The sequence below is a fragment of the Meleagris gallopavo genome, chromosome 5 (genome assembly GCF_905368555.1).
Source record: "Meleagris gallopavo chromosome 5, MGAL_WU_HG_1.1, whole genome shotgun sequence".
NCBI classification, from domain to species: Eukaryota; Metazoa; Chordata; class Aves; order Galliformes; family Phasianidae; genus Meleagris; species Meleagris gallopavo.
Window position 1 is genome coordinate 10,495,107 of NC_139408.1, and position 144,179 is coordinate 10,639,285.

Genomic DNA, 144,179 nt, shown 5'->3' on the forward strand with positions numbered 1-144,179 from the left:
CTGAAAGGTTTTTAGAAAGAGCAGGAGATATTCACCAGGACCCCAAAATCGCTGCCTGGGAGGGGGGACAAAGCCTATGGCAGAACTCTTCCTGAGGCTTGGCAGTAATCACTGGTTTGGGGATGTCCGAAGATTATTTCTGTATCTCCAGAGCACCATCTTTCCAAAGACAACTCTGGCCTCCCTTCAGTTTCAGCAGGGCATTGGCTTGCTATCACAGCTGCTTCCACAAGGGTGTGCCAATCAAACAGACTGCATTCTAGTGCATGAGGATACGAAACAGTGCCAGAGTGTATAAAACGTGCAGTTAATCCTGAGTGCTTCTTTGCTCAATCCATTTATGAAAGCGTATTTGAAAGCAGGTAAAGTCATACTGAACGTACACACAACAGAAAAAAAAAATAATAATATATATGTATCCAGAGAATTTTTTAGTAAAGTATTTTTAAAAAATCAGTACAGGCATGCTGGCTTTTTACCTTCTCTTGTTTTAACCTAGGACTGATTCATTGGTTGAAGTGTAAAGGAACAGATCTTCTTATGGTAATTGATTCTCAGGGGCTATTAGTGTAAATGTAAATGCTCAACATAGATGTTACATAGGTGGGTGCTAGAGGGAAAACATAAATTGTCAGTAATATAAAGCAGTCTGTTCATACCATGGGGTGAAGAAGTGAAGAATGTTAGAAATCAGAGACTCAGAAATGCCTCCCAGAGTTGGTTGTGAGTGGAGTCTCCCATTGTGAGTAATTATAAGAAACCTACTGTGCAAGAGTCAATTCTGGTCCTTTAGTTCAACAGACAAGACACTTACCTGAAAATAACAGAGATTTCAGGTGAGATTTGTGAAAAAGCTTATATGAGTTAAACATCTGACTGCCATGGGAGGTGGGCACCTCAATTTGTTGAGTTAACTGAAAATTCTTGGGACTGCTTATTTTTCTATAGCCCTTGACTAGAATTCTTTCTATTTTTCATAAAAATTTACAAGATTAACTCCAAAATATTGGGTGAAAATAATTTTTGAAAAGCCTGTTGGTTCTTATCGTATGTTTTTCACTCTTGCAAGTTTACAATTTCCTGGTTCTCTTTGGAACTCAATGAGTTTAAAACATACTTTATTTAAAAATATATGTCTATATATCACATCACATGACTCTATAAATCAGATCTTCCGGGGAAGAAACAAATACATTCTGAGATAAAATTAGGATACTCAATCATGCTGTATTGATTATTCTTCTTAAGATTCTGGAGCATTTAGTCTGCTTTACGAAAAATATGCCGTTTGATCTTCTCTCTATTGCTGCATCTGTCTTAATGGTGATTGCAGGAAGCAGTGGAAAGGTAGCTCTGACACCTGCCTGTCACATTGCCCAGTGTGAATGTACAGCCTGACACAGGCCAAACTTGAATGGATGTGATCAATCCCTATACTGGGGAATTAGAGGAGGAAACAAGCCCTAAAAGCACCTCTTCACCTTGCATAAAATTCACATTCACAGGACCGTAGGCAAAAATCCTAGGCACTACAGAATCAAACCTAGTAGGAGAAGTTTTACTTCCTTAATAATTGTGAAGTGTCAGTTCCCAGCAGCAAACACATTCTAATATGCTGCCTTTTTATGATGATGTGAGAACCACAAGAAGTCTGGGATTCTAAATTCCCTTCAGATCCTTTTTATAAAAAAAAGTCCAGATGTCTCACAAAACATTTAAAGAACTTTATTTGAAAAACATTTTCTTTCTAAATGAGAATTTATGCAAAGTACAATTAAACATGTTTTTCTAACTAAATATACTCATCTGTATCTTGTGGCAGGGAAAAATAAATATGGAAAAATAAAAACAATCTGAGGCATAAAGTTAATTATGTTGTGCCAGTTTGACTCAGATTTCCTGATAGAGGGACATGCATTCTCCCTTCTTGTAATCCCAGACTCCTAGAACTGCTCATCAAGCTGAGTTCTTAGTCGTGTCTTCAACAGGAAATACTTCTCAAGTTTCTTATATTCTCCTGGTCACAATTCTTGTAATTAGTAATGCACCAATCCAGGCAATTACATCTGTGAACGTGCTGAGAGAAAACTGCCATGTGTCCAGCAATTTTAAGACACAAATGAATAATGATTTCTGTGTAGTTTGGGACATATTCTGCTTTCCTGAAATTTTGAGTAAGGTGCCCTTCTAAAACTCAGTCTACTTGAAGACCCTTTTCGTCCTCTTTTAAGGACAGTTATTGTGCTTTCTTTCTCCAGTCCTGTGGGACTTCCCCGGGCCTTCACATATTGAAAATGACCACTTCTAGTTCAGAGATCACCTTAACTTGCTCTAAAAGTACATTAAGGTGAATTTTCTAGCAAACCTTGCAGTCTGAAGTGCACCCAATTCATCTAAATACCTCAACTTATACTTTTCCTATTACAGACACTACATATTTGCCTTTACTAAAATGAAAAGTCTTAGTTTTGCAACTAATCTGTATGTCACAGATTGAATCATAATAGGCAGAAAATTGTCTTGTTTTGATACCAATAATTCATTTTGCAGCTTTTATCTGAAATTACGCTAAAGAGTTCTTTTGTCTTCCACATTGCTTCGTTACATTTCTTTTTCTTCTCCACTGAGCCAGGTAACTACTCGGTCTTTAATATTTAATGTCACAAGTGCTACTTTCTCTAAAATATTTCCATAAAATTTCTTCACAAGAGTCTATTAGCAGATTCCTGAACTGTCTACTTTTTTTGTTTTTGTTGTTTCTGTTTGTTTTCATAAACCAGATCTTTTATTCTCATCATCTTTTTTCTTGAACTCTTTAGGTTTACCATCACATCCACTTTAAGATTTTTTACCTCAGTGGTTAGATTCTAGTATAAATTGTTGTTTCTCTGGAACCTTTCTACATCTTCTGAAACTTGTATATAGCATATATCAAAATGACTTGCTTGTGCCCTCCTATTTTGCCACAGATATTTGGACAATTAAAGCAGATCTCAGTTCCTTCTTGTCATTTCTTTTATCATGGCTATCTCTGTTCAAATAAGTGGTATTAATCATCTTCTTCAGAGTAGATAGTCCAAGCTCATCATGAAATTTTGCCTGCTCTTATCCTGTTTTATCTTTATATGGAGATATATATATTTGTTCCTTTTTAACTCCAGAACTAAAGGAAAAATGTAATTTTTGCCATAAATTGAAATGCCTTCTTTTTTCCTTGCTTCTCCTGTCTGTAACTGTACTATTCTAGATCAGTATTGTCACCCTTTTTTTGTATTCACCAAAGTCTCTGACTCACCTGTTAAGCGTCAACTTCATTATACTGTAAGACTTTGGTTTATTCCATATTACTTGGCTTTTGTGTATAAGCGTATTCATTACTCCTTTTTGTCTCTTCTTGACTCACATTTCACTCCAGATGTCACCGTTCTTTTAGTGATAAATGGGCTTTCACCATCATTTTATTCCAGGACTTACTGAAAAATTCTTAACCGGACTGTCAGTGCTGTTGGAGGAACTGCCTGGATTTTCAGAGCAAACAGCTTGCAGAGCACTTGGCTGTTGTTGATAGTAAAGTCTTGGCATCATTATCTGTGCCTCAAGGCATGCATCTCTTTCCCTATTTATTCTGATATTTAATCACTGAATGAAGAAAAAAATTTATAAACGTAGGTAAGTTTAATCTGTCCATGCTGAACGGTAGCTCAAATAATAATGTGACAAAGAAGCATGAAGTGGAGAGGGGAATAACTTCTTAAGCAAGCACAGTTAGAAAAGATTTGTAAATCAGCCTTCAAGACTGCTTCAGGAAGTACAAATTGCCATTCTTAAGTTCTTCCTGTGATGATAGCTGAAGATTATTAAAAGATTATTTACTGTAGCATTCTGATGAAAAGCTGCTTTAACTCTTAAAAGTTTCCATTTTTATTAGAGCCACTCTTATTGTAACTCTTATTGTAGCATTTTTATGTTTGATTCCTGAGACAGTGATATGGAGAGGATGTAGTATAGAAACAAACATGCAGTTTTTACATTTCAGTTTCTTTGTCAATTCTTTCATATTATTGGCATTCACATCTTGGTGTATGAGCAGACCTTGTACAACTGATGCTTTCTTTTATTGGGTTCTATTGTGCTGTCAACTTTGATTTAAAACACAATCTCATAAAGACTTACAATTACAAAATTCTTATGGATTCACAAACATGCAAAAGAAGCACAGATAACAAATTAGCTGAGAATCTCATCAATCTGCACTTACGATAAATATCCTACTTTCAGGGAAGTTGGATTCCTTTAAAAGTCAACAGTTGTTTTGGAAGTACTTTATCAAATTTATGAAATGCTGCATCACATTTATGGCACATAGTGTTGTGATAAGTTGTCCAAAGTGCCTGTCAGCTTCCCTTACAAAAAGAAAAAAAGATAATTAAACATTACCTTACAAAATAACAAGAGCCCTCAGAGGTTAGCATCTTTATTTTTTTTCCTTGATTTTCTCCATAAGATTCAAACTATCTTTAAACTTTCTGCTTCTTCAGTTTAATTCTTTTTTTTCTTTGCAGTCTAATTTAATAGCAATTGCTTTAATTTTCTACCATGAAAAGTTATAAATAATGACATTTTTTAAAGTAAATAACTTTTAGGAGTCTTTTAAAAAGCATGCAGCTGTTCTAACATAAGAGATCCTAGTTTGCTCATTTTTAACACAAACCACAAAGAGGTCAAAGAATTCAGGTACATATATATTATTTTTTACTACCCATTAATGCAAATTCCACCAGTGTATTCATGTTATTTCTTTAGGCACCTTCAGAATGCCAGCAGGTAATTGAGTAATCTGAGCTAATAGTGCTCATGTCAGGTGCCTAAAGAAATACCCTGAGGATGACATTTGGAGCCAACTTAAAGTATAGTCCTGGTTTCACAACTAAGAAGATGAATCTGACAGAAATATAAACGGTAATAAGAGAGAAGTGCTAATAAAAGCATTTTTTTTCACTAAGGATTTTGTTCACCATGCATCATCTTCCAAAATAATATTCTCTGGTTTGACCAAAAGATTGTTAATATGTACCACAGAATAGAATAGACAACAGGATGTCATTTCACAACATCTTGGAAAAATACATATTGGGACCGTTATTTTCCAGAATCAGAGCTAACTCCAGAGTAAAAAATAAAATAAAAATTAAAAAAAGGGGGGTGAAGAAAAGGGGGGAGAGAGAGAGAGAAGGGTTTTATTGGAGGTTCCACCATAAAATGTTAGCCAGGAGAAAAATAAAAGTGATATTTGTGGCAGTGCTGGCCAGGGAAATTTTTGATGTGTGAATTATTCTTCTTACAGCTATAGTTGCTAATGCGTGTGGGCGATGATACTCTCAACAATAACACTTTTTTTTATTATATTTTGCAAAACCAAATAAAAAATACAGTAAAAATAAAACTATGAGAGATTTGTGCTCCAGGGTTGGAATGAAAGAGTTCACAGACAGTTTTAGCATAAAATACTAACAATCTGATTTTCCAGAGGAGAGAATTGTAGAAAAGTGCTTTTCTAGAGCTTGTCCTGCACAGTCACCAGTTCTGGAACTGTGGTGGTACAGCCACTCCTAACAATTGCTTTCTACGTGGTCTGCTGCTATATAACCCAAAATGTGCTGTTTCTTATCATCTGAGAACAAATGAATCACTTTCTTCTTTAAGACATTGATTTGTCTGAGAGGGACTGCATCTCTCTGGCACTGGTAGTTGAGGCAGACCAATTTTAGTCTTTCATATTGCTTGTTCACGCAAGAGTTTCAGGCACTTGGCTGTCAATATTTGCGTGGTTTTTTTCTCTATTTTGTTTTCTGCATGAAATTTCATAGAAATGTTTTATATGCTACACAACTAGAGCTGTGACCTTCTCATGCATCCCTGTGTGTTCAACCCATGTGAACTGACTTAGAAATCGTTATCTGGGGAAAGCTCTGCACTGTTTTTTTAGGAAAACTCCCTTACTTCAATACATCATGAAACAAGAGCTATCTCTTGGAGTTTGCCTAGTACCAGCCTCCTCTGCTGAACAAGAAACAGCACAGAATGTTTTATAATAGATGAAGTCTTTCAGATATAACTTGTCAGTAACAAAGACCGCAGCACATTCAGCTCTTAAGTGACTCTGTGACTGCTGTTGGAGTACTTTGTGATGGTACTCCTTTGCCCTCTCTCCTGACCATTCCTATACCCTTCTATTCCATATTTACATGCACCTGCCTCCGTATTAACACCTCGTTAAGGCACACACCTGCTGTGGTTTTACTTAAGCCCATTGCACTGCAGCTATTAACCCTGTATATTTCATTATGAGGCACTCAGCACAATAGCAGCACTGAGTAAGGTTCATTAATGAGTCATGCAGCCAAGAAAAATTGGTTTTGTATGGATGTCTCCTTTTCGTTCAATTTCTTCACATGCGCATACAACCCCCTTTTTAATAATTGATTATGTATTAAATATGTTCCCCAGAAAAAAATACATGAACATACATGCATTAAATCCAGCTGAAATAGCACAGTTTTGAGACATAACATTAATGGACAGAAATGCAATACATATTTATAAATGTTAAGAAGGCAACAATGAAACCACAGCTCTAGGGCTTAGGAGATCTTAGTTTTATTCCAAGGTTTGTCAAACGTCTGCGATTTAATCAGCAAGCTGTAAACTCTGCCTCTGCTGCTTCTGGAAAGTAAGTGTATCTGTGTATGCGCTTATCCTAGGACACGTACATACCTCACAAAATATATATATATAAATATAATTGTGCAAGGCAAAGTATAAGACTCTACAGCATCAACTGTATTGGAAAAAAAAAAAAAAAAAAGAAACAGCTCATTAATACCTGTAGTACAAGAAAACTGATGGGCATGCAGCCAGTATAATTCAGATGAAGTTCCAAATTTTGATGGCACTTTCTCCACTAGTTTCACTGAATTTATTTCAAAATCCTCAATCACAGTGTGGCTGTATTAGAAAGAGAAACTGGTCAGACAAAGATGGCAAATCATTGCTCCATAACTACTGAATCATGAAATACCACGGTTCTTTATTTGATCATGATTCCATGAATCTACCCCAAGGATAATCTAAGATATGGAATTTTTTTGGGGTCAAAACATTGTTTCCCTGTAGGACAGCTACAAACAACTATTGAATATGGTGTTTCAGTAAGACAGTAAGAGGTACTCTATGATTTATCCACACATGCGATCCATGATTTGCTGCAAATTGTATTGAGTGGCCACAGATAAGTATTTCTTACCAAAGAGATTTATGGAAGAGTAGTTTGCTGTGGAATTTATTTTTATCATTCTTTATCACAGGCTGTGGTTTTGCTTGGTCAAATTTCTCATAGTTATGACCAAAAGAAGCAAGAGATGTTCTTTCATATTTTGTAGTGCTTATGTTGCTTAGTAATACGGTGCTGTTCATACGCATGTATGAAACTTCTGCTTCTATGTTATTGCAATTAGAATTGCAAAGCTTTTCTTGTTTTAGCAAGTTCAGATGAACCTTAGTAAGATGCCTGGATTTAAAATGTGTCAGTTCAAGGAGTTTAAAATTCCTGCAACTATAATAAATTTAACATTTTCTGTTTAATGCATGTAATGCACATTTGTTCCACTATTTCTTGATAACTGGTTTCCCCTTGGTATCTTATTCTCTCATGGAAGTCTCTTTTATTCCCGTTATTCACTTGATGAATGCCAATTGTGCTAGTGATCTGGATGTTTCTGAAGAATGAAAAAAGCCCCCTTTCTGTATAGAAAAAGTTACTGTATCACTCCTCCCAGATGCTTACTTTGAGTGGAGATGATAATCCTTGCAAATATTAGAAGTACTCACTTTAAGGTGATCCATGTGTAAAGCAGCCCATTAAATCTGGCTGTAGTTTACACATTTCTTCAGCAGGGAAGCCCACCAATGTGGTGTTTTTAATAGGCATTGAAAGCTATACTTTATTATTCACTGAGTAGAACTGACATTGGATTTGATTCAGTAAAGAACACTAACTGCATAAGCAGATGTCAACTGCTATTTGGTCTGGTGACCATGGACTAGATAAATATATGGAAAAATCTCACAAGGAGCACAGAACTAAGGATAGGAATCATTTTTAAACGGCAGAACGATGAGCTTACTAGCAAAGTTTTCAGTATACTGGATCAGTACTTTTTGATGTTCATCCAGAAGGAAAAATAGTAGAGGGTAGTATTCATCCCACAAAGAAGAAATAAAACAGTAATACAGCACTCACGATTTATTGATCTCATGATCTCTTTTTCATATATCATAGTCATTGCTTACTGAGAGTCATCAAAGAATATTATCTAGGATACCACCAGCAACCTAGACAGAACCTGCTGAATCAATAGGAAGAGTCCTGTCAGGTACTGTGGTCTAAAGAACCAGGCCCTTAGAAAGGCCAACAGGGGCAGACTCTTCTTTCGGTGGTAAATCTTCAATCCATTAACTTCTAGTGGCAACAATGTCTACACATGTTTTCTCCATTATGATTCTATATTCATATTAGTATGTAAACATCTGGCTCTCTACAGCCCCAAAGGCTGTGCCCCATTCTGCTAAGGCCATTATAAATATATACAGAATGACAAACTCTTCCCCAGAGAACTCCGTCTCTAGGGCTTGTCTCTAAATGCTGATCCTCTCTCTTGCTAGCCTGATTGCAGAGGGAGAGAAATCATACACTGGACAGAATTATCCCCTATGGAACATTTTGTTCTGTATGGTGGAAATTTCACTGTAACATGGGACCAACAAAATGCCTGAACATCAATTCCTTTTCTCTCCTCTGAGTATCAGAAATAGGGAAGGGAAGCTGCATGTCATAGGCTAGCTGCTTCTTATTTGTCTTAGCTGCTGGAGGAGGCAGGCAATTAGAATGGAATTTCGGGTATAATTTCATGTTAGACCTAATCCAGTGTAGCTGCAGGCTCTTGCTGAGAATGACATCCCAGCTCTCCCCTCTCTCTCCATCTGCTCCAGCTATAGAGTGCCTTTTCTCTTGCACTGGACTGAGTTGCACTATCTCCTGACTGTAGACCAAATAAATCCAAACCATCAATCTTATGTAAAATTGGTGTGGACTGATGAAAAAGGGCGGGGGTGAGGGGAGGAGATGCAGTTGTAATGAGAAAAAAAGTCACCGGAATGCTGCTTGTGTGTACTCACCTGGCAGTCTCATTGTCTCACTCCCATTCAATTGGTGCAACAGAAATGGAAGGCTATTGGCTGGAAGCAAGCAGAACTGCAGGATGGTTTAGATGGAGTCCTCTCAGGAGCCACTTACAGCAACAGCAGAGAAAGGAGGAAGTATATCATCAGCCTTTAATTTATGCTATTTGGAGGGCAGAGCAAGGTACGGCCTTTGCTGCCCTGACACTTCATTGACTAGACAGCAGGTAGTTTTAAGGGAGCATTAAAACACTCGTGGCCCCAACCCTCATACAACAAGGAGAGAATGCAGTTGTTGAAAGTTGTAGTCTCTTATTTCACTCTTGCTCACTCTCAGTCTGCAAGATCACGAGTCCCTTCAGCTTCCATTGAATTCAGCAGAAGGTAATGACATTCATAGAACCGGGAATTTAAAGCTTTAAATCTTGCTCATACTATAAAATACTCTACTTGTAACTAAATATACTTGACATTATTGGGAATTATGTAAATAAAACCAAAACCACCTGCCAGACAGTTTTTATACTGGGGAAACAGAGTTTCAATTTCCAATGGCATTTTAAAATTTATGTCATTTAATAAAACAATAAATGTATATTTTCCAGTTTTGTCATTATGAGGCTTAAAGGCAGTTTCATGTGTGGCACCTACTTGCATTTAACTCCTGGATTTATTACAACGAACATCACTTTAAAACTACACATTCATATTTTCAAAGGAAAATGAATAGTTAATGGTTTCAGAATTATTATTCTTTTCCACACAATCTCATAAAAATTTCCCAATGAAAAAGCTAATAGACCAATGGCGAGACACTTACATATGCAAATATGTTTCAGTGAAAGAGTTAAAGTGCTTTATAATATAAATTTGCTTTCAGTGCCAATATAATTAGGTTGTAACAAGCAAACCCCTGCAACATAACACAGTGAAAATTTGAAAATTTGATTCTGCCTGGCAAACAACCAAGTCCCTGCGTGTGCACAAACCTGACATTAATAAGCTACAAGAGATTACATGATTTAGAAAAGAAGCACTTGGTGTTACAAAATCAAATAATAGATCTCTAGGCTATAATTAGGAGAATTGGGATTCAACAATGAAGTCATAATAATGTAATTTAGCTGTAAGTAACAGAGCCATGGAGTCACATTAGGAGGTGTGATCACATCTTTCAGCAAAGCTCGGCTGTGTAGACTTATTGCTGTTCAGTTTAGTCTAGTACACAGCAACCTGTTGGCACGGAGCTCAGGCTGACAGCCTCTTGTTCTCTAGGGGCAGTATGGCAAAGTGCCACCCGTGCATTTTTATTTCAGTCTTGTGACTTTTAAGTCAAAACAATAAAATTATATATACTGAGCGCAGAGTTGCCTGTGAATATTTGGATAAATTACTGCACAGCGTGGGTTTAGAGGCCGTTTAACAACAAATATATGTATAAAAGGAGGAAAAAAAAAAGAAAAACAGCTGAAGCAGGGTTTTAGGTTTCTAGTAGGCTTCGCGAACACGTTGTGTTCAGCTACATGTAGTATTCCATTTCTGTTGTAAAGGTAAAGGAGAAAATATCTCCAGATCTGCACTACATGATAACTGTAGGTGTAAGCCTGCTTTCAACGAGTCTTTCATACTAATTTGATATGGTTGTATTGAGCTCAGAATGCAGGTGCTGTGCAGGCACTTCATGCTGTTAGCAAATGCCTGGTGCAGGATGCAGTTCAGCAGCACTGCAGCATGGCAGTGCCCTGCAGCCCCATGCACAGCAGCAAGGAGCCCCAGGCAGGCAGCACGCTGGTGCTCACGTGGCTGCTGAAAGCACTTCAAACTCAACACTGCAATTTTTGTGAAAGTTGCCATTTGATTCAAGCCGTTGTAGAGTGATACATCATACTAACAGGCCTTCTGCTCTGCCTGTGTATCACCCAGCCACAGCTCTGTCTTTGGGCTGTTATTAATTTAAGCTTTTTTTGGCAAATTTTGGCCACAATTGTTTCTTCATCGTTCACTTGTCATAACTAATAAAACAGATATACCACATTCATTTGGTGAGTACCTCCTTCGGGAGCAGGTGGCTTAGTTACAAGTGAAATGCTACCTATTCCATTGTTCATTAGCTGATTCTTTTCTTGCATCCCTGCACTCTTCATAGCTATCTAACAGTCCTGGGGGCTGACCCACAGAACCCTGTGTCCCTCCTTTTCCCTGCAGGCTTCCTGGAGGCCGTTGAGCTAAGCCCAGCTTCCTGAGCCCTCAGCAGCCCTAAGCTGTCTTTTGTGTCCAGACTCAAGATCTGATTTCCCCTTACAAAGCACACACGCAAAGACTTAGCTGGTCACCAGGTTCTCAAGTGCGAAAAATACTTTGGAACTTGTGGGAAAGGATGAGGGGAATTGCTGTGTTTCTTTTTCATTTTGCAGCCTACTAGACAAATGGAAGAGATAGGCATCAACTCTGCATCTGGACTGCCTGAAAATTCAAATGAGTTTGGATAAAACTTTGAAATAGGTTGTTCCATTCTTGTTACAGCTTCACTAGGTGAGTCTGGTGGTTCAACAGCGTTCCCATCTTTGGGGGAAATATGAAATCTTCTGCTTTCATTTACTCTTTAGTGCAAAATTAAATAAACTTAATGCATTCTTTAAGGCAAACAAAAAAGGTTTCTTCCACCTGTTGCATTTGTTAGGTCCATTTTGTTTTTATTTGCAGTTTCTCCCAATTACTGTTCATTTTATTAGTTCTTTATGGTTTTGCCTTTTTTTTTTTTTTCTATTTTGATGACATTTTGATTTGTTTCAAACTGCCCTTTATTTTCATTTTCTTTCCAAGCATAGTGATTTATGGTTGTTTCTTCTATTTCTTTTATGCTTTAAATGATCTGTTTGTTTTATTTTCTTTATTTGCATAGTACTTATTTTTCATGACCTTTTTGTTGCTGCAGCTGCTGCTGCTTCTGGACTGCTGGTGTTTTCTCCTTCTTTGTAAGTGGGAAACGGAGAGAAAGCAAACAAAATCCCTATGAAGGCCAGCATCCAAACACAAAATCTTTTCTGATATTTATTTATTTATATTAATCTGCAGTGTGACTGAGAGGTATTGGGATTTCTCAAAGTACAAACCAGAATATTTTATTTCTTTTTACAGAGATGTGTTATAGCAACGATTTGTACTCCTATCTAAAGATCATATCTGAGTAGCCCTTTTTAAGGTGGTTTAATACTTCAGTAGCTCTTCTACAGGCAAAGACATTTATAATGGAGGTAAACATGAGGGTGGAGGTGTTTCTTGAGGCTCTCAGTCACTGATGGTGCTGACAACTTTGATTTTTTGCCGCTAGTGTGAAATTCTGAATGGATGTATAAAAATTAATATTCTTAAACAAAGTAAAATTTCCTGTAGCAAAGGTTACAGAATATTTATACTTAATTATTGCTGTAAGAGTGTGTTCCCCAGCAGGAATCTGTGAGTGTGCCAACAGGCATATAGATATATGTATATTTATACACATGCCCACATATGTATTTAGATAAAAATTACAGTATTTTTCATTTGCTATATCATTATCGTATCTGCATTGTTACATTTATCTAATGTGAGGGTATATACATTTAGTGTCCATGTCTATTACACATCGTTAGCTTAATGAAGAATGATGATACTAACACAAGATTAACTGGACATAATCTAGAGTTTCTCTCTTTTTTTGGATTCAGTTTAAATTTATTCTACAAAAGCTGATGTTCATTCACAGTATTATTACTTCTAAACTTGATTCTGTGGTTCACAGTAGAAAAAATAACTTACCTTTAGATCTGTTGTTATTTAAAAAAAAAAAAAAAAAAAAAAAGCTCAATGATATATTTAAATTGGTTCCTCATTTTCTGGTGCTCTGTCACAAATTGGTGGTTTGCCAGAAAAACAGGGTATATATCCAATCACCATCTTTTATTTTCATGCTTGGTGGTTTGCAGTGATTTGTGGACTGAAGTCTGCATTAAGGCATGGTTTTGGGATACTTTCCCTTCTTAGAAAGTTCCTTATTGCTCCTTCCATCATTGATGTTTGCACCATTTTATATGTGTATCTGTACTAGATAAATGTATATATTTACATATACACACACGTGTGCACATCTATAATGAGCTGAAGCCAGAACAGCTTCTGTCTCAACTTGTCTGCAAGTTATGCACATTCTAGGGAATGAAACTTGAATAACGTTCAAAGAGAAAGCGTGTGAGTTAGCCCAAGGGCAGAAGGCAGTCATGTGCAACAGGTTACATGATTTTACATAATTTTAGTGGAGGGGGTGAAAAAAAAAGAACCCCGTGTCAATATTACAGGAAATATTTTAGAATACATTTAGAGTACAAACAGAATGTTTGTCCTCACTGATTTGTGCACATACTTCAGTACAGTGCTTTGTTTTCACTATGCCAGGATCTTTTTCCCACCTTCCCTTAAAATAATTCATCACAAAAGGAAAATAAAATGAGAACAGTTTTTGTAGCCATTGCTAGCTTTTCTGCTTACTTCATTTTCAGGGTTGGCATAGGTAGGCTTGAGAAAGTGGCTTGGAGACAGGTTGCTGGAACAGCCTTGCTTTTTCTCATGTGTCCATATGGCAACCTAGAGTGCTGCTGCATCTTCAATCCCAGTCCCAGTTCAGAGCTAGATATTTCCTTCAGATTCTGCGATGATTTTCTGAACCCTGAGAACTCACCAGTATGGTCCAAGCTCAGGAAGATGTTCAACGCTTTGTTCCACAGCTACTGCTGCTCAGGAATAAGTCTACAGGATCAAAAAATAGACTACAAATTGGAACTGGGAAACACAATTTGAGTTGGACACTCAGAAGCTCTTAATAAGACGTGATTCCTGCATTCTTTTCTCTGTAGAATTTCTGTTAAGTTAAAAAAAAAATCAAGCTTGAAGGAAACAGGTAACTCAGTCCCATGCTGTCATATTTACAATTTACAGCATCACTGAAGAGTGAATAGATGATCTCTGCCTTCAGAATCCTCCATGGCTCTCCAAAGACCATGCTCCATTCTTACGTTGTTTTTGTTTTTGTTTTACACTGTTTTGTTTTCCTGATTCATTGTCTTAAAGGCAACACTGTTATTGAACTTGCTTCTGGATACCATTGTTTGTATTTGCTTGTTCTTCTTTATCAGTATATTCATAGCAGAAAAGCTGTGTTCCTTTTGGCTAAGATCACTATTTTCTCTTATTGTCCACTTTCAATTTGTCATCTAATTATATCTATCTGGGTTGCTGATGTCTCCTTATCTTTCAAGAGTCAAAGTGATGATATACAGTTAGTTCATGCTCATGAAATGATAGAAATATGAGTAAATACCACGTGGGTCATTTCCTTCATTCATTTTGGCTGGGATATACATGTGTTGATGGGACTGTCTGATGTGTTATTCAGACTGTATCAGTTCCTGGTTTTGCAGCAATCCAAGAAGAGCAAGATGTCTTTTAAGAGTGTTAGTGTAATATGAAAGGGACATCTCTGATAGTGGAATTGTTACTCCCTGGGCATCTTCCATTTTTGTCCTTTTCATAGAGATACATCATTTCTCAGCAAGTCAACAGCCTATAGATGTACAGGTTTTATATTTGCAGGGAAAAAAAAAAAAGTGTCTTAGGTAAACTGAACTAAGGAAAACAAAACAAAATAACTGAGTTAGGGAGCTTCTCCTATCCTGTCCCAGCATTATGATACAAGGGTGGAAAACTTCTTTTTAACAAAGACCAGAGCAATTTCATTAATCTCTTTAGAAAGTTACTTTGAGTAGCACTGGGGTATCAGTGTTTTTTACAATAGTATTTTATTAATTACCCACCATAGAATGGTCTCTCTTTCTCTCTAACAATTACTGTTTTTAAATGTCCAGAAGTATACTTAGGCCTTTCACTAAACATACAACATGGAGGTACGGTTTAGACACAGTTCAGACAGTGATCCTCAGTTTCTTATCAAAGTCTGCCTAAAACGAGCTGAAAGGTACTTTGACAGCACCAACATGGATCAGGCATAGTGATCTAATTGCTTACCTAAAGTTCTTTTCTGTCTCAGTCAGTCTGTGTACTTAACAAAAGATAAACACACCTACTGATGTACAGTGATGCATTCCAAACTGAAGCTCCTGAATTGAGGGTTTCTATCTCCTGCAAAGCTCAGAATGCAATCACTGCTCTACTTCATTCTTCTCCATAATAATTTCTTCAGTTTTCAGAATAGTAGTAAAGCTGCCTTATATTTAACTGAACTACTATATTATTAGACAAAAGTAATTTTACATATAACTTATTTAAATTTCATCTATGGTTAGCTCTAATATGAGCAATGTTTTCACAGTATTTTCTTTTTCAGAGAGCCACATGCACTAAATAAATGAATAAAGACATGGCTGTATATTTCACCACTTATACTGGGAAGCATTCCTATCAGAAAACTTGGAAATCAAAACATTCCCCGTAGTCCCTTAGTATGCATTAAAAATAAAGACTGTAGTCATAACTTTTTTTTCAAATATGAAATGCATTTTATGCAACAATGCCTCAGATGAGACACAAACTCAACAGAGCTTACAAATATTCGACATTAGCTCTTTTCAGAGCATTGCTACAGAGCCTTATTGGTGATTGCAGATGCACTGGTATTTTGTAAACCCAGTCTTTAGATTAAAATTCATGAAAGATATCTCACTTGCATAAATAAATCAGGGATGCAAAAATAAAGTTTAAACATCCATACACTACTACTATCATTTTACCAAAATGACACACAGCATGACTACAGAATTTGCTGTAATACAGTAATTGAGAAGAAAATTTGCCTTGCTGTATTGCTGAGAAAGGTAAAGTATGTATCCATGGATTTAATAGCATATTAACTATTCATTGATGTCACTTTTTAGCATTACTTCTGCACTCACAAATCCTATTAGAGACTTAGGCAATGTATCTCTCATTGTTAAAAAAGGGCTCTTGTCTCACAGCTAGCCAACAAAGATATTAAAGCCTAATCCCAGTGTAAGAGAAGCCAGGCTAGGCTGTATGGGAGATATGGCAAGTCGCTTGCTCTGATTTAAGCTTATATATGAAATTAATGACTGAACTCATCATACCAAACATGGCGATCCTTCAATGTACATGTGAATTTAAGAATTGACATGCGCCCTACCAGGCTGTATATATTCAATCAATATTGAATTTTGTTGGAGGCAGGTAGAACTTACCGATTGCATCATTTTCAGTGAAAAACTGTCCAACATCTGTATTTGACTTTCTATTTGGAGGAGAATGGAGTGGGCAAGAGAGACAGGAGAAAAGAAAAAATATGGTAACTGTAGTACTGCTACATTTCCTTTAGAATGGCAGAATACTTTGTGCTAATCTGCAATCAGTTATACTGCACTCAATAGCCCCACCTTAGGTCTTCATTACTGTAAACACCTCACACAGATAAAAGTGAGATAATATTTATGAGTTATCATCTCTTAACGTGAACGCTTCTTTTTGGCCAACATGATCTCATACTCACCCTCATTTGCCAAGGTTTATATGTTCAAAGAGGATTAGGACTCAGCTATCTATATACAGGCAGTGGAGCACCATGTACAGCTGTATGAAGAGTTCACAACCAGTAGCTTCTGATTATTGATGCCTTTTTTATGCATTCATGAATTATCTACAGACGGATTCAAATCTATTATTAGGCTGCAGATCTTTAAGACATACGGAACAGCAGTCAATAGAAATAGTAGCTAATGTACAGCAGACTGACCAATCTAATTTATGAACAATCAGGAATAATTCACCTTAAGGCCTAGCTGTGCTCCTTTCATTCTTGGTTACAAATTCACTTTGCAGCTTATCTTCATTAGTATCAAGACAGTAAGTATTGATAGTAAATAGTCACACCAGAAATAAGTAAAATTTAAAAACAAAATCTCTGGGTTTATTAGTATTTTCATCATTAGCTTCAGAAGAGCGCTCAAATATTTCAGTATCTGCAAGCAATAACAAACTAGAAAAAGTGTTTTTTGCCTTTTCACATGAATAAATATTTATAAGCATATTCTTCTTTATGATTCATGCAGGATATGATTGCACTAACTTGTTTTGTTGATAACCTCATAGGATTCAACAGGTCACCATCTCCTGGAGTTAAATTTTAATTCCTTCTATATGATGGCTCTTTTCTGATTCCTTCTCCAGGAAAAAGAAGGAATTCCTCTGCTATGTTCAGCAAACCAGATGTGTGAGCTGTAAGACTAATCCTTGCAAATCTGCTTAGAACAACATTGAAAGTGGGTTGTTTTATTCTAGCGTTTCAGGGTGGGGATGAGGTACTGGGGATTTTTTGTTCAGTGTTTTTTGCTTCTGCTTTTTCATTAATGACTTACCTGCAGTAATTAAAAAAAGAAATAAACACAAAAACAAAACAAAACAAAACAGAAACAAAACAAACAAAAAAGCTTGCTGAAACTCCAGAGTTAAAAATAGAGCATAGTGGAGAAGAATAGAAGCCTGTGCCATTCAAAACCAAGCTGCTAGGACTGCTCACTGTAGACAAGCACCTGTTCATATACTTCTCTATCTGCAGACCATTTCATGATGGAAGTATTTGGTCTCTAGATCTGTGATATAACTAAGTTTTTGAGAATTTTCTTCTAACTAAATGTGCTGCACTGTTTCTGTAAACTTGCTGACTGGCATTCAAGTCACTTTTATTTTCTGAAATAAATAAGAAAGAATTGAAAATTAACATGTGAAAAGGGTGACGTTCTCACCTTTAGGTAGATTGAAATTTGACAGAGAATAGTAGAGTTACAATACAATGAAAACCCAGGTAAAATGCACTTTTAGTAGTTGTCATATGCTGACAGATTTGTCTGACTCCTGAAGCCTAAGCTCCTTGTTCTGACCATAGGCCTGCTACTGCACAGGAAAGTGCACACACAGGAAAGGTGTGACCTTTTCCAGCTAATCACTCTAATCACTCTCAGTGTGTTTCAAATACAAAACCAAACTAGATGAGCTCTAGGAATTACATAGTGTATCAATTGAGCAGAAAGAAGGACTTCCAGCAAGAGACCAAAAGGATCCATTCAGTGCTTCTAAATGTGTTTGTGTCTTTTAATTGAGCAAGAGATTATATACACAGATGCAGAACATAACAGTGGCATAATTAAATACATGTACTAAATTAATAATTAGTCAAAATATAATAATACAGTTCCTGCCCCATAATAAGTCTTCTCCAAGCACCATCTCCAGAGGCCATCTTACAATTTTTTTTATATAGAAAGACTGCAATGATGATGGATTTCTATGCATAGTCCCATGAGCTGTCTGCCTATGAACTATATCACGGAAAGATGATGAGTATATTCAAAGCACTGAGAATAAAACGTTGCCCTCTTTTACAGCTAAGATATCCTAGAATCTGATTTTCTTTTAAAATGTGTTTCTCAAAAGAGGACTCCATAGGAGGAGGAAATAAAAAAAATCAAACAAGACATCATCATTCTCCAAACTAAAATTCCTAAGTCTGAGAAGTGAACGAGTGAACAGATGTGATACGTGCAAAGAAAGCAGGGCATTTGTCTGGTATTAATGAACAGCATTCCCAATAACACTGATTTCTTCTGCAGAATACAGACACTGAGGCTTATACAGTAATGGAGGACTACTAAAATAATTGAAAACTAAAGACATACACCCTTCAGTCTGCCTTTCCTTCTGCCACTTATTTTATATTGCACGAATGAGCTATTACTTTCATGTTTCCCTGGGATGTTGGTTCACTAGGGTAAAGTGAGCAGACTCAATTTCACTGAAAGTAATGTAGTGAGATTATCCAGAATTATTTCCAGTGGGCTGCATTTGTTGCATTCCTTCTGTTGTGAGAATATAAGTAAACAACTAAACACCTTTACTGAAAACTGAGAATCTTCATAGTCATCACCTCTTCATATTTCCTTGATTAGGCCAGCATTTTAGGTTTAGCCATGCTCAATTAACTCGTCCAAGAATTGGTCCAGTCAGAAACAGTTGATTTAAAGAGAGATAAACTGGGCATCTGTTTGGAAAAAAATGATTATCCAAAGTATGCCTTTCATCATGAGAAAATGAACTGTGCTATCTCCATATTTAAAAACATATGCTTCTAAATAGATTAACTTAATTTGAAAGTCTAAGAAATCACAACACTGAAACTGAAACAAGGAGATACTAAGTCGAAATTAAGTAACCAATGCGTTAACATTTTAATGTACTGGAACTTAAACTTGATACTGGCACCTTCATCAAACTGCTTGAATTAAAGCGATTAAAACTAGCAATAAAATCAACCACTGCAGCAGTGACTGGAATGTGTGGGGTGTCAATGCATGTTTGCACTGGTGCTAACAAAAATACTGCTGTATTTAGTCTCTGATTTGCTTTAAAGGTCTAATCAGAGCAGACAATATTCTCAAGCTTATTTCTATTACTGAAGATTGTTCTTTTCTGAGAAAATAGAGATAGCATTAGAGACACAGATACTATTTAAGAGGTTGTGTTTATGGTATTGGAGAATGCATGGCAATAGATATCTTTTGCAGGTGATTAAACTGAACTTGAGGCACTGGAAAACCTCAGAAGCTGTTTTATTGAAAGACAACACCAGTGCTACAGATATTATTCCTATGATACTAGAGTATGAATCAAGAAGATAACACTGAAAAAGTAATCATTTATTTTGGATTCTTTTTAATCTCCGTATTTGAAAATGTTTTAGTTGCTCCAAAAGTAACACTTTCTATTTATTTCCTTGAAAGCTACTACAGATACAATGAGCACAATGTCATTATCTTATAGAGCAAATTCTCAGCTACAAAACATTTTTCAACATAGTCAGCAGCAATAACTACAGATTTTCACCAATGCCTGCCATGTTGTGCTTGTAAAAATCTCCACCAGTGGAGGTAACTGTCAGTTACTATTGTGACTGCTAGGACACACCACCCACCGCCTCACTGTGCTCCAGTATTTGGTCTCCACAAACATAAAGCAAGCATCAATGAACGTCAATGGGAGTGATTTTTTTCCTAACAAAGGAATTCACCTTTGCTTCATCAGCACTTCTATGTTAGACGCCATTTTGCCAGACTGTCCCTCTCCTCTGATGTCATCTGTCACACAGCAACAACATGTAAGGGAAAATAGGTTTGACCTCTACGGCCAACACCCACATCTGACATTGTGGGTCAACATAATAAAGTAGGAGGCATTGCTTTTAGAGCAGCCCTCCTTCTTTGTAGGTTGATGTGATATTAGCTAAATAATCTGCAGCTAGCAGCACAATTAAAATCTGCATTCTTAAATGAGCCTCAGTCCAGCCTCAACTATATACACATACTTTAAAAGCATAGACATATATGGGTGCAGACTGTAAGTACATTTCTACATGTAGAACCTTAGTTATTGGTTTTCCTGAAGTTCAGCTTTGAACATAAAGGAAGTTAAGGACTGACTACATAGTCCAAATGAGAACAATAATGGACTATTGTACGTTTAATTATTTATAGCACTTAAAAATACCTGTTGTCAGATGTAAAAGGGCATTTTATATATTTTCTCAAGATGGTCAAATCACTATTTATATCATAAAATATCTCATCGTATCATCATGTTTTAATATACCTATTAAAAATGGATAGGAGTTGACTGACTCACAGACTATTCAGAATACCCATTTGCAAATAATAAAGGAAAATTTGCCAGTAATCTGCAGTAAAATACGAACAGTTCTGTTAATTCAAGTAGCACAGATGCAGCATGTGCCAATTTTGCAAATACATAAAGCCAAAAAGCTTCTAGAATCAATCCAATTTGTTCTGAAGTCACAGAAATGTTGGCGTTAGATGTAGTATAGTAATAACGTACAGCTCAGAAAAGAAAATGAGAACTAACCAATCTATCTGGAAAGCAGACGTGCAGAATGGTCCTTTATGCTCCTCATGCAATCCAGATTCAGAAGAGCTACGAGAAAAAAAATTAAAAAGAAAGAATGTAATAATAGACTTACAGTAAACCAAATAAAGTCATTTTAAAATGACTAAAGAGCAATAGCAAACGAAAAATGCCTTTGGGTACACCATCTGTTTATCCATTCCATATTATACCTTTTCATCACAATTACCTAAAGTAGTATATTTGTATTTCTGTAATGTATGGAATTCATTACATAGTTTTGCAATGAAATTATCACACTGTGGCTGGGACATCTGCACCCTGTCATATATCATTCTATTCATTTCTAGTTAATTTAATCCTAATATCTGCCTACATGACAAGACAGATGTTCAGCTATGCTGTATCTTCCATAGTTTTCTGCCTTGAAGAAACTTTAAGTCACTGAAAGAAATGTCATCTTTCAAACAGACATCTTACGGTTTGGGAAGTATGCATGTGCAGATGTGTTTGTATGTATGTGTTTGTGTTTATAAGCCATATTCCTTTTATAAGAAGAGTGTTTTACAAAACAAAAGTCTTTTACAGCATTTCATTTCAGACATATGTCTTTTTTTTGAAAGTATGCTTTATTAGTATTTTGCCATACTTAGTTATTTAATAGCATTTGGAAACATAATTTATTTCTGTTGAATTAACTTCTGAATCTCTTGATTTGAACAGGACAGAACTTCACCATTGTTAATTAGAAGTCATGGGCCAGTCTTCCTCTTTGCCTTCTCAGTCTCAACTCTCAAAAATCAAATGATAGTCAATCTTTATGGCTAAAAGTACTGTCAGACAGTGCTAACCAGAAGCATCTTACATTCTACATGTTTTGCAGTTGTTTGATTTGAATTTGCATGAACTTCTGCCATTGGTCACTTAGTTATAGATGTAAAATAAATTTGTAGCACATCTATGTGGGAAAAGTATTGACCACATTGTGAAGTTCTTGCTTCTAACCACTTTTGCCACAGTGCTCTTCAAGTAAAGCTTTCAAGGCTGTCGAAGAGCTTTATTCTGCTTTCCCTGTACAGCACAGATTGCAGACAGAAGGACTTCAGACTTCGATACCTATTTGCCAGCCAGCTCCCCATTCACCATTCCAGTCTTAACATGGACACAGTAAATTCCTTCAGGCACCACAGCAGCTAACAGTAGAGCATTACTTAGAATTGTACTTAGTTTTCCTCATTTTGATGTAACTGAAGTCATGTTTGTAACTTTACGGTTTAAGGATTTACAACTGTCAGGCAAATCCTTTTTCCAGCTACACTTCCATAAAGAATACCGGCATAGAACACCTTCATTTTCAAGCATGCATTGCTTCTGTGATAAAATGTATTTTACTTGTCTGCCCTGCAAAACATAAATATCTCTTCAATCACTATCACAGTAAAATAGTGCTTTCAGCATGAAAGCACAAGTGACAATTTTAGCATTTAACAGAAGACGCAGTAGAACTCAAAGCCATTACAGTGCTCAGTGCAATTCAACACACTATTCTCCTCCATGAGTAAGACTAGAACACCAGGTTTTTGACCAGTCAATACTACATTCTGGCTGCTTAGAGACTGTTCCCTCAAATCTCTGTGTTCTTCCATTAAGCTGTTAACTGGGTAAGTATTTGTAGTGGAAATGCTAAGTCATGGCCTGAATCAGTGATGGAGAACCTGGTAGGAAGGCAGGACCAACCCAGGGGAGCTCAGGTGTATGCAGTGCACCTGAGTGACTGGAAGGGGTGGAGCCAGGATCCATCCCTTTCCAAACCTCATTTAAGTGTTGGCAGTGAAGGTGAAGAGTGTCTCTCTGGAGACTTTTTGAAGGTAAGCAGTTTTTCTTCATTTGTTTCTGAGTCTATGGTTGTTGTATTTGGGCTTGTTCTCGTTTGTTGTCGCCTAGGATTGTGCTCCTCTTCTACTATCACTGTACTTTTCCTTACGTTATAGCATTACAGTATTGCAGCTATTATTTGATGGTATTTCACTACCCAACAAGCTAAAAGTAGTGGTTGTGATTACAATCCCACACATTGGATGGAATAGGTGTAAATGAACTTCACAGCTTAGACAAAACAGTATTTGTTGTGTACTTACGGGGTTACTTCTGTATTAACTATTTTCCAACACCACTGAAGAATATGTAAGTTTAAATTCTATGCCTGTAAGCTGCCAGATAAGCCCCAAGCAAATTATGTGCGGCTGTTGGATTGGATAACAGTAACAGATAACGCAATGGACCTCCAGATAAAAATGAATATGAACTGACTTAAGTGTATTAAATGTCCAAAAATGACAAAAGACTTTCAAATTGTTTCTCTGATGTAGAGAGTAAAATAGTTGTTAGTTTATAAGCAGCTTGAGCAATAAAGGGATTCTGTGAAAAAGTTCTGAAATTGCTTCCAGCCCTTTATATTTTTTTTAATAATTTTTATTTACTCGTGCTTTTGCGTTCTTGGGTTATGAAATTCCTATTTTAAAAAATTCCTTTTGAGTTTTAGCCAATTTAAACCAGTTTGAACAGAGATATTAGGCCAGGGATCATCTAACGTTTGTTGCCATCTCTTTGTATTTTCTATTGAAATGTTAACATCCCATGTGCTCTATAAATCAGTAGAAACTATTTCTGATTTTGAATCTCCCAGCTTCAAAATCAAAATTTATTGCTTGCTATGTGTTTTGGTGCTGCTTCATATAAAGCTTCATATAAAAAAAAAAAACACAATCTTATGTACATTTACAGGTGTGTGTGTGTATATATATATATGTATAGTTATATATAGTTATATATGCATAAGCTGACAATGTGTTTCATACCTGTAACAATGCAAAGGACCAACACCTCTGCTGGACTAGTCATTAATTATCATTAGCAAGTAATACAGCATGTGACATTTGCCAACAATAACTGTGGTGTATTCCGGGAAATACATGAAGATCTGATTCTGTGGCAATAGACCTTCAGCTTTTCAGTAGTAACCACAACCAGTCAGGTGGCTTTAGTGAAATGTTGCTGTCACCGAAAATCTCAGCAGCCAATGATGAGTATAGACAGCAGCCTTTTTCACACTAAAAAATAAAGTGTAGTAGAATGACTATCAGGAATTAAGCCAAATTTAGCACAGGATTCTTAATACATCTGAGAGGTTTTAGATTTCTAATACGAACTTAAGGTTGGCAGGCCTAGCTCCCTTGTGATATGAAACAGTAGCACAAGCCCTAGGACATTTTTGGTCTGTAGGATTATTTGTCTAGCTAAATATGTTTAGATAGGGTGTTTGGGTGTTTTTTGTTGTTTTTTTTTTTCTCCATAAGAAATAAAATATAAAATTAATCTAAAACTAGTAAAGGAATGAGAACTCCTATTTAAGGTTGGTTCTCAAGATTCCCAGAATGGATCCTTGGGGATAGTTGGTCTGTTTCCTGACAACACGTAACAAGGTTGTTCAATTAGAAACATATGTACTTGAATGAAAAGTGAGATATAACTGGAGTGAACAAAGAGATGGTCAAATCAAGACATCAAGTGGGATATTAAATTACTGAGACAGTGAATTTACACAAAGGTTAGACAAAATAGGTAACATTGAAACGCCTGCAGAAAGACCTCAGAAAAATAAGCATTCAAGTTTCTTAGACTGGATGGCTTATTTTATAGGTATGATCATAAAAACTGAATAGAATCAATGATTTTTTTTCTTCCACTATTTTAAGAATCTCCAAGTATTATATAAAGTATAGGTCATTTATATTTATCTTGCTGTACTCTTTGAGGTCTGGTTATTGAGCAGCTGCCTCCTGAACCAGAGCCTCCATAAGGTATGTTATAGAACTGTGCATTCAGTAATATTTGTCAGTTGTCTTTATTCAAACTACTTTTTGGCAGTGGTGCAGGCTTTGGACTTCAGTGACTGTCAAAATACTGTTACCACAGACAGCAATGTTTTTAATAGTTAATCAAATCTTCCAAGTTACAGTGAGACACAAAGACCCTTTATGCTCCAATAGAAAGAACTCAGAGTTGAACGATCACATATTATCTACCTTTTTCTTTGTTCTGGTGTTAGAAAGGGTATGAATAATACTTGCAATTGCAACTTGTTGATTCATTAATGAAGAGAAAGGGATTAGTGATGCCAGTTCTGAAAGACAACAAAAGGCTGTTTTCATTATTTTTTTCTTTTTTACAGAAATTTTAAATACTATTATGCTTTTTTCTTTAGGGTGTATGATTGTTTCAAGCTTAAATTGTACACGCTTTGCCTGAAAAAGAAAACTAGAAGTCCAACTCCCAAAATTTAACTCCTTAGCCTCATATCAACTTGATGTACCATCTGAGAAAAATTTCACAGTAACACTCACATTGTCTAATGGTTGTGTTCTTATATTGTTCAAGATCCTTAGAATCAAGCTATCAAGGCATAAACTTGCAGTTATAAGCAGCTTGCCAGAACAGACAAATACCCAGAATCACAAGAGCACCTTTTACCTACATGCAAATTATTGTGCTTACAAAGTTGGGTATCAACAAAAAAAATCCTGTCAGTTTTGGGCATTGTAACACCAAGCTATTGTACATCTCAAAAAAGAATAGAGAGCGAGGTTTGTAGCTTAGACTTTAGTCTTGTCAAGCCTTAATTAATGTTTTAATAGCATATATTTATAAACTTTATTGGACAATAAACAGAGACTTCAGAGGCTTTTGAAGCTGAAGAAGAGCTTAATCAAGCCAGCTCTCTTATTGTACATGCTGGCAACTCCAGGGAACACTGAGATAAAGGTGAGTCTCTGTATTTTAATGGTAGCCTCTAGTTCTGAGAATGACATGCATTACACGTTTGTACACTGTCCCACATAATTCTGTACACAAAAACTTTTCTAAATGCTTGGCCCTCAGCAATCACGGTCAAGTGGATGCAGCAATGTTTCTCAGGCCTATTTTCTGCAGATCAAGAACGCCAAAATTTGCTTAGGATGCAGCTTGAGAACTTTGGAAATATATACATACATATGAAAAGGATGAAACTACTTGTCACTATTCTGTTGAGTTCTGAAAGGCTAGTAAACACCTGGACACTAAGGTTCAAAAATGTGATTAAAATTTTAAATAAATAAATAAAATCAGAACTTTATAAACCAGGCAGAAAAAGAGACTTTTCTCACTTAAGCTTCTCAGAGGAGTTTTCTCAGAAATACTTAGGTTTAATGCAGCAGGGTACCTAGAGTACGAAATACAGCAATTATGTGAAGTCCTAGCCTTTAAATAGTTACATGCCATACTTGATTTAGCATGGTTTGGCTATCTGGGGAGAGTCATCATACAATAAGTTGCTGAATTCTCTATACTAATTCTTTGCAGAAAACCTTAGCTTTTAGTCTTTATTTTATTAGTCCTGTTCAAAATAATAACTTATGTCATTAGATGTTATTCTAGATATCAAGTGTGCAGAACTGGACCCTGGATCCCGACTCCATGAAAGCTTCATTTACTACCTTTCCAATTCATTTTAACTCTTTCCACATTTCATATGCTTAGCTGACTGACTAGACAATCTTTGGTCACTTATGTTCTGCAGGTGTCTGTGCTAGTGAGTAACTCTAGAAAGTTGTTATTTCCATCCTGGAAACATGCATGATTTTTTTCTCCATTTGATTTTTAATATTATTTTTAATATTTAAGTCATTAGGGAACTCTGAAGGCATCAATTTGTTGCTTCAATAGCACGAGGTAGTTGCTAAATTTATTTGGTTTATACATGGTGATTAAGGGAGAATGATTCTTTTTTTTTTCCTGCCCTTTGAGGGAGCTTATGGTGTTATGGGCGACATGTCAGCAATAATTAAGAAATATCCTGGTACAAATCCCAAAAGATACATATTTTTACAAATAATTCCCCATGGAAAAACTTTAAAAATGATGCACTTGTTCTGAAAAATGCTTCAAGCCTTCTCTAAATAGATTATATTGCTGGGTTATTTAAGAGTGCGTGACTTGAGGTGCGCATTTTGCTTGTAACTCATAAAACCACAGCACTGTTAATCAAGGGGAAAAGCAGAAATAGTGTTCAGTGAGCTCCTATGTCTCACAAAGTCATTCTCATTCAGCCAATAACACAGCTTCTTGTTTTATTCAATTGTAATAAGAACATAGGCGTTCCTTCAGCCAAGACCAAAAATACCTTTTGTTGGCTTTGCACTTTTTTTTTAAAACACAACTTTCCCTCGTAGGCTTTCCCACCCAATCTGGACTCCAGGGATTGAATTTCTTTGTCTCTTTTGAGAGTAGTCTTTTAGTATAATTGATTTCAAATACTGCCTAGTGCGGTAAGCCTTCTGGTGTGTGTTTTACAGTTTAATTTTCCTAGCAACTTTATAGAATAATCACAGCACTTAGAAGAGTATCAACTACAGCTGCACTCCTTATAACAATAATCTGTTGAATAAAAGATGTTTTCATCTTTTTCTGCAACAATGTTTGCCTAATTTTAAAAAACTGAACAGCAGATCTTAAAAGTGTTCTTCAAAATTGAAACAGCTTATATTGTTCCATCTTCTGCTTAGGAGCCAGTGAAAGGAGCAGGAGGAAGGGAAGGCAAAAAAAAGCATGTATAAATTAAGGAGAAACCAGAACAGAAAAAATGAGAAGAGTGTTAAGATTGTAAGAGAAAAGTATAGGTTTTCTAATTATTGTCTTTTTTCAAACTTATGAATTAAAACTTTCTTTCAATGCCCACCACCTATTGGTTCTGAATGGTCATAATATTTCTGCTGTATATATGAACTCAAATTTTTAGATACAAGGTTGATTCAAGAACTAAACTTTCTGTCCTTCAGGCACTGGAGATCAGGGCACATAACAGAGTATTCACATGAGGTTTCTCCTAAGGGACATGCATTTGACACACCGCATTTGGGTGCTATTTTCAGGTCCGTCATAGAATTGGACAAAACACTGAGCGTAGTTAGGAGATATAAGATATAAAATAACAGTACAATCAACTATGTCATTATATGCCATGTTTTTCTGATTAATATTTGAACATCCATGAACAGCAAGAGCTCAATCAGCTGAGCATGTCCAGCATACAGGAATTGCCTTTGCCCCTCACCCCATCAAAACTGGTAATATTTAAAAATAATCTCCTGTCCTCAAAAGATTTTTGTCTACTATTAGAAAATAGCTAAATATGAAGTCTGGAACACTGCCATGACTGGAAAGTGACTGAAATGTTAGCAACAGTACATACCAATAGCTTCATATAGATGTACAAACAGTTGAGTAGCATTTCAGTTCTCTTAAAGATGAGATAGAAGAGAAGTTCTTCTTTAGAAAGCAGCTATTGATTTCATTATTTAGAGGAATGAGGTTTCTACAGGAAGAAAGTCTTCCTGCAGAAGGTAGGTCTTTTGTTTATTTATTTATTCACAAGGTTAAGAGAAAGAAACATTTTCCTCCAGAGAGACAGAAGCAGCAATAGAGTCGTGGACACAGCAGCATTCCTGACATCTACATCCCTTACTCTATTGACATCTGTATCTGTAATCAACCTCTGATCCATCTCTCAGACTGCAAATCGTTCCTTATATGTTCAACAGAGGGTTAACTACAGAAGGCAGTACATTAATGTCAAGCATGATGAGAAAATCACGTCTTAGATTCCCTGTATCTTGCCTATACAAGCCTTATCTTCCTCATAATGTTTTCCTTTCTGTTTTTGTTTTCGGGGGCTTCCTATAATTTGAACAGGAATCTATATATATGTCCATCCTCTTCTACAGGTACAAATTCTCTTGTCCTGCAAAAGACCCTTTAGAACACCAAAGCAAAACTGCTTCAACACTTCAGAAGAGCAGGGATTCAAGCATCTGGCTAATGCTTTTTTCTTCTGTCCATCTTTCCACCATCTTCCATTCTCAATTCCAGCCAGTGAAATTATGATCCAGTAACTTAAACCAAGCTGCTGGTTCAGAGAATTAGACTGGAATTTTAGTCTGTGCCACTCACTTAGCATAGGTATAACTTAGATGCATAGTTATGACTTAGGATTAGTACTTAAAGTTATATAGCAATCAGAAAGGGACATCAAGTAGACGGGAACTCATGCAGCATGCTGAAATACGATGAATGTTACATATCAGCAGTTGTCTTCTGTAGGCTCATGTGAAAATTGACCCCTTTCCTAGATTCAGTAGCATAGCCAGTGCAGGAAATGCAATGGCAGAAATCCTTTGGATATAGTAATTACTACACTTCCTTAAAAAAAAAAAAAAAAACAAAAAAAAACCTTACATTTAAAACAAAGCAAACAAAAACAATTGTTGTAACGATATATCTCCCAAAAGAAAAAAAAAAGTCTATTTTTAAAATTAAAGAAGCATCATTAAGATTCAAAAAGATTATAACATTGCAGTGGTGTTCCGAATTTTCACCTGGAGTCTTACATCTTTTTTTTTCTTTCTTAAATCTAGGTTGTGTTGGGTTTCTTTTTTTTTTTTTTTTTTTTTTTTTAAATTCATGAAGAAATGGAGACATGAAAATGGCATTTTTAGCCAGTAACTCATGCATTTAGATTTCTGGGTTTAGGTTCTGGAAAAAATGCACCTAGTTGTTTTCTTATTACAATACTGCTGGTTTTGTTCACCGGGCCATGTTTTTCTTGGAATGTGGTAACATGGAATGTTTTAAATTATGGGCTTTACTTTTTACTATCCAATGTCTACTAAATAAGTCCATCATCTAATTCTAAATCGGTGAAGCAGCAAACTTATGCTTGTAGCCAGCAATACATATATTTTCACTCCAGAGAAAAGTCCTTCTGTTCTAAATTTACTGAAGAGAGTTTCACAGACAAAAGAAAGGCTCTTTGCCAAACCTAGCTTTTCTTCTTTATAATAATACTTTGTCTCTTCAAATATCCTAACAAAATACTGTAAACTGCTGAGAAGTTTCCATCAAGGCTATAATCAATAATAGCAGTTGCTAAGCTTCAGATGACATAACATCAGAATCTTTTGCATACAAGTGTTTAAATGAAACAATGGAACAAATGAAGGCATTAGATTGGATGTAAATATTAATCAAAGTCATATTTACACTCTAACTATAAACAGTTTTTGAAATATGAACCATACATTATATTAAAAAGATTCAGGATGTAATCGCTGCTACTGAAATCCACTGCATACTTTGCCACCCACCACAACAATCACCATTGTCTGCTGAATACACATGCTGTTTGGAATACATACTGATGGGTGCATTAAAAATGTAGAGAGATTCTCAAGGGGTTTGGATTAGGGAGTTAGTTTGAATAAGAAATGTAGAGTTGGAATTATAATCTGATATTTATTTGAAGCTCTGGAAGGTTACTCATCTGATTTCTTCACTTAAATTTTGTACTGTTGTTCTTGTGATTGAGTCACTGGGCTGGATTCAGTTCCCCAGTCTGATACAAACTTAATCTGCTGAGAAATTCTAGTCCTAAAATTCAAGCTAATACCTTTCACTGTCTCCTTTTTGTCTTATTCTCTGCTTAGATTCTGAGTAGGAATGTCTCATAGTATATGTACAAAGAGTGTAGAGAATTCCAAAAATCCTCATCTCAGCTAGATCTCTAGGTACTGCTGCAAGTGTTTAATTTTCCCATCTTTTCAGGAATTTTAAAATTCACCCTCATCTCTATGCCAGTTATTATTATTTAAGAATTTCGGAGCTCAAAGCTTAAAATTGTCTTCCCAGAAAGAAAGAAAATGAAGTTTTTAAAGTTCCAGTGTCTGTCTCCTTAAAAAGACACCTAGGGCACCCATTTTATCTAATGCAAACTGAAACAGTGAAGTGAAACTCTTACCAGATTCTCTTTCCAAACCCACTCAACACAACTCTCTCCTTGTCTAAGAAAAAAAGAAAGGCACACCAGTAATTGGAATTACTATAGATATCTCAGAACCACAAACTGAGATCACTTTCAGCTTGTTTTGAATGTTCTTTGACTGACACTGATAGTGGTTTTGAAGAGGATTTGCAAAGTAAGAACCAAATCTGTATCATTTTAGAAATAGTTCATTTGAAGAAACCCCCATAATTACATAATGTCTGTGAAGGTATTAACATTTCCTCCCCCTCCTCCCCTCATATTTTATAACTACTAGTTCAAGAGGATCTTCATTTCAATGAAGAAAATGGAAATTATTCCCCTCCTAGGTCCTTAGAGTACTAATGTGCTTATTTTCTTGAAGACCACAGACTTGTACATTGCAGATTGCACTGAAGAAACATTCAAGTTGGCCTCTTCTGCTCATTCTCTCCCACTTCCTCAAACAAAAGTTTTTAATAGTTTACTTGGAGGTCTTCCAGTGATTTCTATCTGTAGCTTTGAGCAGGTGAATGTGAAGAACAAGATTGTAGGCAAACAATTCACATCTAGAGCTATAGAGTTTTATATTATAGCACAATGTAAAATAAAGGAAAACTTCTACCTCTCAAAATTCCATATAAAAAATCTTCACAACAAGAGAAGTTGGCATGGAATAATTTCCCTCTCCAAGCCCTTTTGTGAAAAGCTAGGCACCGCTCCCTTGTTCCCTACTTCCAGCTATTGTATTTGCAGATATGGAAAGATTTACATTTAAGGTTTTGGATGGGTTTTAACATACAGTAAGACCACAGTCGGTAATAACAGAAGCCTGATGGTTTATGACTTCTGTGACTAACACCAGCCTACTGGATCTATTAATAGGTCTACTGTTACCTTGAACTGCTCTTGCACTGACTTTGTACTGCAAAGACTTATACTCACTGAGAGAGTTGATATATGAAGCTTGGAAAATCAAACAAGCAGGTAAGATAGTACTACTATTCTGTTCTTCCTCACGTTTATATTTCACCTTCTAGTCATCTTGTATAATAAAGAACAGCTTCAGAACAGGCATAAAAAAAAAACCAGAAACAACAGAATTTCAAATTCTGATAATATTAACTAGCACTTTCATGCATACACACTGAGGACTGTGCCAAACTATTTACTTGTATGAGTATTTGCCCTTCCAAAACCTAGAAAAAAACTGAGTCTCAGTTACAATTCACTCATATTAGCTACTATTCACTTTTAGGGATCACAGTTCCAGCCCACTCACCAGAATGCTACTAAGTGAAGAAAATGCTACCATCAGTTTTTGTTTCAGTTTATTGCAAGTGCTTTTCTTTCCACAAAATGACTTCTTAATTTCCCTTAATAAGCCTATTCCCAGAAGGGCACTGGACAGAAATTTGCATTTGGTACTATATGTTTTCCTTGGACCACTGTTCAGGTATCTATACTTCTGTCAGAAAATGAAATATCATTTGTAAATATAAGAGGAAGAGTTTTTAAAGAACAATGTGAAACTAACATATACACTCTGACTCAGAACTCCCACTCATATCATTTTTTGTTAAACCAAAAAAATGTGTCTCTTCCGTAGTCTTTGGAATTCCTTTAGAGTAATGATGCCTGTTTTTCTTGATTGCTTTTTTAAATTAACAATTCTTGTGTTCATTTTCTATGATAGCGCTAGAACAACGTTGAAAAGTATCTAAACCACATGGAAAACTCAGTTATGAGGGCAGTTATTTCAATTCATCAAATTACATAAAAGATATGATTTTTACTACACACTAAACAATGAATAAACTAAAGAAAATATGAAAAGCATATCCTGTTGCCCACAGTTTTAGGGTATTTTGTCAGGGATGCAGCAAGCACAACCGGGCTCCAGTTCTTCACTTCAGTAGCTACTTCTGCAGAACTGAATGGAATCCTTTTACTGGCAGGTGAAGAAACAGAGTTCCCTCAATGCCTTTCCTACAACATGCTACAGTTTAAGTATCTAATTCAGTTGAAATGCAGCAGTCAGGAACTCCTAACTGAGGGACAGGAATAAAGGCATGACCCCTCCTCACTGATTAACATTCATTATCTGGACAGCTTCCTCCACCTTCTCCTCCAGCAAGTGTCAATCTTTAGGAATATTACTCTTTGGTACTTAACTCTTATCTTGTAGCACATAGAGAACTTAGATCCTAAAGATGATGTGAACCCTCCTAGCTAGAAAAGTGCTTGAAAAAAATTGTTACAACACAAAAAAAAGTTACAATTCTAAATTAAATTTGTTGTTCTCTCTGTAATTACCTTTCACAGTATAACTGTTATCAGATGTCCCAAATAATTTTCAACATTTTTGGTACTAAATACTGCACAAGCCCAAAGAGATAGGTCTCACTTTAACAAACGTACCATGTAGAGTTGCAAGGAAAGCAATGAGAAGTTTGTCCTACACACTTCAGAGGAAAAGGAAGGCATATAGCTTCTCTCTGTTTGCCAAAGTCATGCTGCTAAGACAGTATTATCACAGTAATATTTCAAATAATGTTGTAAGTAGGAATGCAGCTGATGTTTTATGTGTTCTTTTCAAAGATTTCAGTGGCAAAAATTCACAAACATTATACATGCACTTAATTTTTTATACTGTGATTTCAAATTGAGGCTTGAGCCTCAAGGTGTCTTCCTTAATTAAATCTATCAGTTTAAAGCGTACATGCAAGCATGTACAAAACCTTACTTGCTAGACACTCTGTGTATCATACTTCAGAGTTTAAAAAAAATGGGGTGACGGAAGCAATGTTTTACCTCTAGTTTTATTTTTAAAATGTAGATGAAAAATAAAAGGAGGTTATATCAAATTGTACTGACCATTTCTGTTGTGGTCTAAGGAACTACCAGTTCTCAAAGGTCTTGGTGGGCTGTGGTATAGATTTATTCCTACAAGGACTGGGGTCCAAATTTCAAAGGCTCAAATTTGAAAAAGCAAAAGAAGGTCTTAAGACACCATAACACTGTGTATCTTTAAGGAATCATTTGGGCACCTAACCAACTCTCACCATCCCAGGGATGTTATTTTACCTTACCTTCTAGGAGCCTTTCTAAACTCCTGCTGAAGAAAATAGTTGAGTGATTGTAAAGTCCAGCTAGCTAGCATGTAGGAGATTCTGAGATACGCTCTCACAGTACCACTGTTACAGAGGTGAGATTTTTGTTACTGGGAGCCATCTCTTTCAGTTATTGCAATGACAACTTTTATGCTAAAGTAGTAAAAGATTTTCAAGCCTCTGAATGTAGGCCTCATCCTACGCCATCCATTTGACTCCGCCTGTAGACCGTTGTCAAAGAATAAACCAATATGATCTAAGCAAAAAGTTTTATTTCTTAAATGTCTCTAGCATGAGTAGTATTTCTCACAGAGTTTGTTGACTTATTTATTAGATTTGCATGCTAGGCCTCCATTAAGGCATAGATTTCTGTAAAGTTCCTTTTCCATAGTGTTGAATTGCTGGTCAAAAGACAGTTCTCACACCATAAGACTCTCTAACACCACAGGCTAAGTAGGCCTTGTTCAGCTGTTTAACACTGCAAAAAGAAAATGCTCTTCAACAAACTAATGCCATGTTGATTGGCAGTTGTACGTGATATCTTTTCCTTTGTATCTGGAATGATATGAAAAAGTAGGCACTTCTGCAGTTGACTTTATTAAGAATACTACTTCAGTAAAGACTAGGTTAAACAACAGCCCTCTGGTGTCTTACTGGTTAAGTCCAGTTAAAAAAAGCCCAACTACTCTCCAGCTTTTCAAAGACAACCTGGCTTAGCAAACTGAAAAGTCACTCTATCTTACTTACAGTTAACACATTTAACAGGAGGGTTGAATTCACAACCAGATTTATAGGCATAATCACTTACACACACGTACCATTTCCCTCTCTGAAGCTCTTACACCGAGCAGAAAGCAAGCACTAAACTCTCAAACTTCCATTTAATGTTATTGCTGTTATTATTATTATGCACGGAAGCACAGAATAGCTAAGGTGTCTCTGCAGATTGACTAGTCTCTCCGCAAAGCAGGGTCAGCTACAGTAGGTTGCAAAGTGCCATGATCACTTGGGCTTTGAATTTCTCCAGGGGTAGCAACTCTACAACTTCTGTGGGCAACCCATTACAGTGTTTGACTATCCTCACAATCAGTGTTGCTTTATATATTTAAGTACAATTTACTATATTTCAGTTTGTGCTCCCTGCCTCTCATCCCATCACTGAATGTCACATTTTTCAGTGATGGTCCATATTTTTACCACTATGGCAATAAGATTCTTCTTTTTTTCAAGAATTTTTTCTTTTCTCTCATACCTTCTACCTCAATTTAATTTCAGTTCTGACCCCCACATAAGCAACTACAAAAAAATTACACTAAGAATTCTGTAAAGTTATGAAGCCTTTCCTTGTTTGTCAACCTTCTCACTACATTTTTCTATATTTCTAGCAGCATTTCTGTGGCAGGAAATAAGCAGCATAAAGCACAGCATTCTCTGAGAAGGCCATACTCACATCACTGGAGCTCACTCTGTGAAGAGTTAGCCCAGGCTTCTACTCCCCCTGCTAATTGTCAAATAGCTATCATGATAGCTAGTATTTATTTATTTATTTATGTATTTATGTATTTATAGTCTCTGCTAAGCTGAGATCTTTTTCTGGCAGGTTCACAGTTAAAGTCAATTTTACAACCATGCTACCAAACAAAATAATAATAAAGGGCTTGATAATGGGAAACCTGACACCACCTAAAATATAACTAACTGAGCAGGAGTGATTCTGTAATATATATATATATATTTTTAAGCCTACAGAAACCAACCAATGTTAATTATTAATCAAAAGCAAAGCACCAATTTTAAGCATTTTTCAGGGAGATGTGCTCATTTAATTTCTTGCTACTGTGTATTATTTTATATCAGTAACTGTCATTCAAAGCCAACAACACTTGCACAAATGCAAGGACACTGCTCAGAGGTAACACCCCAACACACCACAAAAGCCCTAACAAAAACACTGAACGCATCAGCAGTGCAATCTTGTCATCTTCCTATGTTACTGCCTTTTTCTTTTTGCCCACCCAAACACTCCCTACTGACATAAGTTACAGTGTTTTATATTGTACCACTAGCAGTTCAGAAAAGAGGAATCCCTGTCAGTACTCTGTGGTTTAATCCCCGCAGGAAAGAATACCTTAGGAATATACAATGGGACAAGAACCCCACACTTTGTTTCAAGCCCATGGATACCAAGGAAATCACTAAAGATCATTTTGTTTCACAGTGTTCTTATTTCTTAGCCTTTGTGGACGAACATAAAAAGCAGTTCCATCTTCTTGTGTTTCTTGCTAACCTCTTATATGGGAGAGGTGGGAGAAATCACATGGATAAGTAACTCCTTAGTTCTGTAGAAATATCTGGAAAGGTGAGGTGAAAAAAGCCCACTAATGGAATGAGAAACGTAGTTAATAAAAACTAACACACATTTTAGAACAATACACTGTCAAACAAAGGTTTTAAAATGCAGACTAAAATGTCCTTACTTATCATGATCTTGGTCATCAATCTGGAATGTAAGTTTTCTGTTCTCACTAGTGTCTCAAGGTTGCTGTGAATTAATTGTGTGCTTCCTTCAGTCCTCATTACAGTCTTTGACACAAGAATGAGTTTTCACAGAAGTGAATGTTAGGATATTCTGATTCTCATTGAATATTCTCATTAATCCATTCTTAGGACAAAGATAATGATAAAGAATAAGCACAGATATTAATTATTTTATTTCTTATGGCAATCCAGGGGATGTAATGAGAATGAAATGATTGCCTCTTTTTGGTTCTAAAGTAAGGGTTTTTAAGGATAGAAAAATATTCAAAATTAATTTATTCTTGTAATTAAACAGTGATAAGACCAGGAGCTTAAAACACATCACATTAATTCATTCTCAATGCCATTTTAAGGGCCCAAACCTGTACGTGTCAATTAGAGTGAGAAGGAGAATACAGGTCAGTGGAGAATAGAGCATCACAATTTTTTTAAAAAATATATACTGAAATTAATAAACAATTGTAATAGTCCTAAAATAGCAGCAAGACATAATGACTACTTAGACCATCTCTCTTTGCATTTCTATTCATTTACAACAGGACTTCTGTACTGGAAGCTGTGCATTATTACAGTTCTTTCAAAGCTAAAGCTATCATAATCATTTTTGAGAGGCTTAAAGTAAAATCCATCCAGCTTTCATGAAAAAAACATGCTTGAGAAAGCAAACACTGGTCATGGGGCACATACTATAACCTACAGGAAAGGCATTAAGGAACCCTAGGCTGTTCAGATTGTTCAGGAGAAAACAAAGACTTGAACTCTCAACAGCTAACAAATACAGCTCTCTCAGCCCATCTTCATAGCAGAGGTGCTCCAGCACTCTGATCATCTTTGCAGCCCTCCTCTGGTCCCTTTCCAACAACACCACATCTTTCTTGTGTTGGGGTTGCAGTTCTCTAAATAGGGCCTCATCAACCTTTTCTTTGGTAGGTTCTTACCTTTTTCAATTAAGCTTGTATTCAATGGTTAGAAGATCTTAAATCTGTCTTTTTACTCAGCTTTGATTTCAGTGAGCTTTGCAGAATGAAGATGAGGATAATACATTGATTTTTCCTAGCCTAGGAAATTCTAAAAGGAAGGAATTCTTTTCCTAATCAGTACACACATTGTATCCAATTTTATTTTGGCTTTGTTTGTATTTTTATGAATATTGTAGCAGACTAGTCAAGGAATGGGAATATTCACCTATTTATTAAATTTGAAGTTTGATACATTAATACTAGAAGCAGTGAAAGCCTTCAAGGCACTCTTAGACGTTTATGTAATACTGCATTCAACAGTGTCTTATTCACATTAAGATCTCGATTCTCAGATTTTTTTCATCCAGTTGGAAAACAGGGTTGCAATGGTTACTCCAAACAACTCAAACATCAATTTGTACAGTCTAGGCATTTGCAATGAGTAAACCACAGATCAAGAAATTACTTTCCAAATAATGTCTAATTGTGAAAGAAACACACTACTTTGCAGCAAGAAGAGGGGTGGAAACTTTCTAAGTACTGGCTATTCATTCTCCCAGCTTTGCATTCATATCGCAAATTTCCCCAATTTCTAAACAATGCGGATGTGATATTACCTCACTGACTGCAATTTGAAATGTCTTCCATCACACCAAAGGTGAAAGTAGTCTTATGTCTTTTCATATATTCTATTCCTAGTCAGAGTGTCTTGGGAAGGCATTGAGTGCTTTCTTACAGTATTGTAGCACTAACTAGGGGAGGCCAAAAGAAAGGAAAAAACAAACCTCTGGGAGCTGGCAGAGAATTCACTGGGACAGGTAAAAGCTTAGAAGATTTTGCAAGAGTAAAGGCAATAGACTACGAGAAACTTTTTTTTCTTTTTTCTTTTCTTTTTTTTTTTTTTTTTTTTTTTTGGTTTGTAAGTAGTGTTTTAAATAGGAATTTCAGACAAGAAATTAAAATTTAAACAATGTAAGTGCCTCAGAGAACCAGGCTCTAAAGCAGTCCCTTAATGGGACTCTGACACAGCCTTTATTTTTTAATGTGAAGAAGGGAAAGGATTTGTCATTAAACTTTAAAAATAATCAAAATAAAAATCCTTTTTGTTTTTGTGGGTTGGCAGTGTTACTAAGAACGATTGTGTTCACTTAGTGCGTGTTCACTGGTAGGGAAAACTTCTTTACATGTAACAGGGGTTAGAGTTCCAAATTTAAGTTTGTCTTGGCTGTCCTGAGGTCTATATATTTTTTCAATCAGTCATGCTGAACTTCTGTCTGAATTATCTTCTCTTAACAATAACACCTTAACAGAGTTTCTTTCCCAGCTTTCAGAATATGAAATAAGAAGCAGCATGCAAGGCACCTATATTAAATGGACGTGATTTAGAAGAACATTACTTGCTGTCTTTCCTATGATTTGCACTGAGAAATACAATTAGCACATTAGCATCAATCCTAAACATTTTTTATTCTATGCAGTTGCACAATTTAACACAAACCTAGAGAAGATATAAAATTATTATCTTCCTGTTCTGTTATCCAAACATCAAAATTTTCTATTTCTATTAAATTTTCTGCATTAATTATCCTTTAGTTTCTCTCTTTTCAGTAAACTGGTCATCATAAACAGCAGAAACACATAGAATACAAACAGGAGACACTGCAGCTCTGAGGAAACATGCCAGCCTGTAGGAGGAACCCTTGGCAGCAGAGGTGCTGAATTTCAACAAATCTGTTAATACAAGTAGGGTAGCTCTTAAATTAAGCCTCTAGGCCCTGTTACTACCTACAGCAGTGTCAGCAGTGAAAAGTAAATGAAAATAAGTACAAAACCGATGTTCCTTGATCTACACAAGGTTAAATATATGCTGATGAGCATTAGTATTTCCAACAACAAAATTATGCCTTTCTACTCACCACTAGTGGACCTTGTTCTCACAATATTGCTACTTACTTTGGTAATGAAAGTCATTTTAAAGTTGAATCTGCAAGTGAATATACTGCGGTGTACACAGTGCATAGTTCCCATAAATTTAGCACACAGGAATTTATTTCAGCAGCTACAGCTTTCAGTAGTTCATCAGTTTTGTTTTGCATGAATGTAATTTACCTTTCAGCCACCAAAGGCTTACAGTACGGGTCTTGTATTGAAACAAAACTAGTACTGTACCAGCACTCACATAGTGCTCCTGAAGAGAGGAAAAAAAACCTCATATTTATTCCAAAGTTTTCCAAGCAGTTAAACTCAAATTCAGATGTATATCTCTGTACATTTTTAGAGCAGTGTTAACACAAGGCTAGTAAAATTACAGTTTCAATAATGTAGCTGTAATTATTTATATAATACAATGATGCATAGTCTCCTTTATTTCCTCTTAAGGAAAAAAAAAAAAAAACTGGAAAAGGAAAGGCTATTGAAATTCTATCATATTGTATAGTCATAGGTCTAAGAGAAGGAGAAATCCTGTGGTCTAAAGTGAAATAAATCACTGAGTTTCAGAGACAGTCTTATCCATTGGAAATAGCCACAAATGAAGGGAAAGACAGAAAGACATTTCAGTTCCTGAAAGCGTGGAGATTTGTGTCGATGTTTGGCTTTATCAACTTTCAGGAAGAAGGATCCATTTAATCACTGGAAATTCTACCTTACTTAGAGAATTTGGCCCAGTTTCTGCTATGCATGTTAGCTTATTTTATAAAATATGAGTGAGGCTCATTTTCCTTGAAGTCACTGGGATTTTTGGCATTGATGTCAAGATGAACAGCCAGTGGGTCCGGAGTAGAGAGGATAAGGAAAAAGGCATACTACCTCTTACAGTACAGATCAAATCAAAATGCTTGAGCTTCAGGGGTGCATTTCCTGATTTTCTCTTCATGCCGTAGATATTGCTTTTCACAATAACCAAATTCTTCTATAGTCAATTTTACAACTATGTCTGCTGTCAAGAATTCAGTAAATCAAATGACTTTTTATGGCATTTTACAAGAAAGAAAACTATTCAGGTAAACTGACAAGTCCAAATAGGAAAATGAGACTCCAACTAAAGCGTATGTTATGAATCATAGCCTACTACCCCTGCTGGGATTGACAGAGATCTCCAACCCAAAATGAATTCAAACCAGTTCACAGGGATTCTTAAACTTTTGCTAAAAAGGGAAGCCAAAATGATGACAGCTTTATTAGAGCATATAACTCAAAATAAGCACCAATGCATTTTAAAACACTTCAAGGGCATCTTTCAATATGAATCTAATTCCTTTTAAGATACGGCTCAACTTCCTAAATAATAGTATTTCTTTATAAAAAGTAGTAAGCACTTGTATTTGCATTAGAATGAGATATTTTGTTAGCTGGGCTAAAAGTTATCTCTTAAGTAAGTATTCCAGCAATACATACCAACTTTCAATAGCTTTTTGTCCATTCAGGACTGCTATGAGCCTTGATACTCAGGTGTTCAGGATTATCAAAGAGTCTACATAACTATGATACACTGTGTTACGAGACCTTTATATAAAACAAATACATCCAAATACACTTCTGATTCTCAGAAAGTACCAGGTCATATTTATGAATACCATGGGCTTTTGCCTCAGCAATCGTCTACAGCCGTAAGGAGTGAACATATCTGAGCTATTTCTAGAGAGATGTATGATCTGCTTTATTTTAATGGTGCACTTGCACCTACAGATGAAAAAATCTTTTCATCTCCTACTGTCAATCTCAAATATTTGGTAATGTGCTAACAAGTATTTTTGTGACTGCACAAGGAGTGCCAAGTCAATGCTGTATGAACCCTTCCAGTCTTAATGTTTACTGCGTAAATATCTGCTTCAGTCAATCAATGGGCTTCCATCACCATTCATACTTTTCTCAGCTTATTAAGCAAATCTAATCATATAATCACAGAATGGCCTAGGTTGGAAGGGACCTCAAAGATCATCAATTTCCAACCCCCCTGCCACAAGCAGGACCACCAACCTCCAGATCTGATACTAGACCAGGTTGCCCAGGGCCCCATCCAACCTGGCCTTGAGCACCTTGAACCTGGCATCCACAACCTCACCACTCTCTCTGTAAAGATCTTCCCCCTGACTTTCAGTCTAAACTTTCCCTCCTTGAGCATAAAGCCACAGTACAGTTGTGTAACAGATTAAAATGTTTGAAGCAAACAAGATAAGTTAAACAATAAAATAATATGAAAGATACTTTACTGTTACAGTGATATAACAAGTAAATAAGTGCCTTCCTTCATCACGGAAAGAAAAGATTATCTGTTCTCTCAAATACACTGAATAGATTACATCTTAAAATCTGTATTTATTGTGTCCCACTAAGGAGGAGTTTTCCTTAGAAGTTGCTTAGTTTAGACAATGAATTGAGTCTTAAGAGTATTATCAGAATGAAAAGAAATACATCTCTTATTAACCATGAAAGACATCATCTGAACCAGTCTGTCAAATGCCCCCATAGATACCATGGACAATTTTAACCTCATAATGGGACAAAAGTCTTTTCAGAAAATGCAGTACTTGATATGATGCAAGACAGTTCCAGGTTAAATCAGTATAGCTTCAATGGGATAGAGTGCATAGATCACTGCCTCCATCAAACAAGCTTTTTTGATACTAAAGATATTTCTCCTTCCTTGTCGATTACCACTCTTTTCATATCTTCATCTGCCTTTTGCTTCACCAATTATTTAATTCTAATTTATTTTCCAGAATCTGTAGTGTACTGCAAGTAACATTCAAGACTGATCCAGCATTGTCTTTCACGCAAACAACTTATTAGGGATATACATAACATTAATTTATTTCTATATGAAACCACACCTTGCAAAACAGGAGCTGTAACACTATGTGCAATGCTATAAGATTTTTGCACATCTTGTTCTTTGATTACTTTTTTTTTTATGCTTGAATGTTAGGAACAGCAGGTGAGAGAGTGCTGCATACTTACATTTGCTTTTCATACCCTTTAAACCTTCCTTGTCTTGTTCTTGTTATAACTAGTGCACGTCAGCCTCCTAACTACCTTTGCAACCAAGGTTTTTCATCAAGCAATATTGTTTGAAGAATTGAGGTCAGACTGGCAGTTGCTGACCTCCTCATTCACATAATAAATCCTGATTATTCTAGGGTTACAGTTCATGTGTATAATCTGATCATGAATACTCAGTAAAGTATATAACACCTAGTACAATATTTTGTTAACTGTATCAAAGTGAAATAAATCATAAGTTTAGGTGGTATGGAAAGAAGAAAGAAAAAGGCAGTAACGGACAAGCAAAAGCAACATGGAGATGACAGCTGCAGAGCTATCAAAACACATTCCCTATTATGCTTTTAAAACAATTAAGAAGAATTATTATTTTTTCCTCAACAATTTTCTGCAGTAAAATACATGTTACAGGTTGCCCAAAACAAAAATCTTCAGATTAGATTATTATGTTTCATGTTCAGTGAAAACATTCGCTCTAGGTACAAAAACTGCATCCTGTAGTACTAGGAACCACCTACAAAATTATCAGTTGATACAAAAAGGAGGAATTCGTATTCTAAGAAACAAGGACTATGGAGAGAACGCCATGCACACTCTCTTGTCATTCACCTGGACTACTTGATACTAATGCTAGATTTTTGCTAGTTTTAAAACAAATTTCACATCCCTCTTCATCTCCTGCAAAGATCTCAACAATTACCATGTATCGGAGATATAGACAAAGTGCTTCTGAACTTCAAGAGCTCTCTCCCATAATGGTATATTAATCCAGTAAAGATGAATTTGCCTGTACAGACTATTCTGAATCTGCTCTAGTTTGAAGCACAGAACAAATTCTCATCAGTAGCCTAGAAAGAAAAAAAGAAGACATCTTCCTGTTCTCAGGCTTTCATTTTTGATAGCAAGCATCCTATGGCAGAATAGCCATAAGAATAAGCAGAAGCCTTGTGTATGGCTATAGCTGCTCAAGAACATTTCAACAAAACCCTTTTCTAATTAGAAGCTTTCGATTCAAAAAATTTTCATTTGAAAAATGAGTGCTTTTTAATAAATACTGATCTGACAACTTTTTACAACTTTAAATAAAAATATTTTCATCTGCAAATTTATTTTTTCTTTAAAACATTCAAGTCTCATCCAACCCATTCACCACAAATATTATCTGTTTAAGAATGCTGCAAAACAAATTTTCTTCATTTCTATCAAAATTTTGTATAAGAGGTAAAAAAAAAAAATTAATTTGGCAGAAACTGCTTTGTTTTCTATCTAGATATCTACATATTCCACAGTTAGCACTTAGCAATTCAGTTTTATATAACCAAATAAAAAAGTGCAGGTGAATGCACCGTTTCCTGGGTTTGTTAAGCACCTTTGTAAATGGCTCATCTTCATCTGTACAGCCTTCTATGATCAATATAATCCTATTTATCTCTTTAAATTAAAAAAAAAAATCTTCTTGAGGTCATCTCAGCTCTCTTTTTCTTTTTTCCCCATTATAGTCTGAGATCTTACATATCAGCTCTATTTAATTTAGGCACAAGAAGAGCACATGCTTAGAAAGGGGTGTGCTTCAAAAATAAAAATATATCTGAGAATACTTTCTAGGAAATCAGAGAGAAGTTGTTACAGGAAAATCCTGGCAGTTTTGTACACAATGCAAAGAAGATGACCTTAATGATCAATTAGTATGCATTCTAAATTTGGATCTACCACCTAGCTGGGAGAACCTGTGAGTATCAAAACTAGAATCAAGAATGATCTTTATGTCAATCAAATGACATAAAAGCAAACATTTCAATTGGGAACGCCTGATATTCTAAACTCTGTTTCAAAAATTCATCAAGGATTTGGAAAAATCCAAAAATCCACTTCTGCCAAATACTATTCAAAACAGTGGGTGTTGTGGGTTACAACCAGAACAGTAATCAGCAGTGCCACTGTTGGGGATTTAAAATAAAAAAGCATCATCAGAAAGTAACTTCACAACATGATTTTAGCCAGAACTGGAATATAATAAGTGGACAAAGACATCACATTTCAATAGAAAGTGGTCTACGTTGGCTCCATGGTAAACAAGAGTGATCTGGAAAACACAATCGCTGAAAAAACACTTAAAGACCTAGGATTATTTGGTCTACACAAAAGAAGAGTGAGAGGAAGCATGAAGGCAATATTAATATTTATGTATATCTGTCTTCATATATATATAAAAGATAACTTCAAAAGCAGAGAGGAATAATTTGTTTCTCTTGCTCACTATAGATATGACAAAAACGACAAGCTTTAATTGCACTGAGGGAGATTTAGATTGGGCATCAGGGAAGACTATCTTCCTCTAGTGAGTGTAGGCTAGTACCTGAATAAGTAAGGAACTCACAAAATTCCCAGGCTTGCTGGGTTTTAAAGCAAGGAGTTTAGGTGTAATCAGTCCAACCTTACTCGATCTGCCAGCTAGCCCACATTAAATGACATACTTCAAGGCCCTTCTGATGCTATTTTTAATGAGTATTGATGGCTTCAATCTCCCTAGTATCATTTCACATCCACTAACAGCAGTGTAATTAACAACAGAAAGCAAAGCAATGGTGAGTGAGGCTCCGTATGATATTAGAAATAGCTTGAAGAAGGCAGCATGTTATTTCAGGCCTTGTATCCACTGCCCCACATTTAGCTGCAAGTACTCATCTAAATATCCCCATAGCTCATATTTGGAAAGATGTGAGCTTTTCATTGGTTCTACAACTTCCTGAGGATTAAGCTCTTGCACTGCAGCTTTGTTTTTACTGTTTGGTCCAATGGTAATTTCTGAGGTCTCTTCTCAGCTGGGTTAGCTTTTCAGTGGAATCTATTTGCTCTCTGTTTATGAGCATGTATGTAAAGAATTCTTATCCTAATTGCAGTATGTAATTTGCATGCTACTTTTTCAGTGAAGCCTCACATTTTTCTTTTAGAACTACAGCTTTGTGACTGCTGGTTTCTTATTCTTTGTGGATTTAACAGACATGAAAATAAATTTCAGATTTCAAAAGGGTAAGAGAACTTGAGTCTTCATTACATACTTGGAAAATGCTTTTAGAGTAAACCTAAGGGTTTGCTTCATTGTCTCCACTGAAATGTTTAAGAAAAATCAGAATTACATCTTGAATACACTTTTTCACTAATAGAATTTAAATGTAATCTTGATCATCTCTTTTTTTTTGTTCAGATCCTGACTCTGTGCAAGTAGTGCTTAGACCAGGGCATGAAATGGTGCCAATTTCATCATCTATTTCATGAAATTATCCTGACCTCACCAATTAAAGAGTACAACAATGTTTATTATTTACTATTTTCATAGTTTGTGTTTTACTCTTTCAACATGACACAACCAGTCACAGAATTGTACGTTATTTCATACAAAGCCAAATCTTAAAGGCCTGTACACTTATACTGATTGCCTTAACGGATTTTTATTTCATGCTTATAAAAGATTACCTTGGCTTTTAAAACTTAAAGCCACCATACAAGGTTATTTATTTTCATTCCTACTTAAAATTAAATTATATTTGTGTATGCAAATGCACTATATAGGAGGGTTTAAAAAACTGGCAAGTAAATCCTCATGCACTCAGAGGTGGAAATTATTATCCATTTATATACAGTGATTAACAGTTAAAATGCACTCTCTGCTGTTCCCTGTGTCTCAGAAAGAACAGAAGCTTTTGTCTTCCTGAAATAAAAAGCCACATCTCTTTTTATAGTAAATGCCTTCAAAAGGGGGCACATCACTGTCATGGCAAAAAGCCAGAGAAATTTAAAAAACACTCATCACATACTAAAGAGTTACATTTATGCCTTGCTGATGAGACATTAGCACAAATATGGTTCAAAAAATATGAAATTATAGTTTCCTGATATGTATCAACTTGCATAGGGCACTGCAGACAGGGTACATATAAACTTTAAATATCACCTCAAAAAGTGAGAGTGTTGAAAAAGAACACTGTAAGCCTGCTCAAGAACAGTGATATGTCTTAATGAGATGGCACAGCATCTCTTGTTTTACATAGAATGAATGTTTTTCAGTTGGACAATATACAAAAGTAAACAAATAATAATAAAACTCCAAGAATAAAATGAAAAACATAACCAGCTCATCTTGAAAGTACTGTATCATCCACAAAGAAAACAAAGCATCCAGTCACAAATATAAATGAAACATCAGACAACATTAGAATATGTCCATTTGCCCAACTGATGAGGATCTCTTATTTCAAGCAAGGAAGAGAGGATGGTTTTGACTTAATTTGCTCTTTAAAGAAACTATTTCTCTTTTTTTTTTTTTTTTTTTTTTCTTCTTAATTAATTTAATCTTCACACTTTTCCTGGGGCCCCTGGGCTCCTGTCCAGGCCCAGATACTTCACAATGGACTTTGATTTTCTGAGGTAAATGCTCTGTCACTTTCAGAGAAGTTAGAGGAGGGGTCAGGAGTGAGGTGGCATGGTATGGCCTCACTCTGGCTCCTGCCTTCCTGACATTGTACACGCTAATGCAATGTGAAGTAGCACGTCTAAATAGCCTGTCAAACTTTTTTGATGTTAGCAAACCCACAGATGGGATTCATTTCCACACTGTTCAAAAAACGTAAACGATACAAGGACATTAAAGAGCATTAAACTACTTGATGACATTTTGGTCACATTAATGAAAAGTGACATTTATAAACTACTAAAAAAAGATGGCGGGGGGAGAGAATGGAAGGAGAAAGGAAAGGAGAAGTGAGGAGGGGAAAAGGAATTAAAATCAATCAAAAAACTCCCAAAGAGACCTGGACAGTCTCTGGACATCATCAAATAAATTAAGGCCTTAAAATGAAATAAACCCCAGAGTGAACTTTTCCCTACACGTGTGCACGTGTGCCTGTGCTAATGCTTGGGTGAAAAGACCCACTGCATCCAAGGACCCTTTACAGGGAAGTATAACTATGTGCATAAGGCTACGTTTTCATCTGTTCACTCATAGAGGATAGAACTTTCCCACTTGCAGCATCCCACTGATGCCAGTGATTAAAATGTTGTTGAATATAAGAAAGGGTATCAAAATCCAACCTCACCAGCTTAGTTTTACAAAGTTGAGGCCTCGTTTGTTATGCAGTGACATATATGAAAATATCTCCCACAGCATCAACAGACATGTTGATGTGCACACATCAAGAAGGTGAGAGCTGGTAACAAGAAAACATTTGGCTATAGAAAGTTCTGAGATCCAGCCCTGTCAGTTCTACAACCTGTTACACACTCAACTGAAGTTTGGGACCCATCTGGGTGTAAGGGTTAGGCAGTTGCTGGTTCATCAGCTAAAGCAGCAGAGGCTGTGGAGCTGGCTGTGCCAGTATGCCAGCCTTGCTGGGAAGAAGGGCAGACAGAAGACATGCAACTCTGACTACACCACTGCCACTAGCAGCTGCAGCGTATATTTTTTCCAGCATTCGTGGTTACATTAATTGTTAATGACAAAGGCAACCTTCACTCACTCTGTGTGGTTTCCTGCCCATATTTGGATCCTTTACAAGGCCCCCCCGCCTTTTCTTCTTCCTCTCCTCCCCCTACCATTATCCCTTCCCTTTCTCTGGTAGGAAATGCAACCCGAGATGTGCGAAAAAACAGTGTGCATATTGTCATTTAATTGGCCCCTTGCTCAGGCGCATCGGGCCTCAGCGCGTGTGCTGTAGGGTGTCTGCTCCACAACAGGAAAGAATAAACCCAGACTCAAATCATAGGAAATTCATCAAATATGCTTCTTAGAGTTCTGTCTTTCAAGGTCTGTTTCCCTGCCATATGATCTCTATAAACCAAATTACTGCTGGCCTGAGTACAAGACTGGAGGCGCCTGGGGCTAACATATAATGAATGCCAAATGCATGTGACAATAGACTGATCATGGAGAAGAATTGAAAAATTTTTAAGTAGTTCTTCTATTTCATTTATAAAAAGCAAACTGACTACAGTTAATATATTTAAAAGGAGCCAATCATTTCCCTGCAGTTCCAGACCTGCATAACAATCCTTTTATATTAAATCCTTTAAACAGCTAGGACACAAGATACATTGGAAAAATGCTGAATGAAGTACAAAATAGAAAATAAATTAAAAATACCTAATTTTAGGTAGGGACTAATATATGCATTATTGAATTAGTCCAATTTTTCCTTTTAGGAGCCTTTGTGCATAAAGATTTTGCCCTTCACTGGCAATGCAACAAAAGCGTAAACTTCTGTTAGAATGTATCTGTGAGAACTGAGATTCTAAGAAAGTAAGAAAGCTGCTTAATGGCTGGACGGATAAGATTAATGATTTTTATTAATTTGTGCAATAAACAGTGAAAGAGAAAATTTTATCCCCATGTTTTCAATTACTTTGAATAACCTAGCAAGTTCAAGTGTTGCTACTGCAGGATCACAAGAAGTGTGAAATCTCCAGAAGAAAAAAATATTACATTCGTTAGTACAGACAGGGGGTAATTAATACTGCTTTTTAGGTTTTAGAAAATACTGCACTTAGAACAGCAAGTCAACTAACAGACCGTCCATAACCTATAAATGCTTCCATATTCACAGACATCAGCAATCTTGGAGTTACAAAAAAGTAATAATACATACATATTAATGGATCACAGTTTGTCCTTTGGGGAGTATATTTTTTAAAAGGGCTAAGGCAGCAATAATAGCTCCTCTAAAACTCTAAATGCTATAATTGTTTTATATGAATTACAGTGCTTGTATTAATTAATGATTAATGTTTTGTATATGTAAGTATTTGATGGTTACAGCCAAAGAAAAAAGAAACAGTCTGTCTTTTAAGTTGACATTTAAAAAAAAAATGTTGCTGTTTGAAGGTTTGGATCTGGTTAAATACAAGATTACTTTAACCACATTTCAATGAGGAACATGAAATATGGCCCATGAGGTCATGCAATTCAGCAAAACATTCTTTTTCCTTTTTTTCTTTTTTACTAGTTAAATAGAAACAAAAGCAAAATTGACAGAATACCTCTTTAATCGTATTTTAATCAAAGTACTTAAAAAAACTGCCTGAAGCTATTAAGTTGTACTCCTATTGGAGTCTGTTGAAAGAATCTAAAGCGGTACTGACCTGCACACTCTTCGAGCTCCTCTTGAAAGCAGTAGCTGTGTTGGACATGCCAGGAACATGCAGACACTAAGGTCTCACTCTGTATTGTGGAGAGTTGTGTTGAATGAGAAGGAGACAAGAGAAAAGGGAAAGAGAAGAGCTTACACAAACAGGACTGAATTTTGGAAATCTCATCTCTCTTAGGTAGAGCAGAGCAGCATTCCTTCCCTTAGGTATTGGGTGTAACTACATTGCTGTAGATAGCAGGTTCTGTTCTGCCACTGATATTAGTCATTCAACTGATATGAAACCATCAGCAGTGACACAGAGATCAGTGTTAGAGCATCTATTCTGTCTCTGTTTGCCTTGGTGTATGAGCAAAGAAAATGCCTCTTCAAGAAAAAACTTGAAGTAAAACCCACCAAACTGCATTGTCTCTATTTTCAAGTTAGAAACAAGTACAGAATTATTTTAAGTTTCAGTTATTTATTCGAATTGTAAAAAAAAAAAAAAAAAGATAATCTGCTCAGAAAAACAGGGACTAGCAAGATATTAGCTTGCACAAAAGTATTTGTCAAAAGCTTGTTTCTGATTTCATTATGCAGACTGCCATAACATACATATACACAATTAGTCATTCTAGACTATAGTAACAGCCAACACATGAAGCATTCTTCATATTTCCAACAGACGTTTATATACAAACAGGAATATTGATAGACTACTTACTAAACAATACAAAACAAGGCATTGACTGAATATAAAGTTATGTTTTTTAAATGCAACAAGAATGCACACTACTGTTGATTAAATGTGGCACTCAAAATTCCTTCCATGATTTTAAAACACCTCTGTTTTGCTTTTACACAAATTGCAGTCTACATGTATTCATTATTATCTTATATAAGTTAAAAATTGTACCAATATTATCATATTCATAATAGCATTTACCTTCATGTCAATAAATATCCTATTTCAACAAATTTAGGACAAGTCAGAAGAACAGAATTTTTCTTTCCTGGGCACTACTTGAATGAATCCAGGAACCACCATTTTCTCTCCATCACATCATCTGCCCTAAGTAGCCACACTCAGCCCTTGTCTAGTACTTACTGCTAGTGAGGCCCAGGATATTAAAACTATTCTGGGTAACAGGCTGAATCTCACAACAGTGTATGGTGCTGCATCATGAGTTTGGAACAGAGATATTTAAAGCAGGTACTCAAACATTTTGTGTGGTAGATTTCTGCATCTGAGATACAAGATTGCATAAAGCATTACTGGATCTAAACAGAGATTTGGACAAAAAAAAAAAAAAAAAAAAAAAAGTTGTACCAAAAACAATACAGTAGAAATAATACAGTGGAAACAGCTATCGTTACTTGTCTTCTTCAGTCTTGGACATTCTTTTCTACTTCTGGATATTGAATTTATAATCAGTTACAAAAATAATCTAGATGATCTAGATTATCTCAAATATATCTATTTGTTTTTTTTCCTACAGGAATGCATATGCCTCACTCTACTCACTGTTTGTTCTCCATAAATGTTCATCAAACATCAATGAATGTCAATGGGTGACTCTTTTTCCTAATAGAGAAATTCAATGACACACCTTTGCTTCATCTGCACTTCCATGTAGAACATCATTTTGTCAGATGGCCCCTCTGCTGCCATCTGTCACAAAGCAACAACATGCAGTGGAATATAGGTGGGTTCAACCTCTACTGCCAGACCACCAACATTTGCCTCTGATGCTGTGGGCCAAAATAATAAAATAGGAGGCATCACTTTTGGAGCAGTCCTTGTATAAATCAAGAAAATATATGTATAAATGTGTAAACTTGATTCAGCTTCCTTACTTCAAACTTATCAATTTGTACAAGATTCTAAATCTAAGTATACAAAGAGCCACTAGTGTAGCAACCATTCAAATTTTTTTTCTCCTTGTTCAGTGTATTGCTTCTGACTTTATTTATAGAGTACTGTCCAAGCCTAGATTTGAAAACTGAATTACTATTCCTCTATGGGCTTTTGGAGATAAATATAATTCAAGTATTCTAGAGTTTCACATTACTACATATCCATGAGATGAGGGAACATTAACAGCTCTTACAGATGGGAATAGCACAGAAACTAAAGACATCTACCTTCTTTCAGTGCTAAATCTCAGGTTCAAAGTACCTGTTTTAGACTATTTAGTTATATCTATCAGTCAAACAGATGCAATTACACATACTTCAGCAAATGAAAGCACTATACCTCAAGCTAGAACTCCAAAAAGACAGACAATGAAATAACTCCTTAAGAGCGTAGCTTGATGTATAAGCAATAAAAATGATATGGTGAGGGACAAAAATCCTGTGCCATAACCAAGAAAACATGGTTTTATCCTTCTTGTGTTCCTTTAGAAAATATACTCAATACCTTAAAGTGTCACATCTGGAATACAAGGTAAGAAGTCTAAATATTAAATGCATAAATTTTGTTGGATTGAAAGAATTTACATCATTAACACTGTGTCCAAAAATGTACCCTAGATACCAAATATTTAACACTGGTTGTTTTGTGAAAAATATTCAAGTGGTCATTTACTACAGAATCAAAAATGAGCACTTCTGTGAGAGCATCGCAGCAGCACCTTGAAATTAGGCAACTGCTCTTAATAGGAAAGTTCAAAACAAACAAACAAACAAACAAACAAACAAACAAAGTACTTAAAAAAAAGACCACAGCAACTGAAGATCAATCCCTCAGCCAAATGCCTTATCAATAGTTATCCAATCCTGGGAGGCTACATGTATCTTCTCACTGCTTTACAGGAGATTCCTCAAAATATGGTTTATGACTACATTTCCAATAGCTTGCAGAAGAATTTGTAAAGCAGCAATAACACAGGGGCAACAGACTCATTTCTACCATTATTCTTTTCCTGAAAATACATATGTATAGGAATAAAGACTTGTAGCAGTAGAACTTTAAGGCCCAAATGCTGGTTGGGACCCAACTGCAATATATAATGTCTCAGGACACTGTGGAAAGAAAGTCCACTATAAATAAATTGGACTGGCAAGGCAAAGAAAACAAAAGATAGCAAGGAAGCCAACAGCACAATGTACAAAGGAACCTGACTAAGCTGTAAATCAAATGACTGGGAACAAGCTCAAGGTTTCCCAAATCCTTATCTGCTACTGCTGATGACATCTTCCAAACACTGGATTTTTGGGCAAAGTGAAGTGAGAGGTTCTTAAAAAAAGGCCCATGAGATAAAGTAGGAATAATGTTCTGTCTGAATTCAGTCAGCTTGCACATTATTCCTCAGGATGAAATGTTATTGTCCAGTAATGAAAGTTAATGAGAGATGCTTGACTTGTTCATATACAGAAATAATCTTTTCACAAGAATCACAACTGCACCTATTTTTTTCAATAGAAAACAAGCAAATTTAGTGACTCATTAAATTTCAGCTTTTAGCAAAGTTATTAGAATATTGCAAGAACAGATATCACATATTAGGATTTTAATTGCAACCATTAAAACCATTACCATTGTACAGGCTTCTTCTGGTATTCTGTGCCACTGATGATACTACACAGATTTGGCAATTCAAATTTCGATGCGCCTCAGAACTAGAAACAGGATTTCATTATGTACTATTGAACGTTCAGTGCTTACAAGGTACCTCACTTTCATATTCTTACAATTTAATGTTAGTTAGAATTTCTCAGGAAGAAAAAATCTCTTTTTAATTTGATCCACTGCTTTTAGCACCCACTTTTATTTATTTTCATCTTTTTCCATCTTTTCATCAGTTATCTTTAAAAAGCACTCCGGAGGAATTGCTGCTCCTACTCATCATGTATTCTTCAAAGCATGTACTAAATACTCTTGGTGAAAGCTTGTCAGACACCCTCACCCCTCCCCCACTTCCAGTTCCCTCCCTGTTGAAGTCAGTGGGAGTGTTATTACTGAATTCAGAGAATTCATTCCTTCTCATTAAAAGGTATTCAGATACCACAGGCTTTTGTTTGGCAAGACCAAGTTTCCATTTTATCCAAACTATCAGAGCTCAGAGAATAGGCAAGATCAACTCCCTAGTGAATTATGAGACAAATTTGTCTACTTTTCAGTCAACTACAGAATCATACTCACTAAACTCCCTGGTATTTTTTAAAAATACTTCAGATTCTAAGCAATAAACTAAGATAATGGGACAAATTCAATTTCCAGTTTCCTTAACATAAATTTGAAGGGCCAACATTTATACTGACAAAAAGTAAGTTATTTGGCTTTACTCTCCTCTTTGTGACGGAGATAATTACATCAACTGAAAAATCTGTAAAGTAAAATTTGCTAGGCCCATCTAATTGATTACCCTAGTAAATATCACTTTTCTAGAAAACATAGTTCAAGTACATTGGTTAGTCTTTAAGAAGTATACACATCAACATCTATAGACACAGACTGTATTCAACTGTTTTGCAAGTGTAGTCTTCCATTACTTAGCTCTTCACATGAAGAAAGTAATTGTGAAATTGTCACTTTTTCCTCATTTTGATTTTGAGAATCTTAGCCATAAACATTACTCGTCAAAGCCTGTTAAGTCACTAAGACAAACTAGCTGTTTTATACAGAGGGTGAATCAGTTAATGATTTCATAGACATTTCATTTCCAGAAGTGTCATATATGCAAGTGGGTGAGGCCACACACATGGTCCAGTGTTGTGGTCTGGTTGCTCAGTTGGAAAAAGCAGTATAAAGTCAGCTTTTTGGCTTCTGTCAGTACATCCAGATGATTTCAATTTGTTAGGATTCCACTAGAGTGGTCAGCATTACTTTGACAAAGCTGTGCCAACAGACAGCTCTGGAGCCTTAAGAATTTAAGTACACACTCGGACCAGGCAGAGGTACCGAGCTTTCTCCTTTACAATCCATACCCATACAGCTTCTGAAATTTGGGTCATTAGGTAGTTCCCAAATATGCAGGTGTTTATTATGTGGCTTACACAGAATAAACACTTAGCTCGAGTTTCTACCAATAGAATAAGGAGAGATTATGACAATAGCTGTAACTTAAGGAATCATGCCTTTAAGCCATTTAAGTACAGTTCAGACTTCTGAAACTTACAGCTACGCATTAGAGTGAACTTGTCCATAGCAATCAAGTCAGTAAGTGCCAAAAAATTAACGCTACAGATGTTATGCTTATTTCTAAGGAGTTTAATCTGTATATGCGCGGTAGCATACCGCAGAGGTTATTCTCTTTTTCTACTTGTATTTGGCAACCTTGCTTACAATAATGAAAAGTCCTTGGGAACATTCAAGATTATCTGTTGATCACAAAAAGGTTTAAGCATTCCTAAGGTGCTCCTTGAATCATTTGATGGAGTTTTACTACTCAGTAAAAGAGAGGAAACAGTCTTGGAACTTCTGATGTTCCTGGTGTTCAGCAAGTTAACCAAGAGTCCAACCTCAGATTGGCAAGAATTTTGTGTTCTCAGAGTTTCCATCTACTGGTTTCTATTTCATTAGAGAGATGTGTGTGGAGAACAAATGGGTTCTCTTTTTAAACATTCTGACTATTGCAGAGGTTGTTAAATCATCAGAGGAACTGAATGTTTTAAAAGTATTTGGGACTAAGACCGCAGTGTACGATACATAAGAAACATTTCTTAGCTAAGTACTGCATGTACTCGGAAAAGCAAATAGTGTTGCTGATGCCACCGATTAACTCATTACCTGTAACAAAATTCCCAGTTTTGGAATCAGCCCACAAGAAGCAGTTTACTATTCAAAACTGACAGAAAATGCCTTTCCTTTTACTTTCTCATCTTGACCTCTTACCTTCAAAAAAAACATGTAAAAATGACTTATGGAAAGTGAGATGTTTCTACAACAAAACCTAGTATACAAGGTGAGTGCCTGGACTGAGACAAGGAGCATTTCATGGCACTCCATTTCCAATGGTCAGGAAACAAACTCATCAACTAGCAGGCACCGAACTGGTAGGCATACACATTCTTTCCCAATTTTCAGTAAATTATGGACTTCCTGAGCCAACTACAAAACTGAAGTTTACAGAAGCGCTAAACGCTTGGAACATTTTACAGACATAGCACTGAATTGATATTCCACTCAAGTTAATAGATGTTTGACACACAATATAAGTGGATTTTACTTCCCAGTAACAACTTGATCTACTTAGCAATAGGAAGGCAAAATTATGTCAGTGTTTTTGCAAGTCCATTTTGGAAGGTACGGACAGTAAATAACTAAGGTTGCTATGAAGAACTGACTATCATAAGCAGCAGCAGAAAGGACTAAGCAGATCTAAAAGTTCAAATATGAGAACAGTCAAAGTTATTACAGTAGTCGAGTTTTATTGAGGTTTATGGACTCTACATTTCTGTGGAATCTTCCCAGAATTAACTGAGGAAGTCATTGACTTCAGGATCTAAAATTCTGCCACTAGTGGGAGATATAAATGGATGCATGTACAAAAAAATACAAATTTATAAATTTGTGTTCGAATACAAATACATCTTAAACAACTATGAGAAAATCAAAGGCTACAAACTCAAAATATACTCTTTCCAGCACTATAAAAGTCCATATAGCTTATAGAAGCTATGTACCTGCCCAGTAGATCAAAAATTAAAAGAAAACGTCATACATCACATATTCACAAAAACTAAAAGGTTCACAGATAAGTCATTCAAACATACAGCAAGTTCTTCTCAGAGTTGAAAATGTAACATTCAGTACCTAACAACTGCAGTAAGCTACTACGCCAAGAGTTAAAACCCTTAGTGATTCACAAAAGGTCATGAGTGCCTCTGTGTTCACCAGAAGGGCAAAGGTGCTCATCTCTTCTAAAGTTATTCAGAACTACTTATCTATACTTACTGTGTCAAAAATATTCAGTAAATATATATACATATAAGTTTATTTCAAACAAGTGGACAAACTCAGCCTATGTTTCATCAGCAAGGAAAGATTGTACTGCAAATGTTCTCATCTCACAGGAACTAAAGAGAAGTCAGCTGCATAGGAAAACATGCTTCAAGAAAGATCATTTTGGAAAAACTTAAAATATCCCTACATCCTTTCCACCTTCTTATGCCTATTTAAACAAGCAGCAACTTACCAAATTTAAACTCTTAAAATATAAGTCTGAACAATGTAATTTCTATACTTAGCATCCAAGTAATCTCAAGCCAAGATTTAGTCTTTCGAATATTTGCTGCCTGCGTACCACACACGTTACTATCAGGACTAACAACTAGTCACAGCAGGCATTTTTATATCTCAGCCTCCAAACATGAGAAGTGAATGAGGTATTTTTGCACACACTAAAAAAAGTACAATGCCTACTAGTAGTACACCCAAGCTTAGTTTAAGAAGTGATCTAATTGCTAACACAGACCATTCTCCCACCTCACAGACACAGAACTATGTGAAAGAACTGAACCTCAGCTAATAATACTTCAGCCAAGCATTCCTGATTGTCTTTTCAGCAGTCAGCCATTACAACAGTGGACTTCTCCACGGTTTTGCTCACTGGCAACAGAAATGATTTCTTAATGGTCCATCCAACAGTTCCAGCACTAATACTAACAGAATTAAGCTAGTTTTGGTTCTCATTCTTTCTATTTACAGGAGAAAGGAACATATCGTTAGAAGTATCTACTCTTAAACTAAAAGAATGCCTGGACTTTAAAGAGATTGTAAAAGTGCTAATCCAGAGTGTCTTGAAGGATCTTATACTGTGGCACCCTGTAAACAACCTTCTACCTCTGATCAAAACAAAAAGAGAGGCCTTCTTCTTTTGTCTTTCACAGCATGCAGCCACAAATGCTGTTACCAGGATGTGAAGTGAGAATATATCAGGTAGAAGAATCTGAAAAAGCTATGCTCAGATGAAAAGCACAAAAGAATTCAAAACCATTACAGATAGAAAAATCTATCACTGAGACTCAAAATCATTAAAAAAAAAAACAATTAAGACAATTAATCTGTGATTTTCATTCAATAAAAGCAGATATAATAACAGGATAAGAAATTAATGAAAGCACAGAGGAGCAATTGAATTCAAGCTGGCCCTAAAAAAATAATCAGATGTTTAAAACTGTAGTATTATCTAAAAATTATAGAACTGACCACTGAGTAGTGGCACATATTAACCTTCTTTTCAAAAATGGTTGCTTTGTGTTGCTGTTGTCCTTTATTTCCACCCCCCCCCCCCAGAATCCAACTACACAGACTTTATTATCAATACTACATATTTGGAGCTGATTGAAAAAATTCTGCGTGAGTTCTTGTCGGATACAAATCATATGCCTTGAATAAGGATTAGCTGGATAACTCACAAGCCCCCTGGGGAAAATATGTTGTACAGACTACTCCTCATAAGTGGGGATTAATATCAAATCCCACAGGAAGTCATACACTGCAGTGTTTGTTTTCATTTCATTTTATATTTACTGGCAGTTTATACTGTTCTTTCAGCTTGTGTTAAACACTGCAGGATGACAGAATTTTTCAGCACATATAATATTATGCCTCACTTTTTGGCCATCTGATAACATTTATTTGATAAAATTGATGTCCAGTGTGTCTTACAAAATTGCAGATAGCATAAACCTGGTTTTATCACATGGAATGTCTCCCCTTATAGAATTTTTATGCTTAAAACATCTTCAGACTTAATACTCTACTGACACAGCAGCTGCTGCCACTGTTCACCATTAATCTCACTGTTGATGTTCTCACCCTCAAGTGGTCTTCATTCACTTTTCACTCTTGTTAAACTTAGATATTTTCCCTGTATCTGCACATTCCCTATCACTCTAGTTTACACTACTTCTGGTCAACTTTAAATGCTCATTCCATATCTTTCCCCACATTTTCAGATCTCAGTTCTTCCCTATCCTATCACCAGCCTGTTCTTCAATATCAGAAAACAACTTCTCACTGAACGACCACAAAAGAGCATTCAGTACGTCTCAGCACTGACACTACACAATCATTTTCCTCTTAAAAGGCTCCAGAATTGAAGAATTACTTGAGCAATTGAATCTGATATTCCACCATCAGCTAATTGTAGACAATTTGTGTAGGCAAAAAACCCACAAACAAATCCAACAGCAAGTAGTTTTTATTTACAAATTCCTCAGAACTCTTCCTTCAAAATGTGACTGGATGTCTGGATGTGAGCTGCAGCACCATGATCTAACATCAAAGTCAGCCCTGCTTTGAGAGGAAAGGAAGACAGTGTGTGGACTAGATTATCTCAAGAAGTCACTTCCAACTGAAATTTTCTATGATTCTTTTCTTTAACTACAGCTGCCTAATACCTTAAATGGTATCTCTAATCATGAATTTGTGATTATGGCCCACAGCAACATATCATTTATTTAGTAAATTCAGATAAGAAGAGCATGACATAAGAACAGAGCTATGAACCAGAAAGCTTATTATTGAGGTAAAATGAAAAGTCAACTGTTGGACTGTAGACCTTCTCATTAAAGGGGAAGAAAAGAGAATATGGCAGTCATGCTCCAAGTACTTTTTTGTTGTTGTTGTTAATTCTTTTGATGCAGAGGCTTTCTAGAAAGTGGCAGAAGGGACTGGGTTCATCCACTACAGAGAACCGCAGAGATTGTGAATGGATAGTAATAATTGCTTCACCTATCAATAAATGCCACTGTTAGACAAATCTTCCTTCACATTACAGGGGACTCAATATTTTTGTATGTCCCTGATTTACCAGTCTAATCTTTATGAAATACTCATACACATCAATTTGCCTGAGAAGTGCAATGTTTTAACATTATATACAACACTCATGTTTCTGTGCACATTTATTGTCTGAATTCTTTTTGGGTTTAACCTTGTCATCTTCTCAAATTCTCTCTGAATTGAGAAATTTTCTTTCTCAGTAAACTTCACTGACCTGCAATACTGAAAGGCTACACTATGAATATTTTTTACAGTCACATCTTCAGTCTCTCAAAAAAATATTATAGAGGGATGGCATTAACTGAATGTAACGTGACTGACAACTGATATTGTGATATCACACAGAAAATCTCCTTGTCCCAAATCAGAGGTCTAACTTTCCAACCAGTGTTGCAACAACAGGCAAAAAATCTTGCCTAGAAAGGTATGGTTTTACTTCATCAGCTTAGGCAAGTGAGAAGAAGGCAGTGACAGACTTTAGCATATGCTAACATGTTCTTAAGATTTGTACTGCAGTCACCAGCATAGCACACTGCACAGAAGTGGAAAACATAAGAGAAACCATTAAAAAAATTCAGTTCGGTTAAGGTAATGTGTAAGCCATTACTGCAGTGTTTTTCATTTCATGACTTCTTGAAAACCCTGGTAAAATTATTGTAATAGTTTTCATTATAAACAAGAAGAAAACTTCTATGATCACCAGAATTGGTCATATGTAGTCTTCCTTTCAGTGTGGCAAACTGAATGGACTAAATATGTCACTAAATTCTTCAGATGATACTGATTAACTTAAGAGGATAAGGGAAGGAGGCAGGAAAGATGCAAAGGGAATGCTGTACTTGTCTGAGCAATGGTTTGCATCTAAAATACTAAATGCTTCTTAGGACCAATGAATATTAGCATTATACACCTCTTAATCTCAGTGAGAAGTTGTTTTTTTTTACACTGTTGGATTCTCCAGGAGAAATTTTAATGACAATTGGACAAAGGGTCAAGAAAATCCATACATACATTGTCAAAATACATGTTTTGATCCTACAAAGACAGTTAACAATATTCAAGCTTTGAAATTCTTTATGGAGTAATCAGCATTAATTTGTTCTGTTCAGATTTTAATTATATACCATTTGCCTTCCTAAGAGGACACTACCACAAGTATAGCTGTCAGATGGAAATTAATTTGCTAGTAGATGACCACATACTTCATGAATTATACATGAAACTTTGTCTCTCAGTGACTGTTGCTAAATGACTCTTTCATCATTCTTATGTTTAAACAAACCACAATAGTTTTTAAATAAGTCTGATCAGCAGTAAGGAGATTAGGATAAAATGCTAAGAATGATTCCTAAAATGGCATTTGAGTCACATTCCATATTGATATGTTTAGCTGCAATTTGGGTCATGTTCCTCTACTCTTAGTTGTTAGAAGAATGATGGGCAGGCCACCGCATTCACTTTCAAATACAACATTGATAGCTGGATTTACATTTCTTTTTAAGACTCTGGCTTTCGCAAACAAGCCTTAGATTTCAGACATAATTCTGTTATTCAAATGGGAGAAGAGTTTGATAGCTATGCTAATCACTTTTATCTGAGAAAACATAACTAATAGCTTGGTTTACATTTGCTTACATTTATGAGCATAATTTTAGTACATAATTTTATTGCTCTATAAAACATAATACTGCATTAGTCCGCTCTTAAAAAAAAAGGTTACCTTAGAGTGATTTGCACTTAAACTTTCAAACTACATTTAAATGACAGCATCATTTTAAAATTTTGACTTTTTAAAATATATATTTTTAAAAAACACATAAAACAATTAATCCTATAAGGCTATTTTCTGTAGAGATAATATTCAATGAATGTATTTAAGGTAGTCATAGCAGCATTGATCGCAAGACTGTTCTGAGTCAGTTATTCTCATGTATAAATCGGGCTGAATGAAGATAATTTGTTCTTACATCGCATGAAAGGAATCTCTTAAAATTCTCTACTGCTGTATACATTAACAAATTATGTGGAAGAAAAGAGGAATGATCCACACAATCACTTTTTTTTTTTTTTGCATCCAGTGTTTTCAGCACTGACGTGGAAACTGAAAAGGAAATAAGGTCTTAGATCTTAAGGGGATCAGTTATTACTTTCAGTGGCCCATAAAAATAAAGGAAGTACACTGAAAATAACTCAATTTTGTTGTATTGTACTCAACATTTTCTCTTGGAATAGTCATGCTAACAATGATATGAGAACTATTTTCCAGGATGAAACTGTGCCAATTGATGCAACGTAGTGAGCCTATTATTAATAATACTTTGCATATATGTAGCACCTTTTCCCTGAGAATTTGAAAATACATTTATAAATTTAACCTTACGGTTTCCTTGGAGGCAGAAAAAGTGATGTATAGAAATACTAGACTGCCTATAATACCAAGAAATTATCTATGACAGAACACGGATTTTCATGCATCTCTCATCTCCTATACTGTCTTCTAAAGAAAGCTCTTAAGTAGACAACAATTGGTACTGCAATTGCCTGCAGCCTGTAATGCATTTTTACCCCCCTCACCAAGCTCCTCCTTCTCCACAATAGGTTTTCTTCTGCTGTACAGGTTATTGCCAAATCAATATTCCTGTGCCTACAAACAGATACCCAGGAACTAAACCTTAACTACATAGCTAAGTCCACACACTTTATATCTTTTAGGTAAGCACAGACCTCTTAAGGGGATATTTGATCTTCCCTAATATTGCAGAAACATTGTTTTGAAACGGGTGGCTTGCTTACCAACTGTAAATTAAATTATACTACTAAGTTATATTTTTGAAATTTGATTTCTATTTATTTATTTATTTGATTTTACAGGACCTAACAGGATGCTTGCAGTATACTTCATATGATGCATTGCATTAACTGTAAAATGAATATGTCTTTGTTGTACAGTTATTCCATAACATTTACAGACTCTTGTCAGATCGAGATATTGAGAAATGTGCATAGCAAAACCAGACCTTTTTGCTAAACTAAACTAAGTAGAACTCAACGGAAACTTTTTGCACTGCACTGTAGTACCAATTCATAGTAAGGGCAATGGGAATGCTTTGGACTGTTTTAGAATAATGCCTTCTCCCATACTGAATTAGAAAAGAAATTAAAAATTTCTAACACAGAATATAAACTGTACATTGAAAACACTGCATGTAAATATTGCTTACAATTCATTTCACAGAACAATGTTGCCAGACCACAATTTAATATAAAATTTCACTAAGTTTGAATGGAAATAATGTAACTTAACCGTAGATATCCAAAAACTGCTTACATCCAATTGATAGTCCATCTAGTTCATATTGCCATGGAATATGGTTATGGAAAAAACTAGCTTTGAAAGCATGTGTAATTGACTTTTAATCATGACAGAATAAAGAAAGTATGTCAAAAGGAATACAAATAAATCATTTAAAAAAATGCTTAATTCTAAGTTTCTACCATGATTTCTGATACTCAAATCCTAATACCTGGAATGCTGAACCTTATTTCAACTGCTTTACTATTGGTAATGTCAGAACTTTGCTGAGCAGCCAAAGAATAGTCTTGAGTACAACATCATGTGGCTGGAAGTCTTCAGCAAGACAGAGCAGGAAATGTATATTTTCAGTAGTGCAGAGGTGACAAATTTAACAGATTTTTCTATTGCATGAGATTCTCTAAGGACTTTCAAAGTAGTGAAAAGTAATTTTTCAGTCTGTATGCATATGTATACACATAGTGTAAAGACAAAACAGGCTGCAGAGCCCACTTAAACTTTTGGTGAAACAACGGCTCTGCACACAAGAACATGGCCTAAGAAATGTGAATAGAAAGCAAAATAACAATAGAGAATATAGAATTTGTCCTTAATGACAGTATATTAGGCAGAATTGTGATGGATTCCATGTAAATGTGGTGCGAGAGAATACTAGGAATCAGTAATTGTATTTTCACAAACTTGTTCATATTTCTTCACATTCAATACTAGACATTCATGATTTAAGAATGAAACAGTAGCTCTTTCCTTCTATGGTCAGACTGTGCTGGTTAGTGTGGTTAATCATCTCAACCACAATGGTTCCATTAAATCTTCCATCCACAGAAAAGGCATATTGAAATGGCTGACATTCAGAAGAAAGACTCACATATACACTTACATCAGTCTTTTATACGTATACATACATGCACACTTTATATAAAGTAGTAGATACTACATTTATACACAAACACAATACATTACATTCTTCTGGACTTTGAAGTACAGAAAATTCCAGCACAAAATTATCCTCTTTATGTCAGAAAAAAAACCTTCAGTTTTATGTCAAGATTTCCTGACCTGTGCAAAAATGAACAATGACGCTTTTTAGATGGGGAATCTTTGACACTGGTCAGCACAAAACATCCAGTTGCTGGACACCATTCTTTCACTTACCACATCAAATAATTAGTCCTAGAAAAAATAGAGTATGATGTCACACAAACAGAAGCAAAAAATAAAATAAAATAATAATTAAAAAAAAAAATCAAGAAATTCCAATTCAAGGTTGATGTTCTAGCATTAATTCATATCACTGTGCACACTATGAAGTGGTGATGAGAGGATTATAGTGAGGGAAAACACAGAAATGAGGGCAAACTATCGCCTTTAATTTCCAGTTCTCTAGCTATCTTTACCTTAAGCAAGTTCTCTGTCATTTTCAGACAACAAAATTGCACTTGCTGTGCTGTGACTGACCTTGCATCCAGATGTCACTAATAATTAGCTTTATGTAATAGAAGGCTGAATTCCTTGAAAAATGGAAGATTGTTCCTTTCAGTGAACAATGCTTCCTAAAGCTCCTATCTTTCACCACTATTGATCTTGTTAAATATCAAAATTAGTAACATCTAAATTAGCAATTGTTGAGATCTTTCAATTTTTTATTCCTGATGTTGAAAATCCACATGTAAGGAGCAACTTCATCAAAACATTTACATTAATATTAAAAAAAAAAATCAAATTATTTTGTTTATACATCACACAAATAGCTTTACGTTGAGAATACTGGTGACGACATTAAGCATTGAAACTAAGAGAGTTCATGGTGGGGAGAGCACTGACCAGTCCTGCTTTTTGCATAGTAGAAATCATTGGCTTGAAAACATGGCATGCTGCTGTAGCTAGTCACTCAGCAAGTCTTACTTAACAGCTACAGGAAAAAATCATTACAAACCAAAGACTTTTAGTTTCTAGGTTTTAGTATTAACATTGTCCTCAGTGGGGCTTATCTACCACTCTCAAATTGATCTAACATACAAACTTGTAATAGATCAACACGTGATGGAAATGACTGATACCTGGAGAGGTCAATCGTTAGTGCCACAAATAATTAGAGTTTTACTCTCTCATGAGTAAAAAATTATTCTCCTGAGAAAAAATTATTTTATGAACATGAAAGATAAGGCATTGCAGCAAGATTCCATAGGAAGGCTATATCAGATTTGGGAGCAAAACCTCTATGAAAGTAAAGATCCCAGAATCACATTCACCTTTTTTGCTGGTGGTTTGGTTTTCTCCAATTCCTTTTATCTCCTAAACTCATTTAAGTGTAACATTTTTTATCACTTCAAAACAATTATACTCTTCAGGATGATAGAAACAGTGTCTTCTGTCACTTATTTTTTCTTAATTCAATTTTGTAACTGTGACAAAAGCTTTCAGAAACAGTCTGAGCTTCAAAATGGATGCGCTGCTGGACCCTGAACACAACAGCATAATATAACATCAACAGAATATCCAGCTAAATAGATGTTCACTTAACAGTTCATTCATTTCTCTGCGAACTAGGTTCATGTCCAGATGATGATGAAGCTTCTAGTCAGGGAAAACTGGAAAGTAACTGGAGTATAATAAGAATGTAAGAAAAATTAGAGAGAAAGGAAATTGGTAAAGCAGCTTTGTCTATGATGGGCCATCTAATTATTTCCTAAATGGGAAAGTGCTTTTGCCTTACCTGGTTGACCGCTCTGCACATTCAGCATGAAAAATGTGTCCTAACATCTGTTCTGAATTTTCATTTTATTTCGTTGTATGTTTCTTTGTCCTATCAATTGTGTCAGTCTGAAAACAGCAAGATAAAATGACAGGTTCTAATCACTTAAATGTTGAAAAATGTTGTTTTTTTTTTTTTTCTTCTTTTAAGAAAAGGTTTGAAAGCTATACTGTTTTCTCTATCTCAGTTAAGTGTCATCAAATTGCAGTTACGTTACAAAGTTCAGTAACATAGACCCAAACAAAGGTTTCCAGCTGAGAAAATATGGGCTGCAAGACACAAAGAGCAGAATTCAGATTTCCAGAGGGGAAAATGGCTTCATTGGAAATACTGATTACCCGCTCCTTTCCACCAAACAAAACGGTTTCTGGTATAATAAACACTTATTTGTGGATCTGCCTTGCATTCTTAATTGTCCATTACATTTATAACCGTCACGCTTCTGACACTGACACAAAGAGACTCCATTGTTTGAGAAGAAGCTGCAGTTAAGAATTATCCTACCTCAGGATAACTTTAATGCATTAGAGTCCTACTGTGTTAACTCTATACCAACACAGAAAACAAGACAGGGACTCCTTCAAAAATCTTGCAGCTTCACTGTGGGATCATAGAAGGGCTTGAATTGGAAATGACATTAAAGATGATCTAGTTCCAACCCCCAAATGTATATGCTTGGCGTGGTTCACATCCCTGGAAGCATCTAGAGATTGAAAGCAGCCAACAACATGTGGATAATTCCCAGTGAATGTAGACAAGGAGGAGTCAAAATATTAGTCTTTTTTTTATTATTTTTTATTTTTATTTATTTATTATTATTATTATTATTATTGGTAATGACAAGAAAATAAGGTTTGCAGAGTTGCCAATCAGTCTATTTTGAAAATAAGAGAACCTCCTGTCAGATACCATGAAAAGAGCAAAGCTCAAATACCTAGACCATTGTTCCAGGCTTAGAAAAACACATCTGCAGCCCACACTAATATGTGGATATACAGATAATATAACACCACATTCCCATACAAATGAGGGCTTAAATCAGCAAGCTTCTCTACTGAATGGAGGCTGACATGCAGGTCAGCTTGCCATAACATTTTGTCAAGAAATTTAACTCTGGATTGTAGCTTTTTCTTCTAACATGATAAGCCTGTTGAAACTTGACTAAGGTTAGAGCTTGGTTCTGTCCTTTTTTTCTCTTTCTTTCTTTGCAGAAAAACTAGACAATGTGAGATCTGGTAACTAGTAGCAATTTCAGATAATCCACTTGGTTGCAAACTAGTTATTAAAACTTTGATAACATTCTCTAACATGAAATAACCTTATAAAATATATGCTATTTGCTAGTCTCCCAAATCAAATCCATTCAAATATCTTCCAAGTTTGATTTAACCAAAAAGGTCTCATACACAGTATATAAATTATCTTCTACTTCAGTAGCTAACAGCATCATTATTTTACTTCCCACAAATGAAATATGGGTATCTGGAAGGCTTCTTTTTTTAATCCTGCAAGAAAACTGATGTAATGTTTGTAGCTGGAATTTGCATCTAGCCTAACAATAACTGTCATTGTGCTATTCTGCCACACTGAGAAGCATATCTGAGAGCAGACTCAGATTTCTCCTTTCATCTTCTCTTTGCATCCTCCCCAACTGTAAGTCTTAGGCCCCAGTACTAAGAATTCTAAGATTTGTGCCAACTGATCTCTTTACCCACATACTGTCCCACAAAGATCAGCAGGGCTTTATGGATTGTGCGCAGATCTCTCAATTTGAGTTTATTACTGAAGAAAACCATAGGGAGGGTTTTTCTCTTCTAGAAGAGTTGATCCATTTTTCCAGTAAGACTAGCACACTTGCAGGTTTTCACTTACTCCAATTTCAGACCTGGCAAATTAATTTGTTATATCTTAGGATAAACTGATCAGCGCTGCAAGAAACGTCCTTTGTGCTTTGTGTTGCAGAGTTGGCAGGATACATTATGGAATTGTAGCTCCTATACCAATACTCCATATCATTTAAACACTAATATTACATATTAGGCACAGTTGGAGGTCCTATCTGATGATCTGACCTACACTGGTTAGATGCATATTTATCTAAATGCATGAAGACATTAAGACTCAAAGACATCAAGGTTTTATTTCATGTTGGTTTTGATTTTGTTTGTTTCTAATACATAAAATGGTAGATCATCAGATAAGAATTTGCACAGCCAAAACTACTGATGAAGAAATATATATAATCAAAAGTAGGATGCGTGTCAAAATGTGTCTATTTCAAAATTAGTTTGTACTAAAATCCCTTGTAATTTCTGATCATTAATAGACAATATTTATTTAACTACATATCATTTCAACACACTGCTAAATAACAGACATAGTTTTGACCTGGCTTTCAATGGAAACTAAATTAACATCTCTATTTCTGAGATTGTTCCAAATCCTACTGAACTCAGTAGATACTTTTTCACAAGTCTCAGTGAATTTTGGATCAGATCCTATAAGACAAAATCATTTCAAAGTAGGAAACTTCTTTTCTTTTTTTCTTTTCTTTTTTTTTTTCTTTTTTTCTTTTCTTTTCTTTTCTTTTCTTTTCTTTTCTTTTCTTTTCTTTTCTTTTCTTTTCTTTTCTTTTCTTTTCTTTTCTTTTCTTTTCTTTTCTTTTCTTTTCTTTTCTTTTCTTTCTTTCTTTTCTTTTCTTCATTATCTCATGTTTTTGGAATGTTCTTACAGTGGTTCATTCAGGAAGGAGCCATTTCTCAGCAGAGGAAAGGCAGAGGGAATCACTTTCATTAATTGCAAAGCCTATCCAGTTTTTGATGCAGTCTTCATTTTGTGAATGTGTGAATTCACACATTTTTTTGAGTACAGCCCCCGTAGATTAAAAATAAAAGATATCAAAGCTAGGCCCTAAGACATTAAAAATAATATTGTGAAAAATTTAGTCTGTAGAAGGGTAATGCAAATGGTCATTGACTTCATTATAAAAATCTTTGGCAACAACTTTTCCAGACCCATGTTAAGCCTTGAGAGAAAAATGTTTCAGCACAGAACCACTTAATCATTTATATGAATGAAAATGAGTGCAAACAGAATGCTGAGATGGTTTTAAGATCACCTCTTTTTTCTTGTACAGAATACCCACTATAATTACATTTTGCCTGTCAGTTCATAAATTTTGCTTATTACAAAACGGGCATTATTGATTGCTTTTTAAAAGTACTAAAACTAAGCTAAGAGCAGTAGATCTCTCAGCAAATTCAAAACATACTATCTTCCAAACTAATCACTGGCAAAGGGATTGTGGAAATACTCTTGAAGTTTATTGTAAGCCCAATGCAAAAAAAACTGAAGTTACCATGAGTTTTAGGTTAGTAACTTGGCTTTGAATTTAGCATGTTTAAGCCACAGTGAAAAAAAAAAGATAAACTTATTTGGCAAAGTCAGACACTTTTAAAGCCAACATCCTGTAATTGTTTCCTCATTTGGCCTGGCAACTTAAACAAGGATAAAAAGCATGGGCGGGGGATGGTGTGTGCAAAATGTTAAATTTTTCAGAAAGAAAGAAATGGAGAACAAAGAAATCAAGGTACTCATCTCATTTGTGGTAAATGAATATGTAAATGACATTTGCTCCTTTTGTTCTCTTAGATAGGATTCAGTAAAACAAAATGAAGGTAATTCTCTAGTCTTGTGGGAAAAAATGTCTGAATGGAGAACATTCGTGGTTTGAATTAGTGCAAATAGTGGACATTCTGACACAGTTGACTAGCAACGCAGAAGAGCCAAATATTGCCTGATAGCAGGCAGTATAAGAACACTTGGCCTCTTTGAGACCAGCTGATTAAGCATCTCCAAGCAAGATTAATACACACTAGGAACATCCTTATTTAGAACTAGTAAAAAATAAAAGCTATCAGAAGGGATTTATTTCTGCCACTCTTATCAAAATAAGATTAAAGGCTGACGTCCACAAATAGTTAAAGGAGAGAGAGGAGATGTCATGTAAAAAAGAAACTAACAGTGATTGTTTTGGAGCTACTCCGAAGCTACTCAAACTTTTTCTTCTTTTACTGCTGTATTGTTGCCAGTCCTGAGCTAATACTGGAAAAAAATTAGGTAGCTACTGATCTGGCTAGGGAACAATATTCTATTCAAAGTTAGTATCTGTTCTAAATATCAAGCAACAAAATTTACTGTCCTCTCTGTAAAGAGGGGTAAGAAGAAAAAGAAAAAACACATTTATATCAATGTCAAGCCAAGAAAGCAATTTTGTATTAACCTAACAAAATGGAACACATAAAGGTATTTTTTGAAGTAGAAATAATTTAAGAACCTTCTAAATAACTTAACAGCACACTTGGCTACACTTGGATTTAGGAAGCAATATTTTACATGCAGCAGCAGAGATTATGATATTTTTTTCAGCTTTAAATCCATAGACAGAGCTGTACTCCATCAAGAAATGACAACAGTAAACCTAATGCCTCATGTGAAAGCAACAAATTAAATTTAGCTGTAGCTAGAAAATGGCCAGATAATAAGGCCATGATTCGACATCTATGTTAAAGGCAGAACACTTACATATTCAGAACACTTACATATATGAAAGCACTTACACATGGTCCCAGTGTTAGTCGAGTAACCCCCTGCAACTTGAAAAAGTCTTCAGTCACTAAGGTTTTAAAGACACTAGAGCAAATTCTCTGCAATTATCTGTGAAACTTATTAAAAGAGCATGTATGCAAAATGCCTTTGTGGCTTCAGTTGGGAGGAAAACAACAAAAATGGCAGACTTGGGCTAGGTGCTGCTGTTCTCTTTCACAATTCTGGCAATCTGAAGAGACCACAAGGCATGCTTACAAGGTACCTGATTGCTGTGTAATGCAGATAAACCATCTGCTGATAGACTGTCATTGAAACCAAAACTAAGTTCTCCATATTTTCCATGTTAGCAAACAAACACAAAATTCCTAATATGTAATCTAGTAAAACCCCTAATTCTGGGGGGATGATACATGGAACTATGCACCTTGATTGAGAAATAAGGAGCAGGAAGAAGTAAGACACTGGGAGGAGTGTTGAGATCAGCTTCTATGCGAATTGAATTTCCATTCCCTGGTAACTAAGTCACAGGGGGATTGGAACCCATATGTGTCCAAGAAGGCTAAAGAGGCAAGAGGTCTCTCCCTTCCTTTACCTCCAACACAGCACCCACTGCCAAGAAGATAGGGTGGCAAAAAGAGAGAATAAATCAGTCATCCAGCTACTCAGTTTTGTCCCCTCTGAAGAACCTTCAGCTAGAGAATGATAGTCAAAGCAAACTGGAAATTCATCTAGATTTTATGTGCTTCGGGGCACCAAATCAGAACAAAGTGTTGAAGACTGATAGGAAATCTGCCTGGTAGCCTTTTCTACTACTTCACAGGGTGTTCACCCGTCTCACAATTATGATACACAGTCACATTTCTATAATAGTTCTCCATCCTACACCATATAAAAACTTGACTAATTCCAGTAAGATTGGGTATACTGATTTATTTTTCATTTATCACTTGGAAAATAAGTTGAATTATCAAAGAGATACAAAAGTTCTGTTATTTCAAGGAGTGCTGAGTTCCCATAAACTGGATTGGAATAAATAAGATCTGGTCTAGGTCATGGTTTCAGAGTAGGCTGTATTTGGAACAGAACACAGGGATAAGAGGGCTCTGTTTTCAGACTGGTGAAAGCCTGTTCCGGTTGACAGAGATTATGTTAACAGCTTCTGTGCTGGGAGTCTGGCAAAAAGGCTCTAGGGAAACTTTTTCTTTCCCTTCAAACATATTATATATGTATTATATATACTCAGAGAGCACTGACTGTATTGGCCAGTGAGTTTCTGTCACAATCATGGTCATCAAATTCTGCAAGTAAATAGTCATGGCTGAGAAGGGGTATAATTCTGATCTTATTTATAGTCTCCATTCTTATATTCTGGCAAGAAGATCTGATGACCATTACATTATAACGTTATTCAGTGTTCCTTCTCATAAAGCAGATACCACTTCCAGTGCAAATACATGTGCTTACAAGCTCAATGTTAGCTGTCAGTAGGTACTCAAGCGTGAAAAGTTAACATTTGCTTTCTATCAGGATTCACGTGACTAGTGCTCAGTGGCTTGAGTGTTACAGGAAAGTGAGTACAGAAGGTCCTTGACACAAAACTAATAAAGCTTTTCAATTTCAAATAAAACTGTACAGATGTTTTGGCATTTCCCCAATACAATTTAAAGAAAATAACAAAATTAAGCCAGTGGGCAGGTAGTGAGCTAATTAGAAATGTTTTCCAGTTGCACTTCAGTTCAAAACTTACTCCTCTGATAGCTGACTGAAAGCCACAACCAGCTAATGCTGCATTCTGTTCTGCTGAGGACATAGTTTAGTCAGTTTCTCTAGAAAATCCAGAAGGATTCAAGGCTTGTTCTATACTTGTTTACAACAGCATGTATGCAGAATTTTAGCAGTCTATAAAAATAAGTGGGCGAACCAATAGATCAAACATGGATTCAAAGTTTTCCTCCTGAGTCCAGAATAAGGCCTCTAAGATGATTAGGAGCTAGAGCAAATGATCTGTAAGAAATGGCTGAGGGAGAAGTGTTTATCTAGCCTGAAGAGAAGGCTAGGTGGCACCTAATGGCAGTCTTCCATTACCTAAATGCAGGTCACACAGAAGATGGAGATGAATGGAAAAGTAGATCGGAACCAGGTGTTTACTTCTTCCTAATACAAGAGAGACTCTCCCCCAAAAAAAAGCTATTAAGAAAGAAAGAAAGAAAGAAAGAAAGAAAGAAGAAAGAAAGAAAGAAAGAAGAAAGAAAGAAAGAAAGAAAGAAAGAAAGAAAAGAAAAAGAAAGAAAGAAAGAAAGGAAAAGAAAGAAAGAAGAAGAAAAGAAGAAGAAAGGAGAAGGAGGAAGGAGGAAGGAAGAGGGAGAGGAGGAGAGGAAGGAGGGAGGGAAGGAAGGAAGGAGAGGAAGGAAGGAAGGAAGGAAGGAAGGAAGGAAGGAAGGAAGGAAGGAAGGAAGGAAGGAGGAAGGAAGGAAGGAAGGAAGGAAGGAGGAAGGAAGGAGGGAAGGAGGGAAGGAAGGAAGGAGGGAAGGAAGGAAGGAGAGGAGAGGAAGGAAGGAGGAAGGAGGAGGAAGAAGGAGGAGGAAGGGAAGGAAGGAAGGAGGGAAGGAAGGAAGGAGGAGGAAAGGGAAGGAAGGAGGAGGAAGGAAGGAAGGAGGGAAGGAAGGAAGGAAGGAAGGAAAAAAAACAAGCATGGTTATTCATAAAATAGATGCTAGATGATTTGAATGCTTTCCAAGCAAGGGCACTCCAGTACTTCAAGCTTCAAAAAATACACTGCAAGTTATTAAACACAAAACATGAGGCCCAGGTATTCTGAGTTGAAAAACAGGAGCTAGAAGAAAGTTGGATTAGATATACCATATATATGCCCTGATCTTACACAATGCTGAGACTTATCTCTACTGTTGGATAAAGAATGCAGGGAAAGATCTCTGGCCATAATCAGTGCTGACAGCCTTGAGAATAACATCTTACAAGGTTCCTGACCCTGTATTGGTCATAGCTCTGAAACTTCCGAATTTTGTATACCACGAAAAAAGAGTTATTTTCATACCACTTAGAACCACTTGATATCTTTCTGAGAGATTCCTTTAACACACATCTGTAGCACCTGGATATCTTACAAAGAACCTATGACTGAGGCAGTATTTTGGTCTGTGTTCTGTGATATCAGACCATAACATTTCTTTATCTTAATATTTTATGTCAGAAATACATACAGATAAGAATGTGAAATACCAAAAGATGCAGCAACATGAATAAGACTAATAGAGATACGATGATTTGTGAGACGAAGATCTCAGCTATGGTTCAGATCCATAAATCATTGTTGATTTATAGTAGATCCTCTGCCACAGCAGTAAAAGTTACAAAAGACTGTATCCAACAAACCTTTCAGACAGATGATGAAATATGATTAAACATACGAAGCAAGTAAAAAAAGATCACAGAGTACTGAATGTATGCTAAAACAAAGCTCATGCCAATTGTGTTAATATACAACTGCTGCCACTTCTACTTTATATTACAGTGGGATAGGCAAAGATGTTTGTTATAGATGAATAGAGTTGATTATCGCTGATTACAGATGCACTAATTAACACAGTTTTATTTGTTCCAAAACTCTATTAATAATCAATTCTGAAAGATTTGGGCAGTCATGTGCAATTTGACATAGTTTTAATCACCAGAGTAAGATGTTGCAGTCCATTTAGAAAATAATGAAGAGACAAAAAAGAACAACAAATCAAAACACACACACACACACACACACACACACAAAACACAAAAAAAACACCAACACAAAAACTCTTGGCAGCGAATCAGTGTACCTAAAATAGGCCACTTTTCAATCTAAGCAGCTTGCTAATCACCTTCACCATCCTGACAGTTCAGACAATAAGGATTTAGAGTTCAGCCTATAAAACAATGTTTAAATAGAGGCGTGAAACTGTGCCAAAGCTCTGTTGCATATAAGCCAAGGAGGCCACACTTGGCCTTGTAGAAACATACATTTTAAACTTGCTCTGAGTGCCTAAGAGTTAACATTAAAATCAACTGTGTGTCTGGAAACAGCTTCTCTTTATCTGTAAAAGGACCAATAAGGACCAATTAGGGACACTTGGGAGCTACTGAGGGATTTGTACCTTTGCTGTTCAAGAGTTAGGCCAGCATTTGCTTTTCAAACATCCATGAACAAGAGACTTACAAGAGATCTCATCTCTTTCTCCGCTTCTGGACAAACACACAAACACATATTTATGCAATTCTGAAGAGAAGTTTGTTGCACTGAAAAGCTCTCAAAGATTTTTATCTTAAAAAAAGAAACAACACAGTTCAGGCCCAAAGAAAATCCCTCAGCAACTCCATGGTCTGCTCTATCTGTTAGCATTTCCAAAGAGAAGCAAAAAGTCTAGTCAAGCTACTGAGATTTCCACAATAGCAGCAAAACTTTCCTCTCAGATGTTCCAGGGGGACATTCACAACCCTGAGTTGTGACATAATTTTATTACCCTCAAAAACAATTTTTTTTTTTAAACTATCTGTGCAGAGATGAACATAAGGTATCATTTCAACTGTATAGACATAGGTATTCTGTCTCAGAGACTTCAGTAACCAAAATAAGACTTGACAGCAAAGCTCTGAACCAGACACAAATTGGATAAGCTGATCCTGTAAAGATCTTTGAAATAATTAAATACAAGAAAGGCAAATGTCAACGATTTACCTATTTACAGCATGTTATCCTGTGTTTTTTTTTTCACACCATTTTGACCCAGATATACACCTATGTACAGCAACATATCTGCATGAGGCCTGCGAAGTCAATTCTGCTTCTGCAGTACCCTTTTGTCTTCCAGGCTATCACAAAGTAGAAACACAACATAATGAAATAAAACACTGCAACATTCTTTTCTCTCTCAGTCACCTACAGCACCATGTCCTCAGCCTTATAAACTTTATTGAAAGTTTTCTTTAATAAAATAACTTTAAGATAAACAAGAGACAATAAGAAGTAACCACAGATGATATTAAGTTGAACAATCCAGACTGAAGAATCCCACTAAGTAGAAAGCAAGAGTGAGATCCAGTGTCCAAGAGAACTATGTAAAACTGTGCATGTTAAAAACCTGAATCTACTGCTGATTGGCCTACCACCTTACGTCTATTTATGTAATGAGCAGGCCTTGCCAAGCCTATCTCTCTTTACACGCCTGATCTTTCCATACACTATGCCTTTCATTCACTTCCCTTTTTCACAGCAGAGAGGAAACAAATTATTGGATATGGAAGGAAATGTGCATCCATGACACTTTGCTGGCTGACATTGCAAAGTGCAGAAAGGGCAAGAGCGCTGCAGCTGCAGCCTGTGGGAAGCCCATGCAGGATGACTTTGGGAAGGGTGGCATGCTGTGGTAATGACCCAGTGTGGAGAACGGGTAGAGAGTGACCGTGGAGGAGCAGCAGAGATGAACAACAATGAGCTGATCAAAGCCTTCATTCACCTGCACTGCTTGGGGGAGGAGAGAGGGAAAATTAGGAGAGGATTGCTGAGGGAGATATTTTAATTCCTTTTAGTTCTTACTGCTCTAGTATGTCATTACTGTAATTTATTGCACATTGCTCATCTTCTTGTGTTGAGTCTTTTGCCTGTGACAGTAATCAGCAAGTGACCTTTTGGTCCTTATCTCAACTCAAACTTTTTTTCATGTTTTCTCCCCCATTCCTATAGGGACAAAGAAGAAAAGAGAAGCATGGTGGAGCTTAGTTAGCCATTAGCATGACACCACCATAGTTAGAAATTTATAAGCAAACAAATATGTGCTTATTATGATCCTAGCATTGCTGGACTGTGATTTCCACTTGGCCTCTGTGAACTATAATAAACAGTAAAAACAAATAGTGATCAGCAACACAATGCTACAGAGACTAAAGAGGAATTTGGAACTGAAGCCAAATAGGTATGAAGTATCATTCAGACACCAAAGAGGAACTGATAGTCCCTGAATGGATCAGAGCCTAGTGATCCCCAAAATTTAGATATCAATAAGCTGGAATGCAGCTAATACAATAGAGAACAATTTAAAACTGGTAAATAGAAAGAACAGTGTGCCAACACTGACTGTAGGGTAGTTTAGACAAGCAAATGCAATCAACTTCTAAATCCAGTTGGAATACCAGGATGAAACACCTTGGCATCTATAGGGAATGCCATGGGATCCATATTGACAGAGTTCCAGTGGAGGCTCTGTTTCACCATCCAGTAATGCAGTGCCAAAACATACTTAATTACTTGCAACCACCCATTTCAGTGATTGTATCACAGAGTATTTGTTTGCAAAACTGCTAACAAAGTACAAGCATACAGGTGCATAACTTTAAGTGAAAGCAACTGATTTTTACTGAATATTTGGTTCATCATTCTATCAACAGCCAGGGTTAGGAACTTACATTTTTCCCCAGATAGCCTTCTCTCATTCTTTCAGTTTCAAAGTTGCTGACAGAATATTTATGCTGGTTTGTACTGGGATTGAGTAAATTTTCTTAATATTGCTATGCTTTGGATCTGTGATGAAAACAATGTTGGTAACACACTGATGTTTTGTTTACTGATGACCAGTAGTTACACACAGTCAAAGTATTTTCTCACATTGCTTTGCCAGCGAAAAGGATGGATGTGCATAAGTGGCTGGGAGAAGACACAGCCAAGACAGCTGACCCCAGATGACCAAAAGGATATTCCATGTCATTAAGGACACTACATTCAGCAATAAAAGCTGGGGGAAAGGAGGAAAGATGGATGTTCACAGCTTTGGTGTCTGCCTTCCCAAGTAATTATTACACATGATGAAGCCCCACCTCCCTGGAAATGGCTCAACATCTGCGTACCAATGGCAAGTTGTGAATGAATTCCTTCTTTTGCTCTGCTTGCATGCCCATCTTTTGCTCTACTTATTCATCTGTTTTCATCTCAACCCGTACGTTTTCTCACTTTTACCTTTATAGTTCTCCTTCACATCCTCCTGGAGGGGAGTGCACGAGTTTAGCTGCCTACCATGGATAAATCACAAGAATGCTTTCATGCAAAAGCCTGAAATGGAGGAAAAAGTGCATCTTTTGCGTATAAACAGCTTTTTGATACACTTTATCTGTCTGCCAAACTCAGAAAGTGGTGAGGCCCAGACACAGGCTGTGCCAGAGAAGCAGTGGGTGCCACATCCCTGAAGGGGTTCAAAGCCAGGGTGGAGGGGGTCCTGGGCAGCCTGAGCTGGTGGGGGGCAACCATGCCCATTGTAGGGGGCTGGGGGGTTGGAACTGGGTTTGCTTTAGTTTCTTTCTAACCCAAGCCTTTCTATGAATCTATGATCATCTCATTCTCCTCCCCTGAGAATTTGTCCAATATTAAATAATTCTGTGAAAAATAAACCAACTATGAATCTTATTTTGGTTATAGAAAGGTCTGAATTGTTTATAACTGAATTAATTGCTAAAAAGACTTGAGTGGCCAATTAGTAATATTTGTATTTGGATCTGCCAGTTGGCCCAGAACCGGAAATTTATATTAGTTTCTACATAAAGACTGTAGTGCTCACAGAAAAAAGAAAAAAAAAGGAAAGAAAAAAGAAAAGAAAAAAATATTCAATCAAAAAAAAAAAAATCAAGAAAATATTTGAGAATCACTGTCTTGAATGGAACATGCCTGATGGCTGGCCAGATAATTATTAGCCAGAATTGTCTACGATATTTCCCAACTGCAGATTCAAGTACTGATTCCGCATTCCTCATTCTGCCTAAAGTTATGATTTTTTGTTGCACTCTGAGAAGTTCTAAACAAGTGATAGGAATGAATGGTACCACACATTAAACCTATACAGATGCCAGCAACTGTTCATTTATGCTCATAAGATTTCCACATGCCTTTTGAGGACAGCATTTTCTCCTCTTATATTCCACTTTTCCACAAGCAGTAAATTAAAATAAAACTCATCTGGATTATCTTAAGAACTGTAAGGAAATTCTTCAAACCACTAATAGGTAAAGCAAGCATATACTGCATTTCATATCCCATCTTCTCAAAGACAGTTAAGAAAAACATGCGCTCAGTCATCACTGCTTAGGACAAGAAAACATGAGCTAGGATTAGATAATGTCTCCTGGGAAACAATAGCACTCCTCAGCTATTATTTCCTCTGTACCCTCTACGCAAGCCAAATGTAAACCAGTAGAATGGGCCACAAGAAGAAATTCTGCAATTTCAGGAAGAAGAATGTGATTTTGAGTTGCTTCTGAAGTTGAGCAAACTGCTCCCAAGGTACTTTAATCTTCCTTTCACTGGCCATCCCCCTACCACCCAAGTCTTACAAGACTTAGCCCCAAACTAAAGATGAGAACAGAGGTAAAGAGCTGGAGAAACACTTGAAAGAAGCAACACAAAATAAAAGAGACAGAATAAACATTGACAGAAGCACCCATGTGATCGAAAACTTGTGTGCAACTTAGGCAAGCAACTCTTTAAAAAGTTATTCTCCTCATCAGAATATGCATCTTGAAAGTTATAGCAGTTTTAAATTATTCACATAGTACTAAAGTAATTGTATAACATGTAAAGGTACAATTCTGGACTTGTGCTTTTCCTTTTGCTTGAATGATTATTAAGTGAACTAAGCCTTAAAATTATTCCATATCCTTTAATATATGTTATTAGTCTTTTAGGTTCCAAACTTGAGAAGCAGCCGTGTAGCCAAAGGTCTTTTTCAGAAATCTGAAGTAACATATTTTGACCGTGAAGAAAGTATTCATAGTTTCTTGTAATAAATTAAGATAAAATCTTAGTAATTAGAGCATAAACTTTAACATATTTGTATCGGTAAGAAATGCTAAAAAAAAGGAAGACACTAGAATACTGTAATGTTTAGAGGGGTGTTTGATAGCTTTTAAGTTAAGCATCATTTAAAACAGATTGTAATTAAGGATTTTCCTTTTTTTTATTACATATTAAGGTCTTTAAGAGCATAACTTCCATAAATAGTCAAGAATAAACTACATTCAGACCTACACATAAGCACATTTCTTGGCACAGACAAATGAAAACTGTGATTGCTGACATCTCTTTGAAGGAAGATTTTCTCTTTTTTTTTTTTTTTTTTGTCCCAGCCCTTGTTTTATTTATATGGCTCTGAACACTTTTTTATTTTTAATTATCCTAAGGAAAAGAAGGGGTGGAGGGAAAAGAGATCTTTGTTTTCCAACTGAGACAGTGAAATACATTCCAAAGCTGCTTTTGTTTTTAATTTACAGAAGCTCTCATGTCTAATCTACTAAGCCAACAAATAATCTGTTTGCCAGGTTTTAGATGACAGTCATGAAAAGTGCATACAATTGCTGACTTTATTCTTTTTTAGGATACAGATTCATTCTCTGCCATAAACTTAAAAGAATATTTTGCAGAACTTTTCACAATTTATTTATTTTTAGCTATGCATTTTGTTTCCCAGGAGTTATTCCATTCTTACCCAGTCATTGTGTATCTCCAGCTCTCTTCTAAATAACAACAAAAGCATTGTGTTTGCCTATATTAAAAATAGTGTCGGCTAGGTCCCTATACTTGCTCATGAAAGCACTTGTTTGAAAGCAAAAGCAAAAAGAAGGGGATCCAGAAGTGTGCTCCCTCTGGAGAAAAAAAAAAAAAAAAAAGTAAAAAAAAAAAAATGGTATAGTGCAGACAAGTAGTCCCACATATTTGCATACACAAAAAATATTTCCATCTTTCTATTCGATTAGAATAACCCTACATCCTACTCTTCACAATACTTAAAGGTAGATTTCATTTTCATGGTCTTAAATCTTGGAATCTATCAAGAAACTACCAGGCTGGGAAAGTGGGGGGAGTGACAAAAACATAGCATCTCCACACTGCTTTAGCTTTCCTCTGAAAAACTCATACACACATGGAAGGCAGAAGCACTGCAAGGCAGTGAGATTCTTAGATGGCAAGGAAGTTTCTTCTGGTGCAGAGGAGTAAACTACCATATTTCATTATTTTCCTCCTCTTCGCTCTGGCACATCATCTTTCCAATTAGACAACCATAACATCTAGCACAGTATTATCATGAGGGAAAGAGGATCACTGAGCTATCTTCAAGCTTTCTCCCAAAGATGGGTTTTGCCAGGGTTTGTGAAAGCAATCCTACAGCTCAGAATGCACTGTTCTTCCAGAGATGCTGGATTTGTCACTTGTTTCTCTACTCTTAAAGGATATGGGGCTAGAAATTTACAAAATAGATGATTACACAGCTCATGCAGTTCCTATCCTAAAAGTGCCCCTTTTATTGTCATCTTAATATAGCGTATTCAATTTATACTTAAAAGCAGAACTTAAATGGGAAAGAAAGATAAAAAATATTCCAAGTAAAAAAATTCTTCTGCTCCAAGATGTACATAGAATCATCCCAAGTTGGAAAGGACCCATAATGATTGTTTACGGACATAGGATCATCCAAAATCAGATCATGCATCTTACCTTCTGTACAGTTATTCTTTCCACAGGTAGCAACCAAAGGTTTCCACTTCATGTGATGTTTCTTGAGCACTGTGCTTGAATGTTAAGAAAATTACAGCTACGTGACTTCAGATAGACTGAAAAAACATAAATGAACAGGGAAAGGCAACAGAGACTTTAAATAGACATAAAAACAATGGCTGCAATGACCTTTTTAATATGCCAGATGAGAGCAAGAGTTTGAGGGAGGTGCAGAAGTATTATTAACAACTTAATTGAGCTCATATTTATTTTGTTTATATGATCGTTGTAGGAGCTTCAGCCTTCAGAGGTGGCCTGTAATTTATACCTCTTAGAATAAAAGATATCAATTGTCTACCAGCTGCAGGAAAAAGGCTACATGCACACCTCTTCCAAATACAGCATTCCTCAGTTCAAAACAAATAACATTTTAGGAAGTTGTACAAATTCCTTAAAATATATACCCGCAAATAGAACTTCATAGGCAGGTGCTGACTTTATATGCATTGTAGTGAGCAGATGAAAATCTCACCATCTATTTTACTGTTAAAAGTTCTGAGTTCAGTCAGAATTTACAGAATAACTTTCATTACTTTATTCTTGTTAAGCATTATTGTGCAAGTCAGCCAATTCTAAAGCAGATAATAAAAATGCATTCTGTGCTTGTGAAACTTCTAGGATGTAGGTTTTCATAACTTTTAAACTATCATAAAGTTTTTAGCAAACTATTTTGTGTCCTCCTAGAATTTTCATTTCCTCCATCTCTCAATACTACATTATCATTTCCTCTGCAAATGAGATTTGAAAGTTGTCAGATTTGAAATTTCCAGTTTCCAAAGAAAATACAATCCACGACACAGAATCAGATTAATTTCTGATTTGTCTTCTCATGCTACATCCACAATTTCCTTTTACTCAACAAGAAGAGTCATAATCTGTATTCACAGAGCCCTTGCACAACTAGCAGTAACCCTTCACAAACTTAACTGCTATCTACAGTCATAATCTCTCACATGCCCTCCCTTGCTCCCCTACCTGAATTAGGGAGATGCAAATTTCACCTCAGACATATATTGTTATGGAAGAAAACCCTCCTTCACTTTCTGCCTAGAACAGCACAGAGTGAGCAGGTGACATTAGGTATCCACAGTAATTTGTCTCCACAGAAGAAGAGCATTTGTGTGATGGCTTGGGCATAAGGGGAAATCACAAAAAAAAGCCTCTCACTAAGAGAACTGTGGAGAAGGGAAAGTCAGGCTGTGGATTTAAACATGAACAACTCAAGTGTATTGCATTGCCATCATTCCTCATAGCACGATGACTAAAAAAAACCTAGTGTTGTCCCAGAATTTTCCACTAATCAATCCTTCACTCAATGCTCTTTAGTCAAATTAGACGGAATTATTTCAATTTTCAGAAAAACTGTTTATCACATGCCACCATGAATGATGCATTTGCCAGTGTTCAGCAGCTCACATGACACACTTATACAAAGAATTTAAGACAGTAGTGCAACCCACAGTCGCCACTACGGTCAGGCTGCTGCACCTTTCATTTAAACTTTATTTCATCCCCCTGCCTTTACATAACCCTTGAGGCACATGTTCTCCAAAGTGAGAACCACTCAAATACAGTTTATGTTACCCTACTGAAGATTATAAAGAAGCATGAAAATTGTCAAGCAAGGTGACAAGATTCACACCAAAAATCATTTTGTAAATCCTCCAAGATGTTGTCACAACAAACCCAGAGGAAGAATTCTACCTCCTCAGCAGCCAATAATGAAGAAGGTGACAGGAGAGTAGAAAGGGAAAACAAAGACTCCTACACACACTTGGAATGCTTTTTAGATCCTCAGCTTTGCCTATACTTAGACTGTTAGATGATTTATGATCACTAGTTTCTACTGCCAGAGCAACCATTCACTTCAATTCTGCATGTTCCTTGATGACTTAGCATCTGTGAAAATGTAACTATCATAACACTTTAACTGTAATAATCATCTGTTTGAATTGTGTTGTTACAATACTATCCTGCCAGCCAGCTCTGAAACGTCCATGTATAGTGCAATCGCCTGAAATCAAGTCTAGAAAATCCTTTCTTAAAATATTTCTTAACTGAGCCCTGCTTCAGGGAGTGATTATTCCCAAGACCTGCAAAGAGGAAACACAACGGAAAGAAAGAGTGCCAAAAAGCAGCAAATTTGCATTTGGACAAATGATTGCAGAACTACTGAAACTCAACAAATACTCACTTACTAGTTGGACTGCATTGATCAGTCATATCATACTTCTGATTCACTGCAATTGCAAAGGAAAGTAGATTACTTTATGCCAGTAGCTAGCTTGAATTGTAATTTTCTAAGCTAGTACTTCTTAGTTTCAAATTACAGTAAGTTAGAAGCATGCACACAAGCAGTCAGGAACAACTTCTTATGCTGAAAAAAAACAATTACTTGACAGAAACTGCTGAATTTTGTATGTGAACAAATGCCTGTAAAATACTACACTGAGTAGTAAAGAGTCTAGAAAGCAAGCAAAAAGTGAAACTTACCATGCAGTGTACTGTAGGGTAAATAAACTGAGCAATGTACGGTCAAGAAGCTAGATTCTCATAAATATTTTCCTCTTTTAAAACCAGAATTGTTGCTGTCTTTTTAATCTCATGAAGGTTTTAGGGACATGATGTTCTGTGGCACTTACTGGGAAGTCTGTTCTTTTTTTAGCTCAGATAAGAATGGCACTGCTGTGCAACCACTTTGTGGCACATGTGAAAACATCTGAGCAAGGCACAGAGAAATCAAGCTTCCTGCTTCTAAGCACTATTCTCGTTAACAAAAGCATCTGGAGCTAGTCTGGCCCTAAAATACACTTATAGGGAGATCACTAAACACAATTCCACTATGTGGCACTAAGATAATTCTGTATCACATTCAGTTGAGAGCTGACAACAACAAAACAAACCACTAGAGCCCTCTTCCCTTACCCTTAGTTCCAGGCCACAACCTTAGCAGTGATAGCACTACAACCACTTATTAAACGGGTTCACTGAATAGATCTGGTTCAAAGAGGCTGAACTAGAGGGTACGTGGAACACTCGCTTTCTTTCTTACTGAGGGCTGTTTGCCAGTCCAGGTTACAGCATGGTCATGCACACAGAAGCACCGACACAAGTAACAGAGCAGCTTACAGCAACCCCAGGGCGTCAGCTAAACTTGGTCTTGACACTACAGCAAGCCCATTACGGGTCTACACTTTCCACATACCTCAAAAAGAAGCTGTAAGAGGATATGGAAGCAGTGTGGATTCCATGAAAAAGAACACCATTTTCGTAAGATCTTCACACTTAAACCACTTTACAAACAAAATCAAAATACAACAGGCAACACTGGAGCCCACTCCACTGACTTAACAGCATAACTGATAGCAATACCCTAACCCACTAAAAAAAGCTCGGTCTCAAGAACTCTCTCTCCTATTTGATTTATTAGTTTCAATTTCAATTAGATTGTATTATATTGTGTTATCTTGCATCCCAATATCATAGTTAGTAAAATAAGTTTTCCTCCATAGATCGTTGCTGCTGTTTTTTTTTTTTTCCTTCCTTGAGCCTAGCTCCCATCTCCCTATCCCTTTTTCTTTCCCATTTTGTGGGGCCTGGAGCGGGGCGGTGGGGGGGGGGGGGTGAGGGACCTACTGTCCCTCTATCACGGGCATAGATTGATCTAGTTAACTTCGCGACAGTTTTTGGTGGAGAATGCAGGCAGTAGGTTCCCCATCATGTAACCAATGCCACTTGGAGTAAGTGGATTGTGCTGATTACATAACAAGCGTGGGTGGGGAACCTCAGCCATCCAGGAATCTTAGAGGCGATCATGGCCTGAAGGTAAAAAGTTTGGACCATCACTAGGAGAAGAGGTATCATGAGCTAAAGAGGCTCCACCATACAATGAGCTACCAGAAAATGAAAAGAAATTTACCCAGATGGATCGTGTTGTATTGTGGGAAAGCACTGCACATGGAAAGCTGCTGAGTGGAGCCCCACATGACAAATTGCAGAGGCCACTGAAGGGAAAGAAGAATCAAGCCAATTTGCAGAGGTAAAGACTGTCCAACTGGCCTTAGATGTTGCTGAATGGGAGAGGTGGCCAATACTTTATGTTTACACTGACTCATGGCAAATGCCTTATGGGGGTGGTTACAGCAGTAGGAGCAAAATAACTGGCAGCAGAGGGGTAAACCTATTTGGGCTGCTGAACTATGGAAAGACATTGCTGCCCAAATAAAGGATATGGTTATAAAGGTGCGCCATGTAGATGCCCACGTGCCCAAGAGTTGGGCTACTGAAGAACAGCAAAATAACTATCAGGTAGACCGAGCTGCCAAAATTGAAGTGGCTCAAACAGACCTGGACTGGCAGAAAAAGGATGAATTATTTCCAGCTCAGTGGGCCCATGAGACCTCGAGCCATCAAGGGAGAGATGCAACATACAAATGGGCTAGAGACCAAGGGGTGGACTTAACTATGGATGCTATTGCACAGGTTATTCATGACTGTGAAACACGTGTCATAACTAAACAAGCCAAGAGGATGAAACCTCTCTGGGGGGAAGGGCAATGGCAAAAGTATAAATATGGGGAGACGTGGCAGGTTGATTATATCACCTTGCCACGATCTCGCAGTGGTAAATGTTATGTGCTTACTATGGTGGAGGCAACCACTGGGTGGCTCGAAACGTATGCAGTACCCCATGCTACCGCCTAAAATACCATATTAGGTCTTGAGAAACAAGTCCTATGGCGACATGGCACTCCAGAAAGAATTGAGTCAGATAATGGGACTCATTTTAAAAATTCTCTTGTAAATACTTGGGTCAAAGATCATGGCATTGAGTGGATTTACCATATTCCCTACCATGCACCAGCCTCTGGTAAAATTGAACAATACAATGGGTTGTTAAAAACTATGCTGAAAGCAATGGGTGGCAAAACATTTAAGCACTGGGAGAAGTATTTGGCAAAAGCCACCTGGTCGGTCAATACCAGATGATCTATCAGTTGTGATGGTCCTACCCAATCCAGCTCCCAAAAATACCATAGAGGGAGATAAAGTCCCCATAGTACATGTAAAGAGCATGTTGGGAAAAGCAGTTTGGATCCTTCCAGCTTTTGGAAAGGGCAAACCTCTCCATGGTACTGTTTTTGCCCAGGGACCAGGGACTATGTGGTGGGTGACGCAGAAAAACAGGGATATTCAATGTATACAAGGGAATTTGATGCTGGGGAAGTGCATTCAGTAATTCTATGTGTATATGTATATAGACACACGTGTGTAATGCATTTTAATCATTGTTTATATATATATATATATATATATATAAAAGCATGGTGTGGTGATGTAGAATAAGGGGTGGAACGTCATGGCTTTGTATTTTTTGGTTTTCAGTATTCCACATCATAACATCATGTAGTGCACTGGGAGTTAAAGTGTTAATGCTCCAATTCTGGGTACCTGTCCCTATTCATCACGGAAGTCATGGGATGTGGCCCTTCCAGGTGGGGCAGTCTCTTACTGCCTTGCAGTGGGTGCTTTCCTTAGCTGTACCAAGCTTTTCAGGTTTGACTTGGTCTCAGGAACTCACTCTCTCCTATTTTATTTGATTTATTAGTCTCTTGAACTCTCATCTCGCAATCCCTTTTTCTTCCCATTTTCGGGGACTGGGGGAGGGGGAGGGGGGGGGCGGCAGGGGCGTACTGCCCCCCTGTCAAGGGCATAGATTGATCTAGTTAACTTTGTGACAATACTATAATGATATCTATAGATAGATAGATAGATAGATAGATAGATAGATAGATAGATAGATAGGGAAACAGCACAGAGAAGTTAAGTTTCTTCAAAACACAAATGCAGCAAATCAAAAATTAGGGGTAGTCTGAGTTTCTTAGTAAGTAAAAGAGCTGAACTCCTGAATTATTCTTTAATGAAGTGAACTTACCCACCTCATGCCTTGAGAATCTATTCACTTCATCCCTGGATTGCCTCTCTTTACCACAGTTCCAAGCTCCTTAGCACTAAATACCCTAAATGACATCTCCAAAGCAGAACCCTTTATCCCATCCTTTCCTAACTGACTATCCCATCTACTCAGAATCTTCTCCTTTATCTCCCAACCATTCTGTACCTTTATGATACAACATATACAAAGGTGATAAATACAAGATAGCTAGTGTGAAGTAGCTGTGGAAGAATTGACTCCAGACAGTCACTCTGCCTGCTAACCGTGAACACAAAGCCTGTGTGTTAGGCAAAAAGGAACCATTTCCTTGTCTCATGTAATTTTTGCTTTGTTATGTATTGGAATGGATGAAGACTCAGGACTGTCTGAGCAGAGCTGAAGGCTATAAAATGAAATTTTCTCACACTAAGTACTTATTATTTTGTGGCCCCCAACTCCAGCAGCTGTTTCAAAGCACACCTCAGTGATGAAACACCGAATTTCTGGGGAGGAAGGGGCAAAACTATTTTCCAGCTCCTCCACAACATGCACACGCTGCCCTCAAATATTCCTCCATCACTTATATGAGAAAGCAAGCCTGAATAGTAACCAAAGGCTTAGTATATTCAAGAGGGAATAAGAAGCTGCAAGTTAAAAGAGGCACTAACTTGGGTGGGTTGGTCAAATTATCCCTAAAGTTGCTGTATTCTAGGAATCTCACAATGCAGAGAAGAATCCTTTTGATATTCACATTTCAAAGAGCTCGCTTTTGTGAATATTTTCAACAGAAGATGATAGCACTACTGATTTATAGACTGCATATAAACCTACACATGCATATGCACAAGCATACATGCACAGCATATACATATGTATATGTAAAACTATCTGTAACAGAGGAAAAAATCCTTTTATTTTGCCTTTTATACTGCTCACTCCAGGAATCTATTCTTGATCTTGACAGAACTGATAGTTTATAATGAATACTTCTCCAGCTTTTATGGCTGGCATCAAGGAAACACCTGGGAGTAAGATTTGTTCACTGTGGTTTTGTGTAAATTATTTTTAAGCACAGTTACTGTTCTGTTTGCCTCTAATAAACATTTTTTTTGTGTATATATGAATATTTTATTGGCTCAAATGAAAACAAAACAAACTAAAACAAACAAGGAAACAAGCAAATCTGCTGTGCTTCTGCAAATGGAAAGACAGGTGAGAGACCCTGAAAGGATAAAGAAACCAGACTTCAGTCAGATAGGTCACTGACTGTGCTACAGATTTGCTCTATGTCACATTTAATAATACCTTATTTTCCCTCCAGTTACCTGCACAGACAGAGAGATACTGGAAAATAGAAATAATTCCTTGGTGAAGCCCTATTTGAAGTACCAGCATGGTCCTCAGTATCTTGGCATTTATTTTCAATCATATTAATCTCCATAACAAACCTGTTGAGATTTAGAGTATATTTCTCCCGCGTAATAGAAAAGAACTGATGCATTAAGAAGCTAAATATCTACTAGGGGAGATATTGGAATTTCTGGGAAAGCACTAAGAATCACAAATAGAAGATAGCAGCATTTCTAAGTACAGCACATTTTCTTGCATCAGTTTTATACAACCAATACTAATCCCAGGAATAATATCCAAAGGATGAAAAAAAAACCCAGATGTCCAGTGCAGTAAACACTGAATATCTGAGGAAGAAATTTAGAGATACAATACCCATTCATTCTATTTTAAGAAACCAAGTCAGCACAGCTAGATAACATTCACATTCTAAGCTGACGTGGTCAGATTTCCTTTGTCATTTTGACATTTCTTCCTTCCTTCTCTCTCTGTATTTGTCCACTTGAGATTCAAAATCTCCTTGAATCTAGGTGCTATACTTAAAACTGCCTAGTCCAAGATTTCAATTATTTCTAATAATAGCTACTCCATATCTTCTAATAAATATAATTTCTATAATAATTTCTAATAACTATTCCTATTTAAATTATATAGATTAGAATTAGAGCTGGCTAAAAATACATGATGTATTTCATGATTCTCTTTCAAAACCTTTGACTAGTTTTGTAAAACTGAATAGGGAAATAAAAACACAAGTATTTTTGACAAATCTCATAAAATTAAGAACGTCTGTTCCATGGGTTCAGGCTTTGTTATTCTATCTCTTAAGGAGAATTTGAAATTGCAAGTGAAAGCCCTGGCTTTTCATCTTCTTTTCATGAATGAAAAGCTAATGTTAAATAATAATAAAACACAATCAACAATTGAGAACCCATATTTCACCTCTTTACAAAAGTATTAATTTCATACTGGGTGGAAACCTGTTGAAGAGTTAGTCCGTAGTCCACATGCAGATTAGATGGAAGGGGCTATTTCAAGGCCAATGAAATGCTTACACGAAAGCTCCAGTGCATATATAGTCAGTTTAAGAAAGCAACTATGGAGTCAGTAAATTTCAACACCCCCCAGTAGGTCTGCCCTTCCAGCTGAGTGTGGAGAGGTATAGATTCTGGGGAATGTTTTTTGTTTCCTGTGATACCCTACATTTTAGTCTAGTCCATCACTGGAAAGAAACTTCACTGGAAGTTCAATCAATTCCACGGCTTCAAATGTATTTTAAAACCATCATAAATGAAAAACAGAATAAAGGGGAGCTTCTAATTCTGTCTCTTTATGAATACTTATGAAAATTTGTGGATCAAAGCCTCTTCCCCTTCAAGTAAATTTCAAGCCTCCTGTAGGACTCAAAGGAAGAGTATTAGAACTCATTTTATGTTTCAGATAGCATAAAGCACGTGTTCAGGAATTACCAGGCAACGGTTCTGAAGAGGCTTTTTTCTCAATTTGCAGGGAATTGTCTGAGAAATGAAGCAAGGAGGCCTGAATGGTGCCTTCTCCTGCCTCCACAACAGAGGAAAAGGGTATCAGGAACACAGCAAACATTTCAAGCCGTCTCTCTCCTTACCTTAACAGCCAGATCTATCTACCTTATGCATGTGAAAAAATATGCTTAAAGAGAGAACTGTCCCCTGATTAAATATAACCTCCTGAGCTCTCTCTTTGCTGAAACTCGCTTGCCAAAGTCTGCCAAAACTTCATCAAAACACCAAAATCTAGTATCTGCCAAAACAACAACAAAGTTGTTGATTATGTCAAACACTTGTTCTGATACACTAGCTTCAGATCATGACTCTTCCCAGTCACTGCCATTATCCCTGGATAATGGATGCTCTCTTGCTAAGGGCTTGCCCAAATTCAGCAATGCCAGCATTAGATAACAATAACACCTCCACAGCAAGGAGGGCAGATAAGATCATGACAAACCTACCTAATGCTTAAATTCAGGTGACTTTCTGCACCAGCCTTTATCTTTCCTTCTTGCATTGAGCTGTTAAGCAGTTTGATAAAAAAGTAAATTATGTGTACAATGTTTGCTCCTTACACAAGGTAGAGCTGCAGTGACTCTGAGGTCATAACTTTTGGGTAGTATTCTATTTGTAGAGGGACAGAAGCAGTAGCACAACAGGAGGACAAGGAAAGTAACAGAAAGAAGTGGAACATTTTTGGGTGTTAGTCTAGACCAAGAAGATGAAAAATAGTAATTAACTGAGGATAATTAAGAAACTCTTTCCATTTAGGCACAGCAGAACACTAATAGGGAAAACTTATTTTTGTAATAATATCTGCACCTCTTAAGCAAAAGGAGAACAGAAAACACTAAGTTTTCCGAAAAGATACCACCTCCTGACCTTCAAAACCATGCTCAGGTCTAAGGGAAAGGCTCTCACAATGGTTTTGCGCTAGAATAAAACTAACACATTTAGTACCGCGATCGACTCAACTCCATCATACTACCAAAAACTCCACCAATAAACTAGCCAGGAATTTCTCAAAACGGAATAATAGTGTTATCTGGTCATACGCCAGCTATTTCTTTTCACACTTGGGAACATTTATCTTAAGAAGAAAGCAGCAACTAGATGGCAATCTCAAGAGAAGGTCATTTTCCAGTCTAGCACAGACATGATGCACAATTTGAACAAAATCACTTCATCTGAATCGTAGCTCCCCAGCAGCAGTTCATTTATCCTGTTCTTCGTCTCATTTACATAAGCAGTAAATGCTAAGGGGCAGGGGCCTTCTCTTACTATGGAATTATGTGGAGTTTGATACAACAGAGACTGGAACACAGCAGAGCCTTCAGGAGCTATCTTACATTTGAAGTACGTGCAAAAATGCAGTGTTCCAGGTTACGCATGTCTCCCCATCCTTCAGAGTTTATTATAGCAATAACCAAAAGATTTATTATTCTCTAGCATAATTTAATCTCAGAAATAAAGGGATCAATAAGGGTATCTATGATAATAGCCTGTAATCTACATACAAAAGAAGGAAAGACAACACAGTGTGCGGGAGACAGAAGAGAAACCAAAGACAGATGCATCTTTAGTGAATAACTAATAGTGGAAAAAGCTTGTAAGAAATCTCAGTTCAGTAGCCCTGAAACACCTACAAAAAAAGTTTTTGTAAATTGGCATTAATAAAGAACCATCCTCTTGCTTTGTCTGGCAGGAACAACAATCTTTTCTAAGGGAGAAATGCACGACAATCTAGAAATCCTATTAATAACATTAGAGTCTTGAACTTTAATGTATTAATGAATGGACGTGCACCCATGCTGTAATCATGAATTTCAGCATTGCCTTTGATGCTTCATTGGGCACAAAGCTCTTACAAAATGTTTGAAGTGTCTGGCTGTGTAATAATGATTTATAATTCTCTTGAACCAAAGCAAAATTTGCTAGTAAAAATCATTTTTGAAATAAAAAATAAATTGTGACTGGAGGGTCTGGGTTTGTTTCAAAAAGAGATCACCCACAAGCAGCAAATTATTTAAAAAGCCACTGGTTCTAGTGTTTTGCGATAGGGAGCATACAACTCAGAATTTCAAAGTACTGTTAATTAAGATCAGTTTATTAAAATGTCAATCTTTTTAACCAAAAAATTCTCTACTATGAATACTAGCTGCAAGTTCCCTTAAGTTCAGCTTTTTATGAAGAAAATGTGGTTTTCTTTCCTTTTACCATATATTCAACTCTATCCTTCTTACTACTAACTACCCATTATTTTTTTGCTCTCTCGGCAGAGTTTGTCATCTTTGTACAGTTTGATTATTCTCCCATGCACCATGCCCTTCCCACCCCCCATCCTATCGGAAAGATCTATGACTTTCGGTTAAAACATCTGTGCTTGGTGTTATAAAATGACAAACAAAAGCACACCATAGCTTTACAAATTTTATTCCATCCTCTTCAGTTCAGTCTACCCACTTGGAGCTGATGGAAAAAAACTTTCACTGAAATTTTCATCAGGCACTAATTTGAAATACTCTTTTTTTTTTTTTTTTTTTTAATTTGACTCCAATTTCATAAGCATTTCAAGACTCTAAGAATTAAGTGAGAAAAGGGATAAACAAATTAACTGCAAGATTATGGCCATATCATTCTCAATCAGTTTTAAAAAAGATGGGCATTGTGCAGGTAGAGACACACCTCTGTATTCTTCCCAGGAAACTGGAGCCAAATGGGGCAGGGAAGGAGAAAAGGAGAACAACTTAAAATACCAGCAATATTCTCATTCCCTCCTGAAAACATAGTGGCTGTGAGATGAGCTGTTAAGTCAGAGAGTTGACTGTTTAAGGTGCTCATTCAGGTTGATCTGCTCACACCAGCTGCAGACCAAGCAGAGAAGAATTCTGCCCTGCTATGTAGTAGGATCCAATCTCAGCTCATACTAGACCAGGAAGAAAAGCTGAATACATTCCCAGGTAAGCAGCAATCACACGTGGCCACAGACTCTACCTGGGAGTGGGACTATGCTAAATTTGGCACAAAATCTAGCAAGAGCAGCCTGATAAATCAAGCTTCTCCCCAGACAAACATGGGTAGGTGTTCTCAAAGCCACAAATACCATGTAATGGTGTTACTTGTAAGCACCTGAAAGCAAATCCCAGGTGTACAGCAGTCACTTCACTGAGAAATCATTGAAATACATAAAAGCCCTGTAGGGCCCCCAAGTAGACCACAGGCTACAGAAAGGACTATCCTCTCTTAACAGATCATAGGAACTAAACTGCATTAAAATTCTGGCATGAAGACTCAGAGCATGCTTGCTCTTTTTCGGGTGTTCCAGGGAGGTGGAGAAGTGAGGGATACTGCCCTCAGATTTAAATTGATTTTAGATGCAAGTATTCATTTGTGTTTCTTGAAACTATCTTTAAACAGCTATGCCTCAAACTGAAAGTAACTACCTAGATTTTTAACTGCAAATTAAAAATTATTTCTTCAGTTTTCCTTAAAGGGGTGTGCTTCTAATTTCAACATTTATAGTAAACATAAGGATCTCCTTTCTTAACCTTGGAATTTATTTTATATTTCAGAAGGAGCTGTGATGCTGCAGAATTTTCTGCAAAACAGAAGCAACAAACAGTGTCTGAAGATTTAGGCCTGAAACTCCAGACATAGAGGACCAAGAGATATCTGTGGAACACCACAACAGAAGAGATTCCTGCGCTCTGTCACAGGAGTGTGTTCTAACAAATTATAGAGTGTTCTAACAAATTATAGAGTGTTCTAACAAATCCATTGTAAGAGTTTAGAATTTCACAGATTCTGATGACCATATCAACTTCAGCTTGTTACACAAAACAACTTTCAGGATGGTGAATTCTATACAGTTTATATCCAGGGACGAGAATGAGAAAACATGGATAAATCATGTCTAAACCAGCTGTCCTTATCAACCTGAGGCTGACAGCTACTGGACTGTCTAAAGTCTCCAGTACAATACTGGAAGGTAAACGAGTTACTGGGCTTTGCTTATGATAGCATGCTATGTGAACAGTTGAACATGTTGAGCTGGATCTCACTATGGAGAACATAGCCATGGTACAGACTTATAACACCTTCATGAGCTTTTCTTTCATACTCTGTTTTGGGATTACTTTTTTTTTTTTTTTTTTTTTTTTTTTTTTTTTTTTTTAAAGCTCCAGAAGGTAGGACTGTAATACATTGAAGAGAGAGACAAAATTTAAGTAATGGGTGAAAAATCCATCTCAGTCCCAGGCTCTGAAGGAGCAGGCTTACTATACTTACAAGTCCACTCACGCCACAGGTAGTATCAATTTATTTCCATTTAGATGTTAAACTGAGGACAACTGAAGAGATTTGGCTGTTCTGCGCATCTCTAACAAGAAGTGGAAAACTACTCCCTCTTTCAAAAGGGACAGCATAAGGTACAATGGATGTGACAGTTGCAGATTCTCAGGTAGAATGTATTGGCACTATGCAAGTTGAAGTATTATTCTATTATTACCTATTTAACACCTAGTTAAACATTACTTAACCCACTGGCATAAGCCCAATACATCCCCATTAAGTTAAATATTGCTAATGCACTATTGTTTAAATTAAGCAGTAGTCTAAGCAGCAGTAAATGTCATTCACTGTCATTAGGCTAAATTGGTTCCCCAGGCAACATACTAGGAATGCAGGTGTCCTGATTACATGGGTCCTCATTAAATACAGTACACAATATTTCTTCAAAAAAAATGGAATTCAAGCTTATTGTGACAAAGAACTCCCCTGTTTCTTTTAGCAGAGCAGGAGGATGCACAAACAACTAACAGAGCACACACATGCCCACTGCCCTGCAGAAACTCCCATATCCCTTTGCAGAACAATGTTTGCCAGTTGTGTCATAGCTTGATCACAGGCCCTTTGCGCACAGAAGAAGCTCTTCCAAGATAGGGATCTCTCTGAGAACAAGGAACTATTGAAGTCTGGCATCTTCCTGCAGAGAGCTCTTTATGTGACTGAAACCTTGAAGCAGATAAGGCTCAGCACAGATGGAAGTACTGCTCCTACAGCAAATTGTGGGACCAAAGCTTGAGATGACAATCGCTTGCTATTTATCAAGGTTTGTGTCTTCTATGAAGATCCCAGTATACCTTAGGGGTCTAAATAATAATGAGATACACAATATCTTACACATCTGAAGTATTACAGATCAGCTGCAATAACACATTTGTGTTCCTATTGCATTTCTCAGTTACTAAGGTGACTAAATAGTTCATTAGTTGAATAACTATAAAACAAAAGATTTACACAATATTCCCCTTTTCATTTTCTATTTTCCTAAAAGATAGGCTTTGAAACATGACTTAAGTATTTTCATTTCCGTTCAATAAAGGATTTATGCATTAGAAAAGTTAAGGAGTGATAGTAGTGCTGAGAATCACAGAACCTGTTCCTGTTAGTGACTACTTTATAGAATTGAAGGACAGCTGGTAATCTTTACCTCAGGGCTAGCAATTCAATATCTAGTTCAGGTTTTTTTTCCCTTGACAATATGAACCCTATATATCATCCACATAATGCAACACACTTGTGTTCTTCTGCTGGACTCAGAATTTAAATTAGTAACAGAAACATGAGTTACACTAGTTAAACAATATAGATGTCATACATTAAAACATTAGTTTTACTCATTGTCCCAGTACAACCTTTTAAATAGAAAATTTTTCAACCCAGAGAGGCTATTGTTTCCACACAGACCTCTCTAATAAAATTATATGTAGACTGAATGGCATCAAGAGGCTTATGAATTCTATCTTCTATTGATAACACAGGCTAAAGTAATTTGTTCTATGAAATCTGCAGCAAACCCAGAATATTGGAACTTTAAAAAGTGGCCATGAAATAAACAAGAATATTTCCATGCCTAGAATCAACTAAAGAAATTGAAAGAGAGAAATGGGATCAAAGAACAAAAGCATTTTATTTAAACAGAGCAAAAGGTGCAAACTCACTATCTGTACAAGTATCAGCATGCACAAAGAGGAAGAACCTTGGAAGAGGTTCTGGTGTCTTCAGAGCAATAAACTCCACCTTGCTAAGCTTTCAAAGTGGCACTCTCCTCACTCCTCATCGCTCTTAACTAGCAAAATCAATAGTCAGGCAACACAAGACAAAAAAAAAAGAAAAATAGCGAACTTCACATAAGAATAAATTCACTAGAACAACTTAAATGAACAAGAGGAGCAAGGAGAAGGTTTCTCAGTGTGATTGCTACGAGTTGGTTTGAATTAAGTCCATTACCGTAAGTTTCCAAAGTAACTTTTTCTATTCAGTTCCTACCAGTGATTGAGCTTTACCAAATCTATGCAATAAAGCAACAAAAAGTTTGAAAGGCTGCCTACTTCTGAGTTTTAAGCTTGAAAATCCTGGGGGTTTTTGTTATTGTTGTTTGTTGGTTTTTTTTTTTTAAGTATACAGAAATCACTCAACATAATAAGCATAGAGCACGAGTGGTGTTTGCTTACACTTCTTTCTCACAGGCCACAGTACAATTGTACAAGACAGTTGTTGAAGCCTAAAAAGCACTCGCAAACACCTGCATACTGAAGCTACGCACTGTCGTGGAAGATGTTTGCAGGCAGATGTGCTGGAACTCTGACTTTGGAAAAAAAAAAAAAGAAAAGAGTTTGTTCAATCTGCAGTTGCAGGGATGCATCAAAACACACTAAGTTTCAGCCCTAAAACAGTCTTGCCTCACAGCAGAAATAACAGCATGAGAATAGTGAGATAACATGATCTACTATGCAGAATCTTTTAAAAAAAACAAACATATGCAATAATCTACACCCAGAAATATGCTGAAGCTCACATTTCTAGAGTCTAAAGTGAGAACCTGACAAAAAAAAAAAAAAAGAACAATGGCTGTGTAACAGGTCATATGATCTTAAAAAAAAAAAGCACTGAAAAAATAGTTAGTCAAAGGGGCAAAGATATACAGTTATATCATTTCCATAAATTGGGGGAAATGAAAAATAGCTCCACTGCCTTTTCTCAGTAGTACTGCATTTATGAGTTTTATGGTGGGTCTCAGCAGCAGTGCAGCCATTTACAATACATTCAGCCATGGATTTTTTTTTTAAGGCTAACAGAAATAGTAGTGCAAGAGGAAAAAAAAAAAAGCACAATAGAATACCACTTGGCACTAGGGCATCTATCACTTCCACTGTTAAACACCAATGACTTCTGTAATTGTGCTTATGGGCAGGAAATCCTGGCTCCCTTGCCAAGGAGCCCATCATACTGTGATTATGAGAGGAGGGGATTTCCATCTGCCTTATTCCCATAACAACTCAGGCTTCTTTCAGAAACCAAGTGGAAGAGTTAAAAAAAAAAAAAAAAAAAAAAAAAAAAAAAAAAAAGCTACACTGCACGAACGTAACCTGCATTTTCATCTCTGCTGTTAGGACTGTCCAATTATTCCCATTCCTCCTTTTCACTTTCAGAAATATTCAATACCTGCATCTCCTGTTGATCTGAAGAGGTGCAGAACTTCTAGTCTCAATGCATTTCTGACTTGGTAATGTACTGATATGTACTAATAATCTATCGCATCCAGATGATGATGAATTATTCACACCAGTTGAAAAAGTCAGCATTTTCAAATATATGGAACACATTCTAATCTTTAAGAGGCTTTCAGAACAGCTTTTTTTTTTTTTTTTTTTCCTGAGCCAGACAATAACCAAAGAAGTTGCATCACCTTCACACAGAATGGAACTACAATCAATGCTCAAGCTCTTACATTCAGCAGTCACCTGTTCTGCCCCTGGTCCCAAACAACACAAATTCAATAAAAGCAAAGTTCAAGAGGAAAAGAAAGTAGCTGGATATGGCAGTAGTTCCACCAAGGTGCCAGAAGTTAGATCCACATTCATGTGTGGAACATTTGGTCCTAACTCCTCATGCCCTGTCAAATAAACGGGGACAGGGAATGCTTGTGGTTGGAGCACACTGAGCACCCTGGCTCACCTCAGCTTTCATGAGAAAAAGCAGTTCTCTATCCCATGCTGTGGTCGTGGTTAGCACAGATGAACTAGGAGAATGAGGGAGCCATAAATCAGCCCTCTTCTGCTCCCTTGTACCAAGCAAACCACAGCAAAGAACGTGGACCCTGCTACTTTGATATTCTTGAGGCCCTACGCCTATTTGTTAGCTAAAGAAGCCTTGTTGCTTTTCCTTGCCACTTACACAACCTCAATGATTATACAGCATCATGAACACTTTGAATTCTCTCCTTTAGTCACTCACCCAAACACCAGCTTTGCTCATAGATTTGTACAGCACTCAAGACAAGTTAGAAAAACTACCTATGCATGACAAAGGAAAATTGATCTTTAAAAAGTTACAAAAAAAAAAAATGTGCTGGGTTGTCAGTTGAGATGAGCTTCATCAACCATTGTGTTCGCAATGCCACCCTGCATGTTTCAGTACTTGAAGTCATACAGTATATACTTTACTGATCGATTTGCATACCATATCGATCTCAAGAGTTGTATAATGCATTTGATTTGTGGCACTTCTGCATAATTTTTTGATTAAGTTACTTATTTAACCTATTGACCTTTACTCTTAATTAGCCTATGTAAATGTTGAGCCGTAATCAGCTTGCACACTACTGAGTGGAATTTACATCTTGCAAAGTTTACTTACTCTTTAAGGCTTTCCTCTGACGCTGTGTGGTACGTAATGGACATTTTCATCCATTACAGTTTAAGAATAAGAAGCATCCCAAGTATCTAAATTTACTTTCAACAACTCCCGAAGAAAATTCCCATTGGAAGTTTTGGTCTTTATAAAGAAAACTCCTCACAACAAATTTCTACATCAGAAGAGAAACAACAAGACCCAAAAAGTTAAATACTTGCCTAGTTTTCTCATGCAACTGGTCGCTTGTAGCAACAGTTGTTGAACATACAAGGAAATGAGTTTGGGGTCAGACACCCATCGTCTATCAACAAAAAGACTGATTTACAGAGCTGACAGCGTGCTGCATTTAACATCACTCACTGTTGTGCTTATGAAGAAGCAAAATTGCTTCTCACAGGTTCTTGGTGATACCAGGCAGTGTATTTGCAGGTAGGCCAATAGTCATATACAGAAAGAAGAATAGAACTCACCTCACTGATGAAGAGGCTCTCTTGACTATACAGCACTCCTTTGCAGGAAGCAACCTAGGTCCAAGAGAAGCTCTTCCTTCAGTAGCTGACAATCTGCCTCTGCTCCCTTTGCCAGCCACATCCCTTCACCAGGTGCTTAATCTCCAAATCAAACTATGACCTAACAGTTCCCCTACACTCACAAAGCAAACTTTTCAAAAGAATTGATTATTTCTCACTAATTTGTAATCCTAATTTAGACAAATCAGTGAATGTACAAAACAAGAAACATACACCATCATTCACTGCCCTACACTACATTGTTCATTGCTGTTAATAAATCCAGTTTGCTTTTTAGTAGTTTATCATACTTGGTTGTTTTTACTAAACTTAATACAGCTTTTTTATTATTATTTATTTATTTATTTTACAGAATCACTGTAAAAGGTAGGGAACATTTTGATGATTTGACAAACAAGCCACAGTATTTTCTGTGCGGAAAATGTCTAGTTGGTAGCTTGCAAATTCAGTAGTCTGACGGCAGACATTAAACAAGTATTTAGAAGCTGTAATTGTAGAGAAGGTGTAACAACGTGAACCTCATCTCTCTCTACACACCCCAACAGAAGGATAAAGATTAAAGGTGATGAGAAGGTAATGTATTCACTCTAAGACAAAGAGTATGACAGTGCTATACCCTTGTAACAGTTCTTATTGCTGTTAAAAAAAATGAAAAACTCACCGACTTGCTTAATTGCTGATGGCTTTAAGTTCAAACTCTGTCTGTGGTCAGATACAAACAGAACAAGTCAAAAAAAGTAGCAGGCACAAATATAGTGATATAAAATAAGTTGGTAAATTGAAGTTAAATGGGTTGCACCTCTACACGGACCGGACAAAACAAAAGACATCTCCAAAGTCCACCTTTTTATAAAACTGCATGCTTTCTAACAGCACTCTACATTGAAGTTACCTGCAGGAAGGTTTGTTTTCACTCCAACCTTATTTTTCTTTCAAGTTCAGAAAGCCTTTATTGATTGGGCGTCTTACTTCACTACCCATGTTTCCACAGAGACAACAGCAACCACAGGTACTTTTTCAAACAGGCAATATTATTCTTTGTGCCATTTTTTAAGCTACTGAAACACAAAGAATGAAACCTTTCCTCAGCAAACAATCCCACTGCATGCTTTGACCATAGTTGTCTCTGTATTAAAATCCAGAGAGAAGCAAACAGCATGGCAGGGGAAAGAGACTGGACTCAGATGCAAGCAATATAATCTTTTCTTGACACAGAAGCAAAGGAGTTCATCAATATTTTGCAAAAAAAGGGAGAATTTACCAATACAGTTGTAATACACCAGAAAGATCAATGTGGTAGAATGGTGATACAGGAGGTGTAATGACAAAGGGACTAGCACAGTAGAAAGGCGTTACAAAGGAAAAGTGCTCACACATCTCTGAAGATCTAGGCTTGCAGGGAAGATTCCACAAAGGAAGGATTTCCAACAAGAAATCCTTCCGCAGTGGCAGTCAGCCCTTAAATGAGGTCTAAGAGAGGTGGAGCCAGGATCCATCCCTTCTGGTCATACAGCTGAATGTCTCCACCTGTGCTCCCAGGGCTGACCTGGTCCTTCCCCAGGTACTCAATCAGTGGTTCAGGCCCTGACTCAACAGTTACCATACAACATTAGACTCAGAAGATCACCAAGGCCAGACTAGGTGAACTTGTAATACAGACAGGACCTACTGGCCCTTATTATCACATGCTGACACAGCACCGAAGTTTTTGTAACTACAGAAGCTTTTTAAATTTGCTCTCCCCTTCCTCTTTGCCACCTTCAGTTTCACTTCCTACTTATATGCTTCACCTTGCCCTCTTTATAAAAAAAAAAAAAAAAAAGAAAAAAAATCTAATTTTTCTTAATTGCTCTTTACCATTACTCCCTAAACTTGTTACATGTGGCCAACACAAGAAAGACCACATTCTAACGTTTCATCCTAGTGCTGAATAATGCTTCTGCCAATCTCCCTGCAGCAACTGCTTTTTCCTCTATAGCTTTGTGCATTTCCCAATACATTTTGCTTGTAATCAGCAAGGCAGAGACAAAACTATCATCTTTTACCTTTCTCAATTAGTTTAAAGAGATGTGACTAAGAAGAACTTAAGAGATAAAAGCTGAATTAAGATTATTTGAAAGACAATTAGAGGCCTTTAAAAGATCAGTTCTACAAGAAATCTGTAAAGAAATGACTTCAGCACCTGAATTATCTCATACGCCATTGCTATTGGAAGGAAGTGCTATGGTAGGAATGCGGTCCAATGTAATCCAATGAGACTTATCAAAGTCAAATAGCATCATTCTTACTGGAGCTAATTTTGATTACTTCTCCCCTAAGCTCCACTGGAGCATGTATCAAAGAGAAAGTTCACATTCCTTCCATTGCCAGTAATGGAATAGCTGGGTGGCTTTTTGCTAGCCACACATGTAGGCAATAGAGGCCTCAAAGCCAGTTACCGGAGTACACAAAAACTCTGCATTTAAAATATTCAGCTTGCTCAACAAAGAATGCACCTTGATTAGTAGAGTGTATTAAATTTCACCTACTTAACTTCGCAGCTTGATTAGTGAAGTATGCAGCTTAATCAGCACAGCATGCAACTCGTGACAACATGCACCACCTAGAACTAATGGTAGGACCCAGCAGAATCTCCAGCATATGTCTAAGTAAAAGTGCAGGAGATTCAAGGCAGGCTGTTAGGTCCATAAAAGACCCATTAAAAGGTTCATTTTGGGCATCACATGTGTGATTTTATAAGGTTTCACACTTGCAGTAGCTGCAGCAGTATGGCAGCATTTTTCTGCTCGGCACCAAGCAATGGCTTCACCAGGCATGCTGTGCTGATCACTGACCACAGTGTTCCTGTCCCCATCCACGGGCACCGCACAACAAAATACAGTTTTCACCAGTAAGTTTTAAGAACACCTGAAACAACATCGCAGGCCATCAGAAACATGATTTCATTTTCCCAAAGAAATCAGGCGGGAATATCTGAAGACAACAGATATTATCAGCAATCAACACAAAATAATCTTTACAATTTACAAACTAGCAAGCTGAACACGAGACTCAGAAGTGGGCTTAACTCTACATGGTTAGTATCTGGAGGCAATTTCAGATAGGAACCAATTTTGATTTTAAATAATCCTGAAATTGAAGACTCTTCAGGCAGTGTTTTACTTTGGACTGCTTTACTGCCCAGAAAGAAAGACAAAGTTGGATGTAATTAGAAAGTAAATTCACCTTCAGCAGAAGGTAACTATATGTTTTGTCTTTAGATTATAAAGAAACACAGCCATAGCTGTAGCTTTCATAGCATTCCTTTATGGTCTTCCTTCTCCCCACCACAGTCTTCAGCCTATATACCATGAAAACATTAGATGAATTCATAGTGTTGTTATTTATGGTTCAGATTCTAGAACTGCTGCAGTCAGTGGAAACACTGTGTGTTGGCTATAGGGAAGTTTTGCAGAACACACAGTATTTATCAGAGCATAAATCTTACTGACAGAGGTACCTGTTTTTATATCATTCTTATCCCACACTTCCTTTCGGATACCACACACACACACCACACAACACAGACACACAGGACAACACAAAGAAAAGGAAAGGAAAGGAAAGGAAAAATAAGTATGCATCTCAAACTTCCAGATGCTCAGCTGTTTCTTGGAAGGACTAGATGCCATTCCCATCTCAGCAAATCTAGAGCTAATAATAGTCAAGTTCTTGGCCCTGCAACTTCTGCAGCACTGAGAAAAAAAAAATACAGTATCAGACTACCACAGTTGCAGACAAAGTACAGAGATCACAACTTACAGCACACACATAGCAACAACAATGAAGAACATGATTTTAATTTCCCAGAAAGACTCATCACAAAGAAATACAAGTAAATACCAAACAGCATTTAATTTTGATCATTGACATTTCATTTTACAGCTCCTCCACAACAAAGAGATATAAACAAACAAAAAAATCCCAATTGTTGCAAAGTTACTTCTTTAAAACTGAACAAAAAAAAAAAATTGTACACCCATCTCAAGTCACACACCTAAAAACCAAGCACGGCGAAGGAAGTATGCTAGCATCAAGTCAGACTCAGTGCTGGCAAGTGATGTCAGTGGAAACAGAGAGTACAGTGCTTCATAGTTTAGGAGTCAGGATTTCAGCACCAAACCTGGAAATCCAGAGATTAATTTTCAGGCTGAATACTTTCTATTACCGCTTGCCAGACAGGGATTCTGAACTGAGCACATTCTGGAAATAGTTCAAAAAATGTATTTAGAAGTTCCATGTTAGTCCATTAATGACTACAGATCCTCCTCTGATATAAGCTCCTGTAGGAAAAAAAAAAAAAAAAAAAAAAGTTTGAATATCCTTACACTGTTTTGCTCTAACCATTTGGTCTCTTCTGACAGTTAAGTGGTGCTGTCCCTGTCAATCACTACTGTATATCTATGCAAATATTTCTGCCACATCTTCAAAGTATCCAGACCTTTCATATTTTCAAAAACACTATTTTAAACATCTTTGGTTTGAAAGCAAGTAGTGTCATATTTTTAGCATCCGTATTTTAATTAAAAGTATTTTCTTATTGAACACTAATTAGAGCAGCAAATTACTTTAAACAGTGTTCGCTTTCTAAAGCATTCCACTGATCACTTCCTGGTATGGTAAAGGCTAAGATACTAAGTTTTCATTTTATGAATTTAAGCAGGAGAACTTGTGAAAAGACTTAAAGTGTATTTAATGTTATAGCGAGGCAATTAGGAAAACACATTAAATAAATATTAAATGTCTTGGTGAATTCAAAACAACACTGCCCACAGCATTCCTAATTCAAAAGACTCAAAACATATTAACACTAAAAGTGTTAGCACCCCAGCAAAGCAAAATATACCTGTAAGTACTCAACAAGACAAGCATATCACTAGCTATGAAAAAAAGATATTAAGGAGTTTAGCATAAGCAGTTGCATGCATTTGTTTGGTTGGCTTTTTTGTTGTTGTAGGTTTTTTTTTGTTTTTTTTTTGTTTTTTTAACTCAGATCCACTTTACACCATCCTTCTTCCAAACTCACAGCAATGCAACTTTGGAAAGAGTTGTTTTGTTCTTTTAGTTTGACTGAGAGGATTTTGCATAAATTTTTGGTCACTCTGAATGTTAAGGAAAAGAGTACTATAAAAAGATCAGTGTAATACTATTATTCAAAGTATAGTACTTCACCTATTTTGAACATTGTCAGCTATTCTTTATCCATTCCTGAAACCACAGACATCAAGACAGCAAGTACAGAGGCTGCTCCAGAAGTAATGCCTCCTATTTTATTATGCTGGCCCACAACAGCAGAGGTGGATGTTGGTGGTATGACAATAGAAGTTGAACCTTCCCAACAATATTCTATTATGCTTTGTTGCTATGTGACAGATCACAGCAGAAAGGCAGGCTCACAAAATGGTGTCTGCTATAGGAGTGCAGATGAAGCAGAGGTATGTCATTGAATTCCTCCATATGGAAAAAAAAGTTGGAATATCACGAACTCTGCAGTGGGTGGGCACCATGAATGCTCACAGAGGAAACAGAAAGATTACCAGATGTTTGTTAGGACCTACTGCAACCATGAGGCTGAAAGTGACAGTTTCCTGGATTGCATCATTACAAGTGACAAGATGTGGCGTCATCAGCATGAGCTGGAATCAAAACAGCAATCCATAGAGTGGCAACATGTGAATTCCCCAGAACAGAAAAAGTTCAAGATGCAGCCCTCAGGAGGTAAAGTACATTGTCTTTTCAGATAGGAAAAGAGATGAACCTTCTAGATTTTCTTGAGCCCAGACCAACTATCAACTCAGATCACTACATCACAACATTGACTAAGCTGAAGACTCAAACTTCTAGAGTCAGGATAGAGAAGAATACAACCTTTCTCCCACAGCACAATAACACCAGGTCCCATATCCGTTTGAAGACCACAGAGCACATTTCCAGTCTTGTCTGAACACTCCAATGGCATCCACCATAAAGTTCAGATTTTGCACCTTCTGACTTCTATCTGTTCAGGCCAATGAAAGATGGACTGTATGGGCAATGTTTTCCTAGCGTGTGTGCTCTTATAGCAGCTGTGAAACACTGAGTCACCTCTGCCAGTGCAGATTTTTACGAGTGGCATGCATGGTCTTGTTCATCGCTGATGAAAATGCATAGATATGGTGGTGATTGTGTTAAAAATAGTGTTTTTAAACTGAGCAGTCTGTTGTATGAGATAGTGTTATTGTGCTCTTTGTATGTGTTGTAGTTTCCATGGAAATAAATAGGAGGCATTACTTTCACGATGACCTATCTTACTGACTTCGATAAAACTTTTTTAACCTGTCAACCACCTCTCTCTCTATTGTGTATCATGGCTGGAGAACTGGATTTTACACAGATAATACAAGATCATTTGACAGTTAATTCTGGAAGATGAAAGCTTAATGTACATTCTGAACATACAATTTATTCTTATTATATTGCTATTAATATTCTTTGCCTAGGTTTCCGTGACAGAATAATAGAATGGTTTGGATTGGAAGGGACCTCAAGAATCATCAAGTTCCTACCCCTCTGCCACAGGCTTTAGAAAACATGGCAATTCTCAGCAAGTTGCTAGTCAACACTGTAATTCGCATGTCCCCTGCAAAATCTACTGTTCCTCTAGGCAATGTAGAGATTAGACTAGTCAAGAGTTACAAGTTATTCTTAACTCCCCTACTCTGAACACAGTCCAAAGTAGTATGTAGAAGGCCAACCAACAACTACAAATGCTACATTCTGAGCTCAACGTAAAATTCTTTGTATACTGGCATGGCTTGAGATACACTGGCATTAGCTGCAAGATATGGTTTAACGTTTATGGTAGCAATGGTAATGGGAGGATAGTAAGACTAGATGATCTTGTAGGTCCTTTCCAACCTTGTGATTCTATGAAAAAGACAATACCAAACCTCCAGTTAAGTGCAAGTAATATTTGCTAAGTATATTTTCAAAAAGCATCAATATTGTTATTTAAATAGCATTTCCACAGCAACATTCCAGCGTCATATTAAAAAACTTGACTTTCCAAGAAGCCACGAAAAGGGAAATTATAAATTCATTCTGTTATCCCCACATAATAAAGGTAACTTTACCCAGGTAAGCCATTCTCTATACATGAGGAAGAAACTCAAGCTAGTACTTAAGAGACCCTACTTACGATCTTCATTACAGATTTATTTTTCCCCCTTGTTCCCTTGCCTGCAATCTTCAGTGGCACACAGACACCCATCCTGTTCATTGTTTCACAACAGTGGCTCAAGTCCAGTCCTGCAATCTAATTCACAAAGAATTTCTAAGGGATTCAAATCAGTCCTATTGTAATTTTCCTAAGAGAGGAAGGCGTAGAGGGGGAAAAAAAATATTAAAAAAAATAAAAAAATCAATCCAAGCCACGTGAAAACCCAACAAATCTGATGTCTACTTGATTCCTCTACTCTCCTAGGCTCATCTCAGGAGTGACACACCAAGAAACCTGTAGATGCATTTCCTGTTTCAGTTCAACCTCATCTCTCCCTCAGATAAGAAGTCAATACAATGGTCAACATTACAATTCATATAATTTCCCAATTTTTTTTCTACACAGCAATAACACAAGTTATGCACAGGGGTAAGAAGATCAGTACCCAATATCAATGAGCAGTGTCTAACCATGGTTATTGCTTTCGGGAAAGTGGAGGGAGGAGTGGCTGGTAAAACCAGAAGCACAGAATGATGACAACAGAAGATTGCTTTGCAGTTCATGTACGTCCAAGATGTTTCAGATGTTTCTTCTCCCACAGGTACGTCCCCTCCTATTCAGAGAAATAACTGCAGTACCACAGAATCCACCATGTGGTGTCTGTTAGCAAATGTTGACTTTTTCATGGTGACTGGTGTAGGTACACCTAGATTGTGTATTTAAACATCACAGTTTTGTTTTCATTTCTTGCAAGAAACATTCAACTGAGGTTAATGTTTTATATCAACAGAGTAAAAATAGCTAATTCTGGGCCCAAAGGTCATACACATCAGCACAACTTGAGTTCTGAAGTGCTTTTAACCTTGATTTTTCCCTGTAAGCCAAGGCCTTTAAAATATACAACACGTTTAATCCAGTCTCCAAGCACCAGGGAAAAAAAAAGAAATACATTTTTATTGTCTTTGAAAGATCCTAATAATTTGACAATCTAGGGGGTCTGACTGTATTTTAGACAATACATGTCAGGAAATACCTATGACAGCTACAGTTCCCTTTGCAGTATGGAACACAAATCAGAACTATCAGCACAGACCAAAAGACACCTTTTCCTTCTGATGCATTAGATTTTTGGCACCCCGGTTAAGTTCTGACAAGCTAGTATTCCAGGCACAGTAAAATATTGTTGTTCCACTAGGCTTGCTCCAATGTTTAGTCATAAGATCCATACAGTAATAACAGAACAGTGGCCTATCTTGACCAACAGTACATTAGTAATTATCTGCAGCACAAACACCTACCACTTTATACTAACATTTTGGCAGTTAATCTAAACATAGCACTTAAGGCTACATCATAATTTTGAGATCTAACTGGGTCATTTTCCTTCCAGCTGGCACCAGTAAAAAGCATTTTATAACAAAAAAGTAAATTAAACTTTTTTACGAGGGGTTTTTTTTCATTCTTTAATGGCAGGAGCACAAGTATGATTTCAAGCACACACGACACATTTTTCAAGGCCTGTTCATGGTGATGCTAGCTGGGTGAATTACAATAAGATTTATTGTGCAGTGGTGTATGTCTAATTTTCCATCTACTGCTGGGAGCTTCAGTTGGTGGGAACTAACAGAGACGCCCATTATGCACAGCCTGGTTTAACTGTGGTTTTGGTGCAAACTCTCAGGGACAGGAACTTACTGCACATGCTGGCAAGAGGACAGGGAGAGAGCTGATGAAAAGAACAAAGAAGGACTTTTTAAATGACTTCTTAAATGTTTGGTATCCCATCCCTTCTCCAAATTGTTTTTGCGGCAACAGGGAGGGTGGAGAAGGGAGAAGTCCCAGCAGACTTTCTTATAAAAAATTGGGTCATAGTCAATGGATATAAAACAAGGCAGCTAACGATTTCTCATTATTGTAGCAAGTTTCCCCTGCTGACAGGATTCAAAATGAACAGAAGCTCACTGGAACAGAGTTCTCAATATTTTACTTCTGTACTCCTCATCTTTTTTCTCTTTTTTTTTTTTTTTCTTCTTCTTTTTTAAAATGTACTGGAAACACAAGTCCCTTTTTAAGCAGCCATCTAGAGACTTCTTTCCCTTACCTTCCTCTGGCTTTCTCAGATGTCCTACACACTCCCAGCTAACCTGACTTGACATCCCATGCCAAGTGAAGGTGGGGAGAAAAAATAACAGAATGAAGGGATGAGGAATGGGGAAAGCAGAAGAGACACAACAAGGAAAACCAAAAGCCTGAAAGGATGAGAGAGAAGAGCGAAACTGTGGAGCTCAGGGCTGCCAACAAGAGCCAAATGCAGAATATGAACAGTTGGCAGGGAAGGGGAGAAAGCTTGAGGACAGGAAAAGGTTAGAAGGAAAAACAAAGAAGTGGGAGTGGAAAAACAAGATGAATAATACAGCGGGAGGGTGCATTAACAGAGTAAATAACTTATTCAGAATAGAACTGGGTTCTGTCTTGCTGAGATGCAAAGCACGACATCATTTGAACACACAGAGCTCTCCATCCCAGAGATGTAACTGCAGACATGATCCATAGTCATGTCTCTCTGACAAGCTGCCTTCAGGGAGGGGAAGAGAGCACACCGTACAACATGCCATGCTCAGGCACATCAGAAGCATAGCGATGGGGAAGTTGTTTAATTTGCCCACAGCTGACACTCAGAAAAGGAATTTCTTTAAAAAAAAAAAAAAAAAAAAGAAAAAAAAAACACAAGTAAAAACTCAAAAGTACACAAAGTCCATAAACTTTTCTGATGTTCTTCTCAATGATTTGCAAACATTCATACATCCAAATAAACATTATGTATCCAGTTTGTAATACAAAGTGACGGCCTAAGAATAGTATATCTTTCTATCTTTTGCTCTATATTAGGTACCATTGAATATCCTTGTAACATCTACTTCAACTGCCGGATTTGATGTCATCTTTCCCAATCTCTCAGGGCTCCAATTTCCCATCTACAACCTACAGTGTAGTTCCACAGCCACACACGGGATGGCAGTGTTAAAATCAGTCAGCACACATCAAACCTTTCCTCCACCCTAGCTCTGAAGGTAGTAGATTAAAGAACAGTATATTTTCATTCCCCAGAATTGTTTTTATCCACCACAAACTGACATCACTTATTTTTATATCTGGTTACTCAGTTATATTTTTACTCTATATCAGCCATGGAAAACCAGTGCCTGTAAATGTATTAGTGCTACATTATGATTTTTGGAAGGTTTGGCAGCAGAGAGGAGCAGCAAGCAACTGGGTGTGGTATTACAATGTGCAATGTGGTATTTCATTCTCTCTAGAGATCTGTAATTTTATGCATGTTGAAAAAAATGTTAAAGAAACTTAATGTACAGAACATAAGGAACCAATTTTCTTCTTTAAAGAGGAAAAAAAAACAAAAACAAACAAAAAAAACAACAACAAAAAAAAACACCTTTGGGCTATACACATTAAAAACCATCAGTCCAAATGGAACCATTCAACAAGCCAGGGTGGAGAACAGAGAGGGCATGAAGAGTTGAAAAAAAAACATTACTTTTGTCTGCATTTTTTTTTTTTTTTTTTTTTGTAGCCACATCTCTTGCTCATCACTCAGTTAATTAACATTCTGTAATTGTATGTCAGTGTGACTATAAATTCTGCATATGGGCAACAGCAGGTGGAGACTCTTTCTTTGTACCACAGTGACTCAGAATAAAGGACACTGCAAAAGCTTTGGTTGCTGTTAAACAAACACAGACAGAACAGGGTCCAAAAAGCCTGATAAAATACAGTTAGAGTTCAGCTAAACCCCATTCTCAGAAAGCAAGCTTTCTTCAAATATCGGCTATAAGACCCTTGCCAAAAAGACCTTTCTGATCTCTAATCAAGCATCAACTCAATCACATGCAGGGGAGCAAGAATTACCCCACACTGTCATGCAGAAAACAACACAGTATTGTACAGCACAGCACTGTTCTGTGTTCCGACATAGAAGCACAGCTCCAGAAATAGCAAAGCATATACCTGTAGGTGCTATTTAAAAACAAAACTCACGCATACACTTTCAAGGATCATAAGTACAACACAGACATTGTGCGGACCGTAGCCTGGAACAGCATATTATGTAAAACAGTGCCAGACAGGCTTCTCAGCACTCAGACTCAAAAGCAAGTACTAGACATAGTACATCCTTGATACCAGTGCCTCCCTTAGCCAACAGGAAAGGGTACAGAATTCAGCACGGTAGAAAATAGTTATTGATGTCTGTCCATTGACAGCAGGAGCCTGGAGCTGCACACTCTTCACTCTTTCTGTATATCTTCATCTAGTCTTGTGTAAGAGTAATAATAATTGCAATCCTCTTTTCCACATATTTCTCAGTTTAGGAAGCCTTGAAATTATGCTTGAGCAACAGACTAATCGTATATTGCTGTTGTTGCCACTAGCACAGAATTGCTCTAATATTTCCCTCCAGCTAACTGGGTGAACTCTTGTTTCCTTCTATATGTGAAAAAAAAAAACATATGCAAAAAAAACCAAACCAAAAAAAACAAAAAAAAAAAAAAAAAAAAACAAAAAAAACACAACCCGCAACCAAGCTTCCTCTGAGAAGAAATGAGAGATTATGAGAAATACCAATTTGGCACAAGACATAGTGAGGAAGGCATGATCTATCTCAAGCATCCTTTAGATTCACATCACATAAACCAGAACACAAGCTGAGGTAACCTCAGATAGCAGTCGTTAGATGTTTCCAGGATTGATACACACTTCCTTGCTTCTTTTAACTTCTTATGGATGCTTCAATAGAAGGAAGCCAGGAAAGATGCCTTCCCGTGACAATGGCATGAGGAAATCTAGTTGCATTTGTGTCTATGTTGTCACATGCACTGTTGACATAGCCCTACATAGACCAGAAGAGCTGGATAAGTGGGCAGCAAACACTGCACACTAATTAAGAAACTGCACAGCACATATAGCGGGTCAGAATCAACAGTTTGGGATGTAGACCCTCTTCAAGAAATCCACTGAATTCTACTGGAAGGCTTGCAGTGATTTTGGCATGCTTGTGGCAGTGGCCCTGGTTTCATTTTCTAGCCATGAAAAAGAGAACCACCAGTATCTGTTGGCAGCTGCACACAGAGAGCAGCGCAAACCACGAGTTTTCTTGAAAGTATTCACAATGCACATAAACAAATTAAATTCCTTTCTCCAACTAACATCATACACGTGATTTTTAAGCTAGGAAACCAAGAAAAGCAAGTTTTCAGAGGCCATTAGACACTAAGCTCAGTCCAACACCAACCTTTGTGCTGGAAACCCTCCACATCACTTCCAAATCAAGTTTCTCAAGTTTGATTAGGAGTTGTGTTGATGTTCACCACCACGTAGCACAGTAGAACTACTGACTTCACATTTAAAAATCACAGGAGTATTAAGCCAGTCAGTCCAACTCCAAATTACTTTGAACTTCTTCAAGACTTAGAAGAAATCCTACTTTCACATTTATTTCTAGTACTTGAAGAGTAACTGAAGAAACAGATTTCATGCTCCACCATTAAGATAGCAGAAGGAGACAACCAAATTTACTAAGGAAAAGGACTTTAATTACCAGGCTAACAGAATATAAAGAGCACATCACTTCTTTCTTTATGCAAATGCATACCCAACAAACAGAACAAACTGAGGACACAGAACTATGGGATGCCACAGGCTTCGGGTACTGCTTGTATTACAGCCCTGTAAATGTAAGTTCTCCTTCCACACAAACAAAAGCCTCAGTTCTCCCCTTGCCTCTTTTATAGAAATGTAGTATTTAACATCTGTGTTTAAGTTCCTGACACGGACAAGCCTTCCAACAAGAAAGGTTCTTTGCTAAGCAAAGATTTGAGACACATATGGCAGCCTCTCAGTTCCCAGGGTGCTTTCATCCTCACTCACCTCCACATCCAAGCAGTACATACACAGATTTAGGGGGAAGGGTGGATCTCATTCATGCAAATCTTGGTCAGTGTACTAGACCAAGGACAGCTTGAGCTTACCTGTATTTTATAGCACAGCTAGGGCTGTAGTGCCATCTCAACACTAAGAAACAAACTCCAGTAACAGCAGAATAAAAATCAAGGCTGTGCTGCTTCCCATCAGTGCTGAAGCAAACCTCACTATTCTTTACCACATGAAAAACTATGCAGGTGCTCAGGCCCTGCTTTACACACATCCTGCTTTGGCAACCAGCTTTGGTGAGAGCCGAGGTGTTAGATGCTCCCAGGCCACTGCTGCAGCAAGGAGCCTTAACTTTCCAGTCACATTTTTCACATTGAAAATCTAGGACTGGGAAAGAGGAAAGAACAGTAAAAAGCCCTAAAAATTCTCACCTTGACCATAACAAGAGGTGGAGCATTTAACAGATGTGAGGGGAGGAGTAGCAGTGTTCTCATTCAGAGGCACCTCTAGCCACATTATCTGCTGATTTGCTGGCACTTTGTCTTTAAAGAAACTGTAAAAGGTATCACAGACAAAAGTGACATTTCATGAAAAAGAAGAAAGAGAGAAAGAGTTCCCAGTTCTGGTATTCTGTCACATTTCACTGTAGTGTACAGCATCAACTCATTGATATACTAATTATCCACCAGAAGTTTTTGCTTTTGCAGCGTAGCAATTATCAGGCATGCGGTGACACTCTCACATTGTCAGGCAGTCCCAGACCTCAGTATGCAGTGCAGTTCAGTGCTCTGTGACAGGAGGCAGAAATGCCGCAAGTGAAGGAAAGGCACTCCCAGAAGTTGAGAACTGAATGTGTTTGTTGTTCGTTTTCCAAAACCGTCAAATATCTTAAGGCTGGGATTTTCAAAGGGGCCTAAGAGAGCTAGATACTTCTAAACCTATTGCATTTCAGAGGCATTTGAATAACTCTATTTCTAAGTCTGCCCTGAAAGAGAGTTAAAGTAGGGGTTTTCATTTTAATTCACCATTCTCAAGCTTGTGCCCTACACAAACCCTTCATTCAGTGCCTTCCAGGGGCACCAGAAATTTACCAGTGTAGCAGCCCTTGCAGAACTAGAATTTATCTTATGAGTTTTTCAGTGCTGTTTTTCCATTTATAACATAACATACTATCTTCTTTCTTGCATTAGGAATGTAAAAAGCAAGCATAAGAAAGAAAACATTATTCAGAAATACAGGCAGATGAAGTTTCTGAATAATGAGGTAAAAATCCCAACATCCATTAACCTAACAAGAACCCCATGTGCAGTTGAAAACAAACAAACAAACAAAAGCGTGAGAAATCAGGCATCTGCTCCCAACAGCAACAGAAGCTATGAACAAGCTTGTACCCAGACAGATACATTTTGGGTGCCAATATTATATTAATTTCATTAAAAATGGAAAAGCAGAAACCCTTCTGCCTTCTTCATTTAGCTCATAACCACTTTTTTCCTACTTTTTTCTAGAAAACGAGTGTTTTTCCATTTAAAAGGTGAGAGCCACTCTGTAGTTACAAGTGGCACTTTCTGACTTTCTTAATACAACCCTGTGGCTACAATTAACACACCGAATAAATAACAGATCAAATTAAGATCTGATCCTGTTTTACTTATGGGTGCAATCCTTACAATAAATTGTAAATTAAGCTGTAGGGAAGTAAGAGATACATAGGACAATTAGTGATGCCTGGATTTTTAGTATTCAGACATTAAAAACAAGCATATAAGAAAGAAGAGGCAAATATCAAGACAAAGTTTCAAATTTTTTAGATGCTCTAGTGATTATAAAATCCCAAATATAGCTGAGCTGCATGTTTTTCACAAAGCTTTGAGAAAAGGTAGCAAATTTTTAATTTCGCTGTAGGAACCACTGAATGTTTGCTTTTATGCATCACATGGGAATAAAATTCTCAAAAGAGAAAAAGAACAAGATTTTTTTTCTTCTCATTATTTCAGAGTGCTTTAAGTTCATTTCAGAAAACCATTGTCTTTGAAGTTTGGGGAATAAGGGAATGGCAGACTGCTTCTATGCGTGGTCTTATTGTTGTGGAAATTTACCATTTCATCCCCTTTACAACTGAATAAAATTTGAAATCCTTCACAACCTGCGATTCTTGGGGGCATCTTAAGACTGTATACTGTCTGATCTACTTAGTTTGCAATTCAAGCACAAACACTGCACAGTATAAAAATCAAAATATAGTAAAATAAACGTGCGTACTGTCTTTAAGCATGATCAGTCTAAGAATTTTGAAGGGGAATTAAATTAAGGAATGGGGCTTTGTTAATCACTAACTCAGGCATATACTATCTAATACGGATCATAAATACTGCCTAACACCAAGTCAACTGCCCGCTTTCCAGGATGCCATAGTGTCATAGTGTCATCAGAAGGTCAAAGAAGCAACATGTTGTCTGGAGGAAGAAAAAAAAAAAAAAAAAAAAGAAAAAAAGAAAGAAAGAAGAAAGAAACCCAACCAATTAGATAACTTAAAACTTAAAATAACTTACTGCTTATATACTGTGAGCTGGTTTTCAAACAACGCAGTTCTGCAACCCAACTCCATCATGCAAATTATCAGAAGAAAGAATTAGTAGGATCTTACACACTCTTCATCACAGTAGTGTTTTCTAAACTCCCTGTTTAGGATGCTTACCAGATGTGGTCAGTTGCACAACAACTCCACTTGCCTCGTTTTCACCATTAAACTCCTGAGTGTTCAGCAAATAAAAGAATACACTTCAACCTTTCCTATTTCCTCCCGGACTGTGAGAAAAGGTGATCTCTCACTTAACTCTGACCTCTCTGCCTGGCCAAGTATGTTCCACAAGGGCAGAACTGTATGCCAGGTGGGAACACTTAGCCCATTATGGGCCTTTCTGCTAGAGCCCTGAGCACAGCCCCACAGGTGTCCTCCATCAGCAGCAGCATGGGGTCCTGCTGAAGGGGACACATACCCTCAATGTAGATTGCTCAGCAACAACAGCTGAGCAAAAATGGAGACTGGGTCAAAATTTAAAGCACTAAGCTGGGATGTACCAAGTTTTGTTCACACTTTGTGGCAACTGAATGATGCCAGGAGGAACAATTAAGCCTTCCTGTGGCCATCTTAACATCTTTTGGAAAGCACTCCAGGTTGCAGCTGTGTGGTGAGAGTCATGCTAGGGCGCAGTAGCCACTCCTCCCTTGCCTTAGTCAGGTAGCAGCTTGCTGGTGCCAGCACACCCACCACCCAAATCCTCTCAGAACAATAAGGCTTGCTCAAGCAAGGTTGGAGATGTTGGGAATGCACTGCAGGACAGGGCAGTGCAATTATGGAAGTGTATGGCACCTTGGGTGATGGAGGGGCCATCGCCTTGCAAGCCATCTGCTGCTCCTGCAGCTGTTGTAACCTATTGCTGCTTGAGTATCTGCATTTTTCTGCTGTAGGAAAGTCATGTACACAAATCAAAGTAGTGTTAGTGGAGATACAGATAGGGCCATACAGAGACTATTCCCTCTATTTCCTTCCACCTATATTGCAGCTGTTAATATTAAAAGCCTGACAGGCTCTCCGATCGCGCTGCTGGAAACAGGCAGTTGCATCTAAGGGCTTTTCTAGGATTCTGTTTTTCTGCACAACCCCTCAGTGTGTGTCAGAAGTGCCTTACACAGTGTAAGGGTGTGCTATGGGCCGCTTCAGCACTTACCCTTTGGTTTTTGGGCTGCTGCAGCTGTTTTAGGGGAACTAGCTGAAGTCTTCCATCAAGGATGCTGTTCCTGATGTTTTAACAAAATATATTTCATTGTGATTGAGTAATTTGGTCATTAAGATCATTGGTCTCCAGATTTTCTGAGATAAGCATGTTGTTTTAACTAGATCTTGGAAAAAAAAAAAAAAAAAAGAGAGAGAGCAATTTAGCATCCTGAATATTTTAGCCAATCTGATGGACTTGGCATTTCTGCTGTATGTAGACTGATTGCTTTAGTTATCTGTTTTTTCTTCCAGTAAAAAAATAAACAGCACTGTGGCAAAACTCAACAAGGTCCTTCACCAAAAGATCAGACTGTGTTTGCCTACAGTCACTTCATCTACCAAAATGCTACACAGCATTCCTGACCAGAAAGGGACATACCCATCAGCAGCCCAACACAGTGACTGCAATGCTGGAGGAAATGACAGGATGAGCTGAGACGATGGCCGGGCTCAGGGGCCTTTGCTGGCTGTTGTTGCCACTGTAAAACACAGAACCACTGGGCTAGGTAGACTTCTTATCTGATCCATAGGACAGTGACTGTGTTTTCAATTGTAGGTTATTTGTAACTGCTGTGAGCAGTCATAAAGATACCATGAGCCACCATAGGGCCTTGGTGGCAGATATCCTTCCATTTGCTGCTTGCACAGCTCCTTGCAGGCTAGGGCCCTGCTATGGGACTTGTGGTTTGTAGCACAATATTTATATTTCTGATTTCCAAATGCAACCCTGACGGCTTGATTTAAAAAGGAACTTAGTCACTTGTCTGAAGTGTGAGGTTCCTCTTTCATGAAATTAAATCTGGATGCTGTGGAAGTAATGCAAAAGAACAAAACTGATGGGTTTGGTAGTTCATGTTTACAGACTCTGAGCACACCACTATTTTTGAAATCTAACTTAAAATGATGAGTGGGTTCCTTTAAACGTCCTTCTGGTAACTAATTAAACAGAATTGTGGAGAGAAAAAAAAAAACACCAACAAAAAAACCCACCAACCCACAACAATGATCAATATGCATTTCTTTTGTAACTTGATTAAGTATTTGAGGATAATTATTTAAAGCTCTAATAATTACCTTTTGCTGTTACCGAATGATCACTTCCTGATGAGCTACAACAGCAACCAGACCTCTAAGTAGATTTTAGTACAAGTATAGAAGCTTTTAAAGTCTGTGGTGTCAAAGTAAATTAAAGTGGCCCTAAGTAGTTCTTAGTACAACTGACCACTGTGATTTCCACAGGGCAATTATGGTTTACTGTGTCAATCATCTAGCAGGCATTAATATAAAGCAGAACAACTCTGAATAAATTTGTTATGGACTGTCATGTCAAGAAACCAAATGCTAACCTGCAGTGGCCTTGATATTATTAAAATGACTAAGGGTCAGATTTCAATTAATCTACAGATTTAACAGTCCTTCACTGTAGTAGGTCTTGATACAATTAAGCAATAATAGATGACAGGAAGGATACTTCCTGGCAGTTAATGACCAATGGCAGTATTTGAAGGCCCTTAACCCAGCTGGTCATTAACTGCTAAGAGACAGAACCTGGAGCTCATATTTTCTATTGTAAACCATATATTAAAGAAATAAATCAATTACTGTTCACCCCCTGCCCCCATCCTGTGCAGGCTGCTGCTATTGGGCTACTGTGGGAGCAATTAATTGTCACAAGAAAAGCCCAGTGTGAGTAACCAGGGGGGAGACAGACTGTGGTACCAAACCTTGCAATCCTGAAGCTCCCTAAGCACAGTGAGTCCTAAGGGCTCCGGAAGATCCTGGTGCCGCAGCCATCGAGCAGAGGTTGTGCTTGGCTGGAGGAAAAAACACCATAAGTTGACTTAATTGGAGCAATATGAAAATACATAGCAGAGGATTGCACTACATGTCAGCCCTCTTGTATGAAAGTAAAATTCTGGCACAATGACATGGTGCTTCATCTCTCTTTGACTCTGGGCTGACTGCTCTCTAGTGCCACAATTCTGTTCTTCAAATGCACAGTATGGCCCTTGCCAACTTGCGTCAAATTTTTGTACATAAAGTAGCAAAAACACAGGTTTTTTGCTGCCTTCTCCTCGAGAGTACATCAGTGTTGCAGTTCAACAGAGTAAGTAGCTGATTGCTTACCAGAAACCAAATCCTTAAAAGTCCATGTCAATATTTACATATTTATTCATTATAATGTGTTGGTCACCAACTTCATTCCATCCACTGTTGACCCTGAAGAATTTCATCACATGGATTCATAGTGCAGAATGTCATTTTTAATAATTTCATGTATGATGCTCTCTCCTGGGAAGTAAGGATTGTTACCCATTTAGATGTTTCAGGGTGGTTTGTGCAATAGCTAAAACTAGACTGAAATCTGATGTAATGCACAATCAAAATGTTCTGTTATATTATAGTACAGTACACTTCAATGTAATTTATTCTCCTCCTGTGAGAACCGTGACTGTCAAAAGCCAATCATAATACATAAATGGTAGCAGTTTACAGACATGGCAATGTGGCAACTATAGGAGCCTTTGTTGTCACTTTTGGTTAGTTTAATGTTATACGTGGGGAAAATGGGAAGGCAAAGAAAGAAGAAACATGAGAACTGTTTTGTCTCATTTCAGCTCTATAAAAATCCCACTGAGATTATGTTGCTACCACAACAGCACTTCCTCCTTACAAAACCAATGGTACACAGTGAAATATTATCAAATTAGGTCGGTTATCATGCTTGTCTTTTACAGCATATGGCGTTAATGGATTTCAGAGGCCATTAAATGCCTTTGTAGAATGGAAAGGCATGTGGAAAACTAAGAGCTGGAAGATTTGGTCACTACATTTAAAGGAGGCCGGCTGAATGGCCTGTCCATCAGCTCCTTGTGGTCAATCATTATTGCTAACGTCAAAAGAATAATAAAGAATACACAGAAGAAGTCACACACACATCTCATAAAACAAAATTTATCTTTAATTTGTAAGTGTCAACAGCAGTACAAAAGATGGAGTGATGGTGAATAGATTAAGGGTAGAGAGGACAGTCTTGAGGTAAATGAGCATAAATAGGCAGTCTTATAGACACTCCCCTGAGGGGTCTAAACCCCTATCATGGCGTATACTGTATCACCCAAAGATGACATGTTTAACATATCAGGAAAGCACCTTGTGCAAAAAAAAAAAAAAAAAAAAAAAAAAATCCCCCCCACCCGAAACATGTAGGTAAGGTGCCAATGTACACCAGAACATACTGTATATGGACAGTGTCTTTCAATTTTGTCTTTCCCATTAATAACTGAGGCAGAGGAGGAGAAGACTCTTAAAAGTACCACTGAAAGATTATTTAATATTTAATTTACCTCACGTCAATACTGCACAACAAAATCCAAGAAGTCTGTTTATGCAATGAAGCAGAGCTAAGAATAACTATTCTTTTTTTAAAACTGAGAACAGATTTTTTTTTTTACTCAGTATCCTTAGCAAACTTTTTCCTTTGTCTTTTTTTTTTTGCTTTTTTTTTTTTTCAGCTGTATCAATAGGAGAGTGTGAGATGTGATGGCAACCTTTAAGTTCATTTAAAAACTTTACACTGGACTGTACAAGATTTTTTTTTTTTTTTTGATAAACTATTTACATTTTCAGACTTTAAAACATATTCAAAGCAGCAATAGACACTAGTTTTTCCTCTACACGCCCAAATAATTACCGGCCATGGGCCCAGGTAGGTACCTGCATTGTATATAGAATTTCTACAAAGAAAACCTGCCTGTTAAATTAGCCAGTGGGTGTCCAACAAGCAGCCCCCACCATTAAGAGCTGCACCCACAGTGTTGCTATAGGAATCAAAGCATAGTACCTAGACAAGAGAGTTTCAGTTGTCCCAACAGGTCTACACAAACTTTACAATTTGAAACAGCAGCTAGCATGTCAGTCCAGCATGTCAGTGAATTGTGCTGATTAAATTAACATAGAGTACAATCTCACAATATACATCACAAACAAATTACAATGTCAGGAAATAAGAGTTACAGTAAGATAAGTTATGTAGTAACAGCTTATAAGCTTGTCTTAATGTAATAAAAAAATTTGTACATGGGAAATACAATAATGAATGAACATAAATGCTAAGCATTCTATTTTGCTACAAGCTGAAGAAGGGTACAAAAAAAAACCAACATTGCTTTCTAGAAAGCAAAACACAAATGACAAAGGAAGACAAACGGAGAATGCACACTAGCAGGTCTGCAATGTGCAGCATACAAACAGTTAAATATTTGCACATTCCCCATAATCCAAGAGCACCAAGGACCTCACTTGTGGTTTTTAGAAAGCGGAAATTACAAAGCAAGCCATGTCACTAAGTTGCTTTATAGCTTTCATATTGCCATAAATATCAATTTGATAAATTTTCCTTTAGCCCAGTTCACCCTACCCCACCCCTTTTTACCCAGCGTGTGAAATCTCAGAATACTTCTTTGTCACCATTTCCAGCAAATCTGGTATTTAAAAAAAAGGGCAATGGATTAAAATGAAATATATTTGCATATACCTATATCTTATTTTCTTTTTCCTTCTTAGTAGGACATTACAGCATATCAAAAATGTAGTTTGATCTGAGAAAAATCACAGATATTAATGGGTCATATAAAAAAAGGTTTGGGGGAAGTTGTTTTTTAAAGCAAAAGAGTAAGTGTAAAAGATCAGATGAGGTCATATAGTATTATTCTTTTAAAAGAACATGCTTAAGTGCCAACTTGAATCTTAAAAAAGCATGCAAAACACCTAGGGTCCAAGCCCATTCATCAACGTCTCATAAAAACATGAAGAACTCTATCATACATTCTGCTGGCTGCATCTCCAGTGCAGTTGTTCACACTGTGGCCCTGTTCAGCAAAGATTGCCCTACTTAACGCCAACGCTCCACTGGTCCTCGTGACCACAACAGAAGTACTAACATGCTTAAAATTAAGCAAGTAGGTAAGTGTTTTGCTGAGGGAGGGTGGGGGTGTTAATCTTGTTGTATGTTTTGCTAGGAGATGATTTTTGAAATGCCACGCCTTTGGTATGACCAAAAAATGAAACCAGAAAGCCAACCCAGTGAGAGGACCGCGGTTCAGGTTGCATTGGGCGGAGGTTGTGTTTATGCTCAAAGCAGTAGCTGTCCTCAGCTGACTGCTGCATACGTTGCAATGCCGCTGTTTGTTTTGCATTCCCCACCCCGAGCAGTAGCGTCCTTTGCCCTCCCCCTGCCTTGTGCTGCACCTGAGTACGCTGATTTAGGAGCACATTGTGATCCCGTGTATTCCCAGCAGGCAGTTTCATTAACTAAATGGTGACATCCGAACACACGTATCAACCAGAACTAGGCTATTTCATCAGTCATACCTCCATGTAAACCTGAACCCTGTTCCATGGAATTGGAAGTGAACTATACTAGCTCATATCAGACAGTTTCAGGAGTGTTCTTCTCTTGAAAACAAATATTTAAATTTTTTCCAAAAAGAAAATATATTGTATCTGTTCTAATTAAATAAGCTGCTAATTCGTGGAGAAGTATTACTGTATTTGTGTATTATCTGAATGGAGTTGTTATTTTTTTCAGTCAGAGTTATTAAGAAGATCTCAAACACAACATTTAAAGAGCAATTCTGAAAGTCCTGTTTGTGTTTTGTGTGAACTTTTTCCCCTGACATTGCAGCCTAATGTAACAATAGTGTGATTTACTTAATGTAGAAAATAAAGATTTGATATTACTAAGTCTTGATTGCATTGCAAGAGCCATCTTATATTCATGACAATCTCTCCAGGGATATGCTTTTGACTTCTAAATGCCATTCTTGTTAAGAACTAAAACATTTAATCAGTTTTACTTGGATTCAGAAAAAAAAAATAATTGTGTTTCCTATCAGCTGTATCTGCAATTTTGTGTGTTTCATGTATCAACTTTCTAAAACAAGAAAAAAGTATTCTGTGTTTGTGGGATATGCTACCAAAAATCAGTGAGAGCACAAGTGAGGCATCTTGCTGTCCCAGCTACAGGTCCACAATACTGCGCTCACACTGCGGGTGTAAATTCAGCATCTACATGAGGTACAGTGACTTGTCAGCATTTAATATGGACCAACATACACTGATATAGAACAAAAGTAAATACATAACTTATACTTCACTAAGTATCCATGAACAAAAAATAAAATTCTATTTCCTATGTTATATTTACACAATTTAAAAAAAAAAATCTAAAATGAGATGGTAAATTCATCAAAAACTTTGTTTTGAGCTCCGATTAATAAAGTAAAAAAGTTGTTTTTTATCTTTATGATTGTCCTTCCTTCTACTGACATTTTAGAGCCAATGTCGGCTAATAAATAGAATAAAATGCTCACATGCACAATTCAAATTCAAATATGTTCCTCCCACTTTACCAGCCAATAAATGCAATTTTTACTAGCTGGCAATTCCTGAACAGCCAGTCATTTTCAAGAATGTGGCTTTAACATAGAGAGCATCAGCACTGAGGCAGGGCTGGAGCTAAAACAAAGTGTTCATACATACATGTATTTTGCATAAATAAATGAAATAACAAGACATAAAAATGACTCAAATCCGGCAACTGTGAGGCAGGCCCACACGAGTCGAAACAGATGACTTTTGTTCATGTAGTTTTCGTACAACAGTTTCACATTAGTCAGAAGTGATAAAAAATACCATTTATATCCAGTGCTTATAACACTTACGAAACAACATCTGTGAGTGTGTGTTTTTTTGTACTACAAGCAAAATCAAGTTTCAGTCCTAAAGAACAGTCCTTTGTTCTCCACAAGCCTGCAGAATATTATTTTGGCATGGTCATAAAATTTAAAAAAATTAACCAACTAATCTAAATGTTTGCCTTTGTGCAAAAAAAAAAATAATTACATAAAATACAATACTAGCAATACAGCATTCTACCAATGCAACAAAACCAGAAAAAAAAAGAGCAAGAGAGAAAAAGTGACATGGGAGGAGGGAGAGATACTTCTAACATAAGAATTATGTAAGACATTAATAAATAGTCATTTCTTTTAGGAAATAATGGTACCCTCCCCCCAATCTGAGCTGAATGTATTAAAAACAGTTCCAATTCCCAAGCAATTGTGAGAACAAAAAACACTTTCTATCAGTACCTTAGCCAGCTTGAAGAGGGCGCTCACCAGCTAAACGACACAGCATTTGCCTTTAAAGTCTTGGCTAGACCGGTTTATTGCTTATTAGACATGGACTCAGAACACATTTAAATAAATATTAAAAATATAGCATTTTGTTCCAAATTACAAAATGGTCAGAGCAGTCTAACCATTGTGTTTCTATGCCATTAACTTTATAAATTGTCCTGTAAATTGAACGGTCTTCTTTGTTTTGGGGGTTGTTCTTGCACATTTAACGTGATCCCTACAGTGGCAACAATGGCTCTGTCTGCTCTAAGAGGTATTACCGGGGCTCTGAGGAAAATGGCAGCTCCTTATCATTGCACCTCATGAATTTCTGCACGATAGTGCAACAGCATGACGATGACCAGCATTAGTACTACCATCCTCTCATTGTCTGGTGTCTATGCAAAGCCCATTCAGCTCTGTGGGAAGATTCCCTCAGACTTTGGGAAGAGCTGTCCTAGGCTCATTCATGCCTCTCAGCCTGAGTCCGAATTTATCATCAATGTGCTGAACATATCCAGTTCAAAATAAAAGCTGAGGGAGTTGAGGAGCTTCAGCACAGGTATTCACCAGGCCCATTGGATCTGCATTTTATATAGAGATATATTTATGAACAGCAGTGGAATGCGAATGGGGAAAAAAATGGCAATTTCTTTTTTCTTTTCCTTCTCTGAACATTAACAAACTCCTTGAATATAACTTTCTTGTGTATTTCCTAGACTTTTCTGTAGCAATTGCATTGTTTCCAGTAATAATACAAATAAAAACTTTGGGTACACCTTGCCACCAAAGATCCCAAAGAACTTTACAAACACCCATGAAGATCTAGTTCGCACTCCCGTATGAATAATATTCAGTAAATATTTCTGATGCATCGTTTTCTCAGCTTTGCAAGCCAGTTATTTTTGTGGCCTTCCCTCCTCCACTAGGAGTCTCACATATAAATCACTGCACAAATACTCAAGATAGCAAACAGTTCCTTCAGGTGACAACAGAAATGTGATGTGTGGAGCCATGATTCACTGCAGGATTCTACAAGCCCTAAGAATTCATCACGGTAGATTCTATATGGATTTTGATTTCATATCTGCCTTTACTGTCCAGCTAAGTATAGAGGTTTGTAACTATAAACACAAATTTTTAGAGTATTTGTACTGTATGTACATATAAAAATACTCACTTTATTTTGTGTTATATATCAGAGTGTTTCCAAGTACTCCTTGAACACACACTGTTATGGAAACAATTGAATTTCTCATTCATAAATGTCATGTTCGTTTTAGTAGCAGGTGCACTTTTATTTTCACATACCTATGTAATTTGAAGGAGGAGAAGGAGCTCTTTAAAATATCAATAAGGAATTGTAAGTGTAATGCCACCAACAGTACTTTTAAAAATAAATATTAAGTATTTGGACCCTTGACATTCTGGAATGAATAAATTATTTAAGAGAAAATGTGTTAAGACTGAATGCAAGGGTTAAAAGCAAAAGGGTAGAGAATGTAGTCAAAGGTGGCCTCACACTGCTAAGACAGGCCCTTCCATAGCTGGTGATCGCTCTTTTGTGCTTACTTAAAACTTCACACTAATGGCATCAAGAGGCAAAAGCAATTGGGCACATGCACTATGGCAACCAGGTTCACTACTTAAGAATATCCTGTCTCCAGATTCCTGAGTACTTCACCATTTTCTGGAAAAAAAAAATTAGTTTTTTATATATTTTTTTTTTTTAAGATGCCAAAGGATTGTCTAAGACTTTACAGTGTCTCCTTTAAGACTCTTTTTTAAATGTTAAGATTCAAAAGTTAAGAAAAGTTTGGCACATCAGAAGTTCAGCTATACATATGGAAAAAAATGGAATTCAGAGACGATTTTTTAAAGATGAGCTATGATGCACAGATGTGCACACTTGCGGACTTGTTCTATTTCACAATATGAAATCTGCAGTTTTTGTTTTCTAAAATAATCCAGAATAAAAACACATTCACAACCTGTAGGCTGGCACAGCATACCTGAGTGAGAATGTATAACCCCCATCTAAAACAGTAACTTAAGCCTTTATCAGCATCCAAAAGGAAAAAGACAAAAGGTAAGACTTGTAAGACAGCTATTGATTCATATAAGTTTTCAAGTCCTGATGTCTGATATTTAATATATGTCTTCATCTAAATTTAAAAAAACAAAAACAACAAAAAAACCCAAGTTCATGAAAAATTAGGGAAACAATCTGTCTCACACGTTAAGAAACATTTAAGACCATTCTGCTGATGTAACTGTAGGAGCCACACATGCATGCAGGCTCTTTAAGAACTTTTTGTTCAAAAAAAATCCGAAAAAAAAAAAAAAAAAAGAGTCTGAGTACTTTAATTCTGTGAACACTCCTCAGTTGGCACTGACTGCCTCATGGGCTTCGTTTTCACTACTATAGTCTGATTTGGGATCATCCTCGTAGTCCTCGTACATTTCAATTTCATCCTCTCCATTTATCATTTCGTTTCCAGCAAGGCTTCCGCTGTCTGTCTTCATCCCATAAGTGCTCTGAATGACGGGTATGCTGGGCTCAGGGCTGGCGGAGGTGCTTGAGCAATCCGATGTCATCTGAGGTGATGGTGTGGTAGTTGCCATGGTAATAGCACCAGGATAGACAACCCCCGTTCCTGTGGTGATTGGAATTTGAGGCTGTTGTCTAGAAGGAAAAGCAAGATGGGAACGTGATTACCTCTGTTTGGAGGAGGGAAGCCCTTTTGCAAGGCCAAATCAAAGCAGGTGATTTCCCGTGAGCGCTGCATGCATTCCTCTGAGGTTCTCAGTCTGGTCCTTTATGGTATTTGTTCACCTTAGTTCCCGCCCTCATGCACAACTGGAGAGTAAATTATTTAGCAACTACCAGAATATGACTATTTCATGTGTTTTGTATGTTTATTCAAACCATACTGCAATGTAGCAATCGGAGAGAGATCTTCAAAATGCTTTAGGCACCTATGCAATGCCTAACTGCCACAGTAGACTTCTGGTGTCCAAAATTATCCTCCAGACTTCTGACTAGAACTTCTGTTTTGTGACTGTTTATGGTGGAACCTCAAGATTACATGTGGTACCTCAAATGGCATATGGCTGACGAGGTAACATTGTCTGTGTTTCTTTAAGGATGTAATTTACTATTTAAATGCTAGATTTACTCTTAAATCACTTAGAAATACTTTGGGTATTTTCTTTCTGGATTTTGATTTGTATTTAAAATCAATCATCAGAATGCCATTTGCTCTTCAGGTTTTGGTATACAAGACTGAGTTTCTGAAGAAAAGTACTTTAAAAACAAAAAAAAGAACAAGTGCTCTTTTCTGTGTGGTAATGGACAATCTGTAGAAACAAAAACTTCCTATATCTGATTTACTTTCACAGTGCAAATACATGGAGAGACACAATTAAGAGTGCACTGCCTCTAATTCTGGAATATTTTGCCTTCTGATGTAGAACTTTGTATCATATAATATCCTTTGTTTTTGACTGTGACGCAGGAGCAAAACTAGTCTAACTAGAGTTAGGCTGATATCACTGACAGTCAAGCAATTAAATGCAAGCTTGATTACAGCATGTAATAATTCAACTTTTACAGAAGCTGCAATGTCTCTTACAACAATGTACATATATTCAACTGCGTTTCTGAGTAAGGCCAGGATGCTGAACTCCTTCTTTGGTCAAGTCTTTATCGGCTTTGAATTAATTAAAGCTACTTTTTACATTTGGATTAAATAATAACAGATTTACTTACTATATTAAAAGACACTTCAAAATATTCTTATATTAATTTTGGACCATTACCTTTAGTAAAGACGAGAGAAAAAGAGGAGACTGAACTTGTCTGGAGGAAAAGAATCTCCATTATACTTTAGATTTAACAAATTCCAGTACCAGAAATACCTAAGTGCACTGGAAGTTGCTGTTTTACTATTGACTGGTTATTTGGCATATACGCCTACTTTAATACTGTATTTCAGTGTATTATCAATATTCTTTAGAGCAATACTGACAAGTATTTGAGATTTTTGTACTTTATAATTTTAGCAAGAGAAACAGCATCAGATGTGTTTCAATAGTCTATTGAATCTGTAACTTCTTGATCTCTGTGCTATTCTATGCCAACATTCAAAAGGAGATAAAAATATGCTTTGCATAAACCAGTCTTTCGTAAATTCTTAATTATTGTCTAAACCAATACACATATCATGTACAGCTTATTTCCAAGATGTCCCTTAAATACTGGATTTTTGTCATTTATTGACAAACTCTAGGTTTGATAAACATCGCTGAACAATTACTGGTAAACCAATGTTCTTCAAGTTTAGGCACCAATAGAGAGAGTCAAATCATGAACACTCTGTGTAAGAGAATATTCAAATAGCATTACGTACTACCTTCATTGCTGGTACTGCTAGCCTGACTCTTAAAGCCTCTGCACAGCTTGAGAAATTCAAACATCTGTTGTATGAGTATGGTACACCTGGCTAGCAGTGAGCAAAAACATCACAATAATTCATTTGACACAGTCATTATACTCCTGTTTGCAAATGATGATTTGCAGATGATTTACAAACAGCTAGGGATTTTTCACTAAATTTTCACTTTTTAAATGGTCTGATAAATGTTCTGTGAAAACAATTTTCAGCCAATGCATTTGCTTGCAAGTGATTTGCTGCAAACATCTTTCAATACTTTATCCATAAAACTGAACACCTACTTCACATGGGAACATTTTGGTTTCAAGATTGCATGTTGTCAGGCATATAAATTATTACTTTTAAAAACCTACAGGTACCTCCTCCACAAATTTTTAGACACAGAAATTCTTTGCATCAGTGACTCTTTCCACAAAGCAAAGGAAAAAGAAAGTCACCCATGGTCACCGAAAATTTCTACATATTTGTTGCCAAGCCATACACACTTAATTCTCTCCAATCTGTCTTTCTTATAACTGCTAGTACTAACATTTTCCTGATATTTGTTACAATAAATACATTTGTAAAACAAACAAAGAAAATCCCTATGTGCTCACCAAAGAATATCACAATGATAATGCCAAAAGGCATTTGGAGAGTTAATTTTTAAAATGCTTCTAATAAGAGTTGTAGAATATACTGAAGAAATGACTGAGTACAAGTTGCTCTTGTATTACAGATGACACTGAGGATCAGAAACCTAGTTCTCGTACTCCACCATAAAAAGATTTATTTTATTATAACAAATAGTCTTCTTACAAGCGGCAAGAAGGGAGGGAAAAAAATTTGTTTAGGACAGAGCTATGATGTATCTTGACACTGTGGTTCTTAATGTTAAGCCCTAAAGGATAGACTGAGTTAGGAAACTCAGACATTCTTTCAAACGTTTAACAAGTGAGCAACACTATTTTGCATACCCACATTTCAGTGGGACAGGGTACATTTTTTCTATTTTAAAATATAAAGGGAGCAGGTCATAAAGTATAAAGGGAGTACAGTGAAGTAGAATTTACAGAACTGCCTTTTAATTGAGATTGCATTAAATGTACAACAAACAATAGAGTGAATCAAAGTGGAAAAGAACTTGATTGGTATAGCAGGGCAGTTAAAGGCTTAATGAATTTGTCATTTGCCAATACAACTCTTCTTAACATGTTAAACAGAATTCAAATGTATGGAGGTATATACATGCCTCCTGCAGGGTAACAACTGTGAGCTTTAAATTACCTGTTATCTCACCATGGAATTGTAAACATCTGTTAACTGTACCACCTAAATGGAAGTACATCAGACTGCAAACCACTAGTGAAAATTTGCTAGCACTTAAACATGAGCACCTACACAGTTCCAGTAACTAGGCGCCTAACTCTCCTAACTCAGAGCTGCAGTTACAATTCAGCTCAGCTGCGTTTCCTTACAGCATCCACTAATGAATGCTTTCTGCCTGGTTGAGATTTCCAGAACTCAACAATAGCCTTCTCATCTTTGAATAGGAAGGGTCTTTGGACCCTTTAGATCTTTGAGGAATGGCGATGCATGGCTATGTACTCCGGCTTCAAACCACCCCTGTATCCACCATCTCCTCTTTGCCAAGTAAATCCTCAGGTGGCCAATTACCACAGGTCTCCTGCCTCTCTGCTCTGTCAGTACTGCTAACATGTCCATCCGGTCTGGGACTAAAGATTTGGACCAAAATAGTTAGGTTAATATAAGAGAGGAGGTAACGTAAAAACTCTCAGATCAACTGACCTGCTTACAAGCTTGTGCCATTAATATTCACAGGATTTTCATAGAGAACATTCCACTTTTCACTTCTGCAAAATTAGCTAAACATTTAAATTGGCAAATTAACATTGCTTTCTGATCCCTTCCCAACTATTTTTCTGACAGCTCTTTAAATGTCTGAAGCAAAATCAAATGCATTAACGAAAATGCGATGTGCTACACCCCCTTGAAACTTACACCCCCATATGGAATGAAAAGTAAATCCCACAAAAGTACCCATTGTGTACTTACTTTGAGTCCAAGCTACAGGAATATAATATTACAGCTCTATTCAAAACCGTCGTCTAGCAACATTCAGACTAGGTGTGTGTACAGTAGTTATAAACACTATAAAGGCTTTATTCTAAACTTCTTACACTGGCAAAACAAAAAAAAAAAGTTACTGCTTACATCATTTTGCAAACAAATGTATATATCATTTACTTGTATTTAGAGTGACTAAGACTAAAAATGACTGAGAGTTGAATTATTTTTGTAAGGCAAGGCAACAAAAGACAGACTCAAAATGTCTGAATTTATGGCTTATATATGATCCACTTGTTTGTTTACATTTATTTATGCATTACAAAAATTAGTATTGAAGATAAATTGCAAATCACTTGACGTCTGTTTAGGGATTACCTTCTAATGAAGTCATCATTCACAGCATCCCATTAATAATTATTTGGAAGATATAGCTGTTTTCAGATTGAATATCCACTAGATTAAAAGCAGCAATTTTTTAATAGATAGTCTGCATTGACTAAGAATTATTTCATCTTATTGTCTCCCTTACTTGGAACAAAATTCATTTGCATAGGGATGCAGTACAACACCTATGCACATGTTCAATTCCACTCTGTTAAAATATTTGACAGTCCCTGGATTTTTTTGTTCTGGTCTATCTCCAAAGTATGAATTTCCTGCCCAATTTGTTCCAAGAAATCTTCACTCTCACTCAATTCTCTGGAAGTTTTTCTTCAAAAAATCCAAACAGAACCTGACTAATCATTTGTTTATTTCTCTATTTTACTTTAAAACCTTACCTTTGTATATTGAGAATCACTAAACAATTTTTCTGTATCTTACAAATATTTATGAAAGAATGTAGCTCACTGAAGTCAGAAGCATGAGCTTTTTGCATCTTTAAAAGTTTAAGCAACATAAAACTCTTTACATGTTTGTGTTTATGGGGAGTGTTTTAATTGTGCACATAGGATTATCCTACATTAGCAAATGATTCACGTGGGGATGGAAATTAGCCCTTCCTCCATTGCTACTGCAATATATGAATTCCAAACACAAATATGAAAGAATATCATTGCTAGTTATAGACTCTTCTAGCTATCTGTTTGATGGTCCATCTTTCTCTTTGCCTCTATCGTATTTATCTTTTTATTCTGTGATGATAAGTTTTTGCCATTTTATCAAACCCATTCCAAACTTAATCAGTATATGTATTTAATAGAAAATAAAAACTAGCAGGACTCTATGCAGTATAAAACACTTAGCACAACTCGGCATTTCATTAGACTTTTTTTTTTTTTTTTTGTCATTTTTTTTTCTATTGCATGCTGCAATATTTACTATAGAGTATAATAAATACTAAAAATTTACATTAGTTTCCTTCTTCATTCTGTTAAGGAATCTGCATCTCAATTCCCATGTGTACAATTCCAAAGGAAGGTTCATGCTCCACCAAAAGAGTGGAAAAATGAGGGCGGTTAGGAAAATTGTTCCAAGTGATGTTTAATGTTACATTTATAGGAAAATACAAAGAAGAGTAAGTTTAAGAAGTTGATGGGCTCAGTTACTGTGTTTCACTTAATTATAATCTACTTCAGATGAAATGTTACTTTTTATTATTCAGTAAACTATTCTTCTGAAATAAGTTATGCCATATATGTTTTATGTTTCCAATCAAGAAGCTGCTTGATCTCTTCCAAATTTTTTTTTTTTTTCATTAGGGTAAAACTGAATTTGAGGCATCAGTCACTAGTCACAAAAAAACCATGAAAAGTATGGAATAATTTTTAGAAATCACAGCTTGTGTTTCCTAAGTATCAGAATTTATACCCATATTGAACTGCAACCTTGTTCTCATTTCATCTTTAGCAAATGCAAACACCTTTTAAAAGTGCTTCTATAACAAAACTTATTGTTTCCAGCATAGTCCTTTGCATCAATTTGTAAGAGCAAAACTGTAATTTACTGTTACTTTAAGTTTCCTTTGACGTGAGTTGAGCAGTATAAACTGGATTTAGCATAATTATGAATAAGAATTAATTCTTTCAAGAAAATGATAACATTCCCATGGTCTTTGTGATCACATTGTTTGATAGATGAGAAAGATGTTAAATTTTGGTTGCATTTTGAATAGATTTTTTTTTTTTTTTTTAAGTCACAGTATCACTCTTTATGTAGATACTTTTATAAGTTTCATAAATCTGTTTTCCACATTCACCTACATATTTAGCCATCACTTCTGATGCATGAAACCCTGCTACTTAATTCTGTTTTGAATTTGTAAACAATTGGCAAATTGTCCAGACTGCTGCTGTTTTTGTATTTCTTCTATAGACATGATTTGATCTGTCAAACTGCTTTGGACAACAGCTAAAGTTTTGTTCCCTTTGCCTGAATATAATTTGTGATGTGCTGTATGTATTCATATTTCTATTTAGGGTTCTAAGAACAGTTTTGATGGAAGCCTATTAGTAAACAATTTCCCTCAGAGTGAAGAATAAAAAACAATGTTAAAATTGTAGACTGGAAGGTTATTTCAACATATCAAAACTGCTTCTATTTACTGATTGAAGAAAGAGCCCACATTGTTGCAGGCTGTACCACAGAATAATTGACTGCAACAGGAGTTCTGCATCCCAAGCCAAAAATGAGGGCACATAATCGACGTCAAGGTCAATTATCTGGTACTAAAGTAGCCAACAAAAGGAGACTATTGTGATTAGAGAAATAAGCAGAACATTGTGAATTTGGAAGGGCTGGCAGTGGAGAAAGCATTTAGACTCTCTGTAAACCACCAGAAACATTGTTGGAGCATTGAGCATCACAGATCAATTCATTAAAAAAAGCACAGGAGAGGGAAATCAGCCATGCTGCAGTTGTTTCACTGCACTAATGCTATCTTTCGTCTGTCAGTCTCTCATAGTTCTGCCTTCTGTCCTGAAGAACAGAAACAATACTGTAAAAAACCACAAATGTTCTTAAAATTGTGCCAGGATCTTTCTGTACCATATATTCCGAACTGTAAATCTATCCAATCTGTCTATCCAGTACTTGAAAGACTCATCCCAAACCATGTATTTTTTAGAAAAGATTATTTATCACAGTCCTATATGTAAGAAAAATCCTCATACCCTTATGTAATGATAGCATTCCTTTATGTCTGTTCCTAATCTAACAACAATTATTCCTGCACCTTTTATTGTTTTTCACTTTTCCCAACTCCTTAATCTACACTGGAATAATTTTTTGTGTTTTCTTTTTTGTTCTTATTTTAATTTAGGGAATTGTCCTGGAGTTGTTATTAACTCTGAGTGGATTAGCATATTAGCAACTCACAAATGGCAAACCTTTCAGGATAACAGGAGACAATTCCTTTTGAAGAATTCTAATGTCAGTTTTATAATCAGAATTTAATGGCAAGCTAAAGTTCCATTTTCAGAGATATATGTTTTTAATAGGATTTTATAGATTCAGATCCTTACCTTCTAAATGTCATTAATAAGTGGCTTAAACAGATAAGTAAATTTGTTGTCAAAGAGAATGCTCGTTGCGATGCACTGCAAACAATTACAAGAGTACTCACCCTACAGTAAAAAACTGCCTCATCTCCTGTCTTCGAGACCTCATCAGTTGTTTGTATTCACCAATACGCAATTTCTTTCCATCTACAATGCAGGTACGTTTTGGTCGAGGTTTGTATTTGTAATTAGGATACTTTTCTAGGTGGATTTTACTTAGCCGTGCCTGCTCTTCATAATAAGGTTGTTTTTCTTGATTTGACATAGACTTCCAGCGAGATCCTATTAACAAAACCATCAGTGAGTGGCCAGGTAAAGCAACTGTAGTTTCACACATATGCATTTCAATGCACCTTCTTGCTAAAATAAGTACATTTTAAATAAGTTAATTATATAAGCTGATTTGAATTTACATTAGCCAGCCCTTGTATTTTAAGAGAGATCTTAAAAGAGCCTTGACTTTCAGATAGTGCTGAAAACCTAACATGTTGAAATCTTTATTAAAGAGATGCACTTAAAATCAAGTTACTTCTCAAAATCTCATCCTCATGCTACAGAACAGATTTTTTTATGTGAGCATTTATCTATGAATAAATATATACCTTCGTATTAGCATGCACAGTATGATGGCTCAGTGAGACCTACAAGCATAATTTTAAGGCTTAACACATTGTCTTGGGATACTTGGTTTGATAGTTTGATAGAGATGTGGGCTATACTCTCCTACTAACAGATATCAATTCCTTTGTATTCAGCAGGATAAAATATGAAAACCTTACAGATTCAAGAATATTATGAAGAAATCCCCCTTTTCTGTATTAAATTTACTAATCTGTTGATATAATCTTCCAACCACATGTCATAAGTGGAGAGGACTACTTTGGGAAAGTTACACTTAATTTTTTTAACATTTAATTTTTTTAACAGTTACACTAATTTTATTTATTTATTTATTTATTTATTTATTTATTTATTTATTTATTATTTATTTATTGTTGTTGTTGTTAAAGAAAAAAAGGAAAGCATATTTGCAATTCTCTATCCCACTTCAGATACTGTAAACTTTCATTGAAAGCTGCACCAATAAAACATACAAAATATAATACAGTGTTCACAGGAAAAGGAAAAAGAATTCAGATCTCTCATATTGTTTATAAGAAGCTATCTAAACATTTGAATAGAGAAGGTGTTTTATTTTTTTAATGGGATAAAAAAGGCAGAAAGTAGCTTTTTTGGTGTCTTTTAGATGGATAAAATGATTACAGCTGTGTTAAATGTGGGTGGAAGCTATTCTTTTACCAAGATTTTTCATACATCAACAAATGGAAAAGTTGTATAAATATTATCCATAGCCAGCCATACTCTGTGTCAGTTCTAATATTTCATGGTTTTTTTCTTATTGTCCTGGAAAAGTTGCACAAATACTATATGGACATAGACTTATTTGTGGAAGAAAAAATAATGACAGGTTAATTCCATGGTTAACAAACACTCAATTGCTGGCACTTCTGAAATATTTATGCCGAAAGTTTACATTTTAATGAATACAGTTACTATACTCGTAATAGTTTTTTCACAGAATGCACACAAATAATATAGATTCCCTACAGCTGCCAACACTGAAACAGTGCAGGTTTTATACAAAACTGAAAGGCTATTCATATAACTTACTAATATGGTAGACAAAAATATGAGAACTACGAAGTAAGATTTTGAGAGTTTCAGGACAAAGTAACATTTATTTCTATATATGCTTGCCTCTAACAAACTTGGGTAAGAATGTATTTGAACTCAAAGTTTACAATAAAATGATTACAGATGAAATTTGATTTTTACTTTTATTTATTATGAGTTACATTTAGGATCTGTCTTCAACTTCAAAGACTCAAAGTAAATACAGGTTTTCATGTTTCACCACTCATTCTCACGTATGTTTCTAATTCTCTAGAGAGGTCTCAAAAAGTAAATCAAAATTTCTCAAAAATGAGACAATTTATTTGCACAGTGCCGAAACAATCCATGGTATATTCCCTAATTGTCCCAACCTATTCAAATTAAATATTAACAACAGCATATTTTGATTAAGTAATATTTTAGTTGTATGATACAAGTGCTTCCTTAACTTTTTGAACATGCTAATATTTTGCGTTTGAGAAGGGATACATCTACATGTCCTTTAAACTCAACCAGGTTTCTTGCTATTGCACTGCCTGACATTAACTTTCCATCATGATTTTATTTTTTACTTTTTTTTTTTTTTTTTCCCCCAGTAGTTACTTCAGAAAGTACCATTTTACAGTCAGGTGATCTGTACTTCAAGTGATTTCTAATGGAATCTTGCAATTAGACCTTTTATCAGGATAGATTCCTGCAACATATTTCACAAAACATTCTTTACAAATGTTGCCAAATTAAAAGGAAATTACCAGTCTGTTGTTAAAAATAAATAGAATTTAGGGACAGCGTTAAAAGGGAAAAGGAAATAAATGAAAACAAGGCATGAGTTTTGATTTGTGTCACTTTCAGTAATTCCAATTTTAGTGAACACTTATCTCCCTGACAAAGTATGTCCTAAAATTAGAGAAGTTGCATATTTAAGAAAGTAGTTACTAGCCTGCTTCAATAATACAAATAACCTCATCATTTCGCATCACCAGAAAAAACTGATGTCTGCCAATTGTCACTGCTATAGCACAGCATTCTGAGTTCTCCTTAAAATCTGATTCACACATAGTCCCAAGTCGTTCATTGTCTTGCACTTACCTAGGATTTTGCTAATGTTGGAGTTGTGCATGTCAGGGAAAGCTTGGAGAATTTTTCGACGCTCATCCTTTGCCCAAACCATGAAAGCATTCATTGGTCGTTTGATGTGCGGTTCACTACTGGCTCGACCTCGTGAATCCCGGTAGACTCGAGCTTCAGCCACAGTGGCACCTCCTGTTGGCCAACAATAATACTGCTGTAGTTTAGCTGCAGAGCCATTCATTGCTTTACTTCCTGTAATGTCAGGGCAGGAAGAAACAAGATGGATGCAAAACATTATTATGTGGATTATGCAAGTGCTTTCAGTGCTGTGTCTATTTTAGCCCCATTCTCTTTCTCTCTCTGCTGCCAGATCTATGAAAGAGAAGGGTGTCCAGTGATTTCACTTGTAACTGGTCAGACTCACCCATTAACATCTGAATGAGAAAACAGAGTACACTGTTATTTCTGCAGTTATGAGGTCTGAAAAAGTTTCAGTTTGGGATCTTAACATAGCATACATGTTCTGAATGCTCAAAAAAACTCACATAAAAGTTACACCTGAGAATCCAAACTGATGCAGACCTGTTCACACAAGTCACTTACAATGACTGCTGCTTGACAGAGACGCATGTCACACATTTCATAAAATAAATTATATACTACTCTGACACACAATCTACAGATTGTATAGGTATAATCACATTTGGAGCTGAATGTCTTCAAGCCACATCTGCTTCACTTGAATTTAAATGTGCCATGGAACATTCAATCACATATATGTAAGAAAACTCCTCGCTTTCCACACATAGCATAACAAAACTTCAGAAACTGGTGACAAAAAACTCCAGCTTTTCCATGTGCAGTGCTTTACTGTACCCCAGAGTTCTGTAGCTATCCACCTATATGCATGATAACTGCAGTTGGGTTTTTGAATGCAGTCAGTCCTGCTGCTTGGCCACAAGAAGCAAAGCATCATAAGAAATTCAGAGTTCAAAGGATGGGAGCTCTAGAACTAGTTAATACAGAAGAAAGAGCTAACAGCCTGTATAAAGCCTGATTTCTGCAGAAAAACTTTTGCATTATGATAATAACATATGTTTACAGAACTAGACTTCACTACAACAGAAAGGTAAAAAGACCTTTCCTACAATAAGAAAGTGACATACATAATTTTAGGCCTCATCAAACTGGTCAGTAATTCTAGTCCTTGAAAAGCAAGGTACTTAATAACATATTAGCACAGCAATACGTCTTCTTTTTTTATGTCTTTGTGTGTGTGTGTGTGTTCGTGCGCACACGTCTGTGAACAGACTCAGACATTTATTTCATGTTTGCAAAAAAGAAAAAAAGATATCTCTTTACAGTAAGTAGTGAAGTACTAATTTCAGTGACTGACTTAAAAGATTTTAACTGTACAAAAACTAGTTTACTATAAAAACACTGTATCTCAGATACACTATTTAAAACTTTCTGTATAGGAAATCCATTTACATGAAAAAAGTCCTAAAATACAGGATGCATGACTAATACACTACCTTTTTGCCACCATGTCCACAGTACATTAATTTAATTTAAAATGCACTGACCATACAGGATAAATTCATTTTGCTTTACACAGTGTTGACAGCCATGTTTATTGTGCAGTGAAATGTAGTGTCGTTTCAAGCTGACTGTATCCATCAACGCAGGGCAATATGCTGACTACTGGGCCAGATGAAGACATACATTACTCTGAGAGCAAAACACTCATTCATATACAGCAGCGTCTTCTCCTGAGGATCACCATGGTAATTTATGATGCCTCCAGTGCCATTACTTTACAACTGACACCAATTTGGCAATTTGTATACTAACATGCGTGTATATAAAAGAAGTCAAGTTTGTGGCAAATGGAAGATGCAAAACTATTTTAATACTATTCTAAGATAAGTACCATGCTAGATGTGTTCAGCGCTTACAGGGGGCTACAAATGCAGTTTTTTACTGCAGAAAGAAACAGTAGTTTTGTTGAATGACAGAAGATCTGGATTTGCATGTGGGACCATTTGAGGGCTGTGTACAGTTCATGAAGCTTTGTTCATTTTTGTCAGATGGCTTACAACGTGCATGTCAAAGATATCATCATTTAAGAGAAAATCTACCTATTGTGAAACTATAATAAGTTACAAACATGTAAATAAACACTGAAAAATTTATTGAGATAAATAACTGCATAATTTGAGAAAGATTGTATCACATACTGGTCATTCCATCTTTTAAAAAAATACTGTAATATTTTAAATAGTATGTGGGCAATTAAGAAGTTGATAATAAATCTAAAAATATACATATTTTTAATAAAAAAGTAATTTACTATTCAGCTTTTATACTCATGACAAAGAAGACATATTCGAATCAGTAGGATGATTTTCCATCTTTGACTTTTTGAAAGGTAGTTATTCATGGTGGCAAAGGAGTTTGTCTTTAGCCCTTTTTAACAAAGTTTTGGCATAACCTGGTAATGGAGGCACAGAGAATTTTTTCTAGTAGATTTCAGGCTATTTTTTAATCTGGATATAACTTAGGTAGGAAGAAAAAAAAACACATAAGCAAAGTATTTTAAGAGAAAGGTTATGTTACAAAATGAGTCTTACTTAAAGTAATAAATTACAATCATCCCAAGAAGGCCAAGAAGTTCTGGCTGCATCTGCTTTAAGCAAGTCCATACTTGAAGGAGTTGAAAAAGCAGCCAAGAAGTTGATGTTCTCTGTACTTGATCTCTAGGGGAATATTTGCAAGTTGACCCATAGACCGTCACAAAAGCATCTGCAAAATGAATTTCTGCAAATAACTGAAATACCATAATCTCTGTGTTCTTCTAAGTATCTCAAAGCTCCAGAATTATATTCAGCTTGTAAAGCTGAATTATAAGCAAATACTTTTGTTAGTATGCGATTCCATGTGGGGAGCCAGAAATTCTCAGTATCTTCTAAGGTTAGTAATGAGCACTAATGATATAAAAAGCACATATGCTGAGTGAGCTCTTTCAAGTTGAAACACATAAGAACAAGCTTTCAAACTGCACAGTTGTTCTTAGGTACTTCATTCTGTCATTCAGGTATTTAAACAGCATCATGTCCTATATAAACAATTTAAACAGGCATTACAAAGTACAGGGTTTTTTTCTTACTGTGATTGTGATAATACCGACAAAGACAGAGATGCCTGAAATTTTTGAAAAAATTATATAATGACTGTAAAGTCGTATGTGTTTCACACCTGTTCTTTTTGAAAATATTTCCTGAGACAATTAATAAATAATAATCCCAAAACACTAGATAAAATAAAGAACATAGTACTAATGAAGGGTGAGAAGAAAGGACAACACTGGCAATTGTCTTTCTATGGCAACTAGTGCTCTACCTGATAGTTATGCAGTCCATACTGCAAGTGTGGAAGGAGAGTGTAGATTTCAGAATCAAGATTTTGTTCAGGATTCAAAATTATTGCAAAAGCAGTACAGTTTGGCTGCCCTAATGGCTTAGTTGGCAAAGAAATCTACACTTTGGCCTAAAGACTCGAGCTACCCTCAAAGTGTCACTTTTAGCTTCCAAGGGTGTGGACTGCCTTGCTTCCTAGCTCCCTTGCATTTATTCAACTTGTCGTGACTTAGATGATTTAAAGCTAAAATCAGATTAGACGAGATTTTGTGGATATACGGCAATCAACTCCACTGTGGGAGCTGGATTCCAGACTAGCATCTAGGGACAGCATTGGGCCAAAGAACAGCATAGAATGAATCTAAAAATGTTACAGCTTCATTAAAGTAATTTCTAACAATATTTTTCTTCCAAAAGAGATTGACTGTTCTCTAATGCATAGGCAAGAACTCACGGCTTTTGAAAGGGAATCTGCCCATCCATGAGGAAAAGGTAAACGTTTTCCATGAATGAAATGCTAAGAAATACATAGAAACAATTGATACATTATTTATTTATTAATTCCTGCTTTTGTCTTAGTTTCTCACCTCATAAAATAACAAGAATTTTAGGAAAGGCACCATTTATGTTAGCCACATAAGAGTTTATCCCCGTGTACTTAATGGGATGGGATTTTTCTCTCCATTTTATATATCACTTACCAAAACAAAACCTCAGATCCAGCCTTTACTTCTTATCAGAACGCAAATAATGATTACAGTGACAGAGAGGAGCAAAAGAGATTGAGAAAAAGATGAAGAAAGATTGAGAAAAGAAGAGACAGCAAAGAGAGGGAGAGTTTCACCAGTCCCTCTGTTATTCTTTTATTACTCTTCACACTCTGGCCATTCACATTTGAAATGACACATTTCCTTTGAATCCCCTCATATAATGAATATTTGGCTACTCTAGAGAATACACTGCATACCATCTTCCATAAATACATATATACAGATAGGATATACAGAAATAAAGACAGTCTTCCTAAGTTCCTAATGTGAAAGTGATTGGTTAGCAGTACAGTTCATATCATCAGTTATTAATTAAGCTGAGACGATATTTTTGTCTACTTTGGAAAGAATTGATCATGATCAGTTGGGCAGAGAATGGCTTGAGGGCTGCTGCAGCCCTGAGGAGAAGGATTTGGAAGTGTCGAATGATGAAAGATTCAATATGAGCCAGTAATGTGTGCTTGCAGCCCAGAAGGCCAACTGTATCTTGGGTTGCATCAAGAGAATTGTGACCAGCAGGTTGAGGGAGGTAATTCTGCCCCTCTACTCTGCTCTTGTGAGACCTTGCCTGGAGCACTGCACTCAGTTCTGGGGCCCCCAGCACAAGAAAGATATGGATTTGTTGGAGTGGATCCAGAGAAGGGCCACGAAGATGATCAGAGAGCTGGAGCACTTCCCCTGCAAGAACAGGCTGAGAGAGGTGAGGCCCTTCAATCTGGAGAAGAGAAGGCTCTGAGGAGATCTTATAGAGGCCTACAAGTAACTGGAGGGGGCTTACATGAAAGAGGGACTTTTTATAAGGCAGAAAGCAACAGGATGAGGGGACGTGGTTTTCAACTGGAAGAGGGTAGATTTAGATTAGATATCAGAAAGAAATTCTTTACTGTGAGGGTGGTGAGACACTGGAACAGGTTGCCCAGTGAGGTTGTCGATGCCCCTTCCCTGAAAGCATTCCAGGCCAGGCTGGATGGGGCTTTGAGCAACCTGCTCTAGAGAGAGGTGTCCCTGCCTATAGGAGGGAGGTTGGAACTAGGTGATCTTAAAGGTCCCTTCCAACCCAAACTATTCTATGATTCTATGATTCTGTCTTCACAGTATCTGGTTCTGTCTGTGGTAATAAAACTAGCACAGCTAGTAACTCACATATCAGAAACTAAAACTTAATGAACATACAATTAAGAGTCACTCTTTTACTACTAGAGATGAGTTACTCATAAACATGGAAATGCAGTAAGAGCAGAAAGCATGAAAACCTGGTTTGGCAGATCCCCTTTCCAGCTCTTAGCAAGCAGACGGATGGAGCCTTTCTGAAAGCTACAGCAGTATTTCAAATCAAATAGAGAAATGCAAATCTAGGTTGAAAAGAATGACACACAAGCACCAAAAGCTTTGGAAAATTTAGAATACAAGCTTAATAATATAACTATTTTTTGAGCTCTTAAGCTCAAAACTTTTTCCATGTTAGACAAATTACTACTTCACTTTAATCTAAGACTTGTAACAGGGTTAGAGTATCTCTTATATTTGTTTTGTCCCTTGACTGTTTGTAACTTTTTTTTTTTTTTTTTTTTTACATCGTCATCCATATTCATAAGACTTTCTGATTCTGTAGAACAGAAAGAGAGGTAAAATAAATGTGTACCTCATGAACTACTGTCGTTACTGGCATGTCTTGTCATCGCTATGCAAAACTAACACCCGTGTGGAAACATGACCAGCTGCCCAGCAGGGATGCCTGTAGTCATACAGACACAAATATTCTGCATGGAAGTGTCTGTTCATCAAGCTGCTTTCATTCCAAATGTTAAACAAATATTATTCAGGTGAGATTCGAGGTCCCAAAATGTCTTATAAGCTGCATGTCAGTGAATAAGGAGGGGATGAAAACTGAGAAATACTTGAGTGATTCATGAAATAGTGCAATATTTAAATGCGCTCTAAAGTATTTCACCTGTAAAGTTTCTGAAATATGCTAAGTGAATACTAAGAGTTGAGAATATAATGTAGCAGAGGTTAGCTACATGTTCATGTAACACTCAGTTATGATAAGGCTTCTATTTTTCCTGTAAAGAGACTCCATTCTCTTTAAAACATCAGCAAGAAGAACTAAGAGGGAATTCCCTAAGGTCAGCTCTGAGGAAACATAAACCTCTAATTCAATAACTCTGCTACTGCACTGAAAAAGGCCTTATTATTGCAACATCCATATGGAGTCAATTGGACATTAATGACTAATCAATCCCTCCCCTTTCTATTCTACTTATAGTGTCACAAACCATGTTTAGATTAGCCCATTTCCTGCTTAGGATCGCTCAAGATGTCTTTTGTTCTTTCAGGGCTGGCCTGATGGAGGCAGCTTAAACAAACACACGACCCAAGTGGTGCAGGAGTTATAAACTGCCATATGTGAATGAACAAAGGGGCCATACTAAAGCCTTTTGTGGTATTTGTTAATGTTTTTCATCTGAGTTTAAAAAGACCTAATGACTTTGCGGTGAGCTGATGCATGTGGCTCGTGGCTTTGCAAAATGAAGGAAATTCTACCCAGTTATATATCAGCATATATTTTCCAAAGTGCCTTGTTTTCAGTTTTGGTGACAGTGAGTTTACTTTTTTAGTACATTTGTTCTACATATGCAAGCAAAATTCTTAATCTCAGTTAAAACACAGCAACAGTTTTCACAGCCACCCTCACAACCTGCATGTATGTCTTCCCTCATTTGAAAGTCAGGAGCTAAAATTAATAGTGAAATACATTCTGGGTGTAAAATCAAATCAACTGTTCTAGGCATACCAGTAGCAGCTCACTCACCAGTGTTCAAAGCTGAACGGTTACTTGGGTCTTATTAAGGGCTGAAACAATATTTCTAAACAAGCTATTATCACATTCATGCTGTGCAGCCAGCCATGCCCAAATCTATATCATTTAAATGAATCAAGGCCAATAAATGCAACTATTTTCTTGATGGCTTACACAAACAGTTTAGATTTCTTGACCACAACTGATGGTAAAATTAACCCTTATAGAAATCAAGGAGAGTACAGATGAAACAACGAAATAATCTTAAATTTAATGGAATATTAACAAAACTAGTGTATAAGGACTGACCTAAAAGCCCTCAATGGCCAACATAGCTCCACTTGTGCTGTAACACAAGAGTATGAGAAGTTATTCTCTGGAGATCCATGAAACTGGGATGAAGCAGCAACCTCCACTACAGATTTAGGGAGGAATTTAAGTGTCATAACATTTTTCAATCATGTGCTACTTGCAGACTTCAAGATCCTTCACAGATAATTAATTAAATGCTAACAATAGATATTATTGACAGAAAAAATGTGAAACACATATAAGTTCACGGTTACTCAGCCTAAATAATGACATCAAAAGCAAAGGATTGCCAGTCATCAAGTCTAACTACAGTTTACTTCACAGACACCATTCTTGTGTCTCTTCGATATTTCATTCTGTACTCAGGTGAGGAAAGTAAAGGTCCACAGAAAGATAAAAAGAGACAAAACTCATGAGAACTATTGCTAATAATTATCGTTGTTGTCTGGAAAAAATAACTAGAGAAATTGCAAATTTCACATGAACATGGCATGACAGTGTCACCTAGAATATATAGAAAACATGATACTGATTCTAAAACACAGAAATTAATTTTGTAATCTTCAGATATCCCTAACAGTTTTAAAGAAAATCCTGCCTGAGCAAGGGCTATGGGACAAGATCCATTCATATTTCAGTCAATGCTTTGTTTTTTTTAAGATGGAGAAATGACAGACAGGAATTCACCGCAGAGGAAAAGGCAGCCTGACTTCATATTTGATGGATGCACTGTTCAAGGTGTGGCTGAATACTGTTAATGAGCAACTTTGCTTGCTGCTTTGTAGCAAAACAATGAATTTCAAAAGCTTAGGTATAATGTGATTTTTAAAATGGTTTTATGTTGAACATTGAGGGAGAGCTTTACAAAGCCACCTCCCTCAAATTGTGTGATATTCATGAAATACAGAAAACTTTGCAAAAGGTTTTAACACGTGTTGGAATCACTGCAATTGTGGCCCATATCTTGGGTTAAATCTGTAATTGAATTTGGCACCTTCCAGCATATGCAACATCATTCTTTGTATCAATACAACTAATTCCCTTCCAACCAGTGTTTGCTGTTTTCACTTGTCATATCATGTCAGTAATTAGATTGCAAGGACCTAAGACTTGGGT

At 36.6% G+C, this 144,179-nt stretch overlaps 1 protein-coding gene and 1 long non-coding RNA gene across 26 annotated transcripts in view; both read right to left on the bottom strand.

Moving 5' to 3' along the window:
• Positions 1-1,709: 1,709 nt before the first annotated feature.
• On the bottom strand, positions 1,710-83,537 carry LOC104910973 (uncharacterized). 12 transcript variants are annotated; one of them, XR_004159810.2, is made up of 12 exons: positions 83,310-83,525; positions 83,015-83,056; positions 80,757-80,872; positions 65,588-65,694; positions 49,839-49,917; positions 21,205-21,273; positions 16,482-16,531; positions 13,762-14,833; positions 9,235-9,347; positions 6,884-7,005; positions 4,259-4,403; positions 1,710-3,639 (listed from the first exon to the last, which is right to left on the bottom strand). It is a non-coding gene; the product is annotated as an uncharacterized LOC104910973 (long non-coding RNA). The 12 variants fall into 12 exon arrangements; XR_014883388.1 differs by having other exon boundaries at positions 1,710-4,403; positions 13,036-14,833; positions 83,310-83,537; XR_014883394.1 differs by having other exon boundaries at positions 1,710-4,403; positions 83,011-83,056; positions 83,310-83,533.
• Positions 83,538-118,751: 35,214 nt separating this feature from the next.
• SOX6 (SRY-box transcription factor 6) overlaps positions 118,752-144,179 on the bottom strand; it is a 366,009-nt gene continuing 340,581 nt past the window's right edge. For 12 of the 14 annotated variants that reach the window (XM_085224215.1, XM_085224213.1, XM_085224212.1 and 9 more), the window contains 3 exons: positions 135,781-136,014; positions 133,083-133,299; positions 118,752-125,679 (listed from right to left, as the gene is read on the bottom strand). In XM_085224215.1, coding sequence (XP_085080341.1) covers positions 125,376-125,679; positions 133,083-133,299; positions 135,781-136,014 — 755 coding nt within the window. In that variant the 3' untranslated portion in view covers positions 118,752-125,375. The remainder of the gene's footprint in view (positions 125,680-133,082; positions 133,300-135,780; positions 136,015-144,179) is intronic. The other 2 variants (XM_085224217.1, XM_085224214.1) reach the window with 1 other exon arrangement.